The 139,961-nt window shown below is 53.4% G+C and overlaps 4 protein-coding genes across 7 annotated transcripts; 3 read left to right on the top strand and 1 right to left on the bottom strand.

Moving 5' to 3' along the window:
- Window positions 1-12,578: 12,578 nt before the first annotated feature.
- araf (A-Raf proto-oncogene, serine/threonine kinase) lies at window positions 12,579-37,410 on the top strand. The gene is made up of 17 exons (XM_031891053.1): window positions 12,579-12,689; window positions 16,718-16,769; window positions 17,052-17,307; window positions 17,383-17,486; window positions 17,565-17,667; window positions 19,347-19,504; window positions 20,664-20,744; window positions 20,836-20,974; window positions 24,202-24,229; window positions 24,345-24,463; window positions 25,589-25,791; window positions 26,581-26,757; window positions 29,103-29,149; window positions 30,320-30,438; window positions 34,015-34,146; window positions 34,435-34,569; window positions 35,654-37,410. Exons 3-17 carry the CDS (start codon window positions 17,059-17,061, stop codon window positions 35,792-35,794), a joined length of 1,935 nt encoding a protein of 644 aa, XP_031746913.1. The 5' UTR covers window positions 12,579-12,689; window positions 16,718-16,769; window positions 17,052-17,058; the 3' UTR covers window positions 35,795-37,410.
- A 10,404-nt stretch (window positions 37,411-47,814) lies between these two features.
- On the bottom strand, window positions 47,815-106,356 carry syn1 (synapsin I). Of its 4 annotated transcripts, none has more exons than XM_031890228.1 (13): window positions 105,858-106,356; window positions 98,353-98,410; window positions 92,302-92,393; window positions 91,538-91,694; window positions 82,377-82,466; window positions 58,693-58,755; window positions 57,850-57,992; window positions 53,302-53,376; window positions 53,114-53,216; window positions 52,556-52,699; window positions 52,402-52,477; window positions 50,781-51,417; window positions 47,815-49,057 (listed from the first exon to the last, which is right to left on the bottom strand). In XM_031890228.1, the coding sequence occupies exons 1-13, from the start codon at window positions 106,163-106,165 to the stop codon at window positions 48,922-48,924; spliced, it is 2,082 nt and encodes a 693-aa protein (XP_031746088.1). In that variant the 5' UTR covers window positions 106,166-106,356; the 3' UTR covers window positions 47,815-48,921.
- On the top strand, window positions 76,773-82,105 carry timp-1 (tissue inhibitor of metalloproteinase-1). Its single transcript, NM_001113857.1, is given in 6 exon segments — window positions 76,773-76,801; window positions 78,013-78,130; window positions 79,137-79,219; window positions 79,305-79,422; window positions 80,246-80,367; window positions 81,758-82,105. Coding segments are annotated over 5 exon segments (651 nt in total). The 5' UTR covers window positions 76,773-76,801; window positions 78,013-78,021; the 3' UTR covers window positions 81,977-82,105.
- Window positions 106,357-116,602: 10,246 nt separating the features above from the next.
- On the top strand, window positions 116,603-121,963 carry LOC116406756 (transcription cofactor vestigial-like protein 4). The gene is made up of 5 exons (XM_031891583.1): window positions 116,603-116,723; window positions 118,590-118,728; window positions 118,820-119,054; window positions 120,558-120,654; window positions 121,569-121,963. The coding sequence occupies exons 1-5, from the start codon at window positions 116,657-116,659 to the stop codon at window positions 121,790-121,792; spliced, it is 762 nt and encodes a 253-aa protein (XP_031747443.1). The 5' UTR covers window positions 116,603-116,656; the 3' UTR covers window positions 121,793-121,963.
- The last annotated feature ends 17,998 nt before the right edge of the window (window positions 121,964-139,961 follow it).

The raw sequence follows: 139,961 nt of genomic DNA, 5'->3' as shown, positions 1-139,961 counted from the left end.
CTATGGTTAGTATTAGAGTAGAAAGGAACGATGGTAAGAAACCTTATTGAGATAAGAACAGAAGAGTTTGGGGGTCCCCGGTGACCCCTATGGTTAGTATTAGAGTAGAAGGAACATGGTAAGAACCTTATGAGATAAGAACAGAAGAGTTTGGGGTCCCGTGACCCTATGGTTAGTATTAAGTAGAAGGAACGATGGTAAGAACCTTATTGAGATAAGAACAGAAGAGTTTGGGGGTCCCTAGTGACCCCTATGGTTAGTATTAGAGTAGAAAGGAACGATGGTAAGAAACCTTATTGAGATAAGAACAGAAGAGTTTGGGGGTCCCTAGTGACCCCTATGGTTAGTATTAGAGTAGAAAGGAACGATGGTAAGAAACCTTATTGAGATAAGAACAGAAGAGTTTGGGGGTCCCTAGTGACCCCTATGGTTAGTATTAGAGTAGAAAGGAACGATGGTAAGAAACCTTATTGAGATAAGAACAGAAGAGTTTGGGGGTCCCTAGTGACCCCTATGGTTAGTATTAGAGTAGAAAGGAACGATGGTAAGAAACCTTATTGAGATAAGAACAGAAGAGTTTGGGGGTCCCTAGTGACCCCTATGGTTAGTATTAGAGTAGAAAGGAACGATGGTAAGAAACCTTATTGAGATAAGAACAGAAGAGTTGGGGGGTCCCCGGTGACCCCTATGGTTAGTATTAGAGTAGAAAGGAACGATGGTAAGAAACCTTATTGAGATAAGAACAGAAAGAGTTTGGGGGTCCCCGGTGACCCCTATGGTTAGTATTAGAGTAGACAAGGAACGATGGTAAGAAAACCTTTATTGAGATAAGAACAGAAGAGTTTGGGGGTCCCTAGTGACCCCTATGGTTAGTATAGAGTAGAAAGGAACGATGGTAAGAAACCTTATTGAAGATAAGAACAGAAGAGTTTGGGGTCCTAGTACCCCTATGGTTAGTATTTAGAGTAGAAAGGAACGATGGTAAGAAACCTTATTGAGATAAGAACAGAAGAGTTTGGGGTCCCTAGTGACCCCTATGTTAGTATTAGAGTAGAAAGGAACGATGGTAAGAAACCTTATTGAGATAAGAACAGAAGAGTTTGGGGGTCCCTAGTGACCCCATGGTTAGTATTAGAGTAGAAAGAACGATGGTCAAGAAAACCTTATTGGAATAAGAAACAGAGAGTTTGGGGGTCCCGTGACCCCTATGGTTTAGTATTAGAGTAGAAAGGAACATGGTAAGAAACCTTATTGGGATAAGAACAGAAGAATTTGGGGGTCCCCGTGACCCCTATGGTAGTATAGAGTAGAAAGGAACGATGGTAAGAAACCTTATTGAGATAAGAACAGAAGAGTTTGGGGGTCCCTAGTGACCCCTATGGTTAGTATTAGAGTAGAAAGGAACGATGGTAAGAAACCTTATTGAGATAAGAACAGAAGAGTTTGGGGGTCCCCGGTGACCCCTATGGTTAGTATTAGAGTAGAAAGGAACGATGGTAAGAAACCTTATTGAGATAAGAACAGAAGAGTTTGGGGGTCCCTAGTGACCCCTATGGTTAGTATTAGAGTAGAAAGGAACGATGGTAAGAAACCTTATTAGGATAAGAACAGAAGAGTTTGGGGGTCCCCAGTGACCCCTATGGTTAGTATTAGAGTAGAAAGGAACGATGGTAAGAAACCTTATTGAGAGAAGAACAGAAGAGTTTGGGGGTCCCTAGTGACCCCTATGGTTAGTATTAGAGTAGAAAGGTACGATGGTAAGAAACCTTATTGAGATAAGAACAGAAGAGTTGGGGGGTCCCTAGTGACCCCTATGGTTAGTATTAGAGTAGAAAGGAACGATGGTAAGAAACCTTATTGAGATAAGAACAGAAGAGTTTGGGGGTCCCTAGTGACCCCTATGGTTAGTATTAGAGTAGAAAGGAACGATGGTAAGAAACCTTATTGAGATAAGAACAGAAGAGTTGGGGGGTCCCTAGTGACCCCTATGGTTAGTATTAGAGTAGAAAGGAACGATGGTAAGAAACCTTATTGAGATAAGAACAGAAGAGTTTGGGGGTTCCCGGTGACCCCTATGGTTAGTATTAGAGTAGAAAGGAACGATGGTAAGAAATCTTATTGAGATAAGAACAGAAGAGTTGGGGTGTCCCTAGTGACCCCTATGGTTAGTATTAGAGTAGAAAGGAACGATGGTAAGAAACCTTATTGGGATAAGAACAGAAGAGTTTGGGGGTCCCTAGTGACCCCTATGGTTAGTATTAGAGTAGAAAGGAACGATGGTAAGAAACCTTATTGGGATAAGAACAGAAGAGTTGGGGGGTCCCCGGTGACCCCAATGGTTAGTATTAGAGAAGAAAGGAACGATGGTAAGAAACCTTATTGAGATAAGAACAGAAGAGTTTGGGGGTCCCTAGTGACCCCTATGGTTAGTATTAGAGTAGAAAGGAACGATGGTAAGAAACCTTATTGAGATAAGAACAGAAGAGTTGGGGGGTCCCTAGTGACCCCTATGGTTAGTATTAGAGTAGAAAGGAACGATGGTAAGAAACCTTATTGAGATAAGAACAGAAGAGTTGGGGTGTCCCTAATGACCCCTATGGTTAGTATTAGAGTAGAAAGGAACGATGGTAAGAAACCTTATTGGGATAAGAACAGAAGAGTTTGGGGGTCCCTAGTGACCCCTATGGTTAGTATTAGAGTAGAAAGGAACAATGGTAAGAAATCTTATTGAGATAAGAACAGAAGAGTTGGGGGGTCCCTAGTGACCCCTATGGTTAGTATTAGAGTAGAAAGGAACAATGGTAAGAAATCTTATTGAGATAAGAACAGAAGAGTTGGGGGGTCCCTGGTGACCCCTATGGTTAGTATTAGAGTAGATTGCATTGGTCTGTAATGAAGTCTTTCTCAAAAGATTTAACCGAACAGAAACCCAAATCTAAATCTGCCCTAGAAAAGTCTGATTTTAAGAGACCCAACCCCCCCCCCCCCCCCACATCTGTCATGGAACTGTCTTCTCCTCAGAATGAAGTCCTTGGCCTGGGGGGCTTCCAATGCTGAGGAACATCACCAAGATGCATATTTAGCTGGAGCAGCCCAAACCCTAAAGACGTAATATATATTTGAGCACTCTGAATACACTTCCATGGGAGACGGCTGTTTTGGGGGGGGGAGGGGCTTAAGAATATCATTTCTGAACAAGGGGCTACTGGGGGATTTTTGAGACCAGGATAAAGCTAGAGGCTGAACTCTTCAAACCAAACTGAGTCTCCAGTCTGAAAAGGGGGTCCCTGTTGACGATGGTTTCTTGGTCAGAACATCTGAATAAACAGTCACGAACCAAGTCATCAGCAGTTGGAACATCCATGTTAGGAACCCTGGGGGGAACGGAAAAAGTAGCCACAGGGAAAAGGAGAACAGTTGAGAGAGACGTACTTGATGTTGTTGTGAGCAAACTCAGCCCATGGGTGGAACCATTTATCAAGGGAAAGCCAGAACCTGGAAACAAACTGGACAACACAATCCAAAAACAGTGGTTTGAGGGATACCATGAAGGCAAGAAGTCTCTTTGATAAAGATTTGAGCTAAAAAAGCAACAGAAGGGAGGTTCTTCAGAGAACGAAATGTGCCATCTTGGAAAACCTGGCAACAAGATTAGTAGTCATATGGCAAGTCCACAATGAAATCCATTGCAGTTTCCATCAGGAAGACCCAACAAGACCCATCAGAAAGGCCCAACAAGACCCATCAGGAAGAACCAAAAAGACCCATCAGGAAGACCCAACAAGACTCATCAGGAAGACCCAACAAGACCCATCAGGAAGACCCAACAAGACTCATCAGGAAGACCCAACAAGACCCATCAGGAAGACCCAACAAGACTCATCAGGAAGACCCAACAAGACCCATCAGGAAGACCCAACAAGACCCATAAGGAAGACCCAACAAGACTCATCAGGAAAACCCAACAAGACCCATCAGGAAGACCCAACAAGACTCATAAGGAAGACCCAACAAGACCCATCAGGAAGACCCAACAAGACCCATCAAGAAGACCCAACAAGACTCATCAGGAAGACCCAACAAGACGACCCATCAGGAAGACCCAACAAGACCCATCAGGAAGACCCAACAAGACTCATCAGGAAAACCCAACAAGACCCATCAGGAAGACCCAACAAGACTCATCAAGAAGACCCAACAAGACCCATCAGGAAGACCCAACAAGACCCATCAGGAAGACTCAACAAGACCCATCAGGAAGACCAAACAAGACCCATCAGAAAGACCCAACAAGACCCATTAGGAAGACCCAACAAGACCCATCAGGAAGACCCAACAAGACCCATAAGGAAGACCCAACAAGACCCATCAGGAAGACCCAACAAGACCCATCAGAAAGACCCATTAGGAAGACCCAACAAGACCCATCAGGAAGACCCAACAAGACCCATCAGGAAGACCCAACAAGACAAGAGTCACTGCCGAAATGGATTGGAGGCTCCAATGGGTGGGGCACAGAAGGAGGCTAGGTGGCACTAGCCTGAGGAATACCAGGGGGAGCAGGAACTCTGGGAAACCTGAAGAGTCTCCAGTTGCATGACCTCACTGAGGAAGAGAATAAAGTTCAAAGTGGGGGAAGTGGGGGCCACGCCGTGACTCCTCAGGGCTACGGGCGCTGCCCACCTACGTGCCAACTTAACCCCCTTCTACGGGTCTAAAAGTCAAAGGGACTATTTATATATTCAAATTACTCCTTTTTTCCTCCCTGTACCAAATGAGAACAAAGATGACTCTGGATGTGATGGGGGGCCCTTACCAGGCTGCAGCTGGGGGCTACAGAAAAAAACCCAAAGGCATTACCATTGCCACCAGGTAGCCCCCACGTGTCCTACGGGGGTTAAGTTGAACGGGATGAGAGAAGAAGATGCCCAAGTGCCTCTGTACATCCGTCGGGCGCTTGTAGCCCTGGTGTGTAAGAACCTGGAGGGTGGTGTGGGGCTGTTTGTCGTGCCCTGTTCCCTCTGGGTAACCCACTGCCCCTGCCCCGCTCCCTCTGGGTAACCCGCTGCCCCTGCCCCGCTCCCTCTGGGTAACACCCTGCCCCCTCTGTGTAACCCGCTGCCCCGCTCCCTCTGGGTAACCCGCTGCCCCGCTCCCTCTGGGTAACCCGCTGCCCCTGCCCCCTTTGGGTAACCCGCTGCCAATTCCTGTGGGATTTCCCCTAGTAGAGCGTAAGATTCTCTTTCCCGAGAGATATTATCCGGGGTTCGGAGTAAATTTGAGGGGTGTAAGCTCAATCTTAGTGTTTTGCCCCGTTCCTTTCCCACTGAGGAGGCTAAAGGGAATTTTGGGATCACCTTATTACAGGGTGACCCTCAGGGTTGAGCTTTGTCTCTTCTGACCCAGCTTGGCACTCTCTTGAGGCATTTTTAAGGCCATGGCTCTCCCCTGATAGACCCCGATTGGGCTGCCGACTCCATACGTACCCCAGACGGGGCAGGAGGCTGGTTCAGGAATATTATAGGGAGTTTGGCCGCTGGGCAGAAGAGACCGGTTGGAATGATACCGCCCTTTGTATCCAGTTCAGAGTGGGCTCATTAATTACCCTGCCCGACATCTCTTGATGCTTTAATGTCTCTCACTATTCAGACAGATAGGAGACATAGGGAGAGGCATCAGGGGAGAATTGCCCCCCATAACCAACTCCCTTCCTCAGGCCCCTGAGCCCCTACAAAACATTCCTAACCCCTATTCCTGTACAGGAGCCAATGTAAGTGTCTTCCTATGAACATGTATGTGTCTTCCTATGAACATGTATGTGTCTTCCTATGAACATGTATGTGTCTTCCTATGAACATGTATGTGTCTGCTTATGAACATGTATGTGTCTTCCTATGAACATGTATGTGTCTGCTTATGAACATGTATGTGTCTTCCTATGAACATGTATGTGTCTGCTTATGAACATGTATGTGTCTTCCTATGAAAATGTAAGTGTCTTCCTATGAACATGTATGTGTCTTCCTATGAACATGTATGTGTCTTCCTATGAACATGTATGCGTCTTCCTATGAACATGTATGTGTCTTCCTACGAACATGTATGTGTCTTCCTACGAACATGTATGTGTCTTCCTACGAACATGTATGTGTCTTCCTATGAACATGTATGTGTCTTCCTACGAACATGTATGTGTCTTCCTATGAATATGTAAGCGTCTTCCTATGAACATGTATGTGTCTTCCTATGAACATGTAAGCGTCTTCCTATGAACATGTATGTGTCTTCCTACGAACATGTATGTGTCTGCCTACGAACATGTATGTGTCTTCCTACGAACATGTGTCTTCCTATGAACATGTATGTGTCTTCCTACGAACATGTATGTGTCTTCCTACGAACATGTAAGCGTCTTCCTATGAACATGTATGTGTCTTCCTACAAACATGTATGTGTCTTCCTATGAATATGTATGTGTCTGCTTATGAACATGTATGTGTCTTCCTATGAACATGTATGTCTGCCTACGAACATGTATGTGTCTTCCTATCAACATGTATGTGTCTTCCTATGAACATGTATGTGTCTTCCTACAAACATGTATGTGTCTTCCTACGAACATGTATGTGTCTTCCTATGAACATGTATGTGTCTTCCTATGAACATGTATGTGTCTTCCTATGAACATGTATGTGTCTGCTTATGAACATGTATGTGTCTGCCTACGAACATGTATGTGTTGAATAGCGTGTGGCAACCCCATCACCCCATCACAGCTAGGCCACACACCCCATTCCAAGAGGAACACTGTGTGCTTGGCTGATCTCCCTGGCAAGCTGGCATAGACCCTGGAAAATGGCGGTGGGGCCCAATAGACAGAACCCTGACATTGCAACTGGGGGGCCCCAGTTCGACCCCAGCCAAATCCAAGCGCCTGGCCAAACCGAACCCTTAAAACCATGTGACTTTAGATCATGTGATTGAACATTTTTTTCTTTCTTTCCCCCCTTTGTTCGTGTTTGGATTCTTCCAAAATCCTTCTGGAAAGATTCCAGGTTTGGGCGAATCCCCAACATAGCGATTAGGCGCACCCCGAAATCCCACACAGCACGGGGGGGGGGGCATGTACATATCGGCCAATGTTGGGGCAGGTACAGATTAGCCCCATAGGGTAAGGCTGGGTGAAACCCCTCACACATGGAGGTCAGGGGGGTGAGCACCAGATTGTAAGCTCTTGTGAGCAGGACCCGCCCCTCTCCTTACACTCTGGTGCGACTTCCCCCCCGTTACTCTCTAACGGGCTCATTAGGGAGATACACAGCCTATAGGGATGGGCAAATGCAAATATATGTAAATTCATTCTGTAAGATGGAAATGATTGGCCGGCAAGGGGCTGTTGGTGATGAGGTCATTATTACAGTACGGCTGCAGTACCAATATGTTCCACTAGGGGGAAACCACTCACTTCGGTACCAGCGCGTAGGTTGGTTCCCCCCAACCCTTCTCTGCACTCAGGGGCCTGGCGCCTCTGGATCAGTGTAACCGGGGGCAACAGCACCGGGCTCTCAGAACTCGTGGGTCAGGCCCAAAGCTTATTCACAGCACAAATACTATGAGTTACCAGTTTGTGCAGGGAGGGGCCATAGTGCAATCTATTTACTGGCCCAAATGCCCCGGTCCCCCCAAGAGCCTTAGCCCCTCCGACTCCCTACTGGGCCCAAATGCCCCGGTCCCCCCAAGAGCCTTAGCCCCTCCGACTCCCTACTGGGCCCAAATGCCCCAGTCCCCCCAAGAGCCTTAGCCCCTCCGACTCCCTACTGGGCCCAAATGCCCCGGTCCCCCCAAGAGCCTTAGCCCCTCCGACTCCCTACTGGGCCCAAATGCCCCGGTCCCCAAGAGCCTTAGCCCTCCGACTCCCTACTGGGCCCAAATGCCCCGGTCCCCAAGAGCCTTAGCCCCCCGACTCTCTCTGGGCCAAATGCCCCGGTCCCCCCAAATAGCCCCCGGGAATCCAGCCCAAGAACCTTAGCCCCTCCGACTCCTACTGGGCCCAAATGCCCCGTCCCCCCAAGACCTTAGCCCCTCCGACTCCCTAACTGGCCCAAATGCCCGGTCCCCCCAAGACCTTAGCCCCTCCGACTCCCTACTGGGCCCAAATGCCCCGGTCCCCCCAAGAACCTTAGCCCCTCCGACTCCCTACTGGGCCCAAATGCCCCGGTCCCCCCAAGAACCTTAGCCCCTCCGACTCCCTACTGGGCCCAAATGCCCCGGTCCCCCCAAGAACCTTAGCCCCTCCGACTCCCTACTGGGCCCAAATGCCCCGGTCCCCCCAAGAACCTTAGCCCCTCCGACTCCCTACTGGGCCCAAATGCCCCGGTCCCCCCAAGAACCTTAGCCCTCCGACTCCCTACTGGGCCCAAATGCCCCGGTCCCCCAAGAACCTTAGCCCCTCCGACTCCCTACTGGCCCAAATGCCCCGTCCCCCAAGAACCTTAGCCCCTCGACTCTCTACTGGGCCCCCGGTCCCCCCAAGAACCTTAGCCCCTCCGACTCCTACTGGGCCCAAATGCCCCGGTCCCCCAAGAACCTTAGCCCCTCGACTCCCTACTGGGCCCAAATGCCCCGGTCCCCCAAGAACCTTAGCCCTCCGACTCTCTACTGGGCCCAAATGCCCCGGTCCCCCAAGAACCTTAGCCCCTCCGACTCCCTACTGGGCCAAATGCCCGTCCCCCCAAGAACCTTAGCCCTCGACTCCCTACTGGCCCAAATGCCCCGGTCCCCCAAGAACCTTAGCCCTCCGACTCCCTACTGGGCCCAAATGCCCCGTCCCCCCAAGAACCTTAGCCCTCCGACTCTCTACTGGGCCCAAATGCCCCGGTCCCCCAAGACGCTTAGCCCCTCTGACTCCTACTGGGCCCAAATGCCCCGGTCCCCCAAGAACCTTAGCCCCTCCGACTCTCTACTGCCAAATGCCCGGTCCCCCCCAAGAACCTTAGCCCCTCCGACTCCCTACTGGGCCCAAATGCCCCGGTCCCCCCAAGAACCTTAGCCCCTCCGACTCCCTACTGGGCCCAATGCCCCGGTCCCCCAAGAACCTTAGCCCCTCCGACTCCCTACTGGGCCCAAATGCCCCGGTCGCCCCCAAGAACCTTAGCCCTCCGACTCTCTACTGGGCCCAAATGCCCCGGTCCCCCCAAGAGCCTTAGCCCTCCGACTCCCTACTGGGCCCAAATGCCCCGGTCCCCCAAGAACCTTAGCCCCCTCCGACTCCTACTGGGCCCCAATGCCCCGGTCCCCCCAAGAACCTTAGCCCCTCCGACTCCCTACTGGGCCCAAATGCCCCGGTCCCCCAAGAACCTAGCCCCTCCGACTCCCTACTGGGCCCAAATGCCCCGGTCCCCCCAAGAACCTTAGTCCCTCCGACTCCCTACTGGGCCCAAATGCCCCGGTCCCCCCAAGAGCCTTAGCCCCTCCGACTCTCTACTGGGCCCAATGCCCCGGTCCCCCCAAGAACCTTAGCCCCTCCGACTCTCTACTGGGCCCAAATGCCCCGGTCCCCCCAAGAACCTTAGCCCCTCCGACTCCCTACTGGGCCACCAAAATGCCCCCGTCCCCCAAAACCTTAGCCCCTCCGACTCTCTACTGGGCCCAAATCCCCGGTCCCCCAAAAGCCTTAGCCCCTCCGACTCCCTACTGGCCCAAATGCCCCGTCCCCCCAAAGAACCTTAGCCCTCCGACTCTCTACTGGCGACCCAAAATGCCCGGTCCCCCCAAGAGCCTTAGCCCCTCCGACTCCCTACTGGGCCCAAATGCCCGTCCCCCAAGAACCTTAGCCCCTCCGACTCCCTACTGGGCCCAAATGCCCGTCCCCCCAAAACCTTAGCCCCTCTGACTCCCTACTGGCCCAAATGCCCCGTCCCCCCAAGAACCTTAGCCCCTCGGACTCCCTACGGGCCCAAATGCCCCGGTCCCCCAAGAACCTTAGCCCCTCCGACTCCCTACTGGGCCCAAATGCCCCGTCCCCCAAGAACCTTAGCCCCTCTGACTCCCTACTGGGCCAAAATGCCCGGTCCCCCCAAGAACCTACCCTCTGACTCCCTACTGGCCAAATGCCCCGGTCCCCCCAAGAACCTTAGCCCCTCCGACTCCCTACTGGGCCAATGCCCCGTCCCCAAGAACCTTAGCCCCTCCGACTCCCTACTGGGCCAAATGCCCCGGTCCCCCAGAACCTTAGCCCCTCCGACTCCCTACTGGCCCAAATGCCCCGGTCCCCCAGAGACCTTAGCCCCTCCAGCGCCTACGGCCCAAAATGCCCGGTTCCCCCCAAAATCCTTGCCCTCGACTCCCCTACTGCCAAATGCCCCGGTCCCCCAAGAGCCTTAGCCCCTCCGACTCCCTACGGGCCAAATGCCCCGGTCCCCCCAATAACCTAGCCCCTCAGACTCCCTACTGGCCCAAATGCCCGGCCCCCCAAAGAACCTTAGCCCCTCCGACTCCCTACTGGGCCCAAATGCCCCGGTCCCCCAAGAACCTTAGCCCCTCCGACTCTCTACTGCCCAAATGCCCCGGTCCCCCCCATAGAGCCTTAGCCCCTCCGACTCTCTACTGGGCCCAAATGCCCGTCCCCCAAGAACCTTAGCCCCTCCGACTCTCTACTGGCCCAAATCCCCGGTCCCCCCAAGACCTAGCCCTCCGACTCCCTACTGGGCCCAAATGCCCCGGTCCCCCCAAAATCCTTAGGCCCCTCCGACTCCCTACTGGGCCCAAATGCCCCGGTCCCCCCAAGACCCCTCCGACTCCCTACTGGGCCCAAAATCCCCGGTCCCCCCAAGAACCTTAGCCCCTCCGACTCCCTACTAGGCCCAAATGCCCCGGTCCCCCAAGAACTAGCCCTCCGACTCTCTACTGGCCAAATGCCCGGTCCCCCAGAACCTTAGTCCCTCTGACTCCCTACTGGCCCAAATGCCCCGTCCCCAAGAACCTTAGCCCTCCGACTCCCTACTGGCCCAAATGCCCCGGTCCCCCAAGAACCTTAGCCCCTCCGACTCTCACTGGGCCAAATGCCCCGTCCCCCCCAAGAACCTTAGCCCCTCCGACTCCCTACTGGCCAAATGCCCCGGTTCCCCCAAGAACCTTAGCCCCTCCGACTCCCTACTGGCCAAAAATGCCCCGGTCCCCCAAAACCTTAGCCCTCGACTCCCTACGGCCCAAATGCCCCGTCCCCCAAGAACCTTAGCCCCTCCGACTCTCTACTGGGCCAAAATGCCCGGTCCCCCAAGAACCTTAGCCCTCCGACTCCCTACTGGGCCCAAAGCCCCGTCCCCCCAAGAACCTTAGCCCTACCGACTCCCTACTGGGCCCAAATGCCCCGGTCCCCCCAAGAACCTACCCCCTCCGACTCTCTACTGGCCCAAATGCCCCGGCCCCCCAGAACCTTAGTCCCGCGACTCCCTACTGGGCCAAATGCCCCGGTCCCCCAAGAACTTAGCCCCTCCGACTCCCTACTGGGCCCAAATGCCCCGGCTCCCCCCAAGAACCTTAGCCCTCCGACTCTCTACTGGGCCCAAATGCCCCGGTCCCCCCAAAAACCTTAGCCCTCTGACTCCCTACTGGGCCCAAATGCCCCGGTCCCACCCAAGAACCTTAGCCCGTCCGACTCCCTACTGGGCCCAAATTGCCCCGGTCCCCCAAGAACTTAGCCCCTCCGACTCCCTACTGGCCCAAATGCCCGGCCCCCCAAGAACCTTAGCCCCTCCGACTCTCTACTGGGCCCAAATGCCCGGGTCCCCCAAGAACCTTAGTCCCTCTGACTCCCTACCTGGCCAAAATGCCCCGCGTCCCCCAAGAACCTTAGCCCTCCGACTCTCTACTGCGGCCAAAGAATCCCCGGTCCCCCCAAGAACCTGAGCCCCCCGACTCCCTATCTGCCCAAATGCCCGGTCCCCCGCCACAGACAATCAATCCGAGTGTAATTACGGGGGGGGGGGGGGGCGATATAATTATTGGGGAGAAATCGCTTGGGACCCGTTTTGTTTCCGTGTTTAATTCACTTTAATTTCTAGTCTTTTTCATTAAAGGGGGTGTTGCCCTTTCAGTTAACTATTCATTCTCTATTATTTGTAGCTTAGGAATCATTTTACTACTAAATGTTGGAATTTAAGCAGCTATCTGGTTGCTAGGGTCCAATTTACCTTGGCAACCTGGGAGTGGTTTGAGAGACATATGAATAGGGGAGGGGCTGAATAGAAAGAGAAGGAATAAACAATAACAATAATAAGGAGGCAGAACAGGAAGGCAAATAATTCAATGAAAGATAAAGAAAAAAGACCAATTGAAAAGTTGCTTAGAAGCGGCCATTCTATAAACACTGAGCGTTACTGTAACTGACTGAAAGTACAAAAAGCTGAAATGTTGTTATTTTCACCCCGGAAACAGAAATGACTGTTAATGAAACGGGAAACTGAGGGAACAGCGGAGATGGCGGCCTCCCCGGTACTGTCCCAGCGTATAACCCCGCCTTACGCCGACTGGCCACGCCCACAAGGCATTACGTGATGCGTCACTCCCACCAGTTACGTGCGGCCGTGACGCCACTCTCGCGAGATGAGACTTGGGCTGTGGGGAGAGAAGTTGGAGCCTGTGTAGCGGCCGCTCTGCCTCCCTCCCTCCCGTATCGGCCTCTCTCCCAGGTACGTACTGCCCCCCCCCACTGTGTGTAATGCCCCCCAGTATTACCCCCCCTCTGTGTATAATCCCCCCCCCAGTATTACCCCCCCACTGTGTGTAATGCCCCCCAGTATTACCCCCCCTCTGTGTATAATGCCCCCCCAGTATTACCCCCCCACTGTGGTAATGCCCCCCCAGTATTACCCCCCCTCTGTGTATAATGCCCCCCCCAGTATTACCCCCCCACTGTGTATAATGCCCCCCAGTATTACCCCCCCACTGTGTGTAATGCCCCCCAGTATTACCCCCCCTCTGTGTATAATGCCCCCCCAGTATTACCCCCCCACTGTGTATAATGCCCCCAGATTACCCCCACTGTGTGTAATGCCCCCCCCACTGTGTGTAATGCCCCCCAGTATTACCCCCCCACTGTGTAATGCCCCCCCAGTATTACCCCCCACTGTGTGTAATGCCCCCCCACTGTGTGTAATGCCCCCCCCCCCCACTGTGTGTAATGCCCCCCCCCCACTGTGTGTAATGCCCCCCCCCACTGTGTGTAATGCCCCCCCACGGTGTGTAATGCCCCCCCACTGTGTGTAAATGCCCCCCCCCACTGTGTGTAATGCCCCCCCCCACTGTGTGTAATGCCCCCCCCCACTGTGGAATTGCCCCCCCCCACTGTGTGTAATGCCCCCCCCCCCACTGTTTGTAATGCCCCCCAGTATTACCCCCACTGTGTGTAATGCCCCCCCCCACTGTGTGTAATGCCCCCCCCACTGTGTGTAATGCCCCCCCCCCACTGTGTGTAATGCCCCCCCACTGTGTGTAAATGCCCCCCCCACTGTGTGTAATGCCCCCCCCCACTGTGTGTAATGCCCCCCCCACTGTGTGTAATGCCCCCCAGTATTACCCCCCCACTGTGTGTAATGCCCCCCCAGTATTACCCCCCACTGTGTGTAATGCCCCCCCCCACTGTGTATAATGCCCCCCAGTATTACCCCCCACTGTGTGTAATGCGCCCCCCCACTGTGTATAATGCCCCCAGTATTACCCCCCACTGTGTGTAATGCCCCCCCCCACTGTGTGTAATGCCCCCCCCCCACTGTGTGTAATGCCCCCCCCCCACTGTGTGTAATGCCCCCACTGTGTGTTTGTAAGCCCCCCCCACTGTGTGTAATGCCCCCCCCCACTGTGTGTAATGCCCACCCCCCACTGTGTGTAATGCCCCCAGTATTACCCCCCACTGTGTGTAATGCCCCCCAGTATTACCCCCCCACTGTGTGTAATGCCCCCCCCACTGTGTATAATGCCCCCAGTTATTACCCCCCCCACTGTGTGTAATGCCCCCCAGTATTACCCCCACTGTGTGTAATGCCCCCAGTATTACCCCCCCACTGTGTGTAATGCCCCCAGTATTACCCCCCCACTGTGTGTAATGCCCCCCAGTATTACCCCCCCACTGTGTGTAATGCCCCCCAGTATTACCCCCCCACTGTGTGTAATGCCCCCCAATTACCCCCCACTGTGTGTAATGCCCCCCAGTATTACCCCCCCACTGTGTGTAATGCCCCCCCAAGTATTACCCCCCACTGTGTGTAAATGCCCCCCAGAATATACTATTGTCACTCCCCCACTGTGTATAATGCCCCCCACCCCCAGTATTACGCCCCCAGAATATACTATTGTCACTTCCCCCCCCACTGTGTATAATGCCCCCCCACCCCCCAGTATACCCCCCAGAATATACTATTGTCACTCCCCCCCACTGTATAATGCGCCCCCCACCCAGTATTACCCCCCCAGAATATACTATTGTCACTGCCCCCCACTGTGTTATAATGCCCCCCCCACCCCAGTATTACCCCCCCCCCCAGAATATACTATTGTCACTGTGAGTGGGCCCCTAAACTCAGCTAAATGACAGCAGAAAAGAAGGTGGGGGGCATTTTTTGGGGGCAACAGACCTTCTCTGCTAAAGGGCGGGGGGGGGTATTTAGTGGCACAGTAATAACCAATACAGAGTCCGACCCCAACCCACCCTTTCCTGTCCGCTCCTGGCCTGATGCCCCACCGGGATTTTTGTACCTTTGCCTGTGGGGGTGTTTGGGGGGGCAGGTAATGATGTCACCAAAGGGTCTGGGCTGTGACATCACCTGAGAGGAGGTTTGGTCCAATACCCACCCGGTGTGTTTATTGTTTGTAAGCAGCAGTCCTGCCCTGCTTTATGGCTGAGATTCTAGCTATCTGTATAACAGAGCATTCTGTCACAGTGGCACAGATCCTATCTGATCCGCCCCATTGTAAGCAGCAGTCCTGCCCTGCTTTATGGCTGAGATTCTAGCTATCTGTATAACAGAGCATTCTGTCACAGTGGCACAGATCCTATCTGATCCCCCCATTGTAAGCAGCAGTCCTGCCTGCTTTTATGGCTGAGATTCTAGCTATCTGTATAACAGAGCATTCTGTCACAGTGGCACAGATCCTATCTGATCCCCCCCCATTGTAAGCAGCAGTCCTGCCCTGCTTTATGGCTGAGATTCTAGCTATCTGTATAACAGAGCATTCTGTCACAGTGGCACAGATCCTATCTGATCCCCCCCCATTGTAAGCAGCAGTCCTGCCCTGCTTTATGGCTGAGATTCTAGCTATCTGTATAACAGAGCATTCTGTCACAGTGGCACAGATCCTATCTGATCCCCCCCCATTGTAAGCAGCAGTCCTGCCCTGCTTTATGGCTGAGATTCTAGCTATCTGTATAACAGAGCATTCTGTCACAGTGGCACAGATCCTATCTGATCCCCCCCCATTGTAAGCAGCAGTCCTGCCCTGCTTTATGGCTGAGATTCTAGCTATCTGTATAACAGAGCATTCTGTCACAGTGGCACAGATCCTATCTGATCCCCCCCATTGTAAGCAGCAGTCCTGCCCTGCTTTATGGCTGAGATTCTAGCTATCTGTATAACGGAGCATTCTGTCACAGTGGCACAGATCCTATCTGATCCCCCCATTGTAAGCAGCAGTCCTGCCCTGCTTTATGGCTGAGATTCTAGCTATCTGTATAACAGAGCATTCTGTCACAGTGGCACAGATCCTATCTGATCCCTCCCATTGTAAGCAGCAGTCCTGCCCTGCTTTATGGCTGAGATTCTAGCTATCTGTATAACAGAGCATTCTGTCACAGTGGCACAGATCCTATCTGATCCCCCCCCATTGTAAGCAGCAGTCCTGCCCTGCTTTATGGCTGAGATTCTAGCTATCTGTATAACAGAGCATTCTGTCACAGTGGCACAGATCCTATCCCCCCCCCATTGTAAGCAGCAGTCCTGCCCTGCTTTATGGCTGAGATTCTAGCTATCTGTATAACAGAGCATTCTGTCACAGTGGCACAGATCCTATCTGATCCCCCCATTGTAAGCAGCAGTCCTGCCCTGCTTTATGGCTGAGATTCTAGCTATCTGTATAACAGAGCATTCTGTCACAGTGGCACAGATCCTATCTGATCCCCCCATTGTAAGGTTATATATAGGTGTGTAAGTGCCTGTGGATACCCCGGGTGGGAAAGCTGTGTCCCTATTGGAGCCTGGCGCAGGAGGCGGGGCTAACCAGAGCCTATGGGAATGCTGGTTTCCCGGTTACTCATTTACCAGTAAATATTGATATTGTGCCGCAGCCGCCGGTGCCTGTCACTGCCAGTGTTTAGTCTATGCTCCTACTATCAGTTTATCCCCAGCTTATCTGCACTTACTGACCCGGTTCCGCTTCCGGCTCTGTTACGGGCCAAGTCCCCTATTTACGTGTTTGGGGGGCACCGCCGTCACATTATTATACTGCCTCCATGTTACGGGGCTCTAAATAAATCCAAATCCAGGCTGGAGAGAGGCAGATTTATTGCAGTGAATTGGGGCAGGTAGATTAGATTGTAAGCTCTGCTGGGGGCAGTGACTAATGGAGAGGAATACTAATAATGGCCCTGCTACGGGAGCCCAGGAGGGACAAACCAGTGTTACTTAGCACTAAGGAAAGCATCTGATGTCTGTGATTTTCCCCATAGGAGAAGGATCTCCCCCTGAGCGTCGCCATAGGCCGAGGGCCTGAGGAGAGAGGTAGGGTGGGTATACCGGGGGGTGGGTATACCGGGGAGGGGGGTGTATATAAGAGGGGGGGGTAGTAAACGCCATATCTTTTGCCTTTATTTAATCAAAATACCAAAGAGGAAGATGGGAATGGAGTGTGAGCAGCAGGTTGTGCTTTCCCCTTCCTCCTCCTCCTCCTCCTCCTCGCTGTGTGTTTATGGCTGCCTTCCCTGCCCATCTGCTGTGTGATTCTCCCACCAAATGGTATCGGGGGGGGCGCAGTAACGGCGAATCCGCTTTCCTTTGTGCCAGGGTGCCAATGAAGCGCTCTCACACCCCGCCGGGGGCCCTCGCCAACGGGGCCCTGCACTCCCTCTCCCGCGAGCTGGGCAAGGGGAGCGCCGTGATGCTGTCGGCCGCCGTCCTGGAGCTGCCCAACCCCGGCACTCGGGTGCCCGCCCAGCAGGAAAGCCCCAGCCGGGGAGCCTCAGTCAGCGAGTACCCCCACGCGGAGGGCAAGTCCGGGGGAACCGTCAAAGTGTATCTTCCCAACCAGCAGAGGACAGTGGTGAGTCTCCGGCCTATGTTTCCGCCATTTGTGCCCGTTGCCGGCTTTGTGCCCATTCTCCCTTGTGCCCGGCAGGTAAACGTGCGCCCTGGCATGACGGTGTACGACTCTCTGGATAAGGCACTGAAAGTGCGCGGTCTGAGCCAGGAATGCTGCGCGGTGTATCGGCTCATACAGGGGTAAGTGGCACAGCATGGCGGCTACGCTTTACGTCTGTCCCGCTCGCTCTGTAGCGCCCATTGTGTTTCCCTTTGCAGCCGCAAAGCCCTGACCGACTGGGAGACGGACATCACCCCCCTAGTGGGCGAGGAGCTGATGGTGGAGGTCCTGGCCGACGTCCCCCTGTCCATGCACAATTTCGTAAGCCGCTTGCAATATTAACCTTCAATTAAAGGGGAACTTTACCCAAACACAACTTTGCAATATACATTTATTAAAAAACATTCCGCTTTTTCCTGATTTTCAATGTACTAATGTGGGTCTGGAACGGTTCCCTAAGCCCCGCCCCCTGTTCCGCTGACTACGTTCCTGACTACTGTCCTAAAGGTCCCCTGACGGGCCTGCCCGACCGATATCTGGCCTGAAATCGGGCAGATATCGATTGGGCAGGTTTAAAAGATCTAGTTGGATTGGGGACCACATCGGCTCGTTGATACGGTCCCCGAACCGCCTATACCCGTCGTTATAATTCGATCATTTGGCCCCAGGGCCAAACGATCAAATTAACCTGGATTCTCCTGATATCGCCCACCCGTAGTTGGGGGATATCAGGAGAAGATCCGCTCGCTTGGCGATGTCACCAAGTGAGCGGATCTTATCCCGATATCCCCCAATCTGAAGGTGTATGGCCACCTTAAGTCTTCAGCCTCCAAATCCCACAATCCCCTGCTGCACACATGATGTCAATAAGGAAAGGGACACCCCAGAGCAATGCATTGTGGGCTATGTAGTTCCTGCCTGCTGTCTGTAAGCTGTGGAGAAGTTGTTACAATTCGTAACATCAACGTTTTAGTCCCTCCTCCCCTGTCTGGATTTTAAATGATGATACATTTCAGTGTATAAAAATTAGGGATGCACTGAATTCGGTTGGGGATTGGGATTTGGCCGAATCCTTCAGGGTGGGTTTGGGATTCAGCGAATCCTTCAGGGTGGGTTTGGGGTTCGGCCGAATCCTTCAGGGTGGGTTCGGGGGTTCGGCCGAATCCTTCAGGGTGGGTTCGGGGGTTCGGCCGAATCCTTCAGGGGGGGTTCGGCCGAATCCTTCAGGGTGGGTTCGGGGGTTCGGCCGAATCCTTCAGGGGGGGTTCGGCCAAATCCTTCAGGGTGGGTTCGGGGGTTCGGCCGAATCCTTCAGGGGGGGTTCGGCCGAATCCTTCAGGGTGGGTTCGGGGGTTCGGCCGAATCCTTCAGGGGGGTCAGCCGAATCCTTCAGGTGGGTTCGGCCGAATCCTTCAGGGTGGTTCGGGGTTCGGCCGAATCCTTCAGGGTGGGTTCGGCCGAATCCTTCAGGGTGGGTTCGGGGGTTCGGCCGAATCCTTCAGGGTGGGTTCGGCCGAATCCTTCAGGGTGGGTTCGGCCGAATCCTTCAGGGTGGGTTCGGCCGAATCCTTCAGGGTGGGTTCGGCCGAATCCTTCAGGGTGGGTTCGGCCGAATCCTTCAGGGTGGGTTCGGCCGAATCCTTCTTCAGGGGGTTCGGCGAATCCTTCAGGGTGGGTTGGAATTCGGCGAATCCTTCAGGGTGGGTTCGGCCTTCGAATCCTTCAGGGTGGGTTTGGAATTCGGCGAATCCTTCAGGGTGGGTTCGGGGGTTCGGCCGAATCCTTCAGGGTGGGTTCGGCCGAATCCTTCAGGGTGGGTTCGGGGTTCGGCCGAATCCTTCAGGGTGGGTTCGGGGGTTCGGCCGAATCCTTCAGGGTGGGTTCGAACGAATCTTTCAGGGTGGGTTCGGGGGTTCGGTGCATCCCTAATAAAAATGTGATTTCGGTTCGGAAGTCGAAGTTCCCCTTTAATAATAATCCGCCATTTCTCTGTCCCTCAGGTGAGAAAAACCCATTTCACCCTGGCGTTCTGCGACTTCTGCCTGAAGTTCCTGTTCCACGGCTTCCGCTGCCAGACCTGCGGCTACAAGTTCCACCAGCACTGCAGCAGTAAGGTGCCCACGGCCTGCGTGGATATGGCCAAGCTGCCCAAGCCCCTGTGAGTAAGAGCGGCCGCCCTCGCCGCCAAAAGTGCTTTCAATTAACTCCTACAGGGTGACATTTTTTAAAAAAAATTGCAATTGGTCTTCATTTATTTTAATTATTTGAAGTTTTTCAACTATTTAGCTTTTTTTCAGCATCTCTCCAGTTTGGGATTTCAGCAGCTATCTGGTTGCTAGGGTCCAAATTACCCTAGCAACCAGGCAGTGGTTTGGATGAGAGACAGGTATATGAATAGGGGAGGGGCTGAATAGAAAGAGAAGGAATAAAAAGTAACAATAACAATAAAACTGGAGCCTCACAGAGCAATAGGGTTTGGCTGCCGGGGTCAGTTATCCTGTTGCTAGGGCTCAAATGACCTTAGCAACCAGGGAGGGGTTTGAATGAGAGGCTGGTATATGAATAGGGGACGGGCTGAATAGAAAGATAAGGAATAAAAAGTAACAGTAACAATAAAACTGGAGCCTCACAGAGCAATAGGGTTTGGCTGCCGGGGTCAGTGACCCCCATTTGAAAGCTGCAAAGAGGCAGAAGAAGAAGGGAAATCATTCAAAAACTAAGAATAAATAATGAAGACCAATTGAAAAGTTTCTAAAAATTGGCCATTTATAACATAGTAAAAGTTAAATTAAAGGTGAGCTGCCCCTTTAAGACAGATTTGGCGGATTTCCCACCATATTCACAGACCCCATATCTATTAACGGAAGGAGCAAAGTTTGCTACCAATCTAATCGCCCATAGCAACCAATCGGCAGGCAGCATTTACTGGTCACCTGTTTTTTTATTGGTTGCTATGGGTTACTGCTCCAGGGCAAATGGGGTGCCTTTTAGTACATATGGGGGGAAGTCTTTTGCTCCTCCCCCTTGCAGCTATACCCGGGTACTAATTGATTTCTCATGAATATGCAAATGGCCCCCACCCCGCATACTGGTCATTGGCTTATTCATTTCCCAATCAGAATGCCCTCTTGCCTCCCTCCCTGTTGTTATGACCTTGTCCAATTTTGACTCCATTTACTGTCACATTCTCTGCTGTGATTGGCTGGTGTTTCACGTTCCCATTCATTCCCTTGCGTATGATTGGCCTCGTGTCTCTTCCTGTTTATGCTCCTCCCCCTGCGCTAGTAGTGGAATAATCCTATTTTCTCTTTATTTAGGACGCCTCTCAGTTATCAAGATTTCCAGTCCTACTATGAACATCCCACTGTCCACTTACCCCTCAGCCCCCAGCCCCCCAGGTAACGCCGGCTGTGTCATGGCCCCCATTATCTTCTCCTCTTCATTTCGCTCTCCCTGGTTCCCATTCCATTCCATGTCTCCCTCTCGCAGCCCCCGGACTCAGCACCCAGGAAGCGCTTCCTTTTCATTTCCTGGTGAGGGACAGCCACTGCAGCGGCACCGCTCCACCTCCACCCCCAACGTTCATATTGACAGCACCACGGGCCCCGTGGATAACTCCATCATTGAGGTACTGCCCCCCCAGCTAACTAATAACTCACTGGGGCTCATCTAATGTTAGGTAACACTTTGGCCACTAGAGGGAGCACATTCTTTACATTGCCAGTGGGAAGAGAGCAGCCCAGGAGCAGGATGTAAAGAGAATCAGAGCTCTGTACCTGGGTAAGTACTGGGGGGAGATTGGATTCACTTACCCAGGGGGGGGGTTCCTGCCTGACCATGGGAAAGAGAGCAGCCCAGGAGCAGGAAGTACAGAGAATCAGAGCTCTGTACCTGGGTAAGTACTGGGGGGAGATTGGATTCACTTACCCAGGGGGAGGTTCCTGCCTGACCATGGGAAAGAGAGCAGCCCAGGAGCAGGAAGTACAGAGAATCAGAGCTCTGTACCTGGGTAAGTACTGGGGGGAGATTGGATTCACTTACCCAGGGGGAGGTTCCTGCCTGACCATGGGAAAGAGAGCAGCCCAGGAGCAGGAAGTACAGAGAATCAGAGCTCTGTACCTGGGTAAGTACTGGGGGGAGATTGGATTCACTTACCCAGGGGGGGGTTCCTGTCTGACCATGGGAAAGAGAACAGCCCAGGAGCAGGAAGTACAGAGAATCAGAGCTCTGTACCTGGGTAAGTACTGGGGGGAGATTGGATTCACTTACCCAGGGGGAGGTTCCTGTCTGACCATGGAAAGAGAGCAGCCCAGGAGCAGGAAGTACAGAGAATCAGAGCTCTGTACCTGGGTAAGTACTGGGGGAGATTGGATTCACTTACCCAGGGGGGGGGGTTCCTGCCTGACCATGGGAAAGAGAGCAGCCCAGGAGCAGGAAGTACAGAGAATCAGAGCTCTGTACCTGGGTAAGTACTGGGGGAGATTGGATTCACTTACCCAGGGGGGGGGGTTCCTGCCTGACCATGGGAAAGAGAGCAGCCCAGGAGCAGGAAGTACAGAGAATCAGAGCTCTGTACCTGGGTAAGTACTGGGGGGAGATTGGATTCACTTACCCAGGGGGAGGTTCCTGCCTGACCATGGGAAAGAGAGCAGCCCAGGAGCAGGAAGTACAGAGAATCAGAGCTCTGTACCTGGGTAAGTACTGGGGGGAGATTGGATTCACTTACCCAGGGGAGGTTCCTGCCTGACCATGGGAAAGAGAGCAGCCCAGGAGCAGGAAGTACAGAGAATCAGAGCTCTGTACCTGGGTAAGTACTGGGGGGAGATTGGATTCACTTACCCAGGGGAGGTTCCTGCCTGACCATGGGAAAGAGAGCAGCCCAGGAGCAGGAAGTACAGAGAATCAGAGCTCTGTACCTGGGTAAGTACTGGGGGGAGATTGGATTCACTTACCCAGGGGGAGGTTCCTGCCTGACCATGGGAAAGAGAGCAGCCCAGGAGCAGGAAGTACAGAGAATCAGAGCTCTGTACCTGGGTAAGTACTGGGGGGAGATTGGATTCACTTACCCAGGGGGAGGTTCCTGCCTGACCATGGGAAAGAGAGCAGCCCAGGAGCAGGAAGTACAGAGAATCAGAGCTCTGTACCTGGGTAAGTACTGGGGGGGGGGGGGGGGGTTGGTTATTATATTTCTCACTATTAATGTGGATAAACTGTAGCGGCTACAGGACACCGGGCTAACGGCGCAGCCCCCAAGGGGTAACAGTCACAGACACAAGGGGCCCATATCTAACTCATATCACGCATTTCCATTCATTTCTGAGAAATGTCACTTATCATTGCCCCCCCCCCCCCCATAACATTGATTTGATTCTCCAGAAGTTGCAGTTATGGACCCTGCTGCCGCCGCGGGCTGCACTGCCTGCCCTGACTCTTCCCTCATTAACATTACAGTCTGACTCCGACCCTATCATTTTTTTAATACTTATATGGACCCCCAGCCTCCCCCCTTTATTGTAGAGATGTTTAATTCGCCCCCAGCAGATTTATAATTGGGGTCCTGCCATTTCTGTGAGATGTTTCATTCAAGGCTTATGCCTGCCCCGGGCAGTACCCCATAGCAACCAATCGGTGATTTGCTTTTTCCAGCCAGATGCAGGTAGAACAATGAGTGCAACAATTTGATTGGATGCCATGGGTTACTGCCTGTGGGCAAATTTGCCCATTACTGATACATGACCCCCATTGTGTGTATATGTCAGCCAATCATGGCCTCTGTGTCTCTCTCACACTGTCTCTCTCAAACTATATGTCTCTCACACTGTATGTGTGTGTCTCTCAAACTCTCCCTCTCGCTCTGTGTCTCTGTCTCTCTCCCTCTCTGAAACTGTCTCTCTCTCTTTTCCTCTCTGAAACTGTCTGCCTCTCTCTGAAACTATGTCTCTGTCTCTCTCCCTCTCTGAAACTGTCTCTCTCTCTTTTCCTCTCTGAAACTGTCTGTCTCTCTGAAACTGTGTCTGCCTCTCTCTGAAACTGTGTCTCTGTCTCTCTCTCTCTCTCTGAAACTGTGTCTCTGTCTCTCCCTCTCTGAAACTGTCTGCCTCTCTCTGAAACTGTGTCTCTGTCTCTCTCCCTCTCTGAAACTGTGTCTCTGTCTCTCTCCCTCTCTGAAACTGTGTCTCTGTCTCTCTTCCTCTCTGAAACTGTCTCTCTCCCTCTCTGAAACTGTCTGTCTCTCTCCCTCTCTGAAACTGTCTGTCTCTCTCCCTCTCTGAAACTGTCTCTCTCCCTCTCTGAAACTGTCTCTCTCCCTCTCTGAAACTGTCTCTCTCCCTCTCTGAAACTGTCTCTCTCTCTCCCTTCCTCTCTGAAACTGTCTCTCTCTCTCTCTTCCTCTCTGAAACTGTCTCTCTCTCTCCCTTCCTCTCTGAAACTGTCTCTCTCTCTCCCTTCCTCTCTGAAACTGTCTCTCTCCCTTCCTCTCTGAAACTGTCTCTCTCTCTCCCTCTCTGAAACTGTCTCTCTCCCTCTCTGAAACTGTCTGTCTCTCCCTCCCTCTCTCACACTGTCTCTCTCCCTCTCTGAAACTGTCTGTCTCTCCCTCCCTCTCTGAAACTGTCTCTCTCCCTCTCTGAAACTGTCTCTCTCCCTCTCTCTCACTGTCTCTCTTCCTCTCTCTCACTGTCTCTCTCCCTCACTGTCTCTCTCCCTCTCTCTCACTGTCTCTCTCCCTCTCTGAAACTGTCTGTCTCTCCCTCCCTCTCTCACACTGTCTCTCTCCCTCTCTGAAACTGTCTCTCCCTCTCTCACACTGTCTGTCTCCCTCTCTCTGACACTGCGTGTCTCTCTCATTGACAGGAGGCGCTGAGGAGTGCTGCAGTTACACGTAAGTGCTAAATCTCATGTATTTCTTGGGGTGCAGCAGTACCCCGACATTTCTACTGAACAGACAAACTGTACGTGGTTTTTCCGCAGATACGTAACACGCTTTCTCGTTTCAGCGGTCGACGGCCCCCCCAAAAGTGCCCAGCCCCTTGGGAGTAAATCTCCTCAAACCAAGTCTCCGTCGGAGACGACACGAGAGAGAAAGACGTCTGCGTCTGACGAGAAGAAGAAAGTGGTAAGGAGAGTGCGTTTCTCTCGCAGTTCTGGTTGCTATGGAATGGCTGGGTAGGAAAGTGCAATGGGGTACTAATATGGCTGCAAGTTCTACATGCGACCAGCAGAGGGAGCTCTAGGGCTTTGGGAGAATCCCAGGGATTTCCCTGGCTGCTGGGCGACTTTAGTTACAGAATGGCCAATTCTAAGCAACTTTTCAATTGGTCATTATTAATTTGCCATAGTTTTTTAATTATTTGCCTCCTTCTTCTCTTTGCCGCTTTCAAATGGGGGTCAGTGACCCCGGCAGCCAAACCCTATTGCTCTGTGAGGCTCCAGTTTTATTGTTACTTTTTATTCCTTATCTTTCCGTTCAGCCCCTCCCCTATTCATATACCAGCCTCTCATCCAAACACTTCCTGGTTGCTAAGGTCATTTGGACCCTAGCAACCAGATAGCTGTTGAAACTCCAAACTGCAGAGCTGCTGAACAGAAATTGAAATAATAAAAAAAAAAAAAGCTACAAATAATAAAAACAAATAGTAATAAAAAAATAAATGAAGACCAATTGCAAATTGTTTAAGAATATTACTCTCTGCATCATACTAAACGTTAAAGGGGTTGTTGGCCTTTTACGTTTACTATGATGTAGAGAGTAATATTCTTAAACAATTTGCAATTGGTCTTCATTTATTTTTTTTATTACTATTTGTTCAGCAACTGTCATCTGGAGTTTCAACAGCTATCTGATTGCTAGGGTTCAAATTACCTTAGCAACCACGGGCTTCCTAAGGTAACGTTGCAATGAGGGACGGGTATATGAATAGGGGAGGGGCTGAATAGAAAGATAAGGAATAAAAAGTAACAATAAAACTGGAGCCTCACAGAGCAATAGGGTTTGGCTGCCGGGGTCACTGACCCCCATTTGAAAACTGCAAAACGAAGGCAAATAATTAAAAATACCCGTTTAAAATAAATAATAAAGACCAATTGAAAAGTTGCTAGGAATAGATCATTCTGTAACATACTAACAGTCAATTAAAGGTGACCCCACCCCTTTTTCGGATGATGAGTTAGCGCACAGTCCAGCCCCGCCTCCTGTGAAGGTTGTACATTGGCTGGATACTTACCCTGGCCCCTCCCACAGAAACAGCTGGGATACCGGGACTCCAGTTATTACTGGGAGGTGAATTCCAGCGAGGTGATTATCCTGAAGCGCATCGGCACGGGCTCCTTCGGCACCGTGTATCGGGGCAAATGGCACGGGGACGTGGCCGTGAAGATCCTGAAGGTGACCAACCCCACCTCCGAGCAGATCCAGGCCTTTAAGAACGAGATGCAGGTTCTCAGGTAATTGGCGCGAGGCTCGTGGTGGCCGCAGGGGCTACTGGTTGTTGCAGTTCCGCCCACTCCCCTACTTACTCGCCCCGCTCTCTCCCTTACTCGCCCCGCTCTCTCCCTTACTCGCCCCGCTCTCTCCCTTACTCGCCCCGCTCTCTCCCTTACTCGCCCCGCTCTCTCCCCTACTCGCCCCGCTCTCTCCCTTACTCGCCCCGCTCTCTCCCTACTCGCCCCGCTCTCTCCCCTACTCGCCCCGCTCTCTCCCTTACTCGCCCCGCTCTCTCCCTTACTCGCCCCGCTCTCTCCCCTACTCGCCCCGCTCTCTCCCCTACTCGCCCCGCTCTCTCCCCTACTCGCCCCGCTCTCTCCCCTACTCGCCCGCTCTCTCCCTTACTCGCCCCGCTCTCTCCCTTACTCGCCCCGCTCTCTCCCCTACTCGCCCCGCTCTCTCCCTTACTCGCCCCGCTCTCTCCCCTACTCGCCCCGCTCTCTCCCCTACTCGCCCCGCTCTCTCCCCTACTCGCCCCGCTCTCTCCCCTACTCGCCCCGCTCTCTCCCCTACTCGCCCCGCTCTCTCCCCTACTCGCCCCGCTCTCGCCCCTACTCGCCCCGCTCTCGCCCCTACTCGCCCCGCTCTCTCCCCTACTCGCCCCGCTCTCTCCCCTACTCGCCCCGCTCTCTCCCCTACTCGCCCCGCTCTCTCCCCTACTCGCCCCTACTCGCCCCGCTCTCGCCCCGCTCTCGCCCCTACTCGCCCCGCTCTCGCCCCTACTCACCCCGCTCTCTTCTGTTTGGCAGGAAGACCCGGCACGTCAACATCCTCCTCTTCATGGGCTTCATGACTCGCCCGCAGTTTGCCATCATCACCCAGTGGTGCGAGGGGAGCAGCCTGTACCGACACCTGCACGTCATCGAGACGCGATTCGATATCTTCCAGCTCATTGACATCGCCCGGCAAACTGCGCAGGGAATGGAGTGAGTGACCCCCCCCCCCCCCCAGCCCCTTCCCTATTGGGTGTAGCAGGGCCCTGGGGCAGGTCAGGCGCAGACTGGCAATCTGTGGGTTCTGCCAAATGCCAGGGGGGCTGTAAGGTGCCACAGACAGTCACTATTTATTGGGCTGGGGGGGCTGTTTGTGCCTCTGGGTACTGGGAATGCCGGGGGGGCTGTAAGGTGCCACAGACAGTCACTATTTATTGGGCTGGGGGGGGGGGCTGTTTGTGCCTCTGGGTACTGGGAATGCCAGGGGGGCTGTAAGGTGCCACAGACAGTCACTATTTATTGGGCTGGGGGGGGGGCTGTTTGTGCCTCTGGGTACTGGGAATGCCAGGGGGGCTGTAAGGTGCCACAGACAGTCACTATTTATTGGGCTGGGGGGGGCTGTTTGTGCCTCTGGGTACTGGGAATGCCAGGGGGGCTGTAAGGTGCCACAGACAGTCACTATTTATTGGGCTGGGGGGGCTGTTTGTGCCTCTGGGTACTGGGAATGCCAGGGGGGCTGTAAGGTGCCACAGACAGTCACTATTTATTGGGCTGGGGGGGGGGCTGTTTGTGCCTCTGGGTACTGGGAATGCCAGGGGGGCTGTAAGGTGCCACAGACAGTCACTATTTATTGGGCTGGGGGGGGGGCTGTTTGTGCCTCTGGGTACTGGGAATGCCAGGGGGGCTGTAAGGTGCCACAGACAGTCACTATTTATTGGGCTGGGGGGGGGCTGTTTGTGCCTCTGGGTACTGGGAATGCCGGGGGGCTGTAAGGTGCCACAGACAGTCACTATTTATTGGGCTGGGGGGGCTGTTTGTGCCTCTGGGTACTGGGAATGCCAGGGGGGCTGTAAGGTGCCACAGACAGTCACTATTTATTGGGCTGGGGGGGGCTGTTTGTGCCTCTGGGTACTGGGAATGCCAGGGGGGGCTGTAAGGTGCCACAGACAGTCACTATTTATTGGGCTGGGGGGGGGGGCTGTTTGTGCCTCTGGGTACTGGGAATGCCAGGGGGGCTGTAAGGTGCCACAGACAGTCACTATTTATTGGCTGGGGGGGGGGTGTTTGTGCCTCTGGGTACTGGAATGCCAGGGGGCTGTAAGGTGCCACAGACAGTCACTATTTATTGGGCTGGGGGGGGGTGTTTGTGCCTCTGGGTACTGGAATGCCAGGGGGCTGTAAGGTGCCACAGACCAGTCACTATTTATTGGGCTGGGGGGGCTGTTTGTGCCTCTGGGTACTGGGAATGCCAGGGGGGCTGTAAGGTGCCACAGACAGTCACTATTTATTGGGCTGGGGGGGGTGTTTGTGCCTCTGGGTACTGGGAATGCCAGGGGGGCTGTAAGGTGCCACAGACAGTCACTATTTATTGGGCTGGGGGGGGGGCTGTTTGTGCCTCTGGGTACTGGGAATGCCAGGGGGGCTGTAAGGTGCACAGACAGTCACTATTTATTGGGCTGGGGGGGGGGCTGTTTGTGCCTCTGGGTACTGGGAATGCCAGGGGGGCTGTAAGGTGCCACAGACAGTCACTATTTATTGGGCTGGGGGGGCTGTTTGTGCCTCTGGGTACTGGGAATGCCAGGGGGGCTGTAAGGTGCCACAGACAGTCACTATTTATTGGGCTGGGGGGGGGGGCTGTTTGTGCCTCTGGGTACTGGGAATGCCAGGGGGGGCTGTAAGGTGCCACAGACAGTCACTATTTATTGGGCTGGGGGGGGGCTGTTTGTGCCTCTGGGTACTGGGAATGCCAGGGGGGCTGTAAGGTGCCACAGACAGTCACTATTTATTGGGCTGGGGGGCTGTTTGTGCCTCTGGGTACTGGGAATGCCAGGGGGGCTGTAAGGTGCCACAGACAGTCACTATTTATTGGGCTTGGGGGGGGGGGGGGCTTTTTTGGCCTCTGGGAATGGGAGAACCTATTTGGAATCCCAGTCCAGACCTGGGGCAACTTGTTATAGATCCTCTCACGTCCCTGTCTGGTTTCAAATGAGGGGTGGGCGTGTCCTAATGATCCCTATAGTAGGAGGGGGAGCCCTGCAGTCACACAAGCACAGAGAGGCTGCAGTTCCCTATCAGGCCAGCCTAGCTGCTGATTGGTTCCTATCCTACAGTGCCGCCGCCCCCCTGCACAGCCTGGGAAAGGTGACAGCAGGAAGTGGAACAGATGGGCGGGGCTAGTGGGGTTTTTAGAGAAATTTTCCATGTTTTTCACTCAATACTTCCCGTTTAAAAGGCTCTCTGCCTTGTCATTTGATGTTACGTATAGGGATTATTTACTCTCACCTTTCTACTCTGATTGGTCAATATCTTGCTACTCACGTTTCATACTTTATCCCCAGCTATCTCCATGCCAAGAACATTATCCACCGGGACCTGAAGTCCAACAGTATCCTGCCATGTCGGTGTGTGAGCGGCTGAATGGGCCCCCTGGTGAGCGGCTGAATGGGCCCCCTAGTGAGCGGCACGAATGGGCCCCTAGTGAGCAAAAGAATGGGCCCCTAGTAAGCGGCACAAATGGGCCCCTAGTGAGCAAAGGAATGGACCCCCTAGTGAGCGGCTGAATGAGCCCCTAGTAAGCGGCACGAATGGGCCCCTAGTGAGCGACGGGAATGGGCCCCTAGTGAGCGACGGGAATGGGCCCCTAGTGAGCGACGGGAATGGGCCCCTAGTGAGCGACGGGAATGGGCCCCTAGTGAGCGACGGGAATGGGCCCCTAGTGAGCGACGGGAATGGGCCCCTAGTGAGCGAATGGGCCCCTAGTGAGCGAATGGGCCCCTAGTGAGCGAATGGGCCCCTAGTGAGCGAATGGGCCCCTAGTGAGCGAATGGGCCCCTAGTGAGCGAATGGGCCCCTAGTGAGCGAATGGGCCCCTAGTGAGCGAATGGGCCCCTAGTGAGCGAATGGGCCCCTAGTGAGCGAATGGGCCCCTAGTGAGTGAGGGTAATGGGCCCCTAGTGAGTGAATGGGCCCCTAGTGAGTGAATGGGCCCCTAGTGAGTGAGTGGGCCCCTAGTGAGTGAGTGGGCCCCTAGTGAGTGAGTGGGCCCCTAGTGAGTGAGTGGGCCCCTAGTGAGTGAGTGGGCCCCTAGTGAGTGAGTGGGCCCCTAGTGAGTGAGTGGGCCCCTAGTGAGTGAGTGGGCCCCTAGTGAGTGAGTGGGCCCCTAGTGAGTGAGTGGGCCCCTAGTGAGTGAGTGGGCAATTTAGGCCAATGGCACAGAATCACCCGGTACATTGGTGTCGGCCTCCTTCCCTGACTGCCCGGAACCATTGGGTCAGGCCCGGCGCCGGCAAACTCAGCGGATTTCGGTGCAGAACAGGTGACATTTCCGGGCTGAAATCCACAGCGTGACCCCCCCAGGCTGATACAGGGGCTCTCAGGGCAGACAAGGGGGGAGGTGCAGGCTGAGAATCAGCCCCGTGGGGCACAGTGGGGGCAGTTGGGCACTACAGCTTCTCTGTACCCCACGCAGAACCTGCCCCATAATGTCCCCTTTACACCAGTTGGTCAGTGGTTGGGGGGGAAGTTAGCGCCGTTTGCCCCTTAATCCCCACAACAGACATCTTCCTGCACGAGGGCCTCACGGTGAAGATCGGGGACTTCGGTTTGGCCACGGTGAAGACTCGGTGGAGCGGATCCCAACAGGTGGAGCAGCCGAGCGGCTCTATTCTCTGGATGGTGAGTCTGCTGGCAGCGTTCCTACTCACTGCCCCCCCTCCTTGTATCACTACCCCCTCCCACTGTGCCCCATTGTATCACTAACCCCTCCAACTGTGCCCCATTGTATCACTACCCCCTCCCACTGTGCCCCATTGTATCACTACCCCCTCCCACTGTGCCCCATTGTATCACTACCCCCTCCCACTGTGCCCCATTGTATCACTACCCCCTCCCACTGTGCCCCATTGTATCACTAACCCCTCCAACTGTGCCCCATTGTATCACTACCCCTCCCACTGTGCCCCATTGTATCCCACTTAACTACCCCTCCCACTGTGCCCCATTGTATCACTAACCCCTCCCACTGTGCCCCATTGTATCACTACCCCCTCCCACTGTGCCCCATTGTATCACTACCCCCTCCCACTGTGCCCCATTGTATCACTAACCCCTCCCACTGTGCCCCATTGTATCACTAACCCCTCCCACTGTGCCCCATTGTATCACTACGCCCTCCCACTGTGCCCCATTGTATCACTAACCCCCTCCCACTGTGCCCCATTGTATCACTACCCCCTCCCACTGTGCCCCATTGTATCACTAACCCCTCCCACTGTGCCCCATTGTATCACTAACCCCTTCCACTGTGCCCCATTGTATCACTAACCCTCCCACTGTGCCCCATTGTATCACTACCCCCTCCCACTGTGCCCCATTGTATCACTAACCCCTCCCACTGTGCCCCATTGTATCACTACCCCCTCCCACTGTGCCCCATTGTATCACTAACCCCTCCCACTGTGCCCCATTGTATCACTAACTCCTTCCACTGTGCCCCATTGTATCACTAACCCCTTCCACTGTGCCCCCCATTGCGCCCCTTGTATCACTGCCCTCCCAGTGTGCCCCATTGTATCACTACCCTCCCACTGTGCCCCATTGTATCACTACCCTTCCCACTGTGCCCCATTGTATCACTACCCCTCCCACTGTGCCCATTGTATCACTACCCCCTCCCACTGTGCCCCATTGTATCACTACCCCTCCCACTGTGCCCCATTGTATCACTAACCCCTTCCACTGTGCCCCATTGTATCACTAACCCCTCCCACTGTGCCCCATTGTATCACTACCCCCTCCCACTGTGCCCCATTGTATCACTAACCCCTCCAACTGTGCCCCATTGTATCACTAACCCCTCCCACTGTGCCCCATTGTATCACTAACCCTCCCACTGTGCCCCTTGTACACTAACCCCTCCCACTGTGCCCCATTGTATCAACCCCTCCACTGGCCCATTGTATCACTTAACCCTCCCATTGCGCCCCTTGTATCACTGCCCTCCCACTGTGCCCCATTGTATCACTGTGCCCCCCCATTGCGCCCCTTGTATCACTCCCTCCCACTGTGCCCATGCTCCCACTGTGCCCCATTGTATCACTAACCCCTCCCACTGTGCCCATTGTATCACTGTGCCCCCCCATTGCGCCCCTTGTATCACTGCCCTCCCACTGTGCCCATTGTATCACTACCCCTCCCACTGTGCCCCATTGTATCACTAACCCCTCCCACTGTGCCCCATTGTATCACTAACCCCTCCACTTGTGCCCCATTGTATCACTGTGCCCCCCATTGCGCCCCTTGTATCACTGCCCTCCCATCCCACTGTGCCCATTGTATCACTAACCCCCACTGTGCCCATTGTATCACTAACCTCCCACTGTGCCCATTGTATCACTCACTGTGCCCCATTGTATCACTAACCCCTCCCACTGTGCCCCATTGTATCACTAACCCCACCCACTGTGCCCCATTGTATCACTAACCCCTTCCACCATTGTATCACTACCCCCTCCCACTGTGCCCCATTGTATCACTAACCCCTCCCACCTGTGCCCCCTTGTATCACTAACCCCTCCCACTGTGCCCCCTTGTATCACTAACCCCTTTCCACTGTGCCCCATTGTATCACTACCCCCTCCCCACTGTGCCCCATTGTATCACTAACCCCTCCCACTGGTGCCCCCATTGTATCACTAACCCCTCCCACTGTGCCCCATTGTATTCACTGTGCCCCCCATTGCGCCCCTTGTATCACTGCCCTCCACTGTGCCCCATTGTATCACTGTGCCCCCCCATTGCGCCCCTTGTATCACTGCCCTCCCACTGTGCCCCATTGTATCACTAACCCCTCCCACTGTGCCCCATTGTATCACTAACCCCTTCCACTGTGCCCCATTGTATCACTGTGCCCCCCATTGCGCCCCTTGTATCACTGCCCTCCCACTGCGCCCCCCTCGCACCCCATCCATACCCCTGGCACCTCTCTGTGCCCCCTCGCACCCCATCCCACACCCCCTGGCACCTCTGTGTCCCCTCGCACCCCATCCCATACCCCCTGGCATCTCTGTGCCTCCTCGCACCCCATCCCACACCCCCTGGCACTCTCTGCGTCCCCTCGCACCCCATCCCATACCCCCTGGCACCTCTCTGTGCCCCCTCGCACCCCATCCCACACCCCTGGCACCTCTCTGTGTCCCCTCGCACCCCATCCCATACCCCCTGGCACCTCTCTGTGTCCCCTCGCACCCATCCCATACCCCCTGGCATCTTGCGCCCCCTCGCACCCCATCCCACACCCCCTGGCACCTCTGTGTCCCCTCGCACCCCATCCCATACCCCCTGGCACCTCTCTGTGCCCCCTCGCACCCCATCCCACACCCCCTGGCACCTCTCTGTGCCCCCTCGCACCCCATCCCATACCCCCTGGCACCTCTCTGTGCCCCTCGCACCCCATCCCACACCCCCTGGCACCTCTCTGTGCCCCCTCGCACCCCATCCCACACCCCTGGCACCTCTCTGTGCCCCTCGCACCCCATCCCATACCCCCTGGCATCTCTCTGAGCCCCCTCGTACCCCATCCAACCCCCTGGCATCTCTCTGAGCCCCCTCGCACCCCATCCCATACCCCCTGGCATCTCTCTGAGCCCCCTCGCACCCCATCCCATACCCCCTGGCATCTCTCTGAGCCCCCTCGTACCCCATCCCATACCCCCTGGCATCTCTCTGTGCCCCTCGCACCCCATCCCACACCCCTGGCATCTCTCTGAGCCCCTCGCACCCATCCATACCCCCTGGCATCTCTCTGAGCCCCCTCGCACCCCATCCCATACCCCCTGGCATCTCTCTGTGTCCCCTCGCACCCCATCCCATACCCCCTGGCATCTCTGCGCCCCCCTCGCACCCCATCCCACACCCCCTGGCACCTCTGTGTCCCCTCGCACCCCATCCCATACCCCCTGGCACCTCTCTGTGCCCCCTCGCACCCCATCCCACACCCCCTGGCACCTCTCTGTGCCCCCTCGCACCCCACCCCATCCCACACCCCCTGCACCTCTCTGTGCCCCCTCGCACCCCATCCCATACCCCCTGGCATCTCTCTGAGCCCCCTCGTACCCCATCCCATACCCCCTGGCATCTCTCTGTGCCCCCTCGTACCCCATCCCATACCCCCTGGCATCTCTCTGTGCCCCCTCGTACCCCATCCCATACCCCCTGGCATCTCTCTGAGCTGTTCCCATGATGCTTCCTCAGGCCCCGGAGGTGATCCGGATGCAGGAGAGCAGCCCCTACAGCTCCCAGTCGGACGTGTATGCGTATGGGGTGGTCCTGTATGAACTCATGGCGGGGTTACTGCCCTATGCCAATATCAACAACAGAGACCAGGTAAGGGCTTGGGGCCTGTGCAATGCATGCTGGGATATGTAGGGCTGTAATGGCTGGGCCTTAAAGGGGAAGGAAAGGTAAATAATCACTGGGGGGGGCTCTTCCTTCTCTCTTATCCGCAGTGCAGTGAAAAAGCGACTGTTTTGGTAAAGTTTGGTTTTTCGCTTTTCTGCGCAATTGGTGCAAAGAAAGAAGGAAGATCATTGGCTCACACTTACCCCGGGCTGGGGCAGTTTTCTCCAGCCCAGGGTAAAGCGATTACAATAACAATGGCGGTTCTGCCCGCAGATCATTTTCATGGTGGGACGCGGTTACCTCACTCCGGACCTCAGCAAGGTGTCCAACAACTGCCCCAAGGCCATGAAGAGGCTCCTCGTCAACTGCCTGAAATTCAAGAGGGAAGAGAGACCCCTTTTCCCACAGGTAACGACCCTAGCGGCCATCGCTCTCGGTTACGGGGGCAGATTTCAGGGTGTATGGGGCCCCCCTACCTGGCCGATATCTCGCCTAAAATTGGGCAGGTCTTGATTGGCCCCATCAGATCTGGGGCCACATTGGCTCATGAGTTGGGGATATCGGTGGGTCTCCATTCTGCACAGTGGGGGTCATTTGTCAACACGGGGCAAATTCACCCATAGGCAGTAACCCATGGCAACCAAGCCTTTTGCTGATTGGTTGCTATGGGTTACTGCCTGTGGGCAAATTTGCCCAGTGTTGATAAATGAGCCCCACTGTCTAATGGCCGAACATTTACAGCAGTGCAGTAAGTCAAGTTTGAGAGATGATTGGAGACCCCAAAAGCAGCAGCCTTTTCACTGGGGCTCATTTATAAACACTGGGCGGTAACCCATGGCAACCAGTCAAATTATTTCATTTGTTGTTCCTCCTGCAGCTGGCTGGAAAAAGCCGATCACTGACTGGTTTCTATTGGTTACTGCCTGTGGGCCCCACTGTCTAATGCCCGAGCGTTTACAGCAGTGCAGTAAGTCGAGTTTGAGAGAGATGATTGGAGACCCCAAAAGCAGCAGCCTTTTCACTGGGGCTCATTTGTGAACACTGGCGGGTAACCCATGGCAACCAATCAAATTGTTTCATTCGTTGTTCCTCCTGCAGGTAGCTGGAAAAAGCCGGTCGCTGATTGGTTGCTATGGGTTACTGAGCCCCACTGTCTAATGCCCGAGCATTTACAGCAGTGCAGTAAGTCGAGCTTGAGAGAGATGATTGGAGACCCCAAAAGCAGCAGCCTTTTCACTGGGGCTCATTTATAAACACTGGGTTGTAACCCATGTCAACCAATCAAATTATTTCATTCGTTGTTCCTCCTGCAGGTAGCTGGAAAAAGCCGGTTGCTGATTGGTTGCTATGTGTTACTGCTCGTGGGCAGATTTGCCCAGTATTGATAAATGAGCCCCACTGTCTAATGCCTGAGCATTTACAGCAGTGCAGTAAGTCGATGGGACCCATAGCAACCAATCAGTGCAGCCCCTCACTCCCCTCTCTGTTCCAGATCCTGTCGTCCATCGAGCTGCTGCAGCGAGCCCTGCCCAAGATTGAGCGCAGCGCGTCCGAACCCTCCCTGCACCGCGCCGTCAACTCCGAGGACCTGAACCCCTTCCTCATCAACACCCTGCGACTGGTGCCCCAGTGATGGCCGACACTAGGGGGAGGGGCCTGTGCCGCCCCAATACCTGCGCACCACCCGGGGGGGGGGGGGGGATAGAGATTTCCGGGGACATTTCACATAGGAAAGAGGGAATTGTAAATCTGTCTGTGGGTGTCACGATTGTCTGTCTCTTCTGCTTTATACTGGGTCCCCGTGGCCCCCGGCCGCTACCGTCACTTTGTGCGAGTATTCCTCCGTTGGATGGGGGGCGGGGCCTGATCCTTGCCAGTCTAGAACAGAGCTAGAACTGTTCTCCCCAGATTAAAGGTGAACCTCCCCATTAAGATCACTTTTAGTATGTTATAGAATGCTCCTAGCAACTTTGCAATTGGTCTTTAGTATTTTTTAGTGTTACTGAATTATTTGCCTACATCTTTGCAGCTTTCAAATGGGGGGTCACTGACCCCGGCAGCCAAAAAAAACTTCATTTTTATTCCTTATCTTTCTCTCTAGTCCCTCTTCTCCAGTTTGGAATTTCAGCAGCTATCTGGTTGCTAAGGTAAACAAGACCCTAGCAACCTGAAATTCCAAACTGCAGAGCTGCTCAATAGCTACAAAATATAAAAAAATGAAGACCAATTGCAAACGGGCTCACAATAGCAATGTCTACATCCTATTAACAGTTTCAAGGTGAAACTGTCCCTTTAGGGGAACCTGTCCCTTGTTTAGTGGGCGTGGCTAGAAGGCTTCAGCGCACCTTGATCATGTGACCCGGAACCCCCTCCACTTTGAGTGGGTATGGGAGGTGAATATGCAATTAATATTGCCCCAAGTGCAATACTGTAGGTCAGGGCTGCCCCCCCCCCCCCCAGACTACTTTTATCAGACCCCTGATGCCAGACGTGGGGGTATGTAGGGTAATAAGCCCCCTCTTGGAGGGGTTGGACCCAATGATGTGAGCCTTTGGGACTTTTTTCCACGTTGCTCTAGGCCATGGACGGTAGAAGCTGATTGGCTCCTGGCTAAGGAAGGCGCAGTCTTAGTCCCGCCCCCCCCCCCCCCCCCATGAAATAACAGGAGGGTCCCGGGAAGCCTTAATTCTCCGTATGACGTGCCTTGTAGAACAAATAAGCGTTTGGCTGCTCAGAACCCCGGCGGCCCAATAGATTCGACCAATCAAATCCCTTGTTGTCGTGGCCCTATTTGCTTGCGAGTGGTCTCCGCCTACCGCCCTTGCCCCGCCCCCTTTGCTTCTAACGATTCTAACCCCGCAGGAACGCAGCGCACTTTGACCGATAAGAATTTTCTACGTTTATTTGCGAAAGAGACGTTTACCCTCGAGGGGGAGAAAACGAGATTCTATTCGAAGCCGTCGATCCCCCGCTGTTGGGCGGAGCTATTTATTGCCTGGAATTGAGCAACGTGCCCGAACAGGACTCGCCGAGGGGCCCAGAACCCCCCCACATTCTTTCTAACGGCTTCCTTCTCAGTGAGCGAGGGCGGCGGCCAATCGGGAGGCCGAACCAGGAATTTTTGTACTCGACAAAACCTCATGAAATCGTTGCGACTTGTACGGTGAAGGAAATGGGAATTTCAATTGCATTGGAACATAAGGAAGTGTAATATATATATAGTTTTAAATAAAAATATGTTTGGTGTAACGCTGAGCCCTGATGCTTCTGGGGGGGGGGGTAAATGGAGAAAGGAGACCCCTGTAAACCCCGCCGTTATTCTAAATGTTGCGCCATTAGTTTAACTACTGCTACTGAGCTCTGTACTTCCTGCTCCTGGGCTGCTCTCTTTCCCATGGTCAGGCAGGAACCCCCCCCTGGGTAAGTGAATCCAATCTCCCCCCAGTACTTACCCAGGTACAGAGCTCTGATTCTCTGTACTTCCTGCTCCTGGGCTGCTCTCTTTCCCATGGTCAGACAGGAACCTCCCCCTGGGTAAGTGAATCCAATCTCCCCCCAGTACTTACCCAGGTACAGAGCTCTGATTCTCTGTACTTCCTGCTCCTGGGCTGCTCTCTTTCCCATGGTCAGACAGGAACATCCCCTGGGTAAGTGAATCCAATCTCCCCCAGTACTTACCCAGGTACAGAGCTCTGATTCTCTGTACTCCCTGCTCCTGGGCTGCTCTCTTTCCCATGGTCAGACAGGAACCCCCCCCCCTGGGTAAGTGAATCCAATCTCCCCCCAGTACTTACCCAGATACAGAGCTCTGATTCTCTGTACTTCCTGCTCCTGGGCTGCTCTCTTTCCCATGGTCAGACAGGAACCTCCCCCTGGGTAAGTGAATCCAATCTCCCCCCAGTACTTACCCAGGTACAGAGCTCTGATTCTCTGTACTTCCTGCTCCTGGGCTGCTCTCTTTCCCATGGTCAGACAGGAACCTCCCCCGGGTAAGTGAATCCAATCTCCCCCCAGTACTTACCCAGGTACAGAGCTCTGATTCTCTGTACTTCCTGCTCCTGGGCTGCTCTCTTTCCCATGGTCAGGCAGGAACCCCCTGGGTAAGTGAATCCAATCTCCCCCCAGTACTTACCCAGGTACAGAGCTCTGATTCTCTTTACTTCCTGCTCCTGGGCTGCTCTCTTTCCCATGGTCAGGCAGGAACCCCCCCTGGGTAAGTGAATCCAATCTCCCCCCAGTACTTACCGAGGTACAGAGCTCTGATTCTCTGTACTTCCTGCTCCTGGGCTGCTCTCTTTCCCATGGTCAGGCAGGAACCTCCCCCTGGGTAAGTGAATCCAATCTCCCCCAGTACTTACCCAGGTACAGAGCTCTGATTCTCTGTACTTCCTGCTCCTGGGCTGCTCTCTTTCCCATGGTCAGGCAGGAACCTCCCCCTGGGTAAGTGAATCCAATCTCCCCCCAGTACTTACCCAGGTACAGAGCTCTGATTCTCTGTACTTCCTGCTCCTGGGCTGCTCTCTTTCCCATGGTCAGGCAGGAACCCCCCCTGGGTAAGTGAATCCAATCTCCCCCCAGTACTTACCGAGGTACAGAGCTCTGATTCTCTGTACTTCCTGCTCCTGGGCTGCTCTCTTTCCATGGTCAGGCAGGAACCCCCCCCTGGGTAAGTGAATCCAATCTCCCCCCAGTACTTACCCAGGTACAGAGCTCTGATTCTCTGTACTTCCTGCTCCTGGGCTGCTCTCTTTCCCATGGTCAGACAGGAACCTCCCCCTGGGTAAGTGAATCCAATCTCCCCCCAGTACTTACCCAGGTACAGAGCTCTGATTCTCTGTACTTCCTGCTCCTGGGCTGCTCTCTTTCCCATGGTCAGACAGGAACCTCCCCCCGGGTAAGTGAATCCAATCTCCCCCCAGTACTTACCCAGGTACAGAGCTCTGATTCTCTGTACTTCCTGCTCCTGGGCTGCTCTCTTTCCCATGGTCAGGCAGGAACCCCCCTGGGTAAGTGAATCCAATCTCCCCCCAGTACTTACCCAGGTACAGAGCTCTGATTCTCTGTACTTCCTGCTCCTGGGCTGCTCTCTTTCCCATGGTCAGGCAGGAACCTCCCCCTGGGTAAGTGAATCCAATCTCCCCCCCAGTACTTACCCAGGTACAGAGCTCTGATTCTCTGTACTTCCTGCTCCTGGGCTGCTCTCTTTCCCATGGTCAGGCAGGAACCTCCCCCTGGGTAAGTGAATCCAATCTCCCCCCAGTACTTACCCAGGTACAGAGCTCTGATTCTCTGTACTTCCTGCTCCTGGGCTGCTCTCTTTCCCATGGTCAGGCAGGAACCCCCCCTGGGTAAGTGAATCCAATCTCCCCCCAGTACTTACCGAGGTACAGAGCTCTGATTCTCTGTACTTCCTGCTCCTGGGCTGCTCTCTTTCCCATGGTCAGGCAGGAACCCCCCCCTGGGTAAGTGAATCCAATCTCCCCCCAGTACTTACCCAGATACAGAGCTCTGATTCTCTGTACTTCCTGCTCCTGGGCTGCTCTCTTTCCCATGGTCAGACAGGAACCTCCCCCTGGGTAAGTGAATCCAATCTCCCCCCAGTACTTACCCAGGTACAGAGCTCTGATTCTCTGTACTTCCTGCTCCTGGGCTGCTCTCTTCCCATGGTCAGACAGGAACCTCCCCCCGGGTAAGTGAATCCAATCTCCCCCCAGTACTTACCCAGGTACAGAGCTCTGATTCTCTGTACTTCCTGCTCCTGGGCTGCTCTCTTTCCCATGGTCAGGCAGGAACCCCCCTGGGTAAGTGAATCCAATCTCCCCCCAGTACTTACCCAGGTACAGAGCTCTGATTCTCTTTACTTCCTGCTCCTGGGCTGCTCTCTTTCCCATGGTCAGGCAGGAACCCCCCCTGGGTAAGTGAATCCAATCTCCCCCCAGTACTTACCGAGGTACAGAGCTCTGATTCTCTGTACTTCCTGCTCCTGGGCTGCTCTCTTTCCCATGGTCAGGCAGGAACCTCCCCCTGGGTAAGTGAATCCAATCTCCCCCCAGTACTTACCCAGGTACAGAGCTCTGATTCTCTGTACTTCCTGCTCCTGGGCTGCTCTCTTTCCCATGGTCAGGCAGGAACCTCCCCCTGGGTAAGTGAATCCAATCTCCCCCCAGTACTTACCCAGGTACAGAGCTCTGATTCTCTGTACTTCCTGCTCCTGGGCTGCTCTCTTTCCCATGGTCAGGCAGGAACCCCCCCTGGGTAAGTGAATCCAATCTCCCCCAGTACTTACCGAGGTACAGAGCTCTGATTCTCTGTACTTCCTGCTCCTGGGCTGCTCTCTTTCCCATGGTCAGGCAGGAACCTCCCCCTGGGTAAGTGAATCCAATCTCCCCCCAGTACTTACCCAGGTACAGAGCTCTGATTCTCTGTACTTCCTGCTCCTGGGCTGCTCTCTTTCCCATGGTCAGGCAGGAACCCCCCTGGGTAAGTGAATCCAATCTCCCCCCAGTACTTACCCAGGTACAGAGCTCTGATTCTCTGTACTTCCTGCTCCTGGGCTGCTCTCTTTCCCATGGTCAGGCAGGAACCCCCCTGGGTAAGTGAATCCAATCTCCCCCCAGTACTTACCCAGGTACAGAGCTCTGATTCTCTTTACTTCCTGCTCCTGGGCTGCTCTCTTTCCCATGGTCAGGCAGGAACCCCCCCTGGGTAAGTGAATCCAATCTCCCCCCAGTACTTACCCAGGTACAGAGCTCTGATTCTCTGTACTTCCTGCTCCTGGGCTGCTCTCTTTCCCATGGTCAGGCAGGAACCCCCCCCTGGGTAAGTGAATCCAATCTCCCCCCAGTACTTACCGAGGTACAGAGCTCTGATTCTCTGTACTTCCTGCTCCTGGGCTGCTCTCTTTCCCATGGTCAGGCAGGAACCCCCCCCCCCCCTGGGTAAGTGAATCCAATCTCCCCCCAGTACTTACCCAGGTACAGAGCTCTGATTCTCTGTACTTCCTGCTCCTGGGCTGCTCTCTTTCCCATGGTCAGGCAGGAACCTCCCCCTGGGTAAGTGAATCCAATCTCCCCCCAGTACTTACCCAGGTACAGAGCTCTGATTCTCTGTACTTCCTGCTCCTGGGCTGCTCTCTTTCCCATGGTCAGGCAGGAACCTCCCCCTGGGTAAGTGAATCCAATCTCCCCCAGTACTTACCCAGGTACAGAGCTCTGATTCTCTGTACTTCCTGCTCCTGGGCTGCTCTCTTTCCCATGGTCAGACAGGAACCTGCCCCTGGGTAAGTGAATCCAATCTACCCCCAGTACTTACCCAGGTACAGAGCTCTGATTCTCTGTACTTCCTGCTCCTGGGCTGCTCTCTTTCCCATGGTCAGGCAGGAACCCCCCCCCCGGGTAAGTGAATCCAATCTCCCCCCAGTACTTACCCAGGTACAGAGCTCTGATTCTCTGTACTTCCTGCTCCTGGGCTGCTCTCTTTCCCATGGTCAGACAGGAACCCCCCCCTGGGTAAGTGAATCCAATCTCCCCCCAGTACTTACCCAGGTACAGAGCTCTGATTCTCTGTACTTCCTGCTCCTGGGCTGCTCTCTTTCCCATGGTCAGGCAGGAACCCCCCCCCGGGTAAGTGAATCCAATCTCCCCCCAGTACTTACCCAGGTACAGAGCTCTGATTCTCTGTACTTCCTGCTCCTGGGCTGCTCTCTTTCCCATGGTCAGACAGGAACCTCCCCCGGGTAAGTGAATCCAATCTCCCCCCAGTACTTACCCAGGTACAGAGCTCTGATTCTCTGTACTTCCTGCTCCTGGGCTGCTCTCTTTCCCATGGTCAGACAGGAACCTCCCCCCGGGTAAGTGAATCCAATCTCCCCCCAGTACTTACCCAGGTACAGAGCTCTGATTCTCTGTACTCCCTGCTCCTGGGCTGCTCTCTTTCCCATGGTCAGGCAGGAACCTCCCCCTGGGTAAGTGAATCCAATCTCCCCCCAGTACTTACCCAGGTACAGAGCTCTGATTCTCTGTACTTCCTGCTCCTGGGCTGCTCTCTTTCCCATGGTCAGGCAGGAACCTCCCCCTGGGTAAGTGAATCCAATCTCCCCCAGTACTTACCCAGGTACAGAGCTCTGATTCTCTGTACTTCCTGCTCCTGGGCTGCTCTCTTTCCCATGGTCAGACAGGAACCTGCCCCTGGGTAAGTGAATCCAATCTACCCCCAGTACTTACCCAGGTACAGAGCTCTGATTCTCTGTACTTCCTGCTCCTGGGCTGCTCTCTTTCCCATGGTCAGGCAGGAACCCCCCCTGGGTAAGTGAATCCAATCTCCCCCAGTACTTACCCAGGTACAGAGCTCTGATTCTCTGTACTTCCTGCTCCTGGGCTGCTCTCTTTCCCATGGTCAGGCAGGAACCCCCCCTGGGTAAGTGAATCCAATCTCCCCCCAGTACTTACCCAGGTACAGAGCTCTGATTCTCTGTACTTCCTGCTCCTGGGCTGCTCTCTTTCCCATGGTCAGGCAGGAACCCCCCCCCCCCGGGTAAGTGAATCCAATCTCCCCCAGTACTTACCCAGGTACAGAGCTCTGATTCTCTGTACTTCCTGCTCCTGGGCTGCTCTCTTTCCCATGGTCAGACAGGAACCTCCCCCTGGGTAAGTGAATCCAATCTCCCCCCAGTACTTACCCAGGTACAGAGCTCTGATTCTCTGTACTTCCTGCTCCTGGGCTGCTCTCTTTCCCACGGTCAGGCAGGAACCTCCCCCTGGGTAAGTGAATCCAATCTCCCCCCAGTACTTACCCAGGTACAGAGCTCTGATTCTCTGTACTTCCTGCTCCTGGGCTGCTCTCTTTCCCATGGTCAGGCAGGAACCTCCCCCTGGGTAAGTGAATCCAATCTCCCCCCAGTACTTACCCAGGTACAGAGCTCTGATTCTCTGTACTTCCTGCTCCTGGGCTGCTCTCTTTCCCATGGTCAGACAGGAACCTCCCCCTGGGTAAGTGAATCCAATCTCCCCCCAGTACTTACCCAGGTACAGAGCTCTGATTCTCTGTACTTCCTGCTCCTGGGCTGCTCTCTTTCCCATGGTCAGGCAGGAACCCTCCCCCTGGGTAAGTGAATCCAATCTCCCCCCAGTACTTACCCAGGTACAGAGCTCTGATTCTCTGTACTTCCTGCTCCTGGGCTGCTCTCTTTCCCATGGTCAGGCAGGAACCCCCCCCCCCCCCCGGGTAAGTGAATCCAATCTCCCCCCAGTACTTACCCAGGTACAGAGCTCTGATTCTCTGTACTTCCTGCTCCTGGGCTGCTCTCTTTCCCATGGTCAGGCAGGAACCCCCCCCCCTGGGTAAGTGAATCCAATCTACCCCCAGTACTTACCCAGGTACAGAGCTCTGATTCTCTGTACTTCCTGCTCCTGGGCTGCTCTCTTTCCCATGGTCAGACAGGAACTCCCCCTGGGTAAGTGAATCCAATCTCCCCCCAGTACTTACCCAGGTACAGAGCTCTGATTCTCTGTACTTCCTGCTCCTGGGCTGCTCTCTTTCCATGGTCAGGCAGGAACCCCCCCCCCCCCCTGGGTAAGTGAATGCAATCTCCCCCCAGTACTTACCCAGGTACAGAGCTCTGATTCTCTGTACTTCCTGCTCCTGGGCTGCTCTCTTTCCCATGGTCAGGCAGGAACCCCCCCCCCTGGGTAAGTGAATCCAATCTCCCCCCAGTACTTACCCAGGTACAGAGCTCTGATTCTCTGTACTTCCTGCTCCTGGGCTGCTCTCTTTCCCATGGTCAGGCAGGAACCCCCCCCCCTGGGTAAGTGAATCCAATCTCCCCCCAGTACTTACCCAGGTACAGAGCTCTGATTCTCTGTACTTCCTGCTCCTGGGCTGCTCTCTTTCCCATGGTCAGACAGGAACCCCCCTGGGTAAGTGAATCCAATCTCCCCCCAGTACTTACCCAGGTACAGAGCTCTGATTCTCTGTACTTCCTGCTCCTGGGCTGCTCTCTTTCCCATGGTCAGACAGGAACCCCCCCTGGGTAAGTGAATCCAATCTCCCCCCAGTACTTACCCAGGTACAGAGCTCTGATTCTCTGTACTTCCTGCTCCTGGGCTGCTCTCTTTCCCATGGTCAGACAGGAACCCCCCCTGGGTAAGTGAATCCAATCTCCCCCCAGTACTTACCCAGGTACAGAGCTCTGGATGTTATTTTGGGAAAGGAATTCCTCGTTAGCTGATAGGGGCGGGGCTGCACATACCCATGTTTATTAGTCAGCAAGTGAGAATGTTTACTTTCCCTTTATCCGTGGGACTTGGCTCGCTGGGGCAAATTCTGTGGGGGATTATACGGATCCAATGACCAATCACATTCCTGCTCCAGTCAAGATCCAATTTATGGGCATCTGAATGACGTGCCAGTTAGGGCGCAGGAGATTTGCTTTACTTTTCCTTTAAATAAAAATGGAGTTATTAGCTGCCGATTACGTAATAATATCCCTAATCCCATAGGGAACTGACAGTACGTTCTACACAGGTGTCTCCTTCTGTTTCTCTTTCCAAACCACATTCCTTTCCGCCTCCGGCAGTAAATCCCTTGAGTTTCCCGTCAGTAAATTTTTGTTTAATATCCTTTATTCTTTCAGGTTACACCCCGGATTGCTAATTGTTTGGCTTTTTATTTGCAGCAGCTATCTGGTTGCTAGGGTCGGATTTAATCTAGCAACCAGGGAGTGGATTGAATGAGAGACCAGAGTAGGAATAGGGGGGTAGGCACTGGCACGGGGGGGTAGGCACTGGCACGGAGGGGAGGCACTGGCACAGAGGGGAGGCACTGGCACAGAGGGGAGGGAGGGGAGGCACTGGCACAGAGGGGAGGGAGGGGAGGCACTGGCACGGAGGGGAGGGAGGGGAGGCACGGAGGGGAGGCACTGGCACAGAGGGGAGGCACAGAGGGGAGGGGAGGCACTGGCACGGAGGGGAGGCACTGGCACAGAGGGGAGGCACTGGCACAGAGGGGAGGGAGGGAGGGGAGGCACTGGAACGGAGGGGAGGCACGGAGGGGAGGCACAGAGGGGAGGGGAGGCACAGAGGGGAGAGGAGGCACTGGCACGGAGGGGGAGGCACTGGCACGGAGGGGAGGGAGGGGAGGCACTGGCACGGAGGGGAGGGAGGGGAGGCACTGGCATGGAGGGGAGGGAGGGGAGGCACTGGCACGGAGGGGAGGCACTGGCACAGAGGGAAGGGAGGGGAGGCACTGGAACGGAGGGGAGGCACTGGCACAGAGGGAAGGGAGGGGAGGCACTGGCACAGAGGGAAGGGAGGGGAGGCACTGGCACAGAGGGGAGGCACTAGCAGGGAGGGGAGGCACTGGCACCGAAGGGAGGGGAGGCACTGGCACCGAAGGGAGGGGAGGCACTGGCACCGAAGGGAGGGGAAGCACTGGCACAGAAGGGGGGGGAGGCACTGGCACGGAAGGGAGGGGAGGCACTGGCACGGAGGGGAGGGTAGGCACTGGCACAGAAGGGGGGAGGCACTGGCACGGAGGGGAGGGTAGGCACTGGCACGGAGGGGAGGGTAGGCACTGGCACAGAAGGGGGGGAGGCACTGGCACGGAGGGGAGGCACTGGCACGGAGGGGAGGGTAGGCACTGGCACAGAAGGGGGGAGGCACTGGCACGGAGGGGAGGCACGGAGGGGAGGCACTCGCACGGAGGGGAGGGTAGGATAGGCACTGGCATGGAAGGGAGGGGAGGCATGGCGCCGAGGGTAGGCACTGGCGCAGAGGGGAGGGGAGCTACTGGCACGGAGGGGAGGCAGTGGCACAGAGGGGAGGGGAGCTACTGGCACGGAGGGGAGGCAGTGGCACAGAGGGGAGGGGAGGCACTGGCACGGAGGGGAGGCAGTGGCACAGAGGGGAGGGGAGGCACTGGCACGGAGGGGAGGCACTGGCACACAGTGTGGGACTGGGGTACCAGGGGCTAATTCTCTAACCCATTTTATCTCCCCCCTCCTTATCCCTCTGGTCTCTCTGCTTTACCCAATTTAGTCTCTTGTTCCATCTATTTCCCCTCGTTCCCCGGCCCCTTATAGGCACTGACCATAAATAAACCAGCTGGTTAGGGCAGAAGGGCCCCCGGGAGTTTTCCTGGTAGCCCAATGGGCCAGTCTGATGGTGAAGGAAAGAAAGTGCTGCACTTGGTAACACCAGTGGCAAAACCACCAGTCAGATCACAAGGCGCCCCGGACCCGATTCCCACTCGGGCGCCCCGGATCCCGATTCCCACTCGGGCGCCCCGGATCCCGATTCCCACTCGGGCGCCCCGGATCCCGATTCCCACTCGGGCGCCCCGGATCCCGATTCCCACTCGGGCGCCCCGGATCCCGGTTCCCACTCGGGCGCCCCGGATCCCGGTTCCCACTCGGGCGCCCCGGATCCCGGTTCCCACTCGGGCGCCCCGGATCCCGGTTCCCACTCGGGCGCCCCGGATCCCGTACCCACTTGGGCACCAGAGTTTCCCAAAAACATGGCATTTCCAGCTTTAGTTTCATTGCTGGGGAACTAGGACTAAGCCAATGGGAGACTGTACCACTGAGGCAATGGGGGGGAGATGTAATTAATAAAGTTCTGAAGGTGGCCATACATGTGCAGATGTGATGGATTATCTGTGCCCACATGGTGCCAGCCAGTTCCCACTAGTATCTCTGTGCTGAGGAGATCGGGCAGCCATTTCTGGGCAGCTTCTACTCTGACCAATTGGGGGGGGGGGGGGGTTTGCACCTTAGAAAGGCGGCCATACCATTTCATTTCTTCTCCAACAACCAATCACATGGCTGGGTTTGAGGGGCCCAAGGGGATGTCCTAGCAACGCTCTGGAAACAGGAACCACCCAAAGCAATTGAGGTTCCTCAAAACCAGTTGGGTTGATCGGGTCAATTAGAGATTGAGGACAATTTCAGATTTGTCACACAAAGACTTTGTGTGGCCAGAAATGTCTCGTTGGCTCCAAAGAGAGAAGCTTAATGCTGCCAACATACGGGCACCGGGACCTGACTTTGGGCAGAGGTGGCCAAGATCGTTCCACTTGGGTCTATCCAGCAGATATTGGTCTTTGTACCTCTAACACTGTATGAAAAGATGCACCAGTGAAGATGCCCCCAAGCCGAGTCTTAGGGAACTCAGTGGGGGGTCTTGGGCTTAACACTGGGTTCCGGTGGGACCAAATATAGGGGTGTTTGCCCCCAGTACTTACCTGATGCCAAAATGTGATAGATATCTAGCGGCCAAGCTACTGGCCACAAGGGCCCCACACACAAGCGGTGGCCAAGATCCTTCCACTTGGGTCCATCCAGCAGATATTGGTCTTTGTACCTCTAACACTGGATGAGAAGATGCACCAGTGAGGGGGTCCCCAAGCCGAGTCTTGGGGGGTCTTGGGCTTAACATGGGGTTCTGGTCCAGTGGGACCAAATATAGGGGTGTTTGCCCCCGGTACTTACCTGATGTGATAGCTATCTAGCGGTCAAGCTACTGGCCACAAGAACCCCCCACACACAAGCCAATAGGGCTTCTAACTCCTCCTTTCCTCGTTAGACCAGGTTTACTTGCCCTTTAATTGAGAACCAATCAATGGCTCCCTAATCCCCAGTAACACAGACGGCAGCATCCATTTTATTGGCAGATATTTTTTTTTTTTTTTAATTTCTTTGGACAAATAACATTTTCTTACCCCGGCGGGAAGGTTGAGGGGGTGGGGTTTCACATTTTCACACAAACGCATTTACAAACAAAGGTTCACGCCCCCTTTTTTTTTTCCCTCCCCCATTTTCCTTTCCGAAGATGGAGGGGTGATTCTCATGTGGGGGAATAGATAAGTGGGGGGGGACAGTCAAGAAGAACGTCTACGTCCTACGGAAACACGCGGCGCACGCCAACAGTCGCAATGTTACACCATACGGCAGGTTACACACACGGCACGACACGGTTACCGGCACACGGAATTATCCAATGGGAGCGCCAGATTCCCCAACTACAGAGACATCAGCCGCGCTCTGCTGGGAATCTGGGGGGGGGGGGAGAAGGGAACCCCAAGCTTCGGTTGCCAACAAAATATATGAGGGTGCTGAGCGCCGGAAGGGAATGCAGTCTATCTAGCAAAAAGGAGCACGGCACGACCATGGGGGGGGGGGGGGCAAAACACAAAACTAAGAGACAGAACCATCAAGAGACAGCCTGGAAAGGAGAGTGTTAGCGATATGAAAGCGCAATGGCAAAAGACTCACAAACGTAGACGTTTCACTACTCCACTATCAACACTGAGCCACAATTACACAACTAACCGGAGGGCCGGCGCACACAACTATACAGCAGCGGCTGGGGGGGGTCATGCTGCACTGTGCTAGGGAATGTACAAGCATTGGGGGGGGTTGGTCCTGGTGAATAAGGTCTTCTGTACCATCTGTACCTGTGCCCACCCTGCCAGGAGTAGTCCTATGTCCATCCGCTGCCCATCAGGTGAGTACTCTAAGCTATAGAATATATTATATATATATATTTATATATGTGTGTATAGTTCCTCTTTATAGATATATCTCTCTCGTCTATTGTGCAGAGACTCCTCCTCCTCATCTCCATATCTACCTCTTGGGAGCAGAAGAAGCCGTGCATATATGTCAGGGGGAAGGGGGTCGGGGAACAGTTTATACACAAAAGCCACGGGGCTTAATGGCGGGTATGAAGTGGGCAAAGGGTACGAGTGAGGTTTCCGGCGGCCCCCTTAGTCGGAGAAGAGACTCGCGAAGGATTTCCTCAGGTTGCGTATCGTTTCGGCTTTTGCTTCATCGTGGCTAAGGTTGGAGCGCGGAGCCGCCGTGTCTGCAAGGGTGAAGGAGTTGGTGAGGGACTGGGACTTACTGGAGGAGGGTAATGAGTTGGGGAGTGGGGGGGGGTAGTAGGGAAGATACAAGATGGAGGGGTTGGAAGGAGTGGGACAAGATGTTTGGACAGAAGAAGAAGGAGGAGAAGGAGAAGAAGAAAGGAGAAGGAGAAGAATAATAAGGAAAAGTAGAAGAAGCAAGAAAAAAGGAGAAGGAGAAGAAGGAAAAGTAGAGGAAGGAGGAGAAGCAGAAGGAAGAGAAGGAGAAGAATAATAATAAGGAAAAGTAGAAAACGAAAAAAGGAGAAGAATAAGAAAGGAAAAGAAGAAGAAGAAGAGAGAAGAAGGAGGAGAAGGAGAAGAAAAAGTAGAAGGAGTAGGAGAAGAAGAAGAAGAAGAAGGAGAAGAAGAAGAAGAAGGAAAAATAGAAGAAGCAAGAAGAAGGAGAAGAAGAAGAAAGGAAAAGTAGAAGAAGAAGAAAAAAGAAGGAGAAGAAGGAAAAGTAGAGGAAGGAGGAGAAGAAAAAGAAGGAAAAGGAGAAGAATAATAAAAAGGAAAAGAAAAAGAAAGAAGTAGAACAAGAAGAAAGGAAAAGGAGAAGAAGAAGAAGGGAGTAGAAGGGGGAGAAGGAAAAGTAGAAAAAAGAAGGAAAAATAGAAGAAGAAAGTAAAAGTAGAAGAAGAAGAAAGTAAAAGAAGAAAAATGAAGGAGGAGGAGAAGGAAAAGTAGAGGAAGGAGGAGATGAAGAAGGAAGAGAAGGAGAAGAAGAAGAAGAAGAAGAAGAAGAAGAAGAAGAAGAAGAAGAAGAAGAAGAAGAAGAAGAAGAAGAAGAAGAAGAAGAAGAAGAAGAAGAAGAAGAAGAAGAAGAAGAAGAAGAAGAAGAAGAAGAAGAAGAAGAAGAAGAAGAAGAAGAAGAAGAAGAAGAAGAAGAAGAAGAAGAAGAAGAAAGAAGAAGAAGAAGAAAGAAGAAGAAGGGGAAGAAGAAGAAAGGAAAAGTAAAAGAAGAGAAAAGAAGGAGGAGAAGGAAAAGTAGAAGAAAGGAGAAGGATAAGAAGAAGACAAAGAAGAAGAAAGAAAGAGAAGAATGAGAAGAAGGAAAAGTAGAAGAAGAAGGAGGAGAAGAAGAAGGAGACAGAGAAGGAGAAGAAGGAGGAGAAAGAGGAGAAGAAGGAGGAGGTGAAGGAGGAAAAGGAGAAACCACCGTATGGAACACAGAGGATGGAATGGTTCAGAGAAGACAGGCAGATGGACATGCACAATCCAACCACATGGCAGCAGAATTGTGAAGGTGCCAGCAGGGCAAGTGGTTAAGGGGTGGGGGCAAACCAGAAACGTGGTGGTTTCATAGAAGGAAGGATGAGAAAGGAAGAACATAAAAGGAAGAGGGGAAGAGAAATAATGAAGAGTTAAAGTCATGCAACATCAGGCAGGATCGCATGTTTCATCGCATTCACAGTAAATATCATCGTCAGCTCCGTCAGACTCGAGGCTGGAATTTATATTGTCGTCCTCGGAACCAAGACATTGGCCGGCAAAGCCTTGTGCTTATGGGGCAACCGGGGAGCAGCTGCTGCCTCGGAATAAATCTACATCAAGCAATTAACCGGTGCCCAATAGGGACCCCCAAGGTCTTGGCCAATGGAGAGACAACTAAATCCATCCAATCTACCTGCTCTAGGTAGCATGCAACAAGGGGATGCAGAAGGAAGTATAGGAAGCTGAAACCTGTGTGGCCCACCCGGAACCGCGAGGGCTCTTACTTCAGCTGCGGCTGGGGTGGGGGCAGCTCGGCGCCCGGCTTCTGAGCCACTTGAGGCTTTTGTGGCCCTCCGGGACGGGAGGAAGCTTGGCCGGGTCCTTGGGGGTTAGGTCGGGGCTGCTGAGTCATTGGCCGCTGTGGCTGCTGCTGCTGTTGCGGTGCCCCAGGAACGGACTGGCGCTGCTGAAGAGGCGGCTGCTGCTGCTGCATTGGTTGGCGGATGCCCTGCTGAGGCGGCTGTTGGCTGCCTGGGGGCGCCGGCTTCTGCTGAGGTCCTACGGGCACGGCCTGTCTTGGAGGACCAGATTGTCGGGGTTGACCAGGTTGAACTCCCATTGGCTTTGGGCCAGTTGGCATAGGTGGACCTTGCTGTTGCCTTTGAGGTGACTGTGGCCCCTGGGGACTTGGCTGCCTTTGGGGGGATTGGGATTGGCGGGGTGAAGGCTGCTGGGGGGGCCGGACCTGCTGGGGCTGCTGCTGAGGGGGAATTTGGCGTTGCTGGGCCCCTGGACTGGGTAGATTTTGTGGATGTGAAGATGGTTGAGGACTTAGACCTTGGACCTGTTGACCCTGTGGTGGGGGCCGTTGCTGGGGAGGTGGCCCCTGACGCGCAGGAACTTGGGCTGCTTGAGGGCCCCCTATAAGAACAGAGACACAGAAAGGACTTGGATAAATATTTCTACATACTAATTATAGGTCATGGGGAAGAGAGCAGCCCAGGAGCAGGAAGTACAGAGAATCAGAGCTCTGTACCTGGGTAAGTACTGGGGGGAGATTGGATTCACTTACCCAGGGGGGGGTTCCTGCCTGACCATGGGAAAGAGAGCAGCCCAGGAGCAGGAAGTACAGAGAATCAGAGCTCTGTACCTGGGTAAGTACTGGGGGGAGATTGGATTCACTTACCCAGGGGGAGGTTCCTGCCTGACCATGGGAAAGAGAGCAGCCCAGGAGCAGGAAGTACAGAGAATCAGAGCTCTGTACCTGGGTAAGTACTGGGGGGAGATTGGATTCACTTACCCAGGGGGGGGTTCCTGCCTGACCATGGGAAAGAGAGCAGCCCAGGAGCAGGAAGTACAGAGAATCAGAGCTCTGTACCTGGGTAAGTACTGGGGGGAGATTGGATTCACTTACCCAGGGGGGGTTCCTGCCTGACCATGGGAAAGAGAGCAGCCCAGGAGCAGGAAGTACAGAGAATCAGAGCTCTGTACCTGGGTAAGTACTGGGGGGAGATTGGATTCACTTACCCAGGGGGGGGGTTCCTGCCTGACCATGGGAAAGAGAGCAGCCCAGGAGCAGGAAGTACAGAGAATCAGAGCTCTGTACCTGGGTAAGTACTGGGGGGAGATTGGATTCACTTACCCAGGGGGAGGTTCCTGCCTGACCATGGGAAAGAGAGCAGCCCAGGAGCAGGAAGTACAGAGAATCAGAGCTCTGTACCTGGGTAAGTACTGGGGGGAGATTGGATTCACTTACCCAGGGGGGGGGGGTTCCTGTCTGACCATGGGAAAGAGAGCAGCCCAGGAGCAGGAAGTACAGAGAATCAGAGCTCTGTACCTGGGTAAGTACTGGGGGGAGATTGGGGGGGTAATACCCACAGTGCTCATCCCTCCCCCAGGCCTTACCTTGAGGTGGGGGTCTCTGGGGCTGTTGCTGCTGCTGCTGAATGGGAGTTGCGGATCTTGAGTGAACAACCTGCGCCTGAAACGTAGCAGAGAGAGGGGTTAATTTCCAGGGGGGGCAGGAGGCAGAGGGGGGGTAGGATTTGCACCCCAATACCTGAGGCTGGGGGCCGTGCGTAGGGCGACTCAGGGATGGGCTGCACTGCAGGTTCTGGGACATCCGGGTCACAACCAAATCTGCAATGAGCTGCTTGTCCTCCTCCTGTTGGTCTCCAATCAGAGGCATCGAGGAGCCGACCACCTATTGGACGATACGGTATAATGGTCAGTAACAGGGACGGGGGAGTAGGGACATAAAGAGGAAGAGGAGGGGCACAGCCTCTTGGGAGAGAGAGTGGGAGGGTGGGGGGCAGTGCCAGGGAGGAGTCACCCAATGGGTGGGGGGCAGGGCCAGGGAGGAGTCACCCAATGGGTGGGGGGCAGTGCCAGGGAGGAGTCACCCAATGGGTGGGGGGCAGTGCCAGGGAGGAGTCACCGAATGGGTGGGGGGCAGTGCCAGGGAGGAGTCACCCAATGGGTGGGGGGCAGTGCCAGGGAGGAGTCACCCAATGGGTGGGGCCCACAGGATAAAAAGGGAAAGTTCCCCTATAATGTGACCCAACTCCCCTCTGGCCCCCCCATTAGGTGTAACATGAGGGGATCTCGGCCCCCCCACCTCAATGATATGGTCCCGTCCGTCCTTCCCATGAAGAGCTTCTACCGCGCAGATATCGAGACCCCCGAAAATGTCAGCACAAGCGTCGACCCACAGTTTGTACCTGAGAGAGAGATGATATCCTTATTACTGCTGCCTGGGGGCCAAAGCAACCCCATGTACATCCCATAGTGGTGCCACGAGCTCACCTGTCCGACACGGCAATCTGCTCCAGCATGGCCGACCCAGTGTTGGTCTTCCAGTTGCCAGAGATGGAGGTCCTCCTGCACGTGATTGGGAGAATACAGGTGGGTTAGTGGGGTCCCCCTGCAGGGCAGCATCGTTGGTCTCACCCGCCCCTCAATATCCCCTGATGGAACCAGAATGGGAGGTGCCAACTTGCCCTACTGTCTCCATCTTGCCCTACCGTCTCCATCTTGTCCTACTGTCCCCATCTTGCCCTACTGTCTCCATCTTGTCCTACTGTCTCCATCTTGTCCTACTGTCTCCATCTTGTCCTACTGTCTCCATCTTGCCCTACTGTCTCCATCTTGTCCTACTGTCCCCATCTTGCCCTACTGTCTCCATCTTGTCCTACTGTCTCCATCTTGTCCTACTGTCTCCATCTTGTCCTACTGTCTCCATCTTGCCCTACTGTCTCCATCTTGTCCTACTGTCTCCATCTTGTCCTACTGTCCCCATCTTGCCCTACCGTCCCCATCTTGTCCTACTGTCTCCATCTTGCCCTACTGTCCCCATCTTGCCCTACTGTCCCCATCTTGTCCTACTGTCTCCATCTTGCCCTACTGTCTCCATCTTGTCCTACTGTCTCCATCTTGTCCTACTGTCTCCATCTTGTCCTACTGTCTCCATCTTGCCCTACTGTCTCCATCTTGCCCTACTGTCTCCATCTTGTCCTACTGTCTCCATCTTGTCCTACTGTCTCCATCTTGCCCTACTGTCCCCATCTTGTCCTACTGTCCCCATCTTGCCCTACTGTCTCCATCTTGTCCTACTGTCCCCATCTTGCCCTACTGTCCCCATCTTGCCCTACTGTCTCCATCTTGTCCTACTGTCTCCATCTTGCCCTACCGTCTCCATCTTGCCCTACCGTCCCCATCTTGCCCTACCGTCTCCATCTTGCCCTACCGTCCCCATCTTGCCCTACCGTCTCCTTCTTGCCCTGCCATCCCCATCTTGCCCTACCGTCTCCATCTTGTCCTACTGTCTCCATCTTGTCCTACTGTCCCCATCTTGCCCTACTGTCTCCATCTTGTCCTACTGTCTCCTTTTCTCCCTAGTGTCCCCATCTTGCCCTACTGTCTCCATCTTGCCCTTCTGTCTTCATCTTGCCCTACTGTCCCCATCTTGCCCTGCTGTCCCCATCTTGCCCTGCTGTCCCCATCTTGCCCTGCTGTCTCCATCTTGCCCTGCTGTCCCCATCTTGCCCTGCTGTCCCCATCTTGCCCTACCGTCTCCATCTTGCCCTACCGTCTCCATCTTGCCCTACCGTCTCCATCTTGCCCCACTGTCTCCATCTTGCCCCACTGTCCCCATCTTGCCCCACTGTCCCCATCTTGCCCCACTGTCCCCATCTTGTCCTACCGTCTCCATCTTGCCCTACCGTCTCCATCTTGCCCTACCGTCCCCATCTTGCCCTACCGTCTCCATCTTGCCCTACCATCTCCATCTTGCCCTACCGTCCCCATCTTGCCCTACCGTCCCCATCTTGCCCTACCGTCTCCTTCTTGCCCTGCCATCCCCATCTTGCCCTGCCATCCCCATCTTGCCCTACCATCTCCATCTTGTCCTACTGTCTCCATCTTGTCCTACTGTCCCCATCTTGCCCTACTGTCTCCATCTTGTCCTACTGTCTCCTTTTCTCCCTAGTGTCCCCATCTTGCCCTACTGTCTCCATCTTGCCCTTCTGTCTTCATCTTGTCCTACTGTCCCCATCTTGCCCTGCTGTCCCCATCTTGCCCTGCTGTCCCCATCTTGCCCTGCTGTCCCCATCTTGCCCTGCTGTCTCCATCTTGCCCTACTGTCTCCATCTTGCCCTACTGTCCCCATCTTGCCCTACTGTCTCCATCTTGCCCTACTGTCTCCATCTTGCCCTACTGTCTCCATCTTGCCCTACTGTCCCCATCTTGCCCTACTGTCTCCATCTTGTCCTACTGTCTCCTTTTCTCCCTAGTGTCCCCATCTTGCCCTACTGTCTCCATCTTGCCCTTCTGTCTCCATCTTGCCCTACTGTCCCCATCTTGCCCTACTGTCCCCATCTTGTCCTACCGTCTCCATCTTGCCCTACCGTCTCCATCTTGCCCTACCGTCCCCATCTTGCCCTACCGTCTCCATCTTGCCCTACCATCTCCATCTTGCCCTACCGTCCCCATCTTGCCCTACCGTCCCCATCTTGCCCTACCGTCTCCTTCTTGCCCTGCCATCCCCATCTTGCCCTGCCATCCCCATCTTGCCCTACCATCTCCATCTTGTCCTACTGTCTCCATCTTGTCCTACTGTCCCCATCTTGCCCTACTGTCTCCATCTTGTCCTACTGTCTCCTTTTCTCCCTAGTGTCCCCATCTTGCCCTACTGTCTCCATCTTGCCCTTCTGTCTTCATCTTGTCCTACTGTCCCCATCTTGCCCTGCTGTCCCCATCTTGCCCTGCTGTCCCCATCTTGCCCTGCTGTCCCCATCTTGCCCTGCTGTCTCCATCTTGCCCTACTGTCTCCATCTTGCCCTACTGTCCCCATCTTGCCCTACTGTCTCCATCTTGCCCTACTGTCTCCATCTTGCCCTACTGTCTCCATCTTGCCCTACTGTCCCCATCTTGCCCTACTGTCCCCATCTTGCCCTACTGTCCCCATCTTGCCCTACTGTCTCCATCTTGCCCTACTGTCTCCATCTTGTCCAACTGTCCCCATCTTGCCCTACTGTCCCCATCTTGCCCTACTGTCCCCATCTTGCCCTACTGTCTCCATCTTGCCCTACTGTCTCCATCTTGCCCTACTGTCTCCATCTTGTTCTAGTATCTCCATCTTGCCCTACTGTCCCCATCTTGCCCTACTGTCTCCATCTTGCCCTACTGTCTCCATCTTGTCCAACTGTCCCCATCTTGCCCTACTGTCCCCATCTTGCCCTACTGTCCCCATCTTGCCCTACTGTCTCCATCTTGCCCTACTGTCTCCATCTTGCCCTACTGTCTCCATCTTGTTCTAGTATCTCCATCTTGCCCTACTGTCCCCATCTTGCCCTACTGTCTCCATCTTGCCCTACTGTCCCCATCTTGCCCTACTGTCCCCATCTTGCCCTACTGTCTCCATCTTGCCCTACTGTCTCCATCTTGCCCTACTGTCTCCATCTTGTTCTAGTATCTCCATCTTGCCCTGCTGTCCCCATCTTGCCCTGCTGTCTCCATCTTGCCCTGCTGTCCCCATCTTGCCCTGCTGTCCCCATCTTGCCCTGCTGTCCCCATCTTGCCCTGCTGTCTTCATCTTGTCCTACTGTCCCCATCTTGCCCTGCTGTCCCCATCTTGCCCTGCTGTCCCCATCTTGCCCTACTGTCTCCATCTTGCCCTACTGTCTCCATCTTGCCCTACTGTCCCCATCTTGCCCTACTGTCTCCATCTTGCCCTACTGTCTCCATCTTGCCCTACTGTCTCCATCTTGCCCTACTGTCTCCATCTTGCCCTACTGTCCCCATCTTGCCCTACTGTCCCCATCTTGCCCTACTGTCCCCATCTTGCCCTACTGTCTCCATCTTGCCCTACTGTCTCCATCTTGCCCTACTGTCTCCATCTTGCCCTACTGTCCCCATCTTGCCCTACTGTCCCCATCTTGCCCTACTGTCCCCATCTTGTCCTACTGTCCCCATCTTGCCCTACTGTCCCCATCTTGCCCTACTGTCTCCATCTTGCCCTACTGTCTCCATCTTGTCCAACTGTCCCCATCTTGCCCTACTGTCCCCATCTTGCCCTACTGTCCCCATCTTGCCCTACTGTCTCCATCTTGCCCTACTGTCTCCATCTTGCCCTACTGTCTCCATCTTGTTCTAGTATCTCCATCTTGCCCTACTGTCCCCATCTTGCCCTACTGTCTCCATCTTGCCCTACTGTCCCCATCTTGCCCTACTGTCTCCATCTTGCCCTACTGTCTCCATCTTGCCCTACTGTCTCCATCTTGCCCTACTGTCTCCATCTTGTTCTAGTATCTCCATCTTGCCCTACTGTCCCCATCTTGCCCTACTGTCCCCATCTTGCCCTACTGTCCCCATCTTGCCCTACTGTCCCCATCTTGCCCTACTGTCTCCATCTTGCCCTACTGTCCCCATCTTGCCCTACTGTCTCCATCTTGCCCTACTGTCCCCATCTTGCCCTACTGTCCCCATCTTGCCCTACTGTCTCCATCTTGCCCTACTGTCCCCATCTTGCCCTACTGTCTCCATCTTGCCCTACTGTCTCCATCTTGCCCTACTGTCTCCATCTTGCCCTACTGTCTCCATCTTGCCCTACTGTCCCCATCTTGCCCTACTGTCCCCATCTTGCCCTACTGTCTCCATCTTGTCCTACTGTCTCCATCTTGCCCTACTGTCCCCATCTTGCCCTACTGTCCCCATCTTGCCCTACTGTCTCCATCTTGCCCTAATATGGAAGGATATACCCCCATATAAACCAACATGGCTCATTGTTGAATTTTTATTGGCTGTGAGCGCAGGGGGCGTGGCCTCAGCACACAGAATGGGGCGGGGGCTGCTCACATGTAGGCTTTGTAGTTGGACCCGATCTTCTGGATGCGCACGTCGTACTTGGCGTCTATGAACGGCTCCGAGGTGGCGTAAGTCTTGGTCAGCGCAACGACGCTCGCTATGTCCTGGAAATCGTACTGATTGTCCACCTTCACCTGGGGGGGGGCAGGGCACCATTAGCAACAGGGTGGTACCATGGGGGGGCAGGGCACCATTAGCAACAGGGTGGCACCATGGGGGGGAGAAGGGCACCATTAGCAACAGGGTGGCACCAAGGGGGGGAGCAGGGCACCATTAGCAACAGGGTGGCACCATGGGGGGGAGAAGGGCACCATTAGCAACAGGGTGGCACCTTGGGGGGGGGAGAAGGGCGCCATTAGCAACAGGGTGGCACCGTGGGGGGGGAGAAGGGCGCCATTAGCAACAGGGTGGCACCATGGGGGGGAGAAGGGCGCCATTAGCAACAGGGTGGCACCATGGGGGGTGGTGGGTTGGACTGTGGCGCCCAAGTGGCACCGGCAGGGCATGAGGGGGGGTGAGTACTGAGGCTCTGAACAGGGTTCTAATAAGTGGGTTCCAGGCGGTGCCCCCAGTACAAATACACAAAGCCCATCAGGACCCCCCCCCATAGATGCCCTTAGGGCCACACTGTGCTACTAGGGTTGCCCTTTGCCCAGGCCGTGGCTTCGTGACTCCCCCGGGGTGGGGTAAGAGCCCAGTGCTCACATCATCGTCATCTGGGGCAGAACGGAAGGAGGAAGGGGAACCAAAACCAACAGTTGGGCAATACCCCCCCCCCCCCGGGCCTGACCCTGGCATTGCCCAATGGCTCCGCCCCCCCGGCCTCCCACTTACCTTCCCCATTCCCGAGTGCGCGTGCCCCATTTTGATCACGACGGGGAATTTGGACGCAGTCAGCTGAAAGACATAAGGGGGGCAGAATGATTAGGGGGGCAGAATGATTAGGGGGGGGCAGAATGATTAGGGGGGGCAGAATGATTAGGGGGGGCAGAATGATTGGGGGGCAGAATGATTAGGGGGGGCAGAATGATTAGGGGGGCAGAATGATTAGGGGGGCAGAATGATTAGGGGGGCAGAATGATTAGGGGGGGCAGAATGATTGGGGGGCAGGATGATTAGGGGGGGCAGAATGATTAGGGGGGCAGAATGATTAGGGGGGCAGAATGATTGGGGGGGGCAGAATGATTGGGGGGCAGGATGATTAGGGGGGGGCAGAATGATTGGGGGGCAGGATGATTAGGGGGGGCAGAATGATTGGGGGGCAGAATGATTAGGGGGGGCAGAATGATTGGGGGGCAGGATGATTAGGGGGGGGCAGAATGATTGGGGGGCAGGATGATTAGGGGGGGCAGAATGATTGGGGGGCAGGATGATTAGGGGGGCAGAATGATTAGGGGGGCAGAATGATTAGGGGGGCAGAATGATTGGGGGGCAGAATGATTAGGGGGGGCAGAATGATTGGGGGGCAGGATGATTAGGGGGGGCAGAATGATTAGGGGGGGCAGAATGATTGGGGGGCAGGATGATTAGGGGGGGCAGAATGATTGGGGGGCAGGATGATTAGGGGGGGCAGAATGATTGGGGGGCAGAATGATTAGGGGGGGCAGAATGATTGGGGGGCAGGATGATTAGGGGGGGCAGAATGATTAGGGGGGCAGAATGATTAGGGGGGCAGAATGATTAGGGGGGCAGAATGATTGGGGGGGGCAGAATGATTAGGGGGGCAGAATGATTAGGGGGGCAGAATGATTAGGGGGGGCAGAATGATTGGGGGGCAGGATGATTAGGGGGGGCAGAATGATTAGGGGGGCAGAATGATTGGGGGGGGCAGAATGATTGGGGGGCAGGATGATTAGGGGGGGGCAGAATGATTGGGGGGCAGGATGATTAGGGGGGGCAGAATGATTGGGGGGCAGGATGATTAGGGGGGCAGAATGATTAGGGGGGCAGAATGATTAGGGGGGCAGAATGATTGGGGGGCAGGATGATTAGGGGGGGGCAGAATGATTGGGGGGCAGGATGATTAGGGGGGGGCAGAATGATTGGGGGGCAGGATGATTAGGGGGGCAGAATGATTAGGGGGGCAGAATGATTGGGGGGCAGGATGATTAGGGGGGGGCAGAATGATTGGGGGGCAGGATGATTAGGGGGGGCAGAATGATTGGGGGGCAGAATGATTAGGGGGGGCAGAATGATTGGGGGGGCAGAATGATTAGGGGGGGCAGAATGATTGGGGGGCAGGATGATTAGGGGGGGGCAGAATGATTGGGGGGCAGGATGATTAGGGGGGGCAGAATGATTGGGGGGCAGGATGATTAGGGGGGCAGAATGATTAGGGGGGCAGAATGATTAGGGGGGCAGAATGATTGGGGGGCAGAATGATTAGGGGGGGCAGAATGATTGGGGGGCAGGATGATTGGGGGGGCAGAATGATTAGGGGGGCAGAATGATTAGGGGGGGCAGAAATGATTGGGGGGCAGGATGATTAGGGGGGGCAGAATGATTGGGGGGCAGGATGATTAGGGGGGGCAGAATGATTGGGGGGCAGGATGATTAGGGGGGCAGAATGATTAGGGGGGCAGAATGATTAGGGGGGCAGAATGATTGGGGGGCAGAATGATTAGGGGGGGCAGAATGATTAGGGGGGCAGAATGATTAGGGGGGCAGAATGATTGGGGGGCAGAATGATTAGGGGGGGCAGAATGATTGGGGGGCAGGATGATTAGGGGGGCAGAATGATTAGGGGGGCAGAATGATTGGGGGGCAGAATGATTAGGGGGGCAGAATGATTGGGGGGCAGGATGATTAGGGGGGGCAGAATGATTAGGGGGGCAGAATGATTAGGGGGGCAGAATGATTGGGGGGCAGAATGATTAGGGGGGCAGAATGATTAGGGGGGGCAGAATGATTGGGGGGCAGGATGATTAGGGGGGGCAGAATGATTGGGGGCAGGATGATTAGGGGGGGCAGAATGATTAGGGGGGCAGAATGATTAGGGGGGCAGAATGATTGGGGGGCAGAATGATTAGGGGGGGCAGAATGATTAGGGGGGGCAGAATGATTAGGGGGGGCAGAATGATTAGGGGGGCAGAATGATTAGGGGGGCAGAATGATTAGGGGGGGCAGAATGATTAGGGGGGGCAGAATGATTAGGGGGGCAGAATGATTGGGGGGCAGAATGATTAGGGGGGGCAGAATGATTAGGGGGGCAGAATGATTAGGGGGGCAGAATGATTGGGGGGCAGAATGATTAGGGGGGCAGAATGATTAGGGGGGGCAGAATGATTGGGGGGGCAGAATAATTAGGGGGGGCAGAATGATTGGGGGGCAGAATGATTGGGGGGCAGAATGATTAGGGGGGGCAGGATGATTGGGGGGCAGAATGATTGGGGGGCAGAATAATTGGGGGGCAGAATAATTAGGGGGGGCAGGATGATTGGGGGGCAGAATAATTAGGGGGGCAGAATGGGGGGGCAGGATGATTGGGGGCAGAATGATTGGGGGGGCAGAATGATTGGGGGGGCAGAATAATTAGGGGGGGCAGAATGATTGGGGGGCAGGATGATTGGGGGCAGAATGAGTAGGGGGGGCAGAATGATTGGGGGGGCAGAATAATTAGGGGGGACAGAATGATTGGGGGGCAGAATGATTGGGGGACAGAATGATTGGGGGGCAGAATGATTAGGGGGGCAGAATGATTAGGGGGGACAGAATGATTGGGGGGCAGAATGATTGGGGGGGCAGAATGATTAGGGGGGCAGGATGATTAGGGGGGCAGGATGATTAGGGGGGGCAGGATGATTGGGGGCAGAATGATTGGGGGGGCAGAATGATTGGGGGGGCAGAATAATTAGGGGGGGGCAGAATGATTGGGGGGGCAGAATGAGAAGGGGGGGCAGAATGATTGGGGGGGCAGAATAATTAGGGGGGGCAGAATGATTGGGGGGCAGGATGATTGGGGGGCAGAATGATTGGGGGGCAGAATGATTATGGGGGCAGAATGATTATGGGGGCAGAATGATTAGGGGGGACAGAATGATTGGGGGGACAGAATGATTAGGGGGGCAGAATGATTGGGGGGACAGAATGATTGGGGGGGCAGAATGATTGGGGGGGCAGAATGATTGGGGGGCAGAATGATTATGGGGGCAGAATGATTAGGGGGGACAGAATGATTGGGGGGACAGAATGATTAGGGGGGCAGAATGATTGGGGGGACAGAATGATTGGGGGGGCAGAATGATTGGGGGGGCAGAATGATAGGGGGGCAGAATGATTAGGGAGCAGAATGATTGGGGGGGCAGAATGATTGGGGGGGCAGAATGATTGGGGGGACAGAATGATTGGGGGGGCAGAATGATTGGGGAGCAGAATGATTGGGGGGGCAGAATGATTGGGGGGCAGAATGATTGGGGGGCAGAATGATTGGGGGGGCAGAATGATTAGGGAGCAGAATGATTGGGGGGGCAGAATGATTGGGGGGCAGAATGATTAGGGAGCAGAATGATTGGGGGGGCAGAATGATTGGGGGGGCAGAATGATTGGGGGGGCAGAATGATTAGGGGGACAGAATGATTGGGGGGGCAGAATGATTGGGGGGGCAGAATGATTAGGGGGCAGAATGATTAGGGGGGCAGAATGATTGGGGGGGCAGAATGAATGGGGGGGCAGGATGATTGGGGGGCAGAATGATTGGGGGGCAGAATGATTGGGGGGGCAGAATGATTGGGGGGCAGAATGATTAGGGGGACAGAATGATTGGGGGGGCAGAATGATTGGGGGGGCAGAATGATTAGGGGGGCAGAATGATTAGGGGGGGCAGAATGAATGGGGGGGCAGGATGATTGGGGGGCAGAATGATTGGGGGGCAGAATGATTGGGGGGGCAGAATGATTGGGGGGGCAGAATGATTGGGGGGCAGAATGATTGGGGGGCAGAATGATTAGGGGGCAGAATGATTGGGGGCAGAATGATTGGGGGGCAGAATGATTAGGGGGCAGAATGATTGGGGGGCAGAATGATTAGGGGGCAGAATGATTGGGGGGCTCGGGGGCAGGAGACATTAACCCTTTGTGCCCAGCTGGTTCCCCACACAGTCCCACACAGCTCTGGCCACATACTGGGGGGCCCAGTACCAGTATATATTAGGGGTTCTGCTGTGTGTATGGGAGTTGGAACCGGCAGTGCAGGGAGAATCACATGACCCCCCCAGACACGGGGGGTCGTGGGGTTGAAGTGACGGGGGCAGGGAAAGTGCTTATGTGAAAATACAGGAAGGGGGGGCCCCAGGCCGGGGTGACACTGACCCCTGGGCGACTGCCCGGCTCCTGCGGTTTCACTCTCTCTTGTGGTTGGGGGGGGCCAAGGGGGACGAGATCCTTACAGAACGGCACGTGGGGGCAGGAAATCCACCAACATGAACCCTTCCAGGAAGGAACTGCCCCTCCCTCTGTGCCAGGGGCTTTGTATGGGAACGTGTGGGGTCTCCCGTCCCTACAGTTGCCCCCCATAGCAACATCAGCCCCTGCCCCAGTGAGCTTACACTCTAAGGTCCCTATCCCATTCCCATCAGTCCCTGCCCCAGTGAGCTTACAATCTAAGGCCCCTATCACATTCCCATCAGCCCCTGCCCCAGTGAGCTTACAATCTAAGGTCCCTATCACATTCCCATCAGCCCCTGCCCCAGTGAGCTTACAATCTAAGGTCCCTATCACATTCCCATCAGCCCCTGCCCCAGTGAGCTTACACTCTAAGGTCCCTATCACATTCCCATCAGCCCCTGCCCCAGTGAGCTTACAATCTAAGGTCCCTATCCCATTCCCATCAGCCCCTGCCCCAGTGAGCTTACAATCTAAGGTCCCTATCCCATTCCCATCAGCCCCTGCCCCAGTGAGCTTACAATCTAAGGTCCCTATCCCATTCCCATCAGTCCCTGCCCTAGTGAGCTTACAGTCTAAGGCCCCTATCCCATTCCCATCAGCCCCTGCCCCAGTGAGCTTACAATCTAAGGTCCCTATCCCATTCCCATCAGTCCCTGCCCCAGTGAGCTTACAATCTAAGGTCCCTATCCCATTCCCATCAGCCCCATCGCCAGTGAGCTTACAATCTAAGGTCCCTATCCCATTCCCATCAGCCCCTGCCCCAGTGAGCTTACACTCTAAGGTCCCTATCACATTCCCATCAGTCCCTGCCCCAGTGAGCTTACAATCTAAGGTCCCTATCCCATTCCCATCAGCCCCATCGCCAGTGAGCTTACACTCTAAGGTCCCTATCACATTCCCATCAGCCCCTGCCCCAGTGAGCTTACAATCTAAGGCCCCTATCCCATTCCCATCAGTCCCTGCCCCAGTGAGCTTACAATCTAAGGTCCCTATCCCATTCCCATCAGCCCCTGCCCCAGTGAGCTTACACTCTAAGGTCCCTATCCCATTCCCATCAGTCCCTGCCCCAGTGAGCTTACAATCGAAGGTCCCTATCCCATTCCCATCAGTCCCTGCCCCAGTGAGCTTACAATCTAAGGTCCCTATCCCATTCCCATCAGCCCCATCGCCAGTGAGCTTACACTCTAAGGTCCCTATCACATTCCCATCAGCCCCTGCCCCAGTGAGCTTACAATCTAAGGCCCCTATCCCATTCCCATCAGTCCCTGCCCCAGTGAGCTTACAATCTAAGGTCCCTATCCCATTCCCATCAGCCCCTGCCCCAGTGAGCTTACACTCTAAGGTCCCTATCCCATTCCCATCAGTCCCTGCCCCAGTGAGCTTACAATCTAAGGTCCCTATCACATTCCCATCAGTCCCTGCCCCAATGAGCTTACAATCTAAGGTCCCTATCACATTCCCATCAGCCCCTGCCCCAGTGAGCTTACACTCTAAGGGCCCTATCCCATTCCCATCAGTCCCTGCCCCAGTGAGCTTACAATCTAAGGTCCCTATCACATTCCCATCAGCCCCTGCCCCAGTGAGCTTACACTCTAAGGGCCCTATCCCATTCCCATCAGTCCCTGCCCCAGTGAGCTTACAATCTAAGGCCCCTATCCCATTCCCATCAGTCCCTGCCCCAGTGAGCTTACAATCTAAGGTCCCTATCCCATTCCCATCAGCCCCTGCCCCAGTGAGCTTACAATCTAAGGTCCCTATCCCATTCCCATCAGCCCCTGCCCCAGTGAGCTTACAATCTAAGGTCCCTATCACATTCCCATCAGTCCCTGCCCCAGTGAGCTTACAATCTAAGGTCCCTATCCCATTCCCATCAGTCCCTGCCCCAGTGAGCTTACAATCTAAGGTCCCTATCACATTCCCATCAGCCCCTGCCCCAGTGAGCTTACAATCTAAGGTCCCTATCACATTCCCATCAGTCCCTGCCCCAGTGAGCTTACAATCTAAGGTCCCTATCCCATTCCCATCAGCCCCTGCCCCAGTGAGCTTACAATCTAAGGTCCCTATCCCATTCCCATCAGTCCCTGCCCCAGTGAGGTTACAATCTAAGGTCCCTATTCCATTCCCATCAGCCCCTGCCCCAGTGAGCTTACAATCTAAGGGCCCTATCCCATTCCCACGCAATGTGTGTAACAATGAGGTGACGCTTTCACTTTCCGCTTCCAGTAAATCCCCATTGCACTCAGGATAATGGTTCCCAGATGGGAGCTGACAATGTGGCCCCCCCAGTGGAATTACAGGCTGGGGTGGGACTGATGCACGGGGGCTGCTCCTGGCACCCAAACTGTAAATACAGGGTGCTATACAGGGTGCTACCCCCCAGTGGGATTTGATAGAAACTAGGGGCACAATGGAGGAAACCAACTGCTCCTGCTTTGGGGGGGGGGGGCAGATCCTTATGTGCTGGGTTGGGGCAGATTTGGGGGGGGGCAGGATTCCTGGGGCAGATTTGGGGGGGGACAGGATTCCTGGGGCAGATTTGGGGGGGGGGGGCAGGATTCCGGGGGCTGCGGTGGGCTACATCATGGAAACACAGCGGATGGGAAGCACAGACACGTCGGCCGTTCCCGCTGGATTATTCCACCTTTGCGGCCGGTGAGTCAGCGCCAGACTCACCGCAGATTTATTTATATCCCATTACTGAGGCCTCGGATTCCCACAATCCCCTGGGCTCCGGCGAGGGATCCACCCCCCCTCCCCTCACATTCTCTGCCCCCAACCAAATAACTTTCCCCTGTTTGCCCAGAGCAAATAGTGATCTCACATTCCAGTGAATCTGCCCCCCCAAGTGCCCCTCTCGCTTCCGCTGTGCCCCCCCTCATCCTCCTACTGACCAGCCTGGGAACTGCCCCTCCCTGCCCACATACCCCCGGCTTCTGCCCCAGCCCTGTATTGCCCCCCCCCCCATAGGGAATGTCAGGGAGTTGCTGATGCCCCAGCCCTGTATTGCCCCCCCCCCCCATAGGGAATGTCAGGGAGTTGCTGATGCCCCAGCCCTGTATTGCCCCCCATAGGGAATGTCAGGGAGTTGCTGATGCCCCAGCCCTGTATTGCCCCCCCATAGGGAATGTCAGGGAGTTGCTGATGCCCCAGCCCTGTATTGCCCCCCATAGGGAATGTCAGGGAGTTGCTGATGCCCCAGCCCTGTATTGCCCCCCCATAGGGAATGTCAGAGAGTTGCTGATGCCCCAGCCCTGTATTGCCCCCCCATAGGGAATGTCAGAGAGTTGCTGATGCCCCAGCCCTGTTTTGCCCCCCCCCCCCATAGGGAATGTCAGGGAGTTGCTGATGCCCCAGTCCTGTATTGCCCCCCCCATAGGGAATGTCAGGGAGTTGCTGATGCCCCAGCCCTGTATTGCCCCCCCATAGGGAATGTCAGGGAGTTGCTGATGCCCCAGCCCTGTATTGCCCCCCCCCCCCATAGGGAATGTCAGGGAGTTGCTGATGCCCCAGCCCTGTATTGCCCCCCCATAGGGAATGTCAGGGAGTTGCTGATGCCCCAGCCCTGTATTGCCCCCCCATAGGGAATGTCAGGGAGTTGCTGATGCCCCAGCCCTGTATTGCCCCCCCATAGGGAATGTCAGGGAGTTGCTGATGCCCCAGCCCTGTATTGCCCCCCCATAGGGAATGTCAGGGAGTTGCTGATGCCCCAGCCCTGTATTGCCCCCCCATAGGGAATGTCAGGGAGTTGCTGATGCCCCAGCCCTGTATTGCCCCCCCCCATAGGGAATGTCAGGGAGTTGCTGATGCCCCAGCCCTGTATTGCCCCCCATAGGGAATGTCAGGGAGTTGCTGATGCCCCAGCCCTGTATTGCCCCCCCCATAGGGAATGTCAGGGAGTTGCTGATGCCCCAGCCCTGTATTGCCCCCCCCCATAGGGAATGTCAGGGAGTTGCTGATGCCCCAGCCCTGTATTGCCCCCCCATAGGGAATGTCAGGGAGTTGCTGATGCCCCAGCCCTGTATTGCCCCCCCATAGGGAATGTCAGGGAGTTGCTGATGCCCCAGCCCTGTATTGCCCCATGCAGGGGATGTCAGGGAGCTGCTGATGCCCCAGCCCTGTATTGCCCCCCCATAGGGAATGTCAGGGAGTTGCTGATGCCCCAGCCCTGTATTGCCCCCCCATAGGGAATGTCAGAGAGTTGCTGATGCCCCAGCCCTGTTTTGCCCCATGCAGGGGATGTCAGGGAGCTGCTGATGCCCCAGCCCTGTATTGCCCCCCCCCCCCATAGGGAATGTCAGGGAGTTGCTGATGCCCCAGCCCTGTATTGCCCCACGCAGGGGATGTCAGGGAGTTGCTGATGCCCCAGTCCTGTATTGCCCCCCCCATAGGGAATGTCAGGGAGTTGCTGATGCCCCAGCCCTGTATTGCCCCCCCATAGGGAATGTCAGGGAGTTGCTGATGCCCCAGCCCTGTATTGCCCCCCCCCCCCCCATAGGGAATGTCAGGGAGTTGCTGATGCCCCAGCCCTGTATTGCCCCCCCCCCCCCCCATAGGGAATGTCAGGGAGTTGCTGATGCCCCAGCCCTGTATTGCCCCCCCCCCATAGGGAATGTCAGGGAGTTGCTGATGCCCCAGCCCTGTATTGCCCCCCCATAGGGAATGTCAGGGAGTTGCTGAAGCCCCAGCCCTGTATTGCCCCCCCATAGGGAATGTCAGGGAGTTGCTGATGCCCCAGCCCTGTATTGCCCCCCCATAGGGAATGTCAGGGAGTTGCTGAAGCCCCAGCCCTGTATTGCCCCCCCATAGGGAATGTCAGGGAGTTGCTGAAGCCCCAGTCCTGTATTGCCCCCCCCCCCATAGGGAATGTCAGGGAGTTGCTGATGCCCCAGCCCTGTATTGCCCCCCCATAGGGAATGTCAGGGAGTTGCTGATGCCCCAGCCCTGTATTGCCCCCCCATAGGGAATGTCAGGGAGTTGCTGATGCCCCAGCCCTGTATTGCCCCCCCATAGGGAATGTCAGGGAGTTGCTGATGCCCCAGCCCTGTATTGCCCCCCCATAGGGAATGTCAGGGAGTTGCTGATGCCCCCAGCCCTGTATTGCCCCACGCAGGGAATGTCAGGGAGTTGCTGATGCCCCAGCCCTGTATTGCCCCACGCAGGGAATGTCAGGGAGTTGCTGATGCCCCAGCCCTGTATTGCCCCCCCATAGGGAATGTCAGGGAGTTGCTGATGCCCCAGCCCTGTATTGCCCCATGCAGGGAATGTCAGGGAGTTGCTGATGCCCCAGCCCTGTATTGCCCCCCCATAGGGAATGTCAGGGAGTTGCTGATGCCCCAGCCCTGTATTGCCCCACGCAGGGGATGTCAGGGAGTTGCTGATGCCCCAGCCCTGTATTGCCCCACGCAGGGAATGTCAGGGAGTTGCTGATGCCCCAGCCCTGTATTGCCCCCCCCATAGGGAATGTCAGGGAGTTGCTGATGCCCCAGCCCTGTATTGCCCCACGCAGGGAATGTCAGGGAGTTGCTGATGCCCCAGCCCTGTATTGCCCCCCCATAGGGAATGTCAGGGAGTTGCTGATGCCCCAGCCCTGTATTGCCCCCCCATAGGGAATGTCAGGGAGTTGCTGATGCCCCAGCCCTGTATTGCCCCATGCAGGGAATGTCAGGGAGTTGCTGATGCCCCAGCCCTGTATTGCCCCACGCAGGGAATGTCAGGGAGTTGCTGATGCCCCAGCCCTGTATTGCCCCACGCAGGGGATGTCAGGGAGTTGCTGATGCCCCAGCCCTGTATTGCCCCACGCAGGGGATGTCAGGGAGTTGCTGTGTTTGGGTGTCACTACTCTATGTCTCTGGCCATAATAAATCCTGAGCAGTGAAAGTGGGGGGTGAGGGGGCACGAGGGCAGGGAAATCCCAGGAAATGACTCGGTACATACTCAGTACTCATTTACTGGTAACAATGTCAGAAGCGACGTCAGTGGAGTGAGAAGGAGATGCACAGAGGGTCGGTGTCTGCCCTGATCTACGTAACTACCCCCCCCCCCAGAACTGCCCTCATCCTGACCCTGTGTGTAACTCCCAGCTACTCTGTGTGTAACTCCCAGCTACTCTGTGTGTAACCCCCAGCTACTCTGTGTGTAACTCCCAGCTACTCTGTGTGTAACCCCCAGCTACTCTGTGTGTAACCCCCAGCTACTCTGTGTGTAACCCCCAGCTACTCTGTGTGTAACCCCCAGCTACTCTGTGTGTAACCCCCAGCTACTCTGTGTGTAACCCCCAGCTACTCTGTGTGTAACCCCCAGCTACTCTGTGTGTAACCCCCAGCTACTCTGTGTGTAACCCCCAGCTACTCTGTGTGTAACTCCCAGCTACTCTGTGTGTAACCCCCAGCTACTCTGTGTGTAACCCCCAGCTACTCTGTGTGTAACCCCCAGCTACTCTGTGTGTAACCCCCAGCTACTCTGTGTGTAACTCCCAGCTACTCTGTGTGTAACTCCCAGCTACTCTGTGTGTAACCCCAGCTACTCTGTGTGTAACCCCCAGCTACTCTGTGTGTAACTCCCAGCTACTCTGTGTGTAACTCCCAGCTACTCTGTGTGTAACCCCCAGCAACTCTGTGTGTAACTCCCAGCTACTCTGTGTGTAACCCCCAGCTACTCTGTGTGTAACCCCCAGCTACTCTGTGTGTAACCCCCAGCTACTCTGTGTGTAACTCCCAGCTACTCTGTGTGTGTAACTCCCAGCTACTCTGTGTGTGTAACTCCCAGCTACTCTGAGTGTAACCCCCAGCTACTCTGTGTGTAACCCCCAGCTACTCTGTGTGTAACTCCCAGCTACTCTGTGTGTAACTCCCAGCTACTCTGTGTGTAACCCCCAGCTACTCTGTGTGTAACTCCCAGCTACTCTGTGTGTAACCCCCAGCTACTCTGTGTGTAACCCCCAGCTACTCTGTGTGTAACCCCCAGCTACTCTGTGTGTAACTCCCAGCTACTCTGTGTGTGTAACCCCCAGCTACTCTGTGTGTAACTCCCAGCTACTCTGTGTGTAACTCCCAGCTACTCTGTGTGTAACTCCCAGCTACTCTGTCTGTAACTCCCAGCTACTCTGTCTGTAACTCCCAGCTACTCTGTGTGTAACTCCCAGCTACTCTGTGTGTAACCCCCAGCTACTCTGTGTGTAACCCCCAGCTACTCTGTGTGTAACTCCCAGCTACTCTGTGTGTAACTCCCAGCTACTCTGTGTGTAACCCCCAGCTACTCTGTGTGTAACCCCCAGCTACTCTGTGTGTAACCCCCAGCTACTCTGTGTGTAACCCCCAGCTACTCTGTGTGTAACCCCCAGCTACTCTGTGTGTAACTCCCAGCTACTCTGTGTGTAACTCCCAGCTACTCTGTGTGTAACTCCCAGCTACTCTGTCTGTAACTCCCAGCTACTCTGTGTGTAACTCCCAGCTACTCTGTCTGTAACTCCCAGCTACTCTGTGTGTAACCCCCAGCTACTCTGTGTGTAACTCCCAGCTACTCTGTGTGTAACTCCCAGCTACTCTGTGTGTAACCCCCAGCTACTCTGTGTGTAACCCCTAGCTACTCTGTGTGTAACCCCTAGCTACTCTGTGTGTAACCCCCAGCTACTCTGTGTGTGTAACCCCTAGCTACTCTGTGTGTGTAACCCCTAGCTACTCTGTGTGTAAGCCCTAGCTACTCTGTGTGTAACCCCTAGCTACTCTGTGTGTAACCCCCAGCTACTCTGTGTGTAACCCCTAGCTACTCTGTGTGTGTAACCCCTAGCTACTCTGTGTGTAACCCCTAGCTACACACAGAGGGGGCATATAAATGGGAAACGGGCATATAAATGGGAAGGGCATATAAATGGGAAAAGGGGCATATAAATGGGAAGAAGGGCATCTAAATGGGAAGAAGGGCATCTAAATGGGAAAAGGGGCATATAAATGGGAAGAAGGGCATATAAATGGGAAGAAGGGCATATAAATGGGAAACAGGGGCATATAAATGGGAAGAAGGGCATATAAATGGGAAACAAGGGCATATAAATGGGAAAAGGGGGCATATAAATGGGAAACTAGGGCATATAAATGGGAAAAAGGGGCATATAAATGGGAAACGGGCATAAAAATGGGAAACAGGGGCATAAAAATGGGAAACAGGGGCATATGAATGGAAAACAAGGGGATATTATTGGGAAACAGGGCATATAAATGGGAAACAAGGGCATATAAATGGGAAAAAGGGGCATATAAATGGGAAACGGGCATAAAAATGGGAAACAGGGGCAAAAAAATGGGAAACAGGGGCATATAAATGGGAAACAGGGGCATATAAATGGGAAAAGGGGGCATATAAATGGGAAACTAGGGGATATAAATGGGAAACAGGGGCATATAAATGGGAAAAAGGGGCATATAAATGGGAAACAAGGGGATATTATTGGGAAACAGGGCATATAAATGGGAAACCAGGGCATATAAATGGGAAACAGGGGCATATAAATGGGAAACAGGGGCATATAAATGGGAAAAAGGGGCATATAAATAGGAAACAAGGGGATATTATTGGGAAACTGGGGCATATAAATGGGAAACAGGGGCATATAAATGGGAAACTAGGGGATATAAATGGGAGAAGGGGGCATATAAATGGGAAACTAGGGGATATAAATGGGAAATAGGAGCATATAAATGGGAAAAAGGGGTATATCAATGGGAAACAAGGGGATATTATTGGGAAACAGGGCATATAAATGGGAAACAGGGCATATAAATGGGAAACAGGGGCATAAAAATGGGAAACAGGGGCATAAAAATGGGAAACAGGGGCATATAAATGGGAAACAGGGGCATATAAATGGGAAACATGGGCATATAAATGGGAAAAAGGGGCATATAAATGGGAACAAGGGGATATTATTGGGAAACAGGGCATATAAATGGGAAACAAGGGGATATTATTGGGAAACAGGGGCATATAAATGGGAAACAGGGGCATATAAATGGGAAAAAGGGGCATTTAAATGGGAAATAGGAGCATATAAATGGGAAAAGGGGGCATATAAATGGGAAACAAGGGGATATTATTGGGAAACAGGGCATATAAATGGGAAACAGGGGCATAAAAATGGGAAACAGGGGCATAAAAATGGGAAACAGGGGCATAAAAATGGGAAACATGGGCATATAAATGGGAAACAGGGGCATATAAATGGGAAACAGGGGCATATAAATGGGAAACAGGGGCATATAAATGGGAAACAAGGGGATATTATTGGGAAACAGGGCATATAAATGGGAAACAAGGGGATATTATTGGGAAACAGGGGCATATAAATGGGAAAAAGGGGCATATAAATGGGAAACAAGGGGATATTATTGGGAAACAGGGCATATAAATGGGAAACAAGGGGATATTATTGGGAAACAGGGGCATATAAATGGGAAACAGGGGCATATAAATGGGAAACAAGGGGATATTATTGGGAAACAGGGCATATAAATGGGAAACAAGGGCATATAAATGGGAAAAAGGGGCATATAAATGGGAAACAGGGGCATATAAATGGGAAACTAGGGGATATAAATGGGAAACAGGGGCATATAAATGGGAAAAAGGGGCATATAAATGGGAAACAAGGGGATATTATTGGGAAACAGGGCATATAAATGGGAAACAAGGGCATAAAAATGGGAAACTGGGGCATATAAATGGGAAACAGGGGCATATAAATGGGAAACTAGGGGATATAAATGGGAGAAGGGGGCATATAAATGGGAAACTAGGGGATATAAATGGGAAATAGGAGCATATAAATGGGAAAAAGGGGCATATAAATGGGAAACAAGGGGATATTATTGGGAAACAGGGCATATAAATGGGAAACAGGGGCATAAAAATGGGAAACAGGGGCATAAAAATGGGAAACAGGGGCATAAAAATGGGAAACATGGGCATATAAATGGGAAACAGGGGCATATAAATGGGAAACATGGGCATATAAATGGGAAAAAGGGGCATATAAATGGGAAACAAGGGGATATTATTGGGAAACAGGGCATATAAATGGGAAACAAGGGGATATTATTGGGAAACAGGGGCATATAAATGGGAAACAGGGGCATATAAATGGGAAACAAGGGGATATTATTGGGAAACAGGGCATATAAATGGGAAACAAGGGCATATAAATGGGAAAAAGGGGCATATAAATGGGAAACAGGGGCATATAAATGGGAAACTAGGGGATATAAATGGGAAACAGGGGCATATAAATGGGAAAAAGGGGCATATAAATGGGAAACAAGGGGATATTATTGGGAAACAGGGCATATAAATGGGAAACAAGGGCATAAAAATGGGAAACTGGGGCATATAAATGGGAAACAGGGGCATATAAATGGGAAACTAGGGGATATAAATGGGAGAAGGGGGCATATAAATGGGAAACTAGGGGATATAAATGGGAAACAGGGGCATATAAATGGGAAAAGGGGGCATATAAATGGGAAACAAGGGGATATTATTGGGAAACAGGGCATATAAATGGGAAACAAGGGGATATTATTGGGAAACAGGGCATATAAATGGGAAACAGGGGCATATAAATGGGAAACAGGGGCATATAAATGGGAAAAAGGGGCATATAAATGGGAAACAAGGGGATATTATTGGGAACCAGGGCATATAAATGGGAAAAAGGGGCATTTAAATGGGAAATAGGAGCATATAAATGGGAAAAGGGGGCATATAAATGGGAAACAAGGGGATATTATTGGGAAACAGGGCATATAAATGGGAAACAAGGGGATATAAATGGGAAACAAGGGGATATAAATGGGAAAAAGGGGCATATAAATGGGAAACAAGGGCATATAAATGGGAAACAGGGGCATAAAAATGGGAAACAGGGGCATAAAAATGGGAAACAGGGGCATAAAAATGGGAAACAGGGGCATATAAATGGGAAACATGGGCATATAAATGGGAAACAGGGGCATATAAATGGGAAACAAGGGGATATTATTGGGAAACAGGGCATATAAATGGGAAACAAGGGGATATTATTGGGAAACAGGGGCATATAAATGGGAAAAAGGGGCATATAAATGGGAAAAAGGGGATATTATTGGGAAATGGGGCATATAAATGGGAAAAAGGGGCATATAAATGGGAAACAGGGGCATATAAATGGAAAAAAGGGGCATATAAATGGGAAACAAGGGGATATTATTGGGAAACAGGGCATATAAATGGAAACCAGGGGCATTTAAATGGGAAAAAGGGGCATATAAATGGGAAACAAGGCGATATTATTGGGAAACAGGGCATATAAATGGGAAACAAGGGCATATAAATGGGAAAAAGGGGCATATAAATGGGAAACAGGGGCATAAAAATGGGAAAAAGGGGCATATAAATGGGAAAAGGGGGCATATAAATGGGAAACAGGCATATAAATGGGAAACAAGGGGATATTATTGGGAAACAGGGCATATAAATGGGAAACAGGGGCATATAAATGGGAAAAGGGGGCATATAAATGGGAAACAGGGGCATATAAATGGGAAACAGGGGCATATAAATGGGAAACAAGGGGATATTATTGGGAAACAGGGCATATAAATTGGAAACAAGGGCATATAAATGGGAAACAGGGGCATATAAATGGGAAACACGGGGATATTATTGGGAAACAGGGCATATAAATGGGAAACAAGGGGATAATATTGCGAAACAGGGCATATAAATGGGAAACAAGGGGATATAAATGGGAAACAGGGGCATATAAATGGGAAACAAGGGGATATAAATGGGAAACAGGGGCATATAAATGGGAAACAAGGGGCATATAAATGGGAAACAAGGGGATATAAATGGGAAACAGGGGCATATAAATGGGAAACAAGGGGATATAATTGGGAAACAGGGGCATATAAATGGGAAACAAGGGGATATAATTGGGAAACAGGGGCATATAAATGGGGAAAAGGGGCATATAAATGGGAAACAAGGAAATATAATTGGGAAACAGGGGCATATAAATGGGGAAAAGGGGCATATAAATGGGAAACAAGGAAATATAATTGGGAAACAGGGGCATATAAATGGGGAAAAGGGGCATATAAATGGGAAACAAGGAAATATAATTGGGAAACAGGGGCATATAAATGGGGAAAGGGGGCATATAAATGGGAAACAAGGAAATATAATTGGGAAACAGGGGCATATCAATGGGGAAAAGGGGCATATAAATGGGAAACAAGGAAATATAATTGGGAAACAGGGGCATATGAATGGGAAACGGGAATATAATGGAAGAAGGGAATATAAATGAGAAGAAGGGAATATAGATGGGAAAATATAAATGGGAAACTGGGGAATATAAATGGGAAACAGGGGCATATAAATGGAAATCAGGGGCATATAAATGGGAAACAAGGAAATATAATTGGGAAACAGGGGCATATAAATTGGAAACGGGAATATAATGGAAGAAGGGAATATAAATGAGAAGAAGGGAATATAGATGGGAAACTGGGGAATATAAATGGGAAACAGGGGCATATAAATGGGAAACAAGGGCATATAAATGGGAAACAAGGGCATATAAATGGGAAACAGGGGCATATAAATGGGGAAAAGGGGCATATAAATGGGAAACAGGGGCATATAAATGGGAAACAAGGGCATATAAATGGGAAACAAGGGCATATAAATGGGAAACAGGGGCATATAAATGGGGAAAAGGGGCATATAAATGGGAAACAGGGGCATATAAATGGGAAACAAGGGCATATAAATGGGAAACAAGGGCATATAAATGGGAAACAGGGGCATATAAATGGGGAAAAGGGGCATATAAATGGGAAACAGGGGCATATAAATGGGAAACAAGGGCATATAAATAGGAAACGGGCATATAAATGGGAAACAAGGGCATATAAATGGGAAACAGGGGCATATAAATGGGAAACAGGGCATATAAATGGGAAACAGGGCATATAAATGGGAAACAAGGGCATATAAATGGGAAACAAGGGCATATAAATGGGAAACGGGCATATAAATGGGAAACAAGGGCATATAAATGGGAAACAGGGCATATAAATGGGAAACAGGGCATATAAATGGGAAACAGGGCATATAAATGGGAAACGGGAATATAATGGAAGAAGGGAATATAGATGGGAAACTGGGGAATATAAATGGAAAGGGGGGATATAAATGGAAAGGGGGGATATAAATGGAAAGGGGGGATATAAATGGCAAGATGGGAACATAAATAAATAGAGAATGACAGAAATGGGGAGATTGGGGATAAATGGCAGTCGAGTTGCGTCACGGTTAATGGTTTCCCCGATGGCAAATCTCATTATAATTCCCAGCCACTTCCCTTTCTTCATGTTTTGAAATCTCTGAGTAATAAAGACAGACCCTGGGCCCTGAGCCAATCACATCACGGCAGGGAGGGGCTGCGAGGAGCTTTAAATTCCAGAGCCGCACAGACAATGATGTACTTGTGAGAGACACAGACGGACTGACTGCCCTGCCATCAGGTACGCAGATGCTTTCAACTTGCGCCAAAAGCTAGCAATCTACCCTGCCTGCTCCCTTACTTGCACTAAGAGCTAGCAATCTACCCTGCCTGCTCCCTTACTTGCACTAAGAGCTAACAATCTACCCTGCCTGCTCCCTTACTTGCACTAAGAGCTAACAATCTACCCTGCCTGCTCCCTTACTTGCACTAAGAGCTAGCAATCTACCCTCCCTGCTCCCTTACTTGCACTAAGAGCTAACAATCTACCCTGCCTGCTCCCTTACTTGCACTAAGAGCTAACAATCTACCCTCCCTGCTCCCTTACTTGCACTAAGAGCTAGCAATCTACCCTCCCTGCTCCCTTACTTGCACTAAGAGCTAACAATCTACCCTCCCTGCTCCCTTACTTGCACTAAGAGCTAACAATCTACCCTCCCTGCTCCCTTACTTGCACTAAGAGCTAACAATCTACCCTCCCTGCTCCCTTACTTGCACTAAGAGCTAGCAATCTACCCTCCCTGCTCCCTTACTTGTACTAAGAGCTAGCAATCTACCCTCCCTGCTCCCTTACTTGCACTAAGAGCTAGCAATCTACCCTCCCTGCTCCCTTACTTGCACTAAGAGCTAACAATCTACCCTCCCTGCTCCCTTACTTGCACTAAGAGCTAACAATCTACCCTCCCTGCTCCCTTACTTGCACTAAGAGCTAACAATCTACCCTCCCTGCTCCCTTACTTGCACTAAGAGCTAACAATCTACCCTCCCTGCTCCCTTACTTGCACTAAGAGCTAACAATCTACCCTCCCTGCTCCCTTACTTGCACCAAGAGCTAACAATCTATCCCCTCCCTGCTCCCTTACTTGCACCAAGAGCTAACAATCTACCCTGCCTGCTCCCTTACTTGCACCAAGAGCTAACAATCTATCCCCTCCCTGCTCCCTTACATGCACCAAGAGCTAACAATCTATCCCCTCCCTGCTCCCTTACTTGCACCAAGAGCTAACAATCTATCCCCTCCCTGCTTCCTTAGAACACACCTGCTTGTACCCCTTAACAGCTAAAATAGCTCTCATTGCCCCCCTCTGCAGACAGCCTGACTCCCTAGCTGGGGGGGCGGGGAAGCCAAATACAGCGCCATCTCACCCCTCCCTCCCTACTCATTCTGCCCCTCTCCCCCTGCTGCTGCCTGTTTACCCCCCACACCTCTAACTCCTCTCTTTCCTCCTGCAGTTTGATATCATGTTGGGCCTTGTGGTTCTGCTGGTTCTGGGGTGCCTCAGCCAGGGGGTGTGGGGGTGCAGCTGTGGACAAAGGCACCCCCAGTCTGCATACTGCAACGCAGATTTTGGTGAGTGTTCTCATACAAATGTTTGTTTTGGGGGGGGGGGTATGTGGAGAAAGGGCTCACAGCACCCCCTACTTTCCGTATGGGCTCCCATTCTAACTAATGGTATAATAGGGGCAGTGGGGCAACTGATGGTTACTGAGTGATTTCCAGCTCATGGGGTGGGGGCAACTAAACCCTAAATTGCCGGAACCCAGGAGTCACATGACTGTGGCTTAAAAATGTCGTAATCAGCAATTTCCTGCCCCTGCGGGGGGTAAAAAGTCTGCAAGCAGGGCACAAGCTGATATCAATGCAAGGCTACGGGGGGAGGATTTGGGGGCCCTGAAAGTGCCCAGTGTGCCACAGCCCCAAACATATATTTCTGAACTGGGGCAGAACGTATGCACTGTTGCTATGGGACAGGACCAGAAGCAACTAGATGGAACTTTATATTCCAGTTATATGTGTTAATGTGACTGTTCGGTTATACTTGCCCTTTAAAAACAACATTATTCACAGGGGGGGGGGGAGAATGATAATAGGGGTATGGCAGCAAGTGCAGGGAGACCCCCAGGCTCAGGTAGTAGGTGGGCTACAAGGGGGGGAGGGGGTGACTGCTCAGTGTGTGGGTGCTGAGAGACAGACAGAATGTGACAGCTACGTGTGAGCCCCCGGGCTGGGCGAGAGTGCACTCACATCACTGTGCCGAGTTCATTCTCACCCCCACGTGCAAACTGGTTTGGGCACAGGATTCCCCCTGGTAGCCCCCCGGCCAGTAAGTCAGGCACACGTGGCACTAGTGCCTCTATTCTGCCCCAATACCCAGTAACTACCCCCGGGCGGCTCTCTCGCACCGTCTGTGCCAGTTTCACATTGGGCAACAACAGGAAGCCGGGCAGTTATTTATAGATTAGGGAAACGCACCAGGAATTCCCGTCTTATAATAAACGTCTCTGAGCTGGGCGGGGCTATGTACAAAGATGATTCTCCATTGGCTCGTCCCGCTCACCCCCCTGTCTCTGCGCAGTTATCCGGGCGAGATTCATCGGCAAAACCCAGCAGAAGGCGGAAGAACCGGGCAGAGTGACGTATGAGGTCAAAACTACTAAGGTAAGTGCCCCCCCCCCCCCCCCCCCCACTTCCCTGTTACTGCTGCCCCTGCACCCCCCCACTAACACTTTCCCCTTTTCTATAGATCTTCAAGGCCCCCGACGGAATGGACGACATCCAGTTCCTGAGCACCCCGGCAATGGAGAGTCTGTGCGGCTACGAGCACAAAATGTCCAACAAGAGCCAGGCCTTCCTCATCACAGGTGAGAGCTCTGCCCCGCTCTCTAACACCCAAGCACTATACTGTGAGGGCTGTGGCACAGGGAGGAAGGGAATGGGGCAGCAGAAGGGGATGGGGGGATAGGGGTTCCTCATCACAGGTGAGAGCTCTGCCCCGCTCTCTAACACCCAAGCACTATACTGTGAGGGCTGTGGCACAGGGAGGAAGGGAATGGGGCAGCAGAAGGGGATGGGGGGATAGGGGTTCCTCATCACAGGTAAGAGCTCTGCCCCGCTCTCTAACACCCAAGCACTATACTGTGAGGGCTGTGGCACAGGGAGGAAGGGAATGGGGCAGTAGAAGGGGACGGGGGGTAGGTGTTCCTCATCACAGGTGAGAGCTCTGCCCCGCTCTCTAACACCCAAGCACTATGCTGTAAGGGCTGTGGCACAGGGAGGAAGGGAATGGGGCAGCAGAAGGGGATGGGGGGGATAGGTGTTCCTCATCACAGGTAAGAGCTCTGCCCCGCTCTCTAACACCCAAGCACTATGCTGTAAGGGCTGTGGCACAGGGAGGAAGGGAATGGGGCAGCAGAAGGGGATGGGGGGGTAGGTGTTCCTCATCACAGGTAAGAGCTCTGCCCCGCTCTCTAACACCCAAGCACCATGCTGTAAGGGCTGTGGCACAGGGAGGAAGAGGATGGGGCAGAAGGGGGAACAGTTAGTGGGTGATTGGCAGCTGCAGTGAAGAGAATGCCCCATGTGCCCTGCTGGGGTTGGTATCAATCCCCTGCCCCCCTCAAGTATCAACCCCGCCTCTCTACCAACACGCCCCCTGATGCCAATCTCTTTATTGCCCCTGCCCAGGGCACGTGATGAACGGTAACCTGCAAATCGACCAGTGCAACTTCATCGTTCCTTGGGCCTCACTATCGGTCGCCCAGAGGAAGGGCTTCCAGGAGGTCTATCCCAAGTCCTGTTCCTGCAGTGTGAGTAGCCGTGGGGCAAGTTACCCCTCCCAATCCTGTCTTGCCCCCACCCGGACCCTCTCTTTATTCACTGACCAGCCCATATTATATTGTGCCCTCCAATAGGGGTGAGCCTCCCCCCATAACCCCCCTGTGTCTTGCCATGCAGTTTCCCATTCTGTTTGCTGACCTATATAGCTGCTCCCCCTAGTGCCCAGGACTGGTACTGCAGTAGCCATGAGATCCCTATTGCCCCCATTAGAGTGGGTCACTAGGGGAGGATTTCTATTGGCCGATAATAACTGGGCCCTTCTCTCCTCCCCCTACAGATTGGGCCCTGCTACAGTGGTACCTGCCCCCCCCTAGTGCCCAGGACTGGTACTGCAGTAGCTATGAGATCCCTATTGCCCCCATTAGAGTGGGTCGCTGGGGGAGGATTTCTATTGGCCGATAGTAATTGGGCACTTCTCTCCCCCCCCTACAGATTGTGCCCTGCTACAGTGGTACCTGCCCCCCCTAGTGCCCAGGACTGGTACTGCAGTAGCTATGAGATCCCTATTGCCCCCATTAGAGTGGGTCACTAGGGGAGGATTTCCATTGGCTGATAGTAACTGGGCATTTCTCTCCCCCCCCCTACAGATTGTGCCCTGCTACAGTGGTACCTGCCCCCCCTAGTGCCCAGGACTGGTACTGCAGTAGCTATGAGATCCCTATTGCCCCCATTAGAGTGGGTCACTAGGGGAGGATTTCCATTGGCTGATAGTAACTGGGCATTTCTCTCCCCCCCCCTACAGATTGTGCCCTGCTACAGTGGTACCTGCTCCCCCTAGTGCCCAGGACTGGTACTGCAGTAGCTATGAGATCCCTATTGCCCCCATTAGAGTGGGTCACTAGGGGAGGATTTCCATTGGCTGATAGTAACTGGGCACTTCTCTCCTCCCCCTACAGATTGTGCCCTGCTACAGCGGTACCTGCCCCCCCCTAGTGCCCAGGACTGGTACTGCAGTAGCCATGAGATCCCTATTGCCCCCATTAGAGTGGGTCACTAGGGGAGGATTTCCATTGGCTGATAGTAACTGGGCATTTCTTTCCCCCCCCTACAGATTGTGCCCTGCTACAGTGGTACCTGCTCCCCCTAGTGCCCAGGACTGGTACTGCAGTAGCCATGAGATCCCTATTGCCCCCATTAGAGTGGGTCACTAGGGGAGGATTTCCATTGGCTGATAGTAACTGGGCATTTCTTTCCCCCCCCTACAGATTGTGCCCTGCTACAGTGGTACCTGCTCCCCCTAGTGCCCAGGACTGGTACTGCAGTAGCTATGAGATCCCTATTGCCCCCATTAGAGTGGGTCGCTAGGGGAGGATTTCTATTGGCTGATAGTAACTGGGCATTTCTTTCCCCCCCCTACAGATTGTGCCCTGCTACAGTGGTACCTGCTCCCTGGAGTCCGACAACCAGTGCCTTTGGACCGACGTACTGGTGAACTGGATGGAGCCCCTGAATGGGTCCCAGTCCAAGTACATGGCGTGTGTGGACCAGGGCAGCGGTTTGTGCTCGTGGGAGTCCCAGAAACCCAGCGCCATCGCTGCCCGGAATAAGGCGGCAGCGTCGGGTTCCGCAGCAGAATAACCTGGGGGGGGGGGTGCTTCGTGGGGGATAATGGGAGGGGCCACTTTAAGGGGGAGGAGTTGGTTTGTACATTTGAGTGCACGTCCCCTTTGTACCGGGGGAAATAAATGTCTTTTTATGGTTTTTGTACAATGTCTCCAGCATCTGCATATCCTTACTCTATACACACGGGGGTCCCGAATACTGGGTACCCCCAAAGCCTCCCCCCATCTACCTGAGTGCTCCCCGTGCCCCATGTGTGCTGCCCAGCAGGGGATTTGAGGGCACATTCCATGGCATAGAGAGTATGGGGGCGGGGCTACCCAGGGGGGCGGGGCTACCCAGAGGGCTACTCAGGTCACAGCACAGGCAGCTAATTCCCAGGGAAATGACTCCCAGCCGCCGCCGCCCCGTGACTCACCATCTCCTTATGGTTGGGGTAATAAGTCTGTTCTATGAGAGGGAAGTCGTCCGGCCCCAACTTCCTGTGTAACCGCACCAACTGGGAGAACTGGAAAGAGAAGGAAACGGATCAGAACTCGGGATAACTGCCCCCTCCCCCATACAGAAATGGATCAGTACCCGGGATCCCCCCCCCCCCCTCCCCCATACAGAAACGGATCAGTACCCGGGATCCCCCCCCCCCCTCCCCCATACAGAAACGGATCAGTACCCGGGATCCCTCCCCCCCTCCCCCATACAGAAATGGATCAGTACCCGGGATCCCTCCCCCCCTCCCCCATACAGAAATGGATCAGTACCCGGGATCCCTCCCCCCCCCCCATACAGAAATGGATCAGTACCCAGGATCCCTCCCCCCTCCCCCATACAGAAATGGATCAGTACCCAGGATCCCTCCCCCCCTCCCCCATACAGAAACGGATCAGTACCCGGGATCCCTCCCCCCCTCCCCCATACAGAAATGGATCAGTACCCAGGATCCCTCCCCCCTCCCCCATACAGAAATGGATCAGTACCCAGGATCCCTCCCCCCCTCCCCCATACAGAAATGGATCAGTACCCAGGATCCCTCCCCCCTCCCCCATACAGAAATGGATCAGTACCCGGGATCCCTCCCCCCTCCCTCCCCCATACAGAAATGGATCAGTACCCAGGATCCCTCCCCCCCTCCCCCATACAGAAATGGATCAGTACCCAGGATCCCTCCCTCCCCCCCTCCCAATACAGAAATGGATCAGTACCAAAGGTTCTGGGCACTATTACACCCACGCTGGGCATTCTGGGCACTATTATACCCACGCTGGGTATTCTGGGCACAATTATACCCACGCTGGGCATTCTGGGCACTATTATACCCACGCTGGGTATTCTGGGCACAATTATACCCACGCTGGGAATTCTGGGCACTATTATAAAGACGCTGGGCATTCTGGGCACTATTATACCCACATTGGGAATTCTGGGCACTATTATACAGACGCTGGGTATTCTGGGCACTATTATACCCACGCTGGGCATTCTGGGCACTATTATACCCACGCTGGGCATTCTGGGCACTATTATACCCACGCTGGGCATTTTGGGCACTATTATACCCACGCTGGGCATTCTGGGCACTATCATACCCACGCTGGGCATTCTGGGCACTATTATACCCATGCCGGGCATTCTGGGCACTACCCACGCTGGGCATTCTGGGCACTATTATACCCACGCTGGGCATTCTGGGCACTATTATACCCATGCTGGGCATTCTGGGCACTATTATACCCACACTGGGCATTCTGGGCACTATTATACCCACGCTGGGCATTTTGGGCATTATTATACCCACGCTGGGTGTTCTGGGCACTATTATACCCACGCTGGGCATTCTGGGCACTATTATACCCACGCTGGGCATTCTGAGCACTATTATACCCACGCTGGGCATTCTGGGCACTATTATACCCACGCTGGGCTTTCTGGGCACTATTATACCCACGCTGGGCATTCTGGGCACTATTATACCCACGCTGGGCGTTCTGGGCACTATTATACCCATGCTGGGTGTTCTGGGCACTATTATACCCACGCTGGGCATTCTGGGCACTATTATACCCACGCTGGGCTTTCTGGGCACTATTATACCCACGCTGGGCATTCTGGGCACTATTATACCCACGCTGGGATTTCTGGGCACTATTATACCCACGCTGGGATTTCTGGGCACTATTATACCCACGCTGGGCTTTCTGGGCACTTTTACCCACGCTGGGCATTCTAGGCACTATTATACCCATGCTGGGCATTCTGGGCACTACCCACGCTGGGCATTCTGGGGACAACCTATGCTGGGCATTCTGGGCACTATTATACCCACGCTGGGCATTCTGGGCACTATTATACCCATGCTGGGTGTTCTGGGCACTATTATACCCATGCTGGGCATTCTGGGCACTATTATACCCATGCTGGGCATACTGGGCACTATTATACCAACGCTGGGCAATCTGGCCACTACCCATGCTGGGCATTCTGGGCACTATTATTATACCGACGCTGGGCATTCTGGGCACTACCCATGCTGGGCATTCTGGGCACTATTATTATACCCACGCTGGGATTTCTGGGCACTATTATACCCACGCTGGGCATTCTGGACAATATTATACCCACGCTGGGTGTTCTGGGCACTATTATACCCACGCTGGGAATTCTGGGCAATATTATATCCACGCTGGGTGTTCTGGGCACTATTATACCCACGCTGGGTGTTCTGGGTACTATTATACTCCCGCTGGGTGTTTTGGGCACTATTATACCAACGCTGGGTGTTCTGGGAACTATTATACCCACGCTGGGCATTCTGGGCACTATTATACCCACGCTAGGTGTTCTGGGCAATATTATACCCACGCTGGGTGTTCTGGGCACTATTATAACCACGCTGGGTGTTCTGGGCACAATTATAACCACGCTGGGTGTTCTGGGCACTATTATAACCACGCTGGGCATTCTGGGCACTATTATAACCACGCTGGGCATTCTGGGCACTATTATACCCACGCTGGGCATTCTGGGCACTATTATACCCATGCTGGGCATTCTGGGCACTATTATTATACCCACGCTGGGCATTCTGGGCACTATTATACCCATGCTGGGCATTCTGGGCAATATTGTACCCACGCTGGGTGTTCTGGGCACTATTATACCCACGCTGGGCATTCTGGGCACTATTATACCCACGCTGGGTGTCATGATATAGGCCTGTAAGGGTTAATCAAGCAGGCCAAGGTATCCCAAAATCTTCCAGAAATGTGCCAGAAAGAGATATATAACAGGCCTCTGGTCACTGGGTCTGGAACCAGCCATGTGTAAAGGCCTCACAACCTGGAATGCCCAACTCTAATCCCCGGCTGATAAGGGCCATGCCATGTGGGGGAGGGAATGCCCAACTCTAATCCTCGACTGATAAGAGCCATGCCATGTGGGGGAGTGAAAGCCCAACTCTAATCCCTGTCTGATAAGGGCCATGCCATGTGGGGGAGGGAATGCCCAACTCTAATCCCTGGCTGATAAGAGCCATGCTATGTGGGGGAGGGAATGCCCAACTCTAATCCCCGGCTGATAAGAGTCATGCCATGTGGGGGAGTGAATGCCCAACTCTAATCCCTGGCTGATAAGGGCCATGCTATATGGGGGAGTGAATGCCCAACTCTAATCCCTGGCTGATAAGAGCCATGCCATGTGGGGGAGGGAATGCCCAACTCTAATCCCTGTCTGATAAGAGCCATGCCATGTGGGGGAGTGAATGCCCAACTCTAATCCCCAGCTGATAAGGGCCATGCCATGTGGGGGAGTGAATGCCCAACTCTAATCCCCGGCTGATAAGAGCCATGCCATGTGGGGGAGGGAATGCCCAACTCTAATCCCTGGCTGATAAGAGCCATGCCATGTGGGGGAGTGAATGCCCAACTCTAATCCCTGGCTAATAAGGGCCATGCCATGTGGGGGAGTGAATGCCCAACTCTAATCCCTGGCTAATAAGGGCCATTCCATGTGGGGGAGTGAATGCCCAACTCTAATCCCCGGCTGATAAGAGCCATGCCATGTGGGGGAGGGAATGCCCAACTCTAATCCCTGTCTGATAAGAGCCATGCCATGTGGGGGAGTGAATGCCCAACTCTAATCCCCGGCTGATATAAGACATGCCATGTGGGGGAGGGAATGCCCAACTCTAATCCCTGGCTGATAAGAGCCATGCCATGTGGGGGACGGAATGCCCAACTCTAATCCCCGTCTGATAAGAGCCATGCAATGTGGGGGAGTGAAAGCCCAACTCTAATCCCTGTCTCATAAGAGCCATGCCATGTGGGGGAGTGAATGCCCAACTCTAATCCCCGGCTGATAAGAGCCATGCCATGTGGGGGAGTGAATGCCCAACTCTAATCCCTGGCTGATAAGGGCCATGCCATGTGGGGGAGTGAATGCCCAACTCTAATCCCTGGCTGATAAGAGCCATGCCATGTGGGGGAGGGAATGCCCAACTCTAATCCCTGTCTGATAAGAGCCATGTCATGTGGGGGAGTAAATGCCCAACTCTAATCCCTGGCTGATAAGGGCCATTCCATGTGGGGGAGTGAATGCCCAACTCTAATCCCTGGCTGATAAGAGCCATGCCATGTGGGGGAGGGAATGCCCAACTCTAATCCCTGGCTGATAAGGGCCATGCCATGTGGGGGAAGGAATGCCCAACTCTAATCCCTGGCTGATAAGGGCCATGCCATGTGGGGGAGGGAATGCCCAACTCTAATCCCTGTCTGATAAGAGCCATGCCATGTGGGGGAGTGAATGCCCAACTCTAATCCCCGGCTGATAAGGGCCATGCCATGTGGGGGAGTGAATGCCCATCTCTAATCCCCGGCTGATAAGAGCCATGCCATGTGGGGGAGGGAATGCCAAACTCTAATCCCTGGCTGATAAGAGCCATGCCATGTGGGGGAGTGAATGCCCAACTCTAATCCCTGGCTGATAAGGGCTATGGCATGTGGGGGAGTGAATGCCCAACTCTAATCCCCGGCTGATAAGAGCCATGCCATGTGGGGGAGGGAATGCCCAACTCTAATCCCTGGCTGATAAGGGCCATGCCATGTGGGGGAGTGAATGCCCAACTCTAATCCCCGGCTGATAAGAGCCATGCCATGTGGGGGAGGGAATGCCCAACTCTAATCCCTGGCTGATAAGAGCCATGCCATGTGGGGGAGTGAATGCCCAACTCTAATCCCTGGCTGATAAGGGCTATGGCATGTGGGGGAGTGAATGCCCAACTCTAATCCCCAGCTGATAAGAGCCATGCCATGTGGGGGAGGGAATGCCCAACTCTAATCCCTGGCTGATAAGAGCCATGCCATGTGGGGGAGTGAATGCCCAACTCTAATCCCTGGCTGATAAGAGCCATGCCATGTGGAGGAGTGAATGCCCAACTCTAATCCCTGGCAGATAAGGGCCATTCCATGTGGGGGAGTGAATGCCCAACTCTAATCCCTGGCTGATAAGAGCCATGCCATGTGGGTGAGGGAATGCCCAACTCTAATCCCCGTCTGATAAGGGCCATGCCATGTGGGTAGTGAATGCCCAACTCTAATCCCCGGCTGATAAGAGCCATGCCATGTGGGGGAGTGAATGCCCAACTCTAATCCCTGGCTGATAAGGGCCATGCCATGTGGGTAGTGAATGCCCAACTCTAATCCCCGGCTGATAAGAGCCATGCCATGTGGGGGAGGGAATGCCCAACTCTAATCCCCGGCTGATAAGAGCCATGCCATGTGGGGGAGTGAATGCCCAACTCTAATCCCTGGCTGATAAGAGCCATGCCATGTGGGGGAGTGAATGCCCAACTCTAATCCCTGGCTGATAAGGGCTATGGCATGTGGGGGAGTGAATGCCCAACTCTAATCCCCAGCTGATAAGAGCCATGCCATGTGGGGGAGTGAATGCCCAACTCTAATCCCTGGCTGATAAGGGCTATGGCATGTGGGGGAGTGAATGCCCAACTCTAATCCCTGGCTGATAAGGGCCATTCCATGTGGGGGAGTGAATGCCCAACTCTAATCCCTGGCTGATAAGAGCCATGCCATGTGGGGGAGGGAATGCCCAACTCTAATCCCTGGCTGATAAGGGCCATGCCATGTGGGGGAAGGAATGCCCAACTCTAATCCCTGGCTGATAAGGGCCATGCCATGTGGGGGAGGGAATGCCCAACTCTAATCCCTGTCTGATAAGAGTCATGCCATGTGGGGGAGTGAATGCCCAACTCTAATCCCTGGCTGATGAGGGCCATTCCATGTGGGGGAATGAATGCCCAACTCTAATCCCTGGCTGATATAAGACATGCCATGTGGGGGAGGGAATGCCCAACTCTAATCCCTGTCTGATAAGAGTCATGCCATGTGGGGGAGTGAATGCCCAACTCTAATCCCTGGCTGATAAGGGCCATTCCATGTGGGGGAATGAATGCCCAACTCTAAACCCTGTCTGATAAGAGCCATGCCATGTGGGGGAGGGAATACCCAACTCTAATCCCTGTCTGATAAGAGCCATGCCATGTGGGGGAGTAAATGCCCAACTCTAATCCCTGGCTGATAAGGGCCATTCCATGTGGGGGAGTGAATGCCCAACTCTAATCCCTGGCTGATAAGAGCCATGCCATGTGGGGGAGGGAATGCCCAACTCTAATCCCTGGCTGATAAGGGCCATGCCATGTGGGGAAAGGAATGCCCAACTCTAATCCCTGGCTGATAAGGGCCATGCCATGTGGGGGAGGGAATGCCCAACTCTAATCCCTGTCTGATAAGAGTCATGCCATGTGGGGGAGTGAATGCCCAACTCTAATCCCTGGCTGATGAGGGCCATTCCATGTGGGGGAATGAATGCCCAACTCTAATCCCTGGCTGATATAAGACATGCCATGTGGGGGAGGGAATGCCCAACTCTAATCCCTGTCTGATAAGAGTCATGCCATGTGGGGGAGTGAATGCCCAACTCTAATCCCTGGCTGATAAGGGCCATTCCATGTGGGGGAATGAATGCCCAACTCTAATCTCTGGCTGATAAGAGCCATGCCATGTGGGGGAGGGAATACCCAACTCTAATCCCTGGCTGATAAGAGCCATGCCATGTGGGGGAGGGAATGCCCAACTCTAAACCCTGGCTGATAAGAGCCATGCCATGTGGGGGAGGGAATGCCCAACTCTAATCCCCGGCTGATAAGAGCCATGCCATGTGGGGGAGGGAATGCCCAACTCTAATCCCCGGCTGATAAGGGCCATGCCATGTGGGGGAGGGAATGCCCAACTCTAATCCCCGTCTGATAAGAGCCATGCCATGTGGGGGAGGGAATGCCCAACTCTAATCCCTGGCTGATAAGAGCCATGCCATGTGGGGGAGTGAATGCCCAACTGTAATCCCTGGCTGATAAGGGCCATGCCATGTGGGGGAGTGAAAGCCCTACTCTAATCCCTGGCTGATAAGGGCCATGCCACGTGGGGGAGTGAAAGCCCTACTCTAATCCCTGGCTGATAAGGGCCATGCCACGTGGGGGAGTGAAAGCCCTACTCTAATCCCTGGCTGATAAGGGCCATGCCATGTGGGGGAAGGAATGCCCAACTCTAATCCCTGTCTGATAAGAGTCATGCCATGTGGGGGAGGGAATGCCCAACTCTAATCCCTGGCTGATAAGGGCCATGCCATGTGGGGGAGGGAATGCCCAACTCTAATCCCTGTCTGATAAGAGTCATGCCATGTGGGGGAGGGAATGCCCAACTCTAATCCCTGGCTGATAAGGGCCATGCCATGTGGGGGAAGGAATGCCCAACTCTAATCCCTGTCTGATAAGAGTCATGCCATGTGGGGGAGGGAATGCCCAACTCTAATCCCTGTCTGATAAGAGTCATGCCATGTGGGGGAGTGAATGCCCAACTCTAATCCTGAGTATATGTGTCATTTACTATAGCCTTTCATACGGGTCCAAACATCACTGGATTTGGGTTCTCGGTTTGTCAGATAGGAGTATCTGGGCAGGGGCAGGTCACACAGTAGGGATGTTTAGTCTGTATGGGACCGGGGGGGTCATTTAGAATTGATGAATCTAATTTCATCTTTCTATTAAGTTCCCACAAGGAGTTATGGGCATTGGTATCATTGGCCCAGTCCCATACACTCAGTCCCATACACTCAGTCCCATACACTCAGTCCCACACACTCAGTCCCATACACTCAGTCCCACACACTCAGTCCCATACACTCAGTCCCATACACTCAGTCCCATACACTCAGTCCCACACACTCAGTCCCATACACTCAGTCCCACACACTCAGTCCCATACACTCAGTCCCATACACTCAGTCCCATACACTCAGTCCCACACACTCAGTCCCACACACTCAGTCCCACACACTCAGTCCCATACACTCAGTCCCATACACTCAGTCCCATACACTCAGTCCCATACACTCAGTCCCATACACTCAGTCCCATACACTCAGTCCCACACACTCAGTCCCATACACTCAGTCCCACACACTCAGTCCCATACACTCAGTCCCATACACTCAGTCCCATACACTCAGTCCCACACACTCGGCCCCACACACTCGGCCCCACACACTCGGCCCCACACACTCGGCCCCACACACTCGGCCCCACACACTCGGTCCATACACAGGAGGCCATAAAACTCACACAGTGTCCTGCTAATGGCCCCACCCCTTGCATTCCTGAGGGAGGGGGAGTGTCCCGTTACCTGATCCCCTGCAAACTGGGATAAAGAGTCAGCTCTTGTGACTATGCGCTGATATTCTGTGGGGGACCAATTTCTATTGGAGGTTTATCCCGGGGTTCCCCTTGCCCCCAGGACTAGTAGGACTCGGCTCGGAACCCCCCCCCCCCCCCCAGTGTGTAACTGTGTGCCTTAACCCTCTGTATGCTGTGTGCTGATTAACCCTGTGACTGCTGGTAAGGAGAGTGTGTGTGTCAGTTCCTTACATTAACCCTTTCTCTACCAGTGTGCTTGGCATCTCTCATCCCCAGTGTAAGAAGTATGAGAGTGGGGGCAGCAAGTTGTGTATGAGTTTGTGGGTGTTGGTTGGTCTTTGGGGTGCTGTGCCGCTAGTCTGACCGGGGTGTCAGGTGTGTGAGACTGAGCAGGGGACCCTCTAGCCCCCCCTACAGTCACGTGCTGGGCATTCCGGGCACTATTATACCTACGCCGGGCATTCTGGGCACTATTATACCCACGCCGGGCATTCTGGGCACTATTTTACCCACGCTGGGCATTCTGGGCACTATTATACCCACGCTGGGCATTCTGGGCACTATTATACCCACGCTGGGCATTCTGGGCACTATTATACCCACGCTGGGCATTCTGGGCACTATTATACCCACGCCGGGTATTCTGGGCACTATTATACCCACGCCGGGCATTCTGGGCACTATTTTACCCACGCTGGGCATTCTGGGCACTATTATACCCACGCTGGGCATTCTGGGCACTATTATACCCACGCTGGGCATTCTGGGCACTATTATACCCACGCTGGGCATTTAGGACAGGTTGGCATGATGCCCGTACTCACCACCCAAGGTTTATCACAGAAGTTATAGACGGAGTGCAGGGAGTTGAGGCTGGGCACCCCCGCGTACTGCAGGCCAATCACCAGGCTGCGGAAGTCGCCATTTCGTGCCATGCTGAAGGCGTGCTGGCGAATCAGCACAAAGTCCGGCTTGAGTGACCTATCAGAGGAAAGGAAGGGCTGTTACTTTCCCAGAATGCCTTGTGCTGGCAGACACAGTAGATTGGGCCAAGGAAGGGCTGGGTGCCCCTTTAGGAAGGGGGGAATAGGGGGTAACTGGCACTTCAGGTGGCATTTGGGCCTGGATCAGATTAACCCATGACAGCTGGCAGCCCCCTAGAGGGGTTCAACTACAACTCCCAGCGCTCCCTGACCAACTAACAGTCCAATAGGAACCCCCCATTACTGTGTTACTAAGCAACACTCCCCTCACTCCCCAGTTGTGCTGGGACTTCCCAGTGCCGGATTAATGGCCAATTACCCAGGATGCCCACGGAACCAGAGTAAAGGGGAAGGGAATTTCTCTATGGACCTCCCTAAACAGAACCCGGGGGGCCCGGCCTGAAGGCCTTGGGTTCTGGGAGGATCCAACAATACCAAGCACCGCCCCCTTCCCCAGCTGGTACCAGTATGGGTCTGTATGGGTGGCCCAGTTCTACTTAACCCTTAACTGATGGGTTTGGCTCTATATAATGAACCAATGAGCTGCCCCCCCCCGGTTACCCCACCCCCAAGAGAAACCCCGACCCTGTACCCCATTTACTCACCTCACAACCTTCACCCCATTCCTCATAACCTCCAGGTCGACAGAGAAGCCGCCATTACTGTGCGCAACCAGATTCAGGTCACAGAACTCCGCCTGCAAAGAACCAGAACCTTATATAGAACATTGGACCAACAGCAGAGCCCTATACTCAGGGGCGGAGCCTCATACGCGGGGGCGGGGCCTCATACGCGGGGACGGAGCCTCATACACAGAGGCGGGGCCCCATACACGGGGGCGGGGCCTCATACGCGGGGGCGGGGCCCCATACGCGGGGAACGGAGCCCCATACGCGGGACACAGAGAGTAGAGCGCTATACAGAGGGAGAGCAGAGCGCTATACAGAGGGAGAGCAGAGCGCTATACAGAGGGGGAGCAGAGCGCTATACAGAGAGAGAGCAGAGCGCTATACAGAGAGAGAGCAGAGCGCTATACAGAGGGAGAGCAGAGCGCTATACAGAGGGAGAGCAGAGCGCTATACAGAGAGAGAGCAGAGCGCTATACAGAGGGAGAGCAGAGCGCTATACAGAGGGAGAGCAGAGCGCTATACAGAGAGAGAGCAGAGCGCTATACAGAGAGAGAGCAGAGCGCTATACAGAGGGACAGCAGAGCGCTATACAGAGGGAGAGCAGAGCGCTATACAGAGGGAGAGCAGAGCGCTATACAGAGAGAGAGCAGAGCGCTATACAGAGGGACAGCAGAGCGCTATACAGAGGGACAGCAGAGCGCTATACAGAGGGACAGCAGAGCGCTATACAGAGGGAGAGCAGAGCGCTATACAGAGGGGGAGCAGAGCGCTATACAGAGGGGGAGCAGAGCGCTATACAGAGGGACAGCAGAGCGCTATACAGAGGGACAGCAGAGCGCTATACAGAGGGACAGCAGAGCGCTATACAGAGGGAGAGCAGAGCGCTATACAGAGGGAGAGCAGAGCGCTATACAGAGGGAGAGCAGAGCGCTATACAGAGGGAGAGCAGAGCGCTATACAGAGAGAGAGCAGAGCGCTATACAGAGGGAGAGCAGAGCGCTATACAGAGGAGAGCAGAGCGCTATACAGAGGGAGAGCAGAGCGCTATACAGAGGGAGAGCAGAGCGCTATACAGAGGGACAGCAGAGCGCTATACAGAGGGAGAGCAGAGCGCTATACAGAGGGAGAGCAGAGCGCTATACAGAGAGAGAGCAGAGCGCTATACAGAGGGACAGCAGAGCGCTATACAGAGGGACAGCAGAGCGCTATACAGAGGGAGAGCAGAGCGCTATACAGAGGGACAGCAGAGCGCTATACAGAGGGACAGCAGAGCGCTATACAGAGGGACAGCAGAGCGCTATACAGAGGGAGAGCAGAGCGCTATACAGAGGGAGAGCAGAGCGCTATACAGAGGGAGAGCAGAGCGCTATACAGAGAGAGAGCAGAGCGCTATACAGAGGGAGAGCAGAGCGCTATACAGAGGGAGAGCAGAGCGCTATACAGAGAGAGAGCAGAGCGCTATAGAGAGAGAGCAGAGCGCTATACAGAGAGAGAGCAGAGCGCTATACAGAGGGAGAGCAGAGCGCTATACAGAGGGAGAGCAGAGCGCTATACAGAGAGAGAGCAGAGCGCTATACAGAGAGAGAGCAGAGCGCTATACAGAGAGAGAGCAGAGCGCTATACAGAGGGAGAGCAGAGCGCTATACAGAGAGAGAGCAGAGCGCTATACAGAGGGAGAGCAGAGCGCTATACAGAGGGAGAGCAGAGCGCTATACAGAGGGAGAGCAGAGCGCTATACAGAGGGAGAGCAGAGCGCTATACAGAGGGAGAGCAGAGCGCTATACAGAGGGAGAGCAGAGCGCTATAACAGAGAGAGAGCAGAGCGCTATACAGAGAGAGAGCAGAGCGCTATACAGAGGGGGAGCAGAGCGCTATACAGAGGGAGAGCAGAGCGCTATACAGAGGGAGAGCAGAGCGCTATACAGAGGGAGAGCAGAGCGCTATACAGAGGGAGAGCAGAGCGCTATACAGAGAGAGAGCAGAGCGCTATACAGAGGGACAGCAGAGCGCTATACAGAGGGAGAGCAGAGCGCTATACAGAGAGAGAGCAGAGCGCTATACAGAGGGACAGCAGAGCGCTATACAGAGAGAGAGCAGAGCGCTATACAGAGGGACAGCAGAGCGCTATACAGAGGACAGCAGAGCGCTATACAGAGGGAGAGCAGAGCGCTATACAGAGGGAGAGCAGACCGCTATACAGAGAGAGAGCAGAGCGCTATACAGAGAGAGAGCAGAGCGCTATACAGAGAGAGAGCAGAGCGCTATACAGAGAGAGAGCAGAGCGCTATACAGAGGGAGAGCAGAGCGCTATACAGAGGGGGAGCAGAGCGCTATACAGAGAGAGAGCAGAGCGCTATACAGAGGGACAGCAGAGCGCTATACAGAGGGGGAGCAGAGCGCTATACAGAGGGAGAGCAGAGCGCTATACAGAGAGAGAGCAGAGCGCTATACAGAGGACAGCAGAGCGCTATACAGAGGGACAGCAGAGCGCTATACAGAGGGAGAGCAGAGCGCTATACAGAGGGAGAGCAGAGCGCTATACAGAGAGAGAGCAGAGCGCTATACAGAGAGAGAGCAGAGCGCTATACAGAGGGACAGCAGAGCGCTATACAGAGAGAGAGCAGAGCGCTATACAGAGGGACAGCAGAGCGCTATACAGAGGGACAGCAGAGCGCTATACAGAGGGAGAGCAGAGCGCTATACAGAGGGAGAGCAGAGCGCTATACAGAGAGAGAGCAGAGCGCTATACAGAGAGAGAGCAGAGCGCTATACAGAGAGAGAGCAGAGCGCTATACAGAGAGAGAGCAGAGCGCTATACAGAGAGAGAGCAGAGCGCTATACAGAGGGAGAGCAGAGCGCTATACAGAGGGAGAGCAGAGCGCTATACAGAGGGAGAGCAGAGCGCTATACAGAGGGGGAGCAGAGCGCTATACAGAGAGAGAGCAGAGCGCTATACAGAGAGAGAGCAGAGCGCTATACAGAGGGACAGCAGAGCGCTATACAGAGGGACAGCAGAGCGCTATACAGAGGGAGAGCAGAGCGCTATACAGAGGGAGAGCAGAGCGCTATACAGAGAGAGAGCAGAGCGCTATACAGAGGGAGAGCAGAGCGCTATACAGAGGGACAGCAGAGCGCTATACAGAGGGAGAGCAGAGCGCTATACAGAGGGGGAGCAGAGCGCTATACAGAGGGAGAGCAGAGCGCTATACAGAGGGAGAGCAGAGCGCTATACAGAGGGAGAGCAGAGCGCTATACAGAGGGAGAGCAGAGCGCTATACAGAGGGGGAGCAGAGCGCTATACAGAGGGAGAGCAGAGCGCTATACAGAGGGAGAGCAGAGCGCTATACAGAGGGGGAGCAGAGCGCTATACAGAGGGAGAGCAGAGCGCTATACAGAGGGAGAGCAGAGCGCTATACAGAGGGAGAGCAGAGCGCTATACAGAGGGAGAGCAGAGCGCTATACAGAGAGAGAGCAGAGCGCTATACAGAGGGGGAGCAGAGCGCTATACAGAGGGAGAGCAGAGCGCTATACAGAGGGGGAGCAGAGCGCTATACAGAGGGGGAGCAGAGCGCTATACAGAGGGAGAGCAGAGCGCTATACAGAGGGAGAGCAGAGCGCTATACAGAGGGAGAGCAGAGCGCTATACAGAGGGAGAGCAGAGCGCTATACAGAGGGGGAGCAGAGCGCTATACAGAGGGAGAGCAGAGCGCTATACAGAGGGACAGCAGAGCGCTATACAGAGAGAGAGCAGAGCGCTATACAGAGGGAGAGCAGAGCGCTATACAGAGAGAGAGCAGAGCGCTATACAGAGAGAGAGCAGAGCGCTATACAGAGAGAGAGCAGAGCGCTATACAGAGGGAGAGCAGAGCGCTATACAGAGAGAGAGCAGAGCGCTATACAGAGAGAGAGCAGAGCGCTATACAGAGGGAGAGCAGAGCGCTATAACAGAGGGAGAGCAGAGCGCTATACAGAGAGAGAGCAGAGCGCTATACAGAGAGAGAGCAGAGCGCTATACAGAAGAGAGCAGAAGCGCTATAACAGAGGGAGAGCAGAGCGCTATACAGAGGAGAGCAGAGCGCTATACAGAGGGAGAGCAGAGCGCTATACAGAGGGAGAGCAGAGCGCTATACAGAGAGAGAGCAGAGCGCTATACAGAGGGAGAGCAGAGCGCTATACAGAGAGAGAGCAGAGCGCTATACAGAGGGAGAGCAGAGCGCTATACAGAGGGAGAGAGAGCGCTATAACAGAGGGAGAGCAGAAGCGCTATACAGAGAGAGAGCAGAGCGCTATACAGAGGGGGAGCAGAGCGCTAATACAGAGGGAGAGCAGAGCGCTATACAGAGGGGGAGCAGAGCGCTATACAGAGGGAGAGCAGAGCGCTATACAGAGGGAGAGCAGAGCGCTATACAGAGAGAGAGCAGAGCGCTATACAGAGAGAGGCAGACGCTATCAGAGGAAGCAGAGCGCTAACAGAGGGAGAGCAGAGCGCTATCAGAGGGAGACAGAGGCGCTATACAGAGGGCAGAGCGCTATACAGAGGGAGAGCAGAGCGCTATACAGAGGGAGAGCAGAGCGCTATACAGAGGGAGAGCAGAGGCGCTATACAGAGGGAGAGCAGAGCGCTATACAGAGGGAGAGCAGAGCGCTATACAGAGGGAGAGCAGAGCGCTATACAGAGGGAGAGCAGAGCGCTATACAGAGGGAGAGCAGAGCGCTATACAGAGGAGAGCCAGAGCGCTATACAGAGGGAGAGCAGAGCGCTATACAGAGGGAGAGCAGAGCGCTATACAGAGGGAGAGCAGAGCGCTATACAGAGGGAGAGCAGAGCGCTATACAGAGGGAGAGCAGAGCGCTATACAGAGAGAGAGCAGAGCGCTATACAGAGGGAGAGCAGAGCGCTATACAGAGGGAGAGCAGAGCGCTATACAGAGGGAGAGCAGAGCGCTATACAGAGGGAGAGCAGAGCGCTATACAGAGGGAGAGCAGAGCGCTATACAGAGGGAGAGCAGAGCGCTATACAGAGAGAGAGCAGAGCGCTATACAGAGAGAGAGGCAGAGCGCTATACAGAGGGAGAGCAGAGCGCTATACAGAGGGAGAGCAGAGCGCTATACAGAGGGAGAGCAGAGCGCTATACAGAGGGAGAGCAGAGCGCTATACAGAGGGAGAGCAGAGCGCTATACAGAGGGAGAGCAGAGCGCTATACAGAGGGAGAGCAGAGCGCTATACAGAGGGAGAGCAGAGCGCTATACAGAGGGAGAGCAGAGCGCTATACAGAGGGAGAGCAGAGCGCTATACAGAGGGGGAGCAGAGCGCTATACAGAGAGAGAGCAGAGCGCTATACAGAGAGAGAGCAGAGCGCTATACAGAGGGAGAGCAGAGCGCTATACAGAGGGAGAGCAGAGCGCTATACAGAGGGAGAGCAGAGCGCTATACAGAGGGAGAGCAGAGCGCTATACAGAGGGAGAGCAGAGCGCTATACAGAGAGAGAGCAGAGCGCTATACAGAGGGACAGCAGAGCGCTATACAGAGGGAGAGCAGAGCGCTATACAGAGAGAGAGCAGAGCGCTATACAGAGGGAGAGCAGAGCGCTATACAGAGGGAGAGCAGAGCGCTATACAGAGGGAGAGCAGAGCGCTATACAGAGGGAGAGCAGAGCGCTATACAGAGGGAGAGCAGAGCGCTATAACAGAGGGAGAGCAGAGCGCTATACAGAGGGAGAGCAGAGCGCTATACAGAGGGAGAGCAGAGCGCTATACAGAGGGAGAGCAGAGCGCTATACAGAGAGAGAGCAGAGCGCTATACAGAGGGGGAGCAGAGCGCTATACAGAGGGAGAGCAGAGCGCTATACAGAGGGAGAGTAGAGCGCTATACAGAGGGAGAGCAGAGCGCTATACAGAGAGAGAGCAGAGCGCTATACAGAGGGACAGCAGAGCGCTATACAGAGGGGGAGCAGAGCGCTATACAGAGAGAGAGCAGAGCGCTATACAGAGGGGGAGCAGAGCGCTATACAGAGAGATTATTATTACCTGTTCCACTTTGATATCATATTCTCCATTGATTCTCCTCCCCTTAAATAGTTTCCCCCTGCGGGTGCACAAAACAATGGGTAAAAAAAAGATGAATCAGTGCAGCCTAATGGGTGCTACCCATAATCCCCCCAGCGGTGAGTGCTACCCATAATCCCCCCAGCGGTGAGTGCTACCCATAATCCCCCCCAGCGGTGAGTGCTACCCATAATCCCCCCAGCGGTGAGTGCCTACCCATAATCCCCCCCAGCGGTGAGTGCTACCCATAATCCCCCAGCAGTGAGTGCTACCCATAATCCCCCCCAGCGGTGAGTGCTACCCATAATCCCCCCCAGCGGTGAGTGCTACCCATAATCCCCCAGCGGTGAGTGCTACCCATAATCCCCCAGCGGTGAGCGCTACCCATAATCCCCCCAGCGTGAGTGCTACCCATAATCCCCAGCGGTGAGTGCTACCATAATCCCCCAGCGGTGAGCGCTACCCATAATCCCCCAGCGGTGAGTGCTACCCATAAATCCCCCCCAGCGGTGAGTGCTACCCATAATCCCCCCAGCGGTGAGTGCTACCCCATAATCCCCCCAGCGGTGAGTGCTACCATAATCCCCCAGCGGTGAGCGCTACCCATAATCCCCCCAGCGGTGAGTGCTACCCATAATCCCCCCAGCGGTGAGTGCTACCCGTAATCCCCCCAGCGGTGAGTGCTACCATAATCCCCCCAGCGGTGAGTGCTACCCATAATCCCCCCAGCGGTGAGTGCTACCCGTAATCCCCCCAGCGGTGAGTGCTACCCATAATCCCCCAGCGGTGAGCGCTACCCATAATCCCCCCCAGCGGTGAGTGCTACCCATAATCCCCCCAGCGGTGAGTGCTACCCGTAATCCCCCAGCGGTGAGCGCTACCCATAATCCCCCCAGCGGTGAGCACTACCCGTAACCCCCAGCGGGAGTGCTACCATAATCCCCCAGCGGTGAGTGCTACAACCCCCAGTAATCCCCAACCCCCAGCGGTGAGGCTACCCATAATCCCCCCAGCGGTGAGTGCTACCCATAATCCCCCCAGCGGTGAGCGCTACCCATAATCCCCCAGCGGTGAGCACTAACCCGTAATCCCCCCAGCGGTGAGTGCTACCCATAATCCCCCCAGCGGTGAGTGCTACCTAATCCCCCCAGCGGTGAGTGCTACCCATAATCCCCCAGCGGTGAGTGCTACCCATAATCCCCCAGCGGTGAGTGCTACCCATAATCCCCCAGCGGTGAGTGCTACCCATAATCCCCCAGCGGTGAGTGCTACCCATAACCCCCAGCGGTGAGTGCTACCCATAAATCCCCCAGCGGTGAGTGCTACCCATAATCCCCAGCGGTGAGTGCTACCCATAATCCCCCCAGCGGTGAGTGCTACCATAATCCCCCAGCGGTGAGTGCTACCCATAATCCCCCAGCGGTGAGTGCTACCCATAATCCCCCCAGCGGTGAGTGCTACCCATAATCCCCCCAGCGGTGAGTGCTACCCATAATCCCCCCAGCGGTGAGTGCTACCCATAATCCCCCCAGCGGTGAGCGCTACCCATTTTTTTCCACAAAAGCTCGGATATTGTGACAAACTGGTGCCACTTATTGTAAATAAAGGAGAGATAATAATAATAATAATAATAATAATAATAATAATACTGGGGGGGGGGGGCGCTGCTGGGAGACTGGTGCTACTCGTGTTGCATCACTGCCTCTTGGTAATTGCAGCGTTGCTGTGAGTGGAGGAGCTCCCTGGGGGGCAATTCACCTGCCGCAACCCTCTGCCTCTATTTCCGCACCAACTCCCAATATCCCACAGGAGGGAGCAGGGGGGCAGCAGGGAATAGGGGGGAGGCATCAGGGGGCAGGAGGGGGCAGGGGGGCAGCAGGGAGTAGGGGGGAGGCATCAGGGGGCAGGAGGGGGCGGGGGGAGATGCAGGGAGCAGGGGGGGCAGGAGGGAGCAGGGGGGGCAGGAGGGAGTAGGGGGAGGCAGCAGGGGGCGGGGAGGCAGCAGGGGGCGGGGGGCAGCAGGGAGTGAGGGGGGCAGCAGGGAGTAGGGGGGCAGCAGGGAGTAGGGGGGGCAGCAGGGAGTAGGGGGGAGGCAGCAGGGAGTAGGGGGGCAGCAGGAGTAGGGGGGAGGCAGCAGGGAGTAGGGGGCAGCAGGGAGTAGGGGGGCAGCAGGGAGTAGGGGGAGGCAAGCAGGGAGTAGGGGGCAGCAGGGAGTAGGGGGGCAGCAGGGAGTAGGGGGGAGGCAGCAGGGAGTAGGGGGGGCAGCAGGGAGTAGGGGGGCAGCAAGGGAGTAGGGGGGGAGCAGGGAGTAGGGGGGAGGCAGCAGGGGCGGGGGGGCAGCAGGGAGTAAGGGGGGCAGCAGGGAGTAGGGGGGAGGCAGCAGGGAGTAGGGGGGAGGCAGCAGGGAGTAGGGGGGCAGCGGGGAGTAGGGGGGAGGCAGCGGGGAGTAGGGGGGAGGCAGCGGGGAGTAGGGGGGCAAGCCAGGGAGTAGGGGGCGAGCAGGGAGTAGGGGGGCAGCAGGGAGTAGGGGGGAGGCAGCAGGGAGTAGGGGGGGCAGCAGGGAGTAGGGGGGCAGCAGGGAGTAGGGGCAGCAGGGAGAGGGGGCAGCAGGGAGTAGGGGGGCAGCAGGGAGTAGGGGGGCAGCAGGGAGTAGGGGGGAGGCAGCAGGGAGTAGGGGGGCAGCAGGGAGTAGGGGGGCAGCAGGGAGTAGGGGGGCAGCAGGGAGTAGGGGGGCAGCAGGGAGTAGGGGGAGGCAGCAGGGAGTAGGGGGGAGGCAGCAGGGAGTAGGGGGGCAGCAGGGAGTAGGGGGGCAGCAGGGAGTAGGGGGGCAGCAGGGAGTAGGGGGGCAGCAGGGAGTAGGGGGGGCAGCAGGAGTAGGGGAGGCAGCAGGGAGTAGGGGGCAGCAGGGAGTAGGGGGCAGCAGGGAGTAGGGGGGCAGCAGGGAGTAGGGGGGGCAGCAGGGAGTAGGGGGGCAGCAGGGAGTAGGGGGGCAGCAGGGAGTAGGGGGGCAGCAGGGAGTAGGGGGGCAGCAGGGAGTAGGGGAGGCAGCAGGGAGTAAGGGGCAGCAGGGAGTAGGGGGGCAGCAGGGAGTAGGGGGGGCAGCAGGGGCAGGGGGGAGGCAGCAGGGAGTAGGGGGAGCAGCAGGGAGTAGGGGGGCAGCAGGGGAGTAGGGGCAGCAGGGAGTGGGGGCAGCAGGGAGTAGGGGGGGAGGCAGCAGGGAGTAGGGGGAGGCAGCAGGGAGTAGGGGGCAGCAGGGAGTAGGGGGGGCAGCAGGGAGTAGGGGGGGCAGCAGGGAGTAGGGGGGGCAGCAGGGAGTAGGGGGGCAGCAGGGGAGTAGGGGGCAGCAGGGAGTAGGGGGGAGGCAGCAGGGAGTAGGGGGAGGCAGCAGGGAGTAGGGGGCCAGCAGGGAGTAGGGGGGCAGCAGGGAGTAGGGGGGCAGCAGGGAGTAGGGGGGCAGCAGGGAGTAGGGGGCAGCAGGGAGTAGGGGGGAGGCAGCAGGGAGTAGGGGGAGGCAGCAGGGAGTAGGGGGAGGCAGCAGGGAGTAGGGGGGAGGCAGCAGGGGTAGGGGGGCAGCAGGGAGTAGGGGGGCAGCAGGGAGTAGGGGGGCAGCAGGGAGTAGGGGGGCAGCAGGGAGTAGGGGGGAGGCAGCAGGGAGTAGGGGGGAGGCAGCAGGGAGTAGGGGGGGGCAGCAGGGAGTAGGGGGAGGCAGCAGGGAGTAGGGGGCAGCAGGGAGTAGGGGGGAGGCAGCAGGGAGTAGGGGGGAGGCAGCAGGGAGTAGGGGGAGGCAGCAGGGAGTAGGGGGGAGGCAGCAGGGAGTAGGGGGGCAGCAGGGAGTAGTGGGGCAGCAGGGAGTAGGGGGAGCAGCAGGGAGTAGGGGGGCAGCAGGGAGTAGTGGGGCAGCAGGGAGTAGGGGGAGGCAGCAGGGAGTAGGGGGGCAGCAGGGAGTAGAGGGAGGCAGCAGGGAGTAGGGGGCAGCAGGGAGTAGGGGGGCAGCGGGGAGTAGGGGGGCAGCAGGGAGTAGTGGGGCAGCAGGGAGTAGGGGGCAGCAGGGAGTAGTGGGGCAGCAGGGAGTAGTGGGGCAGCAGGGAGTAGGGGGGGCAGCAGGAGTAGAGGGGAGGCAGGCAGGGAGTAGGGGGGCAGCAGGGAGTAGGGGGGCAGCGGGGAGTAGTGGGGCAGCAGGGAGTAGGGGGAGGCAGGGAGTAGTGGGGCAGCAGGGAGTAGTGGGCAGCAGGGAGTAGGGGGGCAGCAGGGAGTAGTGGGGCAGCAGGGAGTAGGGGGGCAGCAGGGAGTAGTGGGGCAGCAGGGAGTAGGGGGGAGGCAGCAGGGGGCAGGGGGGCAGCGAGGGGTGACCCCTGACCCCTAGAAATGATTTGGTCCCTCCATCTGTTGTTCTAACTCTCAGGGGACATGGGGTGTCAGGGGGGCTCATAACTGGGGGGCTGCTCCATTTAGGGTCCTCTGCAGGGACACCGGGGGCACTTTATATTGTGCCCCCCAGTCTGACTGGTACCTATGGAAGCCCCCATCCCTGCCAGTGACTCTCAGCCCCCCCATCCCTGCCAGTGACTCTCAGCCCCCCCATCCCTGCCAGTGACTCTCAGCCCCCCCATCCCTGCCAGTGACTCTCAGCCCCCCCCATCCCTGCCAGTGACTCTCAGCCCCCCATCCCCTGCCAGTGACTCTCAGCCCCCCCATCCCTGCCAGTGACTCTCAGCCCCCCCATCCCTGCCAGTGTCTCTCAGCCCCCCCATCCCTGCCAGTGTCTCTCAGCCCCCCCATCCCTGCCCAGTGTCTCTCCAGCCCCCCCATCCCTGCCAGTGACTCTCAGCCCCCCCATCCCTGCCAGTGTCTCTCAGCCCCCCCATCCCTGCCAGTGTCTCTCAGCCCCCCCATCCCTGCCAGTGTCTCTCAGCCCCCCCATCCCTGCAGTGACTCTCAGCCCCCCCATCCCTGCCAGTGTCTCTCAGCCCCCCCATCCCTGCCTAGTGTCTCTCAGCCCCCCCATCCCTGCAGTGTCTCTCAGCCCCCATCCATCCCTGCCAGTGACTCTCAGCCCCCCATCCCTGCCAGTGACTCTCAGCCCCCCCATCCCTGCCAGTGACTCTCAGCCCCCCCATCCCTGCCAGTGTCTCTCAGCCCCCCCATCCCTGCCAGTGTCTCTCAGCCCCCCCATCCCTGCCAGTGTCTCTCAGCCCCCCCATCCCTGCCAGTGTCTCTCAGCCCCCCATCCCTGCCAGTTTGAGCTCTCAGCCCCAATAGACCCCCCCCATCCCTGCCAGTGACTCTCAGCCCCCCCATCCCTGCCAGTGACTCTCAGCCCCCCCATCCCTGCCAGTGACTCTCAGCCCCCCCATCCCTGCCAGTGACTCTCAGTTCCCTGAGCCTGAGTGGGAGGAGTCAATCTGTGAGCGGCAGCTGATTCGCTGGGGGCGGCTGGGAAATGTCTCAGCACTTTCTCTCCCCTAAATAAACCTGTGCCGCTAGTGGCCGGAACCCACGGGGGGAGGGGTCAGCCAGGGCCCACTGGGGGGGGTCAACTAGGGCGCACTGGGGGGGGGGGTCAGCCAGGGCCCACTGGGGGGGGTCAACTAGGGCGCACTGGGGGGGGGTCAGCCAGGGCCCATGGGGGGGGCTCCCTATGGAATTGATGAATAAAATGGAGACGGATTTTGTGGCTTTAATACTAAATGAGCCCCACAGCCTCTTGATTCATAACTACAACTCCCATCAGCCCCTGCGGCTGGCATGCCATAGGTGCCCTGTCTCTGGGTTTGCCCGGGCACTGGGTACACTGGGCTCTGCCACTGAGACACTGCAAGGGGAAGATGTTCTGCAGCTGCTGCGTTGCTCCAGCCCCGGCACAGGCGCATCTACTGCAACTTTGTTGCGATTTTCCCACCTGTGCATCATGTGACTGGTACCCACAATGGGCACTGGAGGTGCCAGGCTGGCATTATGAGCCATGCCAATCACATGATCACATGACTAATGTGGCCCTTACACTGCAGCACAACCTGCCCCTCCCCCCAGGGGCTCCCAAAATCCTCCCTTACCCCTATACCCAGTGGCCGCTGATACCCAGTTACCCCTATACCCAGTGGCCCCTGATACCGAGTTATCCCTATACCCAGTTACCCCTATACCCAGTTATCCCTATACCCAGTGACCCTGATACCCAGTGACCCCTATACCCAGTTATCCCTATACCCAGTGGCCCCTGATACCCAGTAACCCGTATACCCAGTTACCCCTATACCCAGTTATCCCTATACCCAGTGGCCCCTGATACCCAGTAACCCGTATACCCAGTTACCCCTATACCCAGTTACCCCTGATACCCAGTGACCCCTATACCCAGTTATCCCTATACCCAGTGGCCCCTGATACCCAGTAACCCGTATACCCAGTTACCCCTATACCCAGTTATCCCTATACCCAGTGGCCCCTGATACCCAGTAACCCGTATACCCAGTTACCCCTATACCCAGTTACCCCTGATACCCAGTTACCCCTATACCCAGTTACCCCTATACCCAGTGACCCCTATACCCAGTTATCCCTATACCCAGTGGCCCCTGATACCCAGTAACCCGTATACCCAGTTACCCCTATACCCAGTTACCCCTGATACCCAGTTACCCCTATACCCAGTTACCCCTGATACCCAGTGGCCCCTGATACCCAGTGGCCCCTGATACCCAGTAACCCCTATACCCAGTTACCCCTATACCCAGTGGCCCCTGATACCCAGTTACCCCTGATTCCCAGTTACCCCTATACCCAGTTACCCCTGATTCCCAGTTACCCCTATACCCAGTGGCCCGTGATACCCAGTTACCCCTGATACCCAGTAACCCCTATACCCAGTTACCCCTATACCCAGTGGCCCCTGAAACCCAGTTACCCCTATACCCAGTGGCCCCTATACCCAGTTACCCCTATACCCAGTGACCCCTGATACCCAGTTACCCCAGATACCCAGTGGCCCCTATACACAGTTACCCCTATACCCAGTGACCCCTATACCCAGTTACCCCAGATACCCAGTGGCCCCTATACCCAGTTACCCCTATACCCAGTGACCCCTGACACCCAGTTACCCCTGATACCCAGTTACCCCAGATACCCAGTGACCCCTGACACCCAGTTACCCCTGATACCCAGTTACCCCTGATACCCAGTTACCCCAGATACCCAGTGACCCCTGACACCCAGTTACCCCTGATACCCAGTTACCCCTGATACCCAGTTACCCCTGATACCCAGTGACCCCTGATACCCAGTGACCCCTGATACCCAGTGACCCCTGATACCCAGTTACCCCAGATACCCAGTGACCCCTGACACCCAGTTACCCCTGATACCCAGTGACCCCTGATACCCAGTGACCCCTGACACCCAGTTACCCCAGATACCCAGTGACCCCTGACACCCAGTGACCCCTGATACCCAGACAGGGCCCTTATTGCCCCCCATGGGGTACTTACCAGTCGGTGTGGGGCTCATCAATGACTAGGAGCAGCTTGCTGCCCTTGGGCCCCGGGCCCCCCCCGGTGGCGGTGGATACCTGCTCGCTGAGGGCCGCAGTGGTCTGTTTGACGGCGTTAGAGAGGGAGGAGAAGAAGCCCCCGGAGCTGGGGGGTTCGGGGGACACGGCGGGGGGCGGTGGGGGCCCCTGGGGGCCCGGGGGGGGAGGGGCGGGCGGGTCCGGTCGCTGCAAATCGCTCATGTAGCCATTGGGCAGGTTGGCCATGAAGTTACTGTCCGACAGGCGTCGCCGTAGGTAATTCATCATAGGCCCGGGGTTCGGTACCGGCGATGCAGGGAGAAGGGACCGCACAGCAATGGATCCGAGCGGTTGGTCTCACTCAGGCTCCGACACTTGGTACCGCCCGGAATTCCCCCTCCGCAGCCCCTGAGCCCGTCCTGCGCCCCAATCGCTTGGCTGATGCGGAACGTACCAAGCGCTACAGAGGGGGGGGCCCGGGGCGGGGCTGGTGACTCACCTGCATCCCTTCTCCCCCCTCTCTCATCCGCACAATGGGACGTTCCGGTACCCACAGGGGGCGGGGCTACACAGGGATGGAGAGATGCTCGGGATTATCTGTCCTTATGGGGAGGCTTCACATTGTGTCTATTTATCTCTCTGTATCCCCCGAGTGTGATATATATATATATACTGTGTTATCTCTCTGTATCCCCTGAGTGTGATATATATATATATACTGTGTTATATCTCTGTATCCCCTGAGTGTGATATATATATATATACTGTGTTATCTCTCTGTATCCCCTGAGTGTGATATATATATATACTGTGTTATCTCTCTGTATCCCCTGAGTGTGATATATATATATACTGTGTTATATCTCTGTATCCCCTGAGTGTGATATATATATATACTGTGTTATATCTCTGTATCCCCCGAGTGTGATATATATATATATACTGTGTTATCTCTCTGTATCCCCTGAGTGTGATATATATATATACTGTGTTATATCTCTGTATCCCCCGAGTGTGATATATATATATATACTGTGTTATCTCTCTGTATCCCCTGAGTGTGATATATATATATATATACTGTGTTATATCTCTGTATCCCCCGAGTGTGATATATATATATATATACTGTGTTATCTCTCTGTATCCCCTGAGTGTGATATATATATACTGTGTTATATCTCTGTATCCCCTGAGTGTGATATATATATATACTGTGTTATCTCTCTGTATCCCCTGAGTGTGATATATATATATATACTGTGTTATCTCTCTGTATCCCCTGAGTGAGATATATATATATACTGTGTTATATCTCTGTATCCCCTGAGTGTGATATATATATATATATACTGTGTTATCTCTCTGTATCCCCTGAGTGTGATATATATATATATATACTGTGTTATCTCTCTGTATCCCCTGAGTGTGATATATATATATATATATACTGTGTTATATCTCTGTATCCCCTGAGTGTGATATATATATATATATACTGTGTTATCTCTCTGTATCCCCTGAGTGTGATATATATATATATATATATACTGTGTTATATCTCTGTATCCCCTGAGTGTGATATATATATATATATACTGTGTTATCTCTCTGTATCCCCTGAGTGTGATATATATATATATATATACTGTGTTATATCTCTGTATCCCCTGAGTGTGATATATATATATACTGTGTTATATCTCTGTATCCCCTGAGTGTGATATATATATATACTGTGTTATATCTCTGTATCCCCTGAGTGTGATATATATATATACTGTGTAATATCTCTGTATCCCCTGAGTGTGATATATATATATACTGTGTTATATCTCTGTATCCCCTGAGTGTGATATATATATATATACTGTGTTATCTCTCTGTATCCCCTGAGTGTGATATATATATATATATATATATACTGTGTTATCTCTGTATCCCCTGAGTGTGATATATATATATATACTGTGTTATCTCTCTGTATCCCCTGAGTGTGATATATATATATACTGTGTTATATCTCTGTATCCCCTGAGTGTGATATATATTTATACTGTGTTATATCTCTGTATCCCCTGAGTGTGATATATATATATATATATACTGTGTTATATCTCTGTATCCCCTGAGTGTGATATATATATATACTGTGTTATCTCTCTGTATCCCCTGAGTGTGATATATATATATACTGTGTTATATCTCTGTATCCCCTGAGTGTGATATATATATATATATACTGTGTTATCTCTCTGTATCCCCTGAGTGTGATATATATATATATATATATATATATACTGTGTTATATCTCTGTATCCCCTGAGTGTGATATATATATATATATACTGTGTTATCTCTCTGTATCCCCTGAGTGTGATATATATATATATATATACTGTGTTATATCTCTGTATCCCCTGAGTGTGATATATATATATACTGTGTTATATCTCTGTATCCCCTGAGTGTGATATATATATATACTGTGTTATATCTCTGTATCCCCTGAGTGTGATATATATATATATACTGTGTAATATCTCTGTATCCCCTGAGTGTGATATATATATATACTGTGTTATATCTCTGTATCCCCTGAGTGTGATATATATATATATACTGTGTTATCTCTCTGTATCCCCTGAGTGTGATATATATATATATATATACTGTGTTATCTCTGTATCCCCTGAGTGTGATATATATATATATATACTGTGTTATCTCTCTGTATCCCCTGAGTGTGATATATATATATATACTGTGTTATAACTCTGTATCCCCTGAGTGTGATATATATATATACTGTGTGTGTTATATCTCTGTATCACCTGAGTGTGATATATATATATACTGTGTGTGTTATATCTCTGTATCCCCTGAGTGTGATATATATATATACTGTGTGTGTTATATCTCTGTATCCCCTGAGTGTGATATATATATATACTGTGTGTGTTATATCTCTGTATCCCCTGAGTGTGATATATATATATACTGTGTGTGTTATATCTCTGTATCCCCTGTGTGTGATATATATATATATACTGTGTTATATCTCTGTATCCCCTGAGTGTGATATATATATACTGTGTGTGTTATATCTCTGTATCCCCTGAGTGTGATATATATATATATATATATATATATATATATAAATATACTGTGTTATATCTCTGTATCCCCTGGGTGTGATATATATATACTGTATATGTTACATATCTATATACTGTGTGTGTTATATATCTATATAAGTGTCTGTTATATATCTATATACTCTGTGTGTTATATATCTATATCCCCGTGTGTTATATATCTATATACTCTGTGTGTTATATATCTATATACTCTGTGTGTTATATATCTCTATCCCCGTGTGTTATATATCTATATACTCTGTGTGTTATATATCTATATACTGTGTGTGTTATATATCTATATACTGTGTGTGTTATATATCTATATAAGTGTCTGTTATATATCTATATACTCTGTGTGTTATATATCTATATCCCCGTGTGTTATATATCTATATACTCTGTGTGTTATATATCTATATACTCTGTGTGTTATATATCTATATACTCTGTGTGTTATATATCTATATCCCCGTGTGTTATATATCTATATACTCTGTGTGTTATATATCTATATCCCCGTGTGTTATATATCTATATACTCTGTGTGTTATATATCTATATACTGTGTGTGTTATATATCTATATACTGTGTGTGTTATATATCTATATACTGTGTGTGTTATATATCTATATACTGTGTGTGTTATATATCTATATACTGTGTGTGTTATATATCTATATACTGTGTGTGTTATATATCTATATACTGTGTGTGTTATATATCTATATACTGTGTGTGTTATATATCTATATACTGTGTCTGTTATATATCTATATACTGTGTGTGTTATATATCTATATACTCTGTGGGTTATATATCTATATACTCTGTGTGTTATATATCTATATACTCTGTGTGTTATATATCTATATACTCTGTGTGTTATATATCTATATCCCCTGTGTGTTATATATCTATATACTGTGTCTGTTATATATCTATATACTGTGTGTGTTATATATCTATATACTCTGTGGGTTATATATCTATATACTGTGTGTGTTATATATCTATATACTCTGTGTGTTATATCTCTATATACTCTGTGTGTTATATATCTATATCCCCGTGTGTTATATATCTATATACTCTGTGTGTTATATATCTATATCCCCGTGTGTTATATATCTATATACTCTGTGTGTTATATATCTATATACTGTGTCTGTTATATATCTATATACTGTGTGTGTTATATATCTATATACTCTGTGGGTTATATATCTATATACTCTGTGTGTTATATATCTATATACTCTCTGTGGGTTATATATCTATATCCCCTGTGTGTTATATATCTATATACTCTGTGTGTTATATATCTATATACTCTGTGTGTTATATATCTATATCCCCTGTGTGTTATATATCTATATACTCTGTGTGTTATATATCTATATACTCTGTGTGTTATATATCTATATCCCCTGTGTGTTATATATCTATATACTCTGTGTGTTATATATCTATATACTCTGTGTGTGTTATATATCTATATACTCTGTGTGTTATATATCTATATACTCTGTGTGTTATATATCTATATCCCCTGTGTGTTATATATCTATATACTCTGTGTGTTATATATCTATATACTCTGTGTGTTATATATCTATATCCCCTGTGTGTTATATCTCTATATACTCTGTGTGTTATATATCTATATCCCCTGTGTGTTATATATCTATATACTCTGTGTGTTATATATCTATATACTCTGTGTGTTATATATCTATATACTCTGTGTGTTATATATCTATATCCCCTGTGTGTTATATATCTATATACTCTGTGTGTTATATATCTATATACTCTGTGTGTTATATATCTATATACTGTGTGTGTTATATATCTATATACTCTGTGTGTTATATATCTATATACTCTGTGTGTTATATCTCTATATACTCTGTGTGTTATATATCTATATCCCCTGTGTGTTATATATCTATATACCCTGTGTGTTATATATCTATATACTCTGTGTGTTATATATCTATATACTCTGTGTGTTATGTATCTATATACTCTGTGTGTTATATATCTATATACTCTGTGTGTTATGTATCTATATACTCTGTGTGTTATATATCTATATACTCTGTGTGTTATATATCTATATACTCTGTGTGTTATATATCTATATACTCTGTGTGTTATATATCTATATACTCTGTGTGTTATATATCTATATACTCTGTGTGTGTTATATATCTATATACTCTGTGTGTTATATATCTATATACTCTCTGTGATTTCCCAGCAGCCCCATTTCTAGCGCAGCATGTTGTTCCCATGTTGTACCTGTAGGTGGCACTGTGCAACCTCTTTCCAGTTATCGGCCCGGAGCTGGCAATCCATTTGGCTTTTCTTGGTTGAATCTAGGGCGAGAGGTGCAGTTGCTGGGGGGGGGGCAGGTGTGCCCGGCTGGCACTGAGTGTGAGAGAGAAGGTTTGTATGAGTGTGTGGCACAATCCCTGAGTGCCAGTCTCCCCCCTGTGCCCCACTTACTGCCCCTGTGAGTCACACTGAGCCCGGGGGCACCATGCTGGGTGTCTGTGCCCGGCTGGCACTGAGTGTGAGTGAGAGAGAAGGTTTGTATGAGTGTGTGGCACAATCCCTGAGTGCCAGTCTCCCCCCTGTGCCCCACTTACTGCCCCTGTAAGTCACACTGAGCCCGGGGGCACCACGCTGGGTGTCTGTGCCCGGCTGGCACTGAGTGTGAGTGAGAAGGTTTGTATGAGTGTGTGGCACAATCCCTGAATGCCAGTCCCCCCCCCCGTGCCCCACTTACTGCCCCTGTAAGTCACACTGGGCCCGGGGGCACCACGCTGGGTGTCTGTGCCCGGCTGGCACTGAGTGTGAGTGAGAGAGAAGGTTTGTATGAGTGTGTGGCACAATCCCTGAATGCCAATCTCCCCCCTGTGCCCCACTTACTGCCCCTGTGAGTCACACTGGGCCCGGGGGCGCCACGCTGGGTGTCTGTGCCCGGCTGGCACTGAGTGTGAGTGAGAGAGAAGGTTTGTATGAGTGTGTGGCACAATCCCTGAATGCCAATCTCCCCCCTGTGCCCCACTTACTGCCCCTGTGAGTCACACTGGGCCCCGGGGGCACCACGCTGGGTGTCGGTGCCCGGCTGGCACTGAGTGTTAGAGAGAAGGTTTGTATGAGTGTGTGGCACAATCCCTGAATGCCAATCTCCCCCCTGTGCCCCACTTACTGCCCCTGTGAGTCACACTGGGCCCCGGGGGCACCACGCTGGGTGTCGGTGCCCGGCTGGCACTGAGTGTTAGAGAGAAGGTTTGTATGAGTGTGTGGCACAATCCCTGAGTGCCAGTCTCCCCCCTGTGCCCCACTTACTGCCCCTGTGAGTCACACTGGGCCCGGGGGCACCACGCTGGGTGTCGGTGTCTGGCTGGCGCGGTGGGTATGGGTGCCAGGTACAGACAGACAGGCCCCGGCTTGTTACAGCGCCAGGCAGACACGCGCTCGGCCCCCCCTTCCCTTTCTGTAGGTGAGATCATGTGTCCCACGACCCCCACCCTGAGCTCTCAATCACCCCCCCCCCCAGCACACAGGAAGCCCCCCCCCCATCCTGCCCCTGAATGGATCTTATCTCAAACCAGGTCTTCAACTTTCCCCCCTGTGATGTTGCTCAGATGCCCCCGGGGGTGACATTCCTGGGGTGAGACGCCCTCTTGTGCAAACAGTGGCAGATGCCTGGCACAAGCCGTCACTCAGCGGGGGGGGGGGGGCAATGGGCAAACAATGGGGGAGTGTGCGGGGCATTACTTGTCGGAACAACTCCCTGCGCCTCACCTGCCGCCGCCACTTCCCTCGCACAAAGGGGCAGGAGAATGAATGAAAACCCCCAGTCTGACTGCGTAAGGAGATAACTTCCCATCTGTGCCCATACCCACCCGCGCCAACCTGGGGCATTTACAGCACTGGGCAGGGGCAGGGTAAATAAACCTCATTATTGTTATTATTGACCCCCCCCCCCCATCCCCTGCAAAAATAGGGCCCGGGGGCTTCTCACTGATGTATTTTGCCCCCTAATCCTTTATTACAATTATTTGGGGGTGAATATATATTTATGAGTGTGCCTGGGGGGCCCTTGAGTATAGGGCAATGGGGGAATATATATATATTGGGGGGGGGGCAGCTGGGCCTGTGGCTCAGTACTGTGCCTGGGGGGCCCTTGTGTATAGGGCAATGGGGGAATATATATATTGGGGGGGGGCAGCTGGGCCTGTGGCTCAGTACTGTGCCTGGGGGGCCCTTGTGTATAGGGCAATGGGGGAATATATATATTGGGGGGGCAGCTGGGCCAATGAATCTGTGCCTGGGGGGCAGGGAGAGGGGTGGGAGGGCGGATCCGCACTGTGCCTGGCCTCATGCCTGCTGGGAGGGGGCAGATAAGGAAATCAGGGCTAATGACAATGGGAAAGCTTAGCCTGGGGGGGCTACTATGGCTCATACACAGGATGAATGGATTCAGCCCGAGAACTCAGCAGCCTCGTTAGCATCTCTAATGGAGCCCCCCCCCCCCCCCCCCCCCGCTCTGCAGCCCAATAGCCCCTGTGTCCCAGGGGGGCAATCCCTGCAGGCAAATCCGCCTCCCCCTTCCCCCCACTGGAGCTGCCAGTGCAGTAAGTTACGCCAGTAAGGTGCCCAGTAATGTGCCCCAGTAAGGTGCCCAGTAATGTGCCCCAGTAATTTGCCCCAGTAATGTGCCCAATAAGGTGCCCCAGTAATTTGCCCCAGTAATGTGCCCAATAAGGTGCCCCAGTAATTTGCCCCAGTAATGTGCCCAATAAGGTGCCCCAGTAATGTGCCCAGTAATTTGCCCCAGTAATGTGCCCAATAAGGTGCCCCAGTAATTTGCCCCAGTTGGGTGCTGACAGATATCAGGGTACACTGGGGGGGCTGGGTGCTGACAGATATCAGGGTACACTGGGGGGGCTGGGTGCTGACAGATATCAGGGTACACTGGGGGGGCTGGGTGCTGACAGATATCAGGGTACACTGGGGGGGCTGGGTACTGACAGATATCAGGGTACACTGGGGGGGCTGGGTACTGACATATATCAGGGTACACTGGGGGGGCTGGGTGCTGACAGATATCAGGGTACACGGGGGGGGGGCTGGGTACTGACAGATATCAGGGTACACTGGGGGTGGGGCTGGGTGCTACAGGTGCCCCCCAGTACTAAAGGGGTAGTGGATACCCGTGCCTGGGAGCAGGCAGCTGGTTATGGGAGATGTCGGCGCTGAACGTGTCCCTGCAGAGCCCAATGATTGCGCAGAGGAATGAGCGGCATCTCACCCGACTGGATCCCATAGGTGCTACATGTAACAACGTGCGCTCAGCGCTCTGCACCCAAACAGCCCCTTCTGCCTCTTATTTACTTGCCCTTTATTCTAAGGATCCAATGGTTCCTGTGGGTGCCTGTGGGTTCCTTCCCTTACTGGGGGGGGGGGGGAGAAATAAAGGGATATTCCCAGGCGGTGGGTAGAAAACAGCAGGATAAAACTGCCGGGTACAGACCCCAAATAAGCGCCTATAGTATAATGGGCATTGTATGGCAGCCCCTTGGACATCTGCCCGAATTAGCCTGGGCAGAGATTATATACGCAGGCACTCAGAGGAGCAGACACTCAGGGGAGCGGACACTCAGGGGAGCAGACACTCAGGGGAGCGGACACTCAGATACCCGCAGACACACAAGGCTGGCAGTAGATAAATAATGCGGATAGTCTGGATCTAGGGGAGATTCCCAGGGGGACAGGAAAGGGGGGGCACCCACCTTGTACAAGTCAGAAGCCCCCCCGCACCTATTTACACCTGTGCCCCCCCAGTGACACCTGAGCAAATTCCTCAGAATGAGAAGAAACAGTGTTTCTAGGAAATGTACCGCCCCCCCCTCACTTTCCATTATCAGCCCCCGCCCCCACTCCTAGGGCCCCTACGGGTAAGTACAGCGAGACTCCCTGTAAGTGCCCAGGCTTGGCCAATAGGAGGCCGGGGCTCCCAGCCGGGCACTCACAGGGGCAAGACATTTCCTATGGCACCTATGGGTGCAGCTGGACTGTCTCTGGGTGGGTGAGGGAACAGCACAAAGCAATGGAGATATAACCCTGTAGAGTGCAAGCTCTGGTGAACAGGGCTCTTCTGTTGCACTGACAGGCTGGCATTTATATTGTTCCACCTGGGCACCCCCCATGCTGCCCCCCTGATGCTTTATGGCTGCACATACATGTAACGTGTTACCCCCACTCACCCTGCCGAATTACCCTGCAGCACCATGCCCAGCACATTTGGGGATGAAGAGGTTACATTGGGCACATAGAGATAGCCAGGAGCAGGTTTGGAGATGAAGAGGTTAAACTGGGCACATAGAGATGCCAGAGGCAGGTTTGGGGATGAAGAGGTTAAACTGGGCACATAGAGATGCCAGAGGCAGGTTTGGGGATGAAGAGGTTAAACTGGGCACAAAAGGTGCATAGAGATAGCCAGGGTCAGGTTTGGGGATGAAGAGGTTAAACTGGGCACATAGAGATGCCAGAGGCAGGTTTGGGGATGAAGAGGTTAAACTGGGCACAAAAGGTGCATAGAGATAGCCAGGGGCAGGTTTGGGGATGAAGAGGTTAAACTGGGCAGATAGAGATAGCCAGGGGCAGGTTTGGGGATGAAGAGGTTAAACTGGGCACAAAAGGTGCATAGAGATAGCCAGGGGCAGGTTTGGGGATGAAGAGGTTAAACAACAGGAGTATAGAGATAGCCAGGGGCAGGTTTGGGGATGAAGAGGTTAAACTGGGCACATAGAGATGCCAGGGGCAGGTTTGGGGATGAAGAGGTTAAACTGGGCACATAGAGATGCCAGGGGCAGGTTTGGGGATGAAGAGGTTAAACTGGGCACAAAAGGTGCATAGAGATAGCCAGGGGCAGGTTTGGGGATGAAGAGGTTAAACAACAGGAGTATAGAGATAGCCAGGGGCAGGTTTGGGGATGAAGAGGTTAAACAACAGGAGTATAGAGATAGCCAGGGGCAGGTTTGGGGATGAAGAGGTTAAACAACAGGAGTATAGAGATAGCCAGGGGCAGGTTTGGGGATGAAGAGGTTAAAACCACAGGAGTATAGAGATAGCCAGGGGCAGGTTTGGGGATGAAGAGGTTAAACAACAGGAGTATAGAGATAGCCAGGGGCAGGTTTGGGGATGAAGAGGTTAAACAACAGGAGTATAGAGATAGCCAGGGGCAGGTTTGGGGATGAAGAGGTTAAACAACAGGAGTATAGAGATAGCCAGGGGCAGGTTTGGGGATGAAGAGGTTAAACCACAGGAGTATAGAGATAGCCAGGGGCAGGTTTGGGGATGAAGAGGTTAAACAACAGGAGTATAGAGATAGCCAGGGGCAGCAGGAAACCCCCTTTGAAGCCCTGAGTGGCAGGTAAGGGGGGAGGGGGTGGAGCCTCCAGGTGTGTGCCGCTTCCCATTGGCTGCTGTGGGTGCAGGGCAGATATAAAGGTGCAGCAGCCCAGCTCAGGTAATATTCCCCCCTGTGTCTCTCCCTGTGTCGCACCCACAGCACCCACAGCACCCACAGCACCCACAGCACCCACAGCACCCACTATGGCCGTCTCCAGCCTGCAGTACTCTATGGGCATCTCCAGCGGGTTTAAAGTCTACATCCTGGAAGGTAAGTGCCCTCCGGCTACTGATACGTGCACCTACCTCCTGCCTCTGTATTGGGGGGGTACTCTGTACTGGGGGGGGGGTACTCTGTACTGGGGGGGTACTCTGTACTGGGGGGTACTCTGTACTGTGGGGGGGTACTCTGTACTGGGGGGTACTCTGTACTGTGGGGGGGTACTCTGTACTGGGGTACTGTACTGTGGGGGGTACTCTGTACTGGGGGGTACTCTGTACTGGGGGTACTCTGTACTGTGGGGGGGTACTCTGTACTGGGGGGTTCTCTGTACTGTGGGGGGATACTCTGTACTGGGGGGTACTCTGTACTGGGGGGGTACTCTGTACTGGGGGGGTACTCTGTACTGGGGGGTACTCTGTACTGTGGGGGGGTACTCTGTACTGGGGGGTACTCTGTACTGGGGGGTACTCTGTACTGGGGGGTACTCTGTACTGTGGGGGGGTACTCTGTACTGGGGGGTTCTCTGTACTGTGGGGGGATACTCTGTACTGGGGGGTACTCTGTACTGATAGATGCACCTACCTCCTGCCTCTGTATTGGGGGGGTACTCTGTACTGGGGGGTACTCTGTACTGATAGATGCACCTACCTCCTGCCTCTGTATTGGGGGGGTACTCTGTACTGGGGGGTACCCTGTACTGATAGATGCACCTACTTCAGTACTGGGGGGGGGGGTTACACAGGCACATGTACAAGCTCACATTTACCCTGGGGGGGCAATAATACAGCCCGTAATTCCTTCCGTTCCCGGCTCAGACTCGACTGCTCTCCTCTAACTGCTGGCACTTACATAGGGGTTTGTGGCCCTGGGGGCCCCGCAGAGAGAGGGGCATAGGGGTTTGTGGCCCTGGGGGCCCCGCAGAGAGAGGGCATAGGGGTTTGTGGCCCTGGGGCCCCGCAGAGAGAGGGGCATAGGGGTTTGTGGCCCTGGGGGCCCCGCAGAGAGAGGGGCATAGGGGTTTGTGGCCCTGGGGGCCCCGCAGAGAGAGGGGCATAGGGGTTTATGAGGGTGAGATATTCCTCTTAATCAATGTATTTGGTATGGGGGGAAATAGTTGGGGTAAATACATTGGTGCAGCCGGGGAAGTTATGTTTGCCCCCCTCTGGGGCAGTTTGTGCCATCTGCAAATCTGTTATTTGGATTAAAGTAACTGGGAGTTGCCACCCTGCATCAGTGCATTCCCTGTAGGCAGAGAAATGCCAGCCTGCCCGCTGGGCAATAACTGCCTGCAACGCTGCCCCTGTACCAGCTGCCCCTGTACCTCTGTACCCCTGTGCCAGCTGCCCCATTGCCAGGGATAAGAGTCCCTACTTAGTAATGTGCCCACTCTGTGTCAGCTGCCCCTGTACCCCTGTGTCAGCTGCCCCCGTACCCCTGTGTCAGCTGCCCCCGTACCCCTGTGCCAGTTGCCCCCATACCCCTGTGCCCCTGTACCCCTGTGCCAGTTGCCCCCATGCCCCTGTGCCAGCTGCCCCATACCCCTGTACCCCTGTGCCAGCTGCCCCATACCCCCATACCCCTGTGCCAGCTGCCCCCGTACCCCTGTGCCAGCTGCCCCCATACCCCTGTACCTCTGTGCCAGCTGCCCCATACCCCCATACCCCTGTGCCAGCTGCCCCCATACCCCTGTGCCAGCTGCCCATACCCCCGTACCCCTGTGCCAGCTGCCCCCATACCCCTGTGCCAGCTGCCCATACCCCCATACCCCTGTGCCAGCTGCCCCATACCCCCGTACCCCTGTGCCAGCTGCCCCCATACCCCTGTGCCAGCTGCCCATACCCCCATACCCCTGTGCCAGCTGCCCCGTACCCCTGTGCCAAGGTTGGAGACTAACGGGTTCGGGTTCTATTCCAGGGCAGCACAGCTCTCGGGATCCAGAAAGGCTGCGGCCCCTGAACAACCACGGGATCCCAGTGTATCCAATCAAACGCAAGCTCAGCCCGGACCCGCCAAGGATTGCCAAGAGAATGTGCCCCATGAGCGCCCCCAGCAGGTATATACCGCACTGACTACAATTCCCAGCATGCTCTGAGAAACCGGCATTTCCCTAATGTGGGGCTCACAGTCTGCCTTTTTATTCCCAGGGTGAAGCCCAACCCCCCTCCTGTGAGTGTAAGGGCCCCGGCTGGAGCCCCCCTGCTGAACAACTGCGGCCCCCATTTCAGCTTGGAGCAGGTCCTCAGAAGGCTGATGCCCACAAAGGCTGCCATGGAGAGGCCGGTGCCCGCTGCCAGCCCAGACGAACAGCCCCTGGCACTGGTGAAAAGGGCACAGAAACCCAGTGAGCAAGCACAACCCTCGCCAGCCCTCCTGCAGCAGGTAAGCCCCCAAAGCCCCGCCTCCTGCGACCAAACCATCTCCCAGAATCCTCCCCTGTAGGTATGAGCCTCCTGTGACCAAACCATCTCCCAGAATCCTCCCCTGTAGGTATGAGCCTCCTGTGACCAAACCATCTCCCAGAATCCTCCCCTGTAGTTATGAGCCTCCTGCTCCTCCTCCCACAATCCTCCCCTGTAGGCATGAGCCTCCTGCTCATCCTCCCAGAATCCTCCCCTGTAGGTATGAGCCTCCTGCTCCTCCTCCCAGAATCCTCCCCTGTAGGTATGAGCCTCCTGCTCCTCCTCCCAGAATCCTCCCCTGTAGTTATGAGCCTCCTGCTCCTCCTCCCAGAATCCTCCCCTGTAGGTATGAGCCTCCTGCTCCTCCTCCCAGAATCCTCCCCTGTAGGTATGAGCCTCCTGCTCCTCCTCCCACAATCCTCCCCTGTAGGCATGAGCCTCCTGCTCATCCTCCCAGAATCCTCCCCTGTAGGTATGAGCCTCCTGCTCCTCCTCCCAGAATCCTCCCCTGTAGGTATGAGCCTCCTGCTCCTCCTCCCAGAATCCTCCCCCTGTAGTTATGAGCCTCCTGCTCCTCCTCCCAGTATCCTCCCCTGTAGGTATGAGCCTCCTGCTCCTTCTCCCAGAATCCTCCCCTGTAGGTATGAGCCTCCTGCTCCTCCTCCCAGAATCCTCCCCTGTAGGTATGAGCCTCCTGCACCCAAACCATCTCCCAGAATTCTCCCCTGTAGGTATGAGCCTCCTGCTCCTCCTCCCAGAATCCTCCCCTGTAGGTATGAGCCTCCTGCTCCTCCTCCCAGAATCCTCCCCTGTAGGTATGAGCCTCCTGCTCCTCCTCCCAGAATCCTCCCCTGTAGTTATGAGCCTCCTGCTCCTCCTCCCAGTATCCTCCCCTGTAGGTATGAGCCTCCTGCTCCTTCTCCCAGAATCCTCCCCTGTAGGTATGAGCCTCCTGCTCCTCCTCCCAGAATCCTCCCCTGTAGGTATGAGCCTCCTGCTCCTTCTCCCAGAATCCTCCCCTGTAGGTATGAGCCTCCTGCTCCTCCTCCCAGAATCCTCCCCTGTAGGTATGAGCCTCCTGCTCCTCCTCCCAGAATCCTCCCCTGTAGGTATGAGCCTCCTGCTCCTTCTCCCAGAATCCTCCCCTGTAGGTATGAGCCTCCTGCGACCAAACCATCTCCCAGAATCCTCCGCTGTAGGTATGAGCCTCCTGCTCCTCCTCCCAGAATCCTCCCCTGTAGGTATGAGCCTCCTGCTCCTTCTCCCAGAATCCTCCCCTGTACGTATGAGCCTCGTCTTCCTGTTATTCTTACCCAGAATCCTTATCTGTATCCATGGACCTTCCATCAGTGCTTCCTCCTCTTCATCCATGTTCTTCCTGCTCCCCCTTCCCTTTGTCTTCTCTTACTCCCTCTCATATCACCCCCCACCTTGGCCAAACTGCCCCGCCCCACGCAATCTAATGCCGCTTCTCCCATTCCAGATGCGACCATCTGTCATTACTTGTGTCTCCAGGCAAAAGCCAGTGGCCCAACCTCCTACAGAAGCAGCGAATCCCTCCAGGACCTGTGTGACTAAAGGTAATTTCCTTCTCTATAGCCCAGGAGCCTCCCTACCGAGTGTGTGGGATGAGCTGTGATCCTCCCCCGAGCATCTCATAGTGACCCCTGATCCTCCCCTGAGCATCTCATAGTGATCCTTGATCCTCCCCTGAGTATCTCATAATGGTCCATGATCCTCCCCCAAACATTTCATACTGATGCTCCACCAAATATCTTGAGATGATCCATGATTTTCCCCCCGAGCATCTCATAGTGATCCATGATCCTCCCCTGAGCATCTCATAATTGTCCATGATCCTCCCCTGAGCATTTCATACTGATGCTCCACCAAACATCTCAAGATGATCCATGATCTTCCCCTGAGCATCTCATAATGGTCCATGATCCTCCCCCAAGCATCTCCTGAGTATCTCATAATGGTCCACCCCCAAACATTTCATACTGATGCTCCACCAAACATGTCAATATGATCTTCCCCTGAGTATCTCATAGTGATCCTTGATCCACCCCTGAGCATCTCATAATGGTCCATGATCCTCCCCCAAACATTTCATACTGATGCTCCAATAAACATCTTGAGATGATCCATCATCCTCCCCTGAGCATCTCATAATTGTCCATGATCCTCCCCTGAGCATATCATACTGATGCTCCACCAAACATCTCAAGGTGATCCATGATCTTCCCCTGAGCATCTCATAATGGTCCATAATCCACCCCTGAGTATCTCATAATGGTCCATGATCCTCCCCCAAGCATCTCCTGAGCATCTCATAATGGTCCTCCCCCAAGCATCTCATACTGATGGTCCAGCAAACATCTCCAGATGATCCATGATCCTCCCCTGAGCATCTCCACCACATCCCCACCAAGCTCTTGTTTACAAATGACATTTTTTTATTTGCCCCTAATCGTCCCGTCTCATTGGGCAGGTCTATCCAGAACGCCATCACCTGATGTAGAAGATCACTTCCAGAGAAGCCTGGCCTTGGCTCACAAGCGGCCGATTGCTCCTCGGCCAATCCCAACGCCCCAGTCCAGCAGTATCTCCGTAGAGGAACATTTCTCCAAAGCTCTGGGATCCAAGTGGCTGTTGATCCGAGCGGCCGCCGACTCTCCCTCCTCCCCAGAGGGCCGGGGCAGGAGGCTTGTCTAGGGTCTCTCTGGCCAGCAGGACTGTAAATGGACTTGTACAGTGTAAATATATTTATTGGGTTGGACGGAGTTGGGGGGAGGGGCTGTTCTGCGGGTTTGGGGGGCGGGGTTTGTGGGGCCAATGTTTGTACAAAAGGAAATTCTTTATCTCTTGAATAAATTGAGAAAATAACTCCCATGTGTCTCTGCTGAAAAATCTCACATAAATACCCCATTCTGATAGGGGCGGGGCGGTATCACTAGGAGGGTGGGACTGTGTGCACTGGGGAGGGGCAGAGATTAAAGGGGGAGGGACTAAAGAACTGATGGAAGCCTACAGGGGGAGGAGCTAGAACCCTTTGGTTGAAACTTACTGGGGAAAGGACTAGAGCACTCTGATGGAAGCTTACAGGGGGAGGGATTAGAGCACTCTGATGGAAGCTTACAGGGGGAGGGACTAGAGCACTCTGATGGAAGCTTACAGGGGGAGGGACTAGAGCACTCTGATGGAAGCTTACAGGGGGAGGGACTAGAGCACTCTGATGGAAACTTACAGGGGGAGGGATTAGAGCACTCTGATGGAAGCTTACAGGGGGAGGGACTAGAGCACTCTGATGGAAGCTTACAGGGGGAGGGACTAGAGCACTCTGATGGAAGCTTACAGGGGGAGGGACTAGAGCACTCTGATGGGAAACTTACAGGGGAGGGATTAGAGCACTCTGATGGAAGCTTACAGGGGGAGGGACTAGAGCACTCTGATGGAAGCTTACAGGGGGAGGGACTAGATCACTCTGATGGAAGCTTACAGGGGGAGGGACTAGAGCACTCTGATGGAAGCTTGCAGGGGGAGGGACTAGAGCACTCTGAAGAAAGCTTACAGGGGGAGGGACTAGAGCACTCTGATGGAAGCTTACAGGGGGAGGGACTAGAGCACTCTGATGGAAGTTTACAGGGGGGACTAAGTCACTCTGATGGAAGCTTACAGGGGGGGACTAGATCACTCTGATGGAAGTTTACAGGGGAGGGACTAGAGCACTCTGATGGAAGCTTACAGGGTGAGGGACTAGAGCACTCTGATGGAAGCTTACAGGGGGAGGGACTAGAGCCCTCTGATAGCAGCTTACAGGGGGAGGGAGTAGAGCACTCTGATGGAAGTTTACAGGGGAGGGACTAGAGCACTCTGAAGAAAGCTTACAGGGGGAGGGACTAGATCACTCTGAAGAAAGCTTACAGGGGGAGGGACTAGATCACTCTGATGGAAGCTTACAGGGGGAGGGACTAGAGCACTCTGATGGAAGCTTAAAGGGGGAGGGACTAGAGCACTCTGAAGAACGTTTACATGGGGAGGGACTAGATCACTCTGATGGAAACTTACAGGGGGGACTAGAACACTCTGATGGAAGCTTACAGGGGGGACTAGAACACTCTGATGGAAGCTTACAGGAGGAGGGACTAGAGCACTCTGATGGAAGCTTACAGGGGGAGGGACTAGAGCACTCTGAAGAAAGCTTACAGGGGGAGGAACTAGAGCACTCTGATGGAAACTTACAGGGGGGACTAGATCACTCTGATGGAAGTTTACAGGGGAGGGACTAGAGCACTCTGATGGAAGCTTACAGGGGGGGACTAGATCACTCTGATGGAAGTTTACAGGGGAGGGACTAGAGCACTCTGATGGAAGCTTACAGGGGGAGGGACTAGAGCCCTCTGATAGCAGCTTACAGGAGGAGGGACTAGATCACTCTGATGGAAGTTTACAGAGGAGGGACTAGATCACTCTGATGGAAGCTTACAAGGGGAGGGACTAGATCACTCTGATGGAAGTTTACAGGGGAGGGACTAGAGCACTCTGATGGAAGCTTACAGGGGGAGGGACTAGAGCCCTCTGATAGCAGCTTACAGGAGGAGGGACTAGATCACTCTGATGGAAGTTTACAGGGGAGGGACTAGATCACTCTGATGGAAGCTTACAAGGGGAGGGACTAGATCACTCTGATGGAAGTTTACAGGGGAGGGACTAGAGCACTCTGATGGAAGCTTACAGGGGAGGGACTAGAGCCCTCTGATAGCAGCTTACAGGAGGAGGGACTAGATCACTCTGATGGAAGTTTACAGGGGAGGGACTAGATCACTCTGATGGAAGCTTACAAGGGAGGGACTAGAACACTCTGATGGAAGCTTACAGGGGGGACTAGATCACTCTGATGGAAGCTTACAGGAGGAGGGACTAGATCACTCTGATGGAAGTTTACAGGGGAGGGACTAAATCACTCTGATGGAAGCTTACAGGAGGAGGGACTAGAGCACTCTGATGGAAGCTTGCGGGGGGAGGGACTAGGGCACTCTGATGGAAGCTTACAGGGGCAGGGACTAGAGCACTCTGATGGAAGCTTACAGGGGGAGGGACTAGAGCACTCTGATGGAAGCTTACAGGGGGAGGGACTAGAGCACTCTGATGGAAGCTTACAGGGGGAGGGACTAGAGCACTCTGATGGAAACTTACAGGGGAGGGGACTAGAGCACTCTGATGGAAGCTTACAGGGGGAGGGAACTAGAGCACTCTGATGGAAGCTTACAGGGGGGAGGGACTAGAAGCACTCTGATGGAAGCTTACAGGGGGAGGGACTAGAGCACTCTGATGGAAGCTTTACAGGGGGAGGGACTAGAGCACTCTGATGGAAGCTTACAGGGGGGAGGGAACTAAGCGGGAGGGCACTCTGATGGAAGCTTGCGGGGGAGGGACTAGAGCACTCTGATGGAAGCTTACGGGGGGAAGGACTAGATCACTCTGATGGAAGCCTTCAGGGGGAGGGACTAGAGCACTCTGATGGAAGCTTACAGGGGGGGGACTAGAGCACTCTGATGGAAGCTTACAGGGGGAGGGACTAGAGCACTCTGATGGAAGTTTACAGGGGAGGGACTAGAGCACTCTGATGGAAGTTTACAGGGGAGGGACTAGATCACTCTGATGGAAGCTTACAGGGGGAGGGACTAGAGCACTCTGATGGAATCTTACAGGGGGAGGGACTAGAGCACTCTGATGGAAGCCTTTAATGTACATGTTGATGGGCAGGGAAGAAGGGTTGGCCAAAATTGGGCAGAGATACACTTATTTGGCTACTGGCTGTATCCGCACATGGATGTAGTGGCCGTCTCATTGGTCTCTGTAGGCCACTGTGTGGTCCAACCATTACGCCCTGTGCCCAGGGATTGGCTGAGCCTGATCTGACCCAATGCCTGGGCGGCCAAATCAGAGTTCCCCAGAGAAGCAGATCTCCTGCTGGAGCAGTGGGCGTTCCTCATACACAGTTCCCAGAATCCCCTGCAGTCCGGCCTGGCACTCAGTGTGTGACAGTTACACGTGGGTATATCCAGTCAGGGGCCCATACTGGGGGCCATCTCTTCTAGTGCATTGTGTGTGGGGGGCAGGTTCATGGGAAGCGGTGCAGGAGGGTGGGGGCAGCTCTGTATGAGGGCAGGTAGAAAGTAATGAGAATAATATCATATCTGGGGGGGGGTATCAGGGTATAACAGCAGGGGGTAGATAGGGGAATAATGTTACAGTAATATAGAGGGGAGAGGGTGAGGGCAGTTGCAGGGGGGTAGATATACCAGGGAGGGCAGTAGGGGGAATAATGTTACAGTAATATAGAGGGGAGAGGGTGAGGGCAGTTTGCAGGGGGGTAGATATACCAGGGAGGGCAGGTAGGGGGAATAATGTTACAGTAATATAGAGGGGAGAGGGTGAGGGCAGTTTGCAGGGGGGTAGATATTACCAGGGAGGGCAGTAGGGGGAATAATGTTACAGTAATATAGAGGGAGAGGGTGAGGGGCAGTTTGCAGGGGGGTAGATATACCAGGGAGGGCAGTAGGGGGAATAATGTTACAGTAATATAGAGGGGAGAGGGTGAGGGCAGTTTGCAGGGGGTAGATATACCAGGGAGGGCAGTAGGGGGAATAATGTTACAGTAATATAGAGGGGAGAGGGTGAGGGCAGTTTGCAGGGGGGTAGATATACCAGGGAGGGCCAGTAAGGGGGAATAATGTTACAGTAATATAGAGGGGAGAGGGTGAGGGCAGTTGGCCAGGGGGGTAGATATACCAGGGAGGGCAGTGGGGGAATAATGTTTACAGTAATATAAGAGGGGAGAGGGTGAGGGCAGTTTGCTGGGGGGGGTAGATATACCAGGGAGGGCAGTAGGGGGAATAATGTTACAGTAATATAGAGGGGAGAGGGTGAGGGCAGTTTTGCCAGGGTAGATATACCAGGGAGGGCAGTAGGGGGAATAATGTTACAGTAATATAGAGGGGAGAGGGTGAGGGCAGTTGGCCAGGGGGGTAGATATACCAGGGAGGGCAGTGGGGGGAATAATGTTACAGTAATATAGAGGGGAGAGGGTGAGGGCAGTTTGCAGGGGGTAGATATACCAGGGCGGGCAGTAGGGGGAATAATGTTACAGTAATATAGAGGGGAGAGGGTGAGGGCAGTTTGCTGGGGGGGGGTAGATATACCAGGGAGGGCAGTAGGGGGAATAATGTTACAGTAATATAGAGGGGAGAGGGTGAGGGCAGTTTGCTGGGGGGGGGTAGATATACCAGGGAGGGCAGTAGGGGGAATAATGTTACAGTAATATAGAGGGGAGAGGGTGAGGGCAGTTTGCCAGGGGTAGATATACCAGGGGGGGCAGTAGGGGATAATGTAGAACGGGGCACAGACAGGGTTATGAGCACAAACACAGGGGTTATTATGGGATGTGGCTGGAATTACAGGGAATGAGTTGGAGGCAAAGCGCGACTCCCCACCCTCCCGGGGCAAGTTCTAACAGCCCCCAATGAGTGCAGCACATTCCTGCCCAGATGCCAGGCGGCCCCAGCTGCTCCTCTCAGGTGTTGCCTTTGTGATTTAACTGCCCCCGGGGCTACAACTTCTGAGGCCGCAATCCAAACAGGAATCGGATCTGTGGGAAAACTGGTCGGACCGGTCCCGGCCCCAGGAATTCAGGGCTCCAGGCTACTGTTTGCCATCAGGAATGTCGGCGTGTCGGGCTGAATGGCCAATAGATCTGCCCCCCCGGGCTGGGGAACAATCAGCCTGTCACCCCCCCATTGTACAGAGATCAGAGGGTCCTTATGTCATGCACATACCCCTCTGAGCTGCCCCGGGGCCCAGGGACTCTACTGCCCCCCCCCAGCCGCGCATTTATATACTGATTGCTCACTTACCATATAGCACAAAGGGCCCCGTACCTACTCCTACTGTGTGCCCAGAGCATTCCTTCTCTGTATATTTGTATTTATACATATGGGTAGGGGGTGCCATAGTGTTTCCCTTAGACAGTACAGTATGGGGGTACAGCTTATTGTGTGCCCAGAGCATTCCTTCTCTGTATATTTGTATTTATACATATGGGTAGGGGTGCCATAGTGTTTCCCTTAGACAGTACAGTATGGGGGTACAGCTTATTGTGTGCCCAAAACATTCCCTCTCTGTATATTTGTATTTATACATATGGGTAGGGGGTGCCATAGTGTTTCCCTTAGACAGTACAGTATGGGGGTACAGCTTATTGTGTGCCCAGAACATTCCTTCTCTGTATATTTGTATTTATACATATGGGTAGGGGGTGCCATAGTGTTTCCCTTAGACAGTACAGTATGGGGGTACAGCTTATTGTGTGCCCAGAACATTCCTTCTCTGTATATTTGTATTTATACATATGGGTAGGGGGTGCCATAGTGTTTCCCTTAGACAGTACAGTATGGGGGTACAGCTTATTGTGTGCCCAGAACATTCCCTCTCTGTATATTTGTATTTATACATATGGGTAGGGGGTGCCATAGTGTTTCCCTTAGACAGTACAGTATGGGGGTACAGCTTATTGTGTGCCCAGAACATTCCCTCTCTGTATATTTGTATTTATACATATTGGGGGGGGGGCAGGGCTTCTTTCCCCTATTTCAAGACCCATCACTCTGAGAAAAAGAGAACAAACCCAGGAGCACCATCTAGTGGTCACTCTGCCAGTGAAATCTAAAGCCAATGTTTAGCGGAAGAGAAAGTGAGACAAAGGGTTAATATAAAATATTTTTCAGAGGGTGAGGAACACCCAAAATACTCAGCGCTTCTTGGTGAAAATCAGTGTATGTATTGTCCTCAATACAATATAGCCAATTGTGAAGATATGCTGCCTCCTCTTGATATCAGCTCCCCTTTTAGATGAGCCTCGAAATATGTGTACAAAAAAGTTGATGGAAGCGCATGGAAAACAAAACAAAAAAAAAATATATGGTGCAGATCAATAAGAAAAAGAATATATATAATGGCCGCTGCCATGAATACTTTAATTAAACACCACTGTAGTGTGTAACCAGGACTATGTATATATTATAACTGCTCACCAGAATGATTCATAATGGAACAAGTAGGCAAACCCAGCTGGACATTGATTGGAGCAGGGATCCGTTCAACAATGTATACAAGATAAAAGATATAAAGCAGATATAGTGTGAATCTGTTTATTGAGAATAAAAACCCTGCACAATGCAGGCTACTTACAGTGTAGTAGTATTGTAAAAGCAGAAAACATTCAAGAAACCAATCGTGGCTCAACGCGTTTCGCGTGCCTCCTGCACGCTTCCTCAGGAGCAAATGAAGTAAAGTGTGTAAACAGCGTTACTATAAGTGATATTTATAGCCCTACAATCAGGGTATAAAACGAAGGCACCAGCGAGATACCGGAAGCGCATGTATGACGCGCTGAAAGTAGAGGCGCGTAACCATGGGGACCGGTAAACACGCGCACGCAGCGCGCACGGCTAGCTGCTGGATAGATGAACCGGTCACCATAGAGACGCGTCGGTACTAATGTCGACAGTGTCCCGATACACCATTGTGGCGCGCTTGACCAGCGCTAATGGGAAAAATGTCAGTAATAGTGCGGGTTAATAGGTCGGGACAAGACAGCCTATATAATAAGATCTGGATCACTAAATGCGGATGATAATCCCCAAAAGGTAGAGAGAGTACCCGTTGTTAAAGGGACCCGCCACCACATATCAAGTAAATAAATATATAAATGTAAACAGATTTGAAAAATAAAAATAAAAATAATAAAATGAAAATCATAAACCGGGCATAAATAGGAACAAAGATTAAATATCAATTCTTAAAATGTCTACATATATTCTATCACCAATCATAAAATCTAGATTAAAAAGCTGCCAGATCCAAATCAATATTGAGACCCAGAGGTTGTAGATCCAATAGGTCTCACGTTGTCTGAGTTTGATGAATCGGTCTCCACCCCTAATATTGGCCGATATTCGCTCCAAACCTATAAAGATTAGGCCCTTAGGGTCACTGTTGTGTTTGAGCTTAAAGTGCCGAGAAATTCCATGGTTCATCTTGCCCATTCTGATATTGCGTACATGCTCACTAATCCTAGTGCCAACTGCTCCCAACATAAAACATTTTACACGGACAAATCAATAAATATATAACATAAATAGACCGGCAATTAATAAAAGCATTTTTTAAAGGTGTATCTATAAGATTTGATTTTTTGGGGGCGACAAAGGCGCAAGACGCACACCTTTTTTTGCCGCACTTACTGTATATACTCGAGTATAAGCCTAGTTTTTCAGCACCCAAAATGTGCTGAAAAAAGATTAAATATCAATTCTTAAAATGTCTACATATATTCTATCACCAATCATAAAATCTAGATCTATGAGCAGGAGTGTTCCATCTTGGAAAGCAGATTTATAGAGAAGGGATATAAAAAGTCCTGGCTCCAGGAAGCCAGACACACAGTAGACAATATAAACAGAGAGCAGCTCATTCAGCCCCAAAGATCCAGGGATAACATACCCCAAAACTGCAATTTTTATACGAAGTTCAACTCGGCAGCTTATAATATTAGAAATATCATCCAACGTCATTGGAATGTAATTTTGGCTGATCCTGTGTTGAAAGGACATTGTAATTCAAAACCACAAATATGTTTTAAAAAATCACAAACTCTGAGCAATATGTTGGCACCTTCTAAGGTGTGGGATCGCGAAGAACATACAAAACATTCGAATTCATTTGGTTTGAAGGGAACATATACCGTATATACTCGAGTATAAGCCGATCCGAGTATAAGCCGAGGTACCTAGTTTTACCTAAGAAAACTGGAAAAACGTATTGACTCGAGTATAAGCCTAGGGTGGGAAATGCAGCAGCTACTGCTAAGTTTCAATAATCAAAATAAATACCAATAAAATTACATTAATGGAGGCATCAGTGGGGTATGTTTTTAAATATTTATTTAAAAGAAATACAGTAAACTAGCTCAATCAGCAACCAAGCTAAAACACAAAGAGTTAAAATCCTTCAAAACTATGTATAGTTTATATAGAATATAAATTGCAATGTCTAGTGCAGAATAGGACAGGTAAGGATGATAGATGAAGATGAATTTGGGACGGGCCAGGGCACTGGAGGGTCTGGTTGCGGGGGGGGCCTAATTTGCACACAAAGGACAGAGGGTGCTGGTCTGGAGGGACCCATGGCAACCGACTCGAGTATAAGCCGAGGGTGACCTTTTTCAGCACATTTTGGGTGCTGAAAAACTAGGCTTATACTCGAGTATATACAGTAAGTGCGGCAAAAAAAGGTGTGCGTCTTGCGCCTTTGTCGCCCCCAAAAAATCAAATCTTATAGATACACCTTTAAAAAATGCTTTTATTAATTGCCGGTCTATTTATGTTATATATTTATTGATTTGTCCGTGTAAAATGTTTTATGTTGGGAGCAGTTGGCACTAGGATTAGTGAGCATGTACGCAATATCAGAATGGGCAAGATGAACCATGGAATTTCTCGGCACTTTAAGCTCAAACACAACAGTGACCCTAAGGGCCTAATCTTTATAGGTTTGGAGCGAATATCGGCCAATATTAGGGGTGGAGACCGATTCATCAAACTCAGACAACGTGAGACCTATTGGATCTACAACCTCTGGGTCTCAATATTGATTTGGATCTGGCAGCTTTTTAATCTAGATTTTATGATTGGTGATAGAATATATGTAGACATTTTAAGAATTGATATTTAATCTTTGTTCCTATTTATGCCCGGTTTATGATTTTCATTTTATTATTTTTATTTTTATTTTTCAAATCTGTTTACATTTATATATTTATTTACTTGATATGTGGTGGCGGGTCCCTTTAACAACGGGTACTCTCTCTACCTTTTGGGGATTATCATCCGCATTTAGTGATCCAGATCTTATTATATAGGCTGTCTTGTCCCGACCTATTAACCCGCACTATTACTGACATTTTTCCCATTAGCGCTGGTCAAGCGCGCCACAATGGTGTATCGGGACACTGTCGACATTAGTACCGACGCGTCTCTATGGTGACCGGTTCATCTATCCAGCAGCTAGCCGTGCGCGCTGCGTGCGCGTGTTTACCGGTCCCCATGGTTACGCGCCTCTACTTTCAGCGCGTCATACATGCGCTTCCGGTATCTCGCTGGTGCCTTCGTTTTATACCCTGATTGTAGGGCTATAAATATCACTTATAGTAACGCTGTTTACACACTTTACTTCATTTGCTCCTGAGGAAGCGTGCAGGAGGCAAGCGAAACGCGTTGAGCCACGATTGGTTTCTTGAATGTTTTCTGCTTTTACAATACTACTACACTGTAAGTAGCCTGCATTGTGCAGGGTTTTTATTCTCAATAAACAGATTCACACTATATCTGCTTTATATCTTTTATCTTGTATACATTGTTGAACGGATCCCTGCTCCAATCAATGTTCAAAAGGGTTAATATTGTTAGGCAAAGAAAATAATACAGGGGCACATAGGCAGTAAGAGGGGCAAATAAATGACAAATGAGTTGTACATAAGTATAGCAGGCGGGGTAAAGCAATCAATACTGCCAGATCTACTTGTTGGCCAATCTGGGCCTGATTTGGCCACCCACACAAATCAGCCAATAAGTGTCAGCTGCAGTCAGTCAGTGAGAAGGGAGGGGGGTAAGTCAGTCCAATCAGTGAATCTGTACCAGCTCTGTACCTGGGTAAGTACTGGGGGGAGATTGGATTCACTTACCCAGGGGGGGGGTTCCTGTCTGACCATGGGAAAGAGAGCAGCCCAGGAGCAGGAAGTACAGAGAATCAGAGCTCTGTACCTGGGTAAGTACTGGGGGGAGATTGGATTCACTTACCCAGGGGGGGTTCCTGTCTGACCATGGGAAAGAGAGCAGCCCAGGAGCAGGAAGTACAGAGAATCAGAGCTCTGTACCTGGGTAAGTACTGGGGGGAGATTGGATTCACTTACCCAGGGGGGGTTCCTGTCTGACCATGGGAAAGAGAGCAGCCCAGGAGCAGGAAGTACAGAGAATCAGAGCTCTGTACCTGGGTAAGTACTGGGGGGAGATTGGATTCACTTACCCAGGGGGAGGTTCCTGTCTGACCATGGGAAAGAGAGCAGCCCAGGAGCAGGAAGTACAGTGAATCAGAGCTCTGTACCTGGGTAAGTACTGGGGGGAGATTGGATTCACTTACCCAGGGGGGGGGGGTTCCTGCCTGACCATGGGAAAGAGAGCAGCCCAGGAGCAGGAAGTACAGAGAATCAGAGCTCTGTACCTGGGTAAGTACTGGGGGGAGATTGGATTCACTTACCCAGGGGGAGGTTCCTGTCTGACCATGGGAAAGAGAGCAGCCCAGGAGCAGGAAGTACAGAGAATCAGAGCTCTGTACCTGGGTAAGTACTGGGGGGAGATTGGATTCACTTACCCAGGGGGGGGGGGTTCCTGCCTGACCATGGGAAAGAGAGCAGCCCAGGAAGCAGGAAGTACAGAGAATCAGAGCTCTGTACCTGGGTAAGTACTGGGGGAGATTGGATTCACTTACCCAGGGGGAGGTTCCTGCCTGACCATGGGAAAGAGAGCAGCCCAGGAGCAGGAAGTACAGAGAATCAGAGCTCTGTACCTGGGTAAGTACTGGGGGGAGATTGGATTCACTTACCCAGGGGGGGGGGGGGGTTCCTGCCTGACCATGGGAAAGAGAGCAGCCCAGGAGCAGGAAGTACAGAGAATCAGAGCTCTGTATCTGGGTAAGTACTGGGGGGAGATTGGATTCACTTACCCAGGGGGGGAGGTTCCTGCCTGACCATGGGAAAGAGAGCAGCCCAGGAGCAGGAAGTACAGAGAATCAGAGCTCTGTACCTGGGTAAGTACTGGGGGAGATTGGATTCACTTACCCAGGGGGAGGTTCCTGCCTGACCATGGGAAAGAGAGCAGCCCAGGAGCAGGGAGTACAGAGAATCAGAGCTCTGTACCTGGGTAAGTACTGGGGGAGATTGAATTCACTTACCTGGGGGGGGGGGGGGTTCCTGCCTGACCATGGGAAAGAGAGCAGCCCAGGAGCAGGAAGTACAGAGAATCAGAGCTCTGTACCTGGGTAAGTACTGGGGGGAGATTGGATTCACTTACCCAGGGGGGGGTTCCTGCCTGACCATGGGAAAGAGAGCAGCCCAGGAGCAGGAAGTACAGAGAATCAGAGCTCTGTACCTGGGTAAGTACTTGGGGGAGATTGGATTCACTTACCCAGGGGGGAGGTTCCTGCCTGACCATGGGAAAGAGAGCAGCCCAGGAGCAGGAAGTACAGAGAATCAGAGCTCTGTACCTGGGTAAGTACTGGGGGGAGATTGGATTCACTTACCCAGGGGGAGGTTCCTGTCTGACCATGGGAAAGAGAGCAGCCCAGGAGCAGGAAGTACAGAGAATCAGAGCTCTGTACCTGGGTAAGTACTGGGGGGAGATTGGATTCACTTACCTAGGGGGGGGGTTCCTGTCTGACCATGGGAAAGAGAGCAGCCCAGGAGCAGGAAGTACAGAGAATCAGAGCTCTGTACCTGGGTAAGTACTGGGCGGAGTTTGGATTCACTTACCCAGGGGGAGGTTCCTGCCTGACCATGGGAAAGAGAGCAGCCCAGGAGCAGGAAGTACAGAGAATCAGAGCTCTGTACCTGGGTAAGTACTGGGGGGAGATTGGATTCACTTACCCAGGGGGGGTTCCTGCCTGACCATGGGAAAGAGAGCAGCCCAGGAGCAGGAAGTACAGAGAATCAGAGCTCTGTACCTGGGTAAGTACTGGGGGGAGATTGGATTCACTTACCCAGGGGTAAGAAATAGAAAGGCCCCGCCCATCACCCACTGAACCCACATGTACTGGGGCAAATTTGCTGGGTATCACAGTTATCTGACTCCCCCCAACTCCCAGCACAGGATCCCCCACAGATAATGACACCTTGGCCTATGGGGGTTTTAGTCCCGGCCGCCATCTTGGTGTATAAAGCTCTTTATCCACAGAACAAGGTACCAGGGCGACATGCATTAAAGGGCAACTAAAACTAAGCTTAGGCACAGAGGGTTCCATGCTTATGGTTGTGCCTTTGCCCAATACCTTACACAATAATAATAATAATAATAATAATGGCGGCAATCTGATGAGAGGAATTGAACCCCCCCAATAGAAGGGAGCTGCCATAGCGCAATGGAAGAGACCATTCCTTCTCCCCGGGGGGAGATGAGGTGCTTTATGGGGGGGGGGGTATTTTGGGTGGACGCTGAGCCACAAATATGGAGGAAGTGGAAGTTGCACAATAAAGTCAGTCCCTCAGTCACAAAGGGAGTGTCCGGTTGGGCAACCAAGAGAGCGTAAGGGCAATATATATATACATACCTATAATATACACGTATACCGACCAATGGGAGAGGCAGATAGTCAGCAAATCCAGTAACCAACCCCCCTGTGCCACTGTGTCCACAATCACCAATTAGACCAATTACAGCGCAAGGCCTGCCCTCATCAGAAACCCAGAAGAACCTACTGGGACTGATTTCTGGCCTGTGACTGGCTCAGGTGCTCGCTCTAGTGGCCACAGCTTATTACTGCTCATTACCTATCTAATGTATCTGCCAGTACCACTGATTCAGGGGGGGATCCCACAACTTCCCAGCCCCCCCTGTAACTCCCCTTCCTTGTACCTATCTAATGTATCTGCCAGTACCACTGATTCAGGGGGGGATCCCACAACTTCCCAGCTCCCCTGTAACTCCCCTTCCTTGTACCTATCTAATGTATCTGCCAGTACCACTGATTCAGGGGGGGGGGATCCCACAACTTCCCAGCCCCCCCTGTAACTCCCCTTCCTTGTACCTATCTAATGTATCTGCCAGTACCACTGATTCAGGGGGGGATCCCACAACTTCCCAGCCCCCCCTGTAACTCCCCTTCCTTGTACCTATCTAATGTATCTGCCAGTACCACTGATTCAGGGGGGGATCCCACAAACTTCCGCAGCCCCCTGTAACTCCCCTTCCTTGTACCTATCTAATGTATCGCCAGTACCACTGATTCAGGGGGGGGGTCCCACAACTTCCAGCAGCCCCCTGTAACTCCCCTTCCTTGTACCTATCTAATGTATCTGCCAGTACCCTGATTCAGGGGGGGGAATCCCACAAGCTTCCCAGCCCCCCTGTAACTCCCCTTCCTTGTACCTATCTAAATGTATCTGCCCAGTAACCACTGATTCAGGGGGGGGGGGGATCCCACAACTTCCCAGCCCCCCCCCTGTAATCCCCTTCCTTGTACCTATCTAATGTATCTGCCAGTACCACTGATTCAGGGGGGGGGGGATCCCAACACTTCCCAGCCCCCGCCTGTAACTCCCCTTCCTTGTACCTATCTAATGTATCTGCCAGTAAGACCACTGATTCAGGGGGGGGGATCCGCACAACTTCCCAGCCCCCCCCCCAGTAAGCCCGCCCTGTCCTTGTACCTATCTAATGTATCTGCCAGTACCACTGATTCAGGGGGGGGATCCCACAACTTCCCAGCCCCCCCTGTAACTCCCCTTCCTTGTACCTATCTAATGTATCTGCCAGTACCACTGATTCAGGGGGGGGGATCCCACAACTTCCCAGCCCCCCTGTAACTCCCCTTCCTTGTACCTATCTAATGTATCTGCCAGTACCACTGATTCAGGGGGGGGGGATCCCACAACTTCCCAGCCCCCCTGTAACTCCCCTTCCTTGTACCTATCTAATGTATCTGCCAGTACCACTGATTCAGGGGGGGATCCCACAACTTCCCAGCCCCCCCTGTAACTCCCTTCCTTGTACCTATCTAATGTATCTGCCAGTACCACTGATTCAGGGGGGGGATCCCACAACTTCCCAGCCCCCTGTAACTCCCCTTCCTTGTACCTATCTAATGTATCTGCCAGTACCACTGATTCAGGGGGGGGGATCCCACAACTTCCCAGCCCCCCTGTAACTCCCCTTCCTTGTACCTATCTAATGTATCTGCCAGTACCACTGATTCAGGGGGGGGATCCCACAACTTCCCAGCCCCCCTGTAACTCCCCTTCCTTGTACCTATCTAATGTATCTGCCAGTACCACTGATTCAGGGGGGGGGGATCCCACAACTTCCCAGCCCCCCTGTAACTCCCCTTCCTTGTACCTATCTAATGTATCTGCCAGTACCACTGATTCAGGGGGGGGGGGATCCCACAACTTCCCAGCCCCCCTGTAACTCCCCTTCCTTGTACCTATCTAATGTATCTGCCAGTACCACTGATTCAGGGGGGGGATCCCACAACTTCCCAGCCCCCCTGTAACTCCCCTTCCTTGTACCTATCTAATGTATCTGCCAGTACCACTGATTCAGGGGGGGGGATCCCACAACTTCCCAGCCCCCTGTAACTCCCCTTCCTTGTACCTATCTAATGTATCTGCCAGTACCACTGATTCAGGGGGGGGGATCCCACAACTTCCCAGCCCCCCCTGTAACTCCCTTCCTTGTACCTATCTAATGTATCTGCCAGTACCACTGATTCAGGGGGGGGGGATCCCACAACTTCCCAGCCCCCCTGTAACTCCCCTTCCTTGTACCTATCTAATGTATCTGCCAGTACCACTGATTCAGGGGGGGGGATCCCACAACTTCCCAGCCCCCCTGTAACTCCCCTTCCTTGTACCTATCTAATGTATCTGCCAGTACCACTGATTCAGGGGGGGGGATCCCACAACTTCCAGCCCCCCTGTAACTCCCCTTCCTTGTACCTATCTAATGTATCTGCCAGTACCACTGATTCAGGGGGGGGATCCCACAACTTCCCAGCCCCCCTGTAACTCCCCTTCCTTGTACCTATCTAATGTATCTGCCAGTACCACTGATTCAGGGGGGGGGATCCCACAACTTCCCAGCCCCCCTGTAACTCCCCTTCCTTGTACCTATCTAATGTATCTGCCAGTACCACTGATTCAGGGGGGGGATCCCACAACTTCCCAGCCCCCCTGTAACTCCCCTTCCTTGTACCTATCTAATGTATCTGCCAGTACCACTGATTCAGGGGGGGGTCCCACAACTTCCCAGCCCCCCTGTAACTCCCCTTCCTTGTACCTATCTAATGTATCTGCCAGTACCACTGATTCAGGGGGGGGGATCCCACAACTTCCCAGCCCCCCTGTAACTCCCCTTCCTTGTACCTATCTAATGTATCTGCCAGTACCACTGATTCAGGGGGGGGGATCCACAACTTCCCAGCCCCCCCTGTAACTCCCTTCCTTGTACCTATCTAATGTATCTGCCAGTACCACTGATTCAGGGGGGGGATCCCACAACTTCCCAGCCCCCCTGTAACTCCCTTCCTTGTACCTATCTAATGTATCTGCCAGTACCACTGATTCAGGGGGGGGATCCCACAACTTCCCAGCCCCCCTGTAACTCCCTTCCTTGTACCTATCTAATGTATCTGCCAGTACCACTGATTCAGGGGGGGGGGATCCACAACTTCCCAGCCCCCCCTGTAACTCCCCTTCCTTGTACCTATCTAATGTATCTGCCAGTACCACTGATTCAGGGGGGGGGATCCCACAACTTCCCAGCCCCCTGTAACTCCCTTCCTTGTACCTATCTAATGTATCTGCCAGTACCACTGATTCAGGGGGGGATCCCACAACTTCCCAGCCCCCCTGTAACTCCCCTTCCTTGTACCTATCTAATGTATCTGCCAGTACCACTGATTCAGGGGGGGGGGATCCCACAACTTCCCAGCCCCCCTGTAACTCCCTTCCTTGTACCTATCTAATGTATCTGCCAGTACCACTGATTCAGGGGGGGGGGATCCCACAACTTCCCAGCCCCCCTGTAACTCCCCTTCCTTGTACCTATCTAATGTATCTGCCAGTACCACTGATTCAGGGGGGGGATCCCACAACTTCCCAGCCCCCTGTAACTCCCCTTCCTTGTACCTATCTAATGTATCTGCCAGTACCACTGATTCAGGGGGGGGTCCCACAACTTCCCAGCCCCCTGTAACTCCCCTTCCTTGTACCTATCTAATGTATCTGCCAGTACCACTGATTCAGGGGGGGGGATCCCACAACTTCCCAGCCCCCCTGTAACTCCCCTTCCTTGTACCTATCTAATGTATCTGCCAGTACACTGATTCAGGGGGGGGATCCCACAACTTCCCAGCCCCTGTAACTCCCCTTCCTTGTACCTATCTAATGTATCTGCCAGTACCACTGATTCAGGGGGGGGATCCCACAACTTCCCAGCCCCCCTGTAACTCCCTTCCTTGTACCTATCTAATGTATCTGCCAGTACCCTGATTCAGGGGGGGGGATCCCACAACTTCCAGCCCCCTGTAACTCCCCTTCCTTGTACCTATCTAATGTATCTGCCAGTACCACTGATTCAGGGGGGGGGATCCACAAACTTCCCAGCCCCCCTGTAACTCCTTCTTGTACCTATCTAATGTATCTGCCAGTACCACTGATTCAGGGGGGGATCCCAAATTCCCAGCCCCCTGTAACTCCCCTTCCTTGTACCTATCTAATGTATCTGCCAGTACCACTGATTCAGGGGGGGGGGATCCCACAACTTCCAGCCCCCTGTAACTCCCTTCCTTGTACCTATCTAATGTATCTGCCAGTACCACTGATTCAGGGGGGGGATCCCACAACTTCCCAGCCCCCCTGTAACTCCCCTTCCTTGTACCTATCTAATGTATCTGCCAGTACCACTGATTCAGGGGGGGGATCCCACAACTTCCCAGCCCCCCTGTAACTCCCCTTCCTTGTACCTATCTAATGTATCTGCCAGTACCACTGATTCAGGGGGGGGATCCCACAACTTCCAGCCCCCCCTGTAACCCCCTTCCTTGTACCTATCTAATGTATCTGCCAGTACACTGATTCAGGGGGGGGGGATCCCACAACTTCCCAGCCCCCTGTAACCCCCTTCCTTGTACCTATCTAATGTATCTGCCAGTACCACTGATTCAGGGGGGGGGATCCCACAACTTCCCAGCCCCCTGTAACTCCCCCTTCCTTGTACCTATCTAATGTATCTGCCAGTACCATGATTCAGGGGGGGGGGATCCACAACTTCCCAGCCCCCTGTAACTCCCTTCTTGTACCTATCTAATGTATCTGCCAGTACACTGATTCAGGGGGGGATCCACAACTTCCCAGCCCCCCTGTACTCCCCTTCCTTGTACTATCTAATGTATCTGCCAGTACCTGATTCAGGGGGGGATCCACAACTTCCAGCCCCCTGTAACTCCTTCCTTTCCTATCTAATGTATCTCTGCCAGTACTGATTCAGGGGGGGGGATCCCACAACTTCCAGCCCCTGTAACTCCTTCCTTGTACTATCTAATGTATCTGCCAGTACACTGATTCAGGGGGGGGGATCCCACAACTTCCCAGCCCCCCCTGTAACTCCCTTCTTGTACTATCTAATGTATCTGCAGTAATGATTCAGGGGGGGGGATCCACAACTTCCAGCCCCCCTGTAACTCCCCTTCTTGTACTATCTAAATGTATCTGCCAGTACCACTGATTCAGGGGGGGGAATCCCAAACTTCCCAGCACCCCTGTAACTCCCTTCCTTGTACCTATCTAATGTTCTGCCAGTACACTGATTCGGGGGGGATCCACACTTCCCAGCCGCCCTGTAATCTTCGCTTGTACGTATCTATGTATTGCAGTACCTGATTCAGGGGGGGGGGGGATCCCCAATTCCCAGCCCCCTGTAACTCCTTCTTGTACTATCTAATGTATCTGCCTAGATGATTCAGGGGGTGGGATCCAAATTCCAAGCCCTGTATCCTT

Source organism: Xenopus tropicalis, chromosome 8, assembly GCF_000004195.4.
Source record: "Xenopus tropicalis strain Nigerian chromosome 8, UCB_Xtro_10.0, whole genome shotgun sequence".
Lineage (NCBI taxonomy): Eukaryota > Metazoa > Chordata > Amphibia > Anura > Pipidae > Xenopus > Xenopus tropicalis.
Note: the sequence above shows the minus strand (reverse complement) of the source record. Positions and strands in the feature narration are given on the sequence as shown.

What these genes read in the sequence shown, in the direction of transcription:
- araf (XM_031891053.1), top strand. Translation starts at nt 17,059, where the DNA reads ATGAAGCGCTCTCACACCCCGCCGGGGGCCCTCGCCAACGGGGCCCTG. An exon ending in ATATCAACAACAGAGACCAG is followed by an intron (nt 34,147 to 34,434) that starts GTAAGGGCTTGG and finishes TTCTGCCCGCAG; the next exon opens with ATCATTTTCATGGTGGGACG. An exon ending in AGAGACCCCTTTTCCCACAG is followed by an intron (nt 34,570 to 35,653) that starts GTAACGACCCTA and finishes TCTCTGTTCCAG; the next exon opens with ATCCTGTCGTCCATCGAGCT.
- syn1 (XM_031890228.1), bottom strand. Translation starts at nt 106,165, where the DNA reads ATGATGAATTACCTACGGCGACGCCTGTCGGACAGTAACTTCATGGCC. An exon ending in AATGGGGTGAAGGTTGTGAG is followed by an intron (nt 91,695 to 92,301) that starts GTGAGTAAATGG and finishes TTCCTCTGATAG; the next exon opens with GTCACTCAAGCCGGACTTTG. An exon ending in TCTGTGATAAACCTTGGGTG is followed by an intron (nt 82,467 to 91,537) that starts GTGAGTACGGGC and finishes TTCTCTTTCCAG; the next exon opens with TTCTCCCAGTTGGTGCGGTT.
- LOC116406756 (XM_031891583.1), top strand. Translation starts at nt 116,657, where the DNA reads ATGGCCGTCTCCAGCCTGCAGTACTCTATGGGCATCTCCAGCGGGTTT. An exon ending in TAAAGTCTACATCCTGGAAG is followed by an intron (nt 116,724 to 118,589) that starts GTAAGTGCCCTC and finishes GTTCTATTCCAG; the next exon opens with GGCAGCACAGCTCTCGGGAT. An exon ending in CCCATGAGCGCCCCCAGCAG is followed by an intron (nt 118,729 to 118,819) that starts GTATATACCGCA and finishes TTTTATTCCCAG; the next exon opens with GGTGAAGCCCAACCCCCCTC.